Source organism: Tachyglossus aculeatus, chromosome 27 (assembly GCF_015852505.1).
Source record: "Tachyglossus aculeatus isolate mTacAcu1 chromosome 27, mTacAcu1.pri, whole genome shotgun sequence".
NCBI classification, from domain to species: domain Eukaryota; kingdom Metazoa; phylum Chordata; class Mammalia; order Monotremata; family Tachyglossidae; genus Tachyglossus; species Tachyglossus aculeatus.
Window position 1 is genome coordinate 1,031,278 of NC_052092.1, and position 116,502 is coordinate 1,147,779.

The 116,502-nt window shown below is 50.0% G+C and overlaps 3 protein-coding genes across 3 annotated transcripts; 2 read left to right on the forward strand and 1 right to left on the reverse strand.

Annotated features, from left to right (window-relative positions):
• Positions 1-20,900: 20,900 nt before the first annotated feature.
• Positions 20,901-36,419, reverse strand: SAPCD2 (suppressor APC domain containing 2). Its single transcript, XM_038767726.1, has 9 exons — positions 36,377-36,419; positions 36,170-36,279; positions 35,136-35,230; positions 34,749-35,023; positions 28,376-28,476; positions 25,117-25,263; positions 24,488-24,595; positions 21,438-21,596; positions 20,901-21,185 (listed from the first exon to the last, which is right to left on the reverse strand). The coding sequence occupies exons 1-9, from the start codon at positions 36,417-36,419 to the stop codon at positions 21,057-21,059; spliced, it is 1,167 nt and encodes a 388-aa protein (XP_038623654.1). The 3' UTR covers positions 20,901-21,056.
• Positions 36,420-43,689: 7,270 nt separating this feature from the next.
• On the forward strand, positions 43,690-67,279 carry LOC119946422 (amiloride-sensitive sodium channel subunit gamma-like). Its single transcript, XM_038767715.1, has 11 exons — positions 43,690-44,049; positions 45,114-45,331; positions 48,000-48,130; positions 49,507-49,670; positions 53,455-53,559; positions 54,607-54,727; positions 57,241-57,313; positions 59,554-59,611; positions 61,805-61,878; positions 64,173-64,248; positions 67,067-67,279. Exons 1-11 carry the CDS (start codon positions 43,690-43,692, stop codon positions 67,277-67,279), a joined length of 1,593 nt encoding a protein of 530 aa, XP_038623643.1.
• Positions 67,280-72,634: 5,355 nt separating this feature from the next.
• UAP1L1 (UDP-N-acetylglucosamine pyrophosphorylase 1 like 1) lies at positions 72,635-110,016 on the forward strand. The gene is made up of 9 exons (XM_038768021.1): positions 72,635-72,983; positions 83,628-83,832; positions 89,193-89,368; positions 91,947-92,119; positions 96,181-96,374; positions 99,313-99,453; positions 103,612-103,800; positions 105,684-105,750; positions 108,303-110,016. Exons 1-9 carry the CDS (start codon positions 72,635-72,637, stop codon positions 108,387-108,389), a joined length of 1,581 nt encoding a protein of 526 aa, XP_038623949.1. The 3' UTR covers positions 108,390-110,016.
• Positions 110,017-116,502: the final 6,486 nt, after the last annotated feature.

The following is a 116,502-nucleotide window of genomic DNA, read 5'->3' on the forward strand; positions in this document are numbered from 1 at the left end:
TCTCTCGAGCAGCTAGTACAGTGCTCTGCACACAGTAAGCGCTCAGTAAGAACCACTGATGATAGATAATCCGAGAGACCTGGTGCCTGAGAGGCAGAGTTGGGCTATTTAGCAGACACCGAGCTCTCAAGGAGAAGAACCCCTCTCCATCCCCCACTGCCTCCAGGACCATTGGCCATCCGATTTCTTTATAATCAATCAATCAATCAATCAATCGTATTTATTGAGTGCTTACTGTGTGCAGAGCACTGTACTAAGCGCTTGGGAAGTACAAGTTGGCAACATATAGGGACAGTCCCTACCCAACAGTGGGCTCACAGTCTAAAAGGGGGAGACAGAGAACAACCAAACATACTAACAAAATAAAATAGAGTAAATATGTACAAGTAAAATAAATAAATAAATAGAGTAATAAATATGTACAAACATATATACATATATATACATGTACATACATATACATATATGCAGGTATGTACATGTATATACCATATATGTATACATGCATATATGTATGTGTATATATGTATATATGTGTATGCATGTATATATATACATGTATACATGTATACAGGTATATAATCTCCCCCAGAGTCGAAGCAGTCACCCCACCCCGGGGACCTTTTCCAAGATTTTATCTTCCATGAGAAGCAGCGTGTCTCAGTGGAAAGAGCCCGGGCTTGGGAATCAGAGGTCATGGGATCTAATCCCGGCTCGGCCACCTGTCAACTCTGTGACTTTGGGCAAGTCACTTCACTTCTCTGTGCCTCAGTTCCCTCCTCTGTAAAATGGGGATTAAGACTGTGAGCCCCACGTGAGACAACCTGATTACCTTGTATTCCCCCCGCCCCAGCACTTAGAACAGTGCTTGGCACATGGTAGGTGCTTAACAATTACCAACGTTATTATGAGAAGCAGCATGGCTCAGTGGAAAGACCCCGGGATTGGGAGTCAGAGGGCATGGGTTCTAATCCCGCCTGTGCCACTTGTCAGATGTGTGACCTTGGGCAAGTCACTTCACTTCTCTGTGCCTTAGTTCCCTCATCTGTAAAATGGGGATGAAGACTGTGAGCCCCAAGTGGGACAACCTGATTACCTTGTATTCCCCTCCACCCCAGTACTTAAAGCAGTGCTTGGCACATAGTAAGTGCTTAACAAATACCATCATCATCATTATTATTATATGGGCATCTCCGAGGTAGGAAAAAATCAGCCCTTTCGCCCCTTTCCACCCTTTGAGGCCTAACAGCCGTGTCTCATTCTAGAGCCCTAGGCAGTTCTGTTCCTTGAATCCCTCAATCTCATCTTTCTCTCCACTGATCTCTGGTCCACATCCCACCTCTGGCCTGGACACCCTCCCTCCTCAAATCCTACAGACAATGACTCTTCCTCCCTTCAAAGCCTTATTGAAGGCCCATCTCCTCCAAGAGGCCTTCCCTGACTTAGTCTTCATCCCTCTTCTCCCACTCCCTTCTACGTTGTCCTGCCCACCTCCTTTAAGCCATCCCCCCTCCCAGCCCCGCAGTACTTATATCCATTTCTGTAATTTTATTTATTTTTATTCATGTCTGTCACCTCAGCTAGACTGTAAGCTCATTGTGGATAGGGAATATGTGTGTTATATTGTGATCCTGTACTCTCCCACGTGCTTAGTACGGCGCTCAGCATGTAGTAAGGGCTCAATAAATATGATTGACTGACTGACCATCCCCATTCTATCGCTTCGGTCCCAAGCAGCCCACCATCTCTGGGAGATCCCAAAGCGGTGGCCGTCTTAGGAGCGATCCGAAGCGGTGGCCATCTCAGGAAGGATCCGATGTAGTGGCTATGTTTGTTGATCCTAAAGCGCTGGCCATTGTCCGAAGTCCCAAAGAGGTGGCCATCTTTGAGATGATCAGTGGGGCAGGCATTTTTGAGAGAAGACACGCAGGCCACGTTTTTGAAAAGAACAGCCGCGTCACCATCTTTGAATGGAATCACATGACCACCTTCACCGCAAGATGCCCGAAGGTGGTGGCTTACCTTGCTTATTGTTTGAAGCCACCCTGCTCTTGACTTCAAGCCAAACAGCTCCACAAAGAGAGGAAGGACAGCTGTCTACCCAGAGAGGATAGTGACATACAAATTAAAAAAAAAAAATTCTTTAAAACATTTAAAGTCTATTTACTAGTGTTCTTTGTTCTTTTGCTGCATTACCTGTCTCTCCATGTTTCCATTTTGATCAGCTTCTGATCATCCTGTTTTTTTAAACATCAAAGTTCGTACCCTGGGAAACAACAACGAGAAAAATAACCGGGAATGTTAACTTTCCCCGTGTCCTGTCTTCTTCCTTTTTCTGGCCTGGCCCCGGTCTTTCTCTCTCTCTCCTTCTCTCTCTTTCCATTTTTTTCTGAAGAATCAGGATCCCAAACTTTGTCTCCTCTGACCCTGCTTTAGAGACATTACGCTCCTCTCCCACGGTTTCATTTCTTCTCCCTTCCTCCAATCTCTCTCCACAGTTCCGCTCTGTGGAACCCTTTCCTGCCTCTGCTTTCGACACTCGACTAATCAATAGTATTTCTTGGGCACCTATTATGTGTGGAGCACTGAACTTAGCGCTTGGGAGAATAGGATATTGCATGATTCCTCCCTTCAAGGAGGTTACAATCCAGTAGATCATCCCCATTAATAATCTGTTTCAGTGACTTTCTTTCGACCACGCTTTCCGACATTCAACCAAAGAGTAGCATTTCTTGAGCACTGATGTGTGTAGAGCACTGAACTTAGCATTTGGGAGAAAAGGGTAGGGTATAGCGGCATTATTCCTCCCTTCAAGGAGTTACAATCCAGTAGATCATCCCCTTTAGAACAATCTGTTTATTTTTTCCCCACCCCAATCATTCTGCAGTTATTTTTATTGACTTTGGACTCCCTAATTGGTGCCTCTGAGTAATAGCTTTGGAAGTCACAGCTGGTGGATAGCATTTGCACAATGTGTTCTTCACAGGCTTTGATCACCTTCAATGCCATGTTTCTGCCTCCTCCTCAACAGGGCATTCTGCCAGCCCCCAGCCTCTGCAGATTTCTTCTCTACGGATGACAGCGGGCAGTGCCCGGGCTTCTTTACCCTCTTTCTCCCCTGCTTCTGTCTCCCTGGCCAACTTCTTGCTCCCTGGCATCCTGGTCATATGGAGAATAAAAAGTATTCTCCTTGCTATCAATAAATAAATCCTCCTCGCAATCAATAAATGCAATTGGTTGGTTATATTATTACCTAAATATGATAGCTACCTAAATTCATAGATTACCTAAATATAGATAAATCTATTACCTATTGTAGATTATAATATATAAGTAATCCAGTATAATTTATTATAGCTAGGTAACAATATAATCAAACAATTGTATTTACTGAATGCTTACTGTGTGCCAAGCACTGTGTTAAGCGCGTGGGAGAGTACCCTCCCCAGTGCTTAGAACAGTGCTTTGCACATAGTAAGCGCTTAACAAATGCCATTATTATTATTATTATTATTATTATTATTATTATTATTAAGGTTGAACAGAGTTGACAGGCACATAACCTGCCCACACGTGAGCCTGCTGTTGGGTAGGGCCCATCTCTATATGTTGCCAACTTGTACTTCCCTAGCACTTAGTACAGTGCTCTGCACACAGTAAGCGCTCAATAAATACGACTGAATGACAAGCCCACAGTCTAAGCATTTACTAAGTGCCTAGCAAATCTATTATAGTTATATAATAATTAATAATAATAATAATAATGGTATTTGTTAAGCGTTTACTATGTGCCAAGCACTGTTCTAAGCTCTGGGATAGATGCAAGGTAATCAGGTTGTCCCACATGGGGCTCACAGTCTCAATCCCTATTTTACAGATGAGGGAACTGAGGCCCAGAGAAGTGAAGTGACTTGCCCAAAGTCACACAGCTGATAAGTGGTGGAGCCAGGATTAGAACCCACAACCTCTGACTTCCAAGCCCTAGCTTTTTCCCTTTATTGAGCGCTTACCGTGTATAGACTCCTGGATTGAGCACTTGGGAAAATACATCACAGTCCAAGTATTTACTGAGTGCCTAGCACTAGATCGGACACAGTTCCTATCCTACATATGGCTGGGGGGAGGGACAACAGGTATGGAACCCCCATAGTACAGATGAGGAAACTGAGGCCCAGAGAAGTGAAGCGACTTGCCTAAGGTCACACAGCCGGCAAGCGGCCCAGCCGGGATTAGAACCCGATCAGTCAATCAGTGATATTTATTGAGCACTTACTATGCGCAGAGCACTGTACTAAGCGCTTACAACAGAGTTGATAGGCACTTTCCCTGCCCACAGGGAGCTTTTGGTCTAGAAGGGGAAACAGGCATGAAAATAAACGATAGATGTGGATATGTCAGTCGGTCAATCATATTTTTTGAGCGCTTACTGCCTGCAGAGCACTGTACTAAGCGCTTGGGAGAGTACAATATAATAGAGTATTACAGATATGGACATAAGTGCTGTGGGGATGAATAAAGGGAGCAAGTCAGGGTGATGGAGAAGAGAGTGGGAGAAGAGGAAAGACGGGCTTAATCAAGGAAGGCCTCGGAGCCTCAGTTTCCTTACCTGTAAAAGGGGATTCAATTCCTGTTCTCTCACTACCTTGGACTGTGACCCCCCAGGTGAGGCAGAGACTCTGTCCATCCTGATTGTATTCGTTCGTATTTATTGAGCGCTTACTGTGTGCAGAGCACTGTACTGGGCACTTGGGAGAGAACAATATAACAATAAACAGACACATTCCCTGCCCACAACGAGCTTACAGTCTAGAGCGGGGAGACAGACATTAATATAACTAAATTATCGTATCTAGCCCAGCGCTTAGCACGGTGCTTGGCATGTTGTCCCAATACCACAATTATTCTTGTTTTCTCTTTTCCATCCTGTTTCTCCAACAGCCTTGTTCCGAAGGCGATTCCCGGCCCCAGAAGTCGGAGCCCAGATGGGAGGGAAGCCCGCCGGGGAGGCAGATTTTGGGGAGATTTTGTTGCCAACTTGTACTTCCCAAGCGCTTAGTATAGTGCTCTGCACACAGTGAGTGCTCAATAAATACGATTGAATAATGAGAGGAGCAGAACGGTCAGCCAGAAACCGCTGCCAACTCCGTGTTTGTCCCCCGATCACCCTCCTCGCGCAGATGCATGTGTTTGTGAGTCAGCCAGAAGCTCCTAGTGATGTCTAAGCAGTGTGGCCTAGTGGCTAGAGCCCGGGTTTGAAGAAGCCCAAGTCCTTTGCTTTTCACCGAAAAACAGGGGTGAAAAGCACGGACCTGGGAATCAGGTTTCTATCCTGTTTCTGCCAATCCATCAATCAATCATATTTATTGAGCACTTACTCTGCAGAGCACTGTTCTAAGCGCTTGGGAGAATACCACGTAACAGACATGTTCCCTGCCCACCAAGAGCTTACAGTGTAGCGTACAGTTTCCTGCCACTTTCCTGCTGTGTGACCTTTGGCCAGTCACTCAACCTCTCTGTGCCTCCATCCCGCTACTGTAAAATGGGCTCCCTCCACCTAAGATGGTGGGCAAGGGATTGTTTCCAACCTGATCTTCCAATCTTAAATCTAGCCCGGCGTTTGATACAGAGGGAGCCTGTGACAATCCCTGTGTTTCTTAAGTGGCATGGCATAGTGGCTGTCCAGCCCGGGCCTGGGAGTTGGAAGGTCGTGGGTTCTAATCCCAACCCTGCCACTTGTCTACTGTGTGGCCACTTCTCTGTGCCTCAGTTTCCTCATCAATCAATCAATCAATCAATCAATCGTATTTAGTGAGCGCTTACTGTGTGCAGAGCACTGTACTAAGTGCTTGGGAAGTACAAGTTGCCAACATCTAGAGACAGTCCCTACCCAACAGTGGGCTCACAGTCTAAAAGGGGGAGACAGAGAACAAAACCAAACATACTAACACAATAAAATAAATAGAATAGATATGTACAAGTAAATAAATAAATAGAGTAATAAATATGTAAAACATATATACATATATACAGGTGCTGTGAGGAAGGGAAGGAGGTAAAATGGGGGGGATGGAGAGGGGGACGAGGGGGAGAGGAGGGAAGGGGCTCAGTCTGGGAAGGCCTCCTGGAGGAGGTGAGCTCTCAGTAGGGCCTTGAAGGGCCTCATCTGTAAAATGGGGATGAAGACCATGAGCCCTGTGCAGGCCAGGGACCGTGACCAACCTGGATTGCTTGTATCCACCCCAGTGCTTAGTACAGTGCCTGGCACATAGTAAGTGCTTAGCAAATACCATTATTATTAGTAGTAGTATTGATAATAAGCACTTACTATTTGCCGAGTTGGCTCTGCCCCGCAATACCACACATTTAAGAGATTCTGGGGCCTTAATCATGTCTGTTCCCCTGAGAGATGAGGGAAGCAGCTCTATCTTCGGGCCCCCGTGAGCCAATACTGAGGAATAAATTGCAAAATCATGGCCAGTGGCAGAGACGCTAGATATCGACCCGAGGCTCAGCGCTTTCCTGGCGGGGAAGCAGGCCGCAGCCCTGCCTAGGAGACCAGTTCCAGGAAAATCTGCCCTCCCTCGCTTCCTCGCTTCCTCCTCTCCCCTCCGAATTGGGTCGTCCCTGAATCAGCCTTCTGGGGAATTCTTGGCAGGATGAAAGGACCCAAGAGCTCCTGGATCATCATCATCATCCTCAATCGTATTTATTGAGCGCTTACTATGTGCAGAGCACTGTACTAAGCGCTTGGGAAGTACAAATTGGCAACATATAGAGACAGTCCCTACCCAACAGTGGGCTCACAGTCTAAAAGATCCCTAGCCTCCAGGTCAGGCCTGAGGACTGGGGGGACGCGGGGTCCGGCTGTGTGGATGTCCTGGACGAGGCTAGGAGTCACAGGACGTGGGTTCTAATCCAGACTCCGCCACTTGTCGGCTGTGTGACTTTGGGTACTTCTCTGTGCCTCAGTTACCTCAGAGAAGAGGTACAGAGAAGCAGCGTGGCTTAGTGGAAAGAACCCGGGCTGGGAGTCAGAAGGTCCTGGGTTCTAATCCCGGCTCTGCCACTTGTCTGCTGTGTGACCTTGGGCAAGTCACTTCTCTGTGCCTCAGTTACCTCATCTGTAAAATGGGGATTATAAGTGTGAGCCCCACATGGGACAACCCGATTACCCTGTATCTACCAGTGCTTGGCACATAGTATCTGCTCAGCAAATACCATCATCATTATTATTATTATTCTGTACTAAGCACTTGGGAAAGTACAATCCAACAATTAACAGTGACAGTCTCTGCCCTCATCCATCTTGCTCCGGTCCCTGGCACCCAAGGCAGCCGCAAAGCAAATATTCCCACTACCCTTTACGGCCCAAAGTAAGTACTAATTGACACCTCCATATCCATGTTTGAGCAAAGACGTGGGCCCCTCCTCTCAGGTAAGTGTCTTATTGACCGTATGCTCGTTGTGGGCAGGGAGTGTGTCTGCCCACTCTCCCAAGCGCTTAGTACAGTGCCCTGCACACAGCGAACGCTCTGTAAGTACGATTGACTGACTGACTGAATTGACCCCAAAGCTGGCCGAAGCGGAGGCATCCCTCCAGCTGTTTCCTGTCTTCTCCCTCCTGGGAGAAGCCTGACTGGAATTAGAGTCGGGAAGCTAGCAGGATTGTTGAAAGTCAGACCGGGTATTTGCCCAAATAGTGGTAATAATTGTTCCTCTAATGCCTCCTCACTATACCTCCGTCTCGTCTGTCTCGCTGCTGACTTTTCGCCTGCATCCTGCCTCTGGCCTGAAACACTCTCCTTCCTCATATTCATTCATTCATTCATTCATTCAATAGTATTTATTGAGCTCTTAATGTGTGCAGAGCACTGTACTAAGCGCTTGGGAAGTCCAAGTTGGCCACATCTAGAGACGGTCCCTACCCAACAGTGGGCTCACAGTCTAGAAGGGGGAGACAGACAACAAAATGTATCATATCAGACAGTTATTCTCCCGTCCTTCAAAGCCCTATTCAAAGCTCACCTTCCCCAAGAGGCCTCCCCTAACTAAGCCCTCTTGTCATTTTCTTCAACTCCCTTCTGCGTCGTCCTGACTTGCTCCCTTTACTCATCCTCCTTCCAACCCCACCCCACTTAAATCCATATCTGTAATTCATTTATTTATCACAAATCCGTCTCCCTTTCTGGACTCTAATCTTACTGTGGGGAAGGACTGCGTCTGTTATAATGTTCTGTTGTGCTCTCCCAAGCGCTTAGTACAATGCTCTGCAGATAGTAAGTGCTCTATAAAGATGATTGAATGAATGATTGACTGAATAATAATTGCGGTGCTCATTAAGCTCATAGTATTTACTACTTACTACTAAGCTCTTACTAGAGAAGCAGCATGGCTTAGTGGAAAGAGCCCGGTGTTGGAAATCAGAGGACGTGGGTTCTAATCCCGGTTCTGCTACTTGTCTGCTGTGTGACCTTGGCCAAGTCACTTCACTGCTCTGTCCCTCAGTTGCCTCATCTGTGAAATGGGGATTAAGACTGTGAGCCTCCTGTAGGACATGGACTGTGTCTTCCTTGTAGACCATAAGCTTGTTACGGGCACAGGACATAACTACCTATTCTGTTGTATTCTACTATCCTAAGTGCTTAGTACAGTGCTCTGCACAAATTAAGCACTCAAGAAATGCCACCGATTGCTTGATTGAAGATGATTCCAGCACCATTGCAGACAGACAAAAAATAAGTCAGTCGGTCACATTCAATTGAATAAATTGAATTAATTTATTTATATGGAAGCAGCATGGCTCAGTGGAAAGAGCACGGGCTTTGGAGTCGGAGGTCATGGGTTCAAATCCTTGCTCTGCCAATTGTCAGCTGGGTGGCTTTGGGCAAGTCACTTAACTTCTCCGTGCTTCAGTTACCTCATCTGTAAAATGGGGATTAAGACTGTGAGCCCCACGTGGGACAACCTGATCACCTTGTAACCTCCCCAGTGCTTAGAACAATGCTTTGCACATAGTAAGCACTTAATAAATGCCATTATTATTATTATTATTTCATGAGCACTTACTGTGTGAAGAGCACTGTACTAAGTGTTTGCGACAGTACAATATAACAGACACATTCCCTGTCCACAATGAGTTTACAGTCTAGAGGGGGAGATGGATATTATTATAAATAAATAAATTACAGATATGGACAAAAGTGCTGTGGGGCTGGGATGAATAAAGGGAACAAGTCAGGGGACCTGATTTGCTTGAATTCACCCCTGCGCGTAGTACAGTGCCTGGCACTTAGTAAGCGCTTAACAAATACCGTCGTTATTGTTATTATTATCCCAGCTAATCATGTTAGACACAGTCCCCGTCCCACCTGGGGCTCACAGTTTTAATCCCCATTTTACAGATGAGGTAACCGAGGCACAGAGAAGTGAAGTGACTTGCCCGGGATCACAGACCAGAAACGTGGCAGAGCTGGGATTAGAACTCAGGTCCTTCTGATGCCCAGGCCCATGCTCTATCCACTTGGCCATGCTGCTTCTGCTGATAAAGGATGTCATTGGGATCACAAGGTCCCAGAATCCCACTTAATAGGACAAAGCAGGATCAATCAGCGGTATTTATTGAGCGCTCGCTGTGTGCAGGGTGAAAAATGATCCGGGCACGCAGAGTGAAGTATGGATTGGAGTGGGGAAAGACAGGAGGCAGGAAGATCAGCAAGGAGGCTGATGGAGTAATCAAGGCGGGATAGGAGAAGTGCTGGGATTGATGAAGGAGCGATTTCGATGGAGAGGAAAGAAGCGATGTTGTGAAAGTTGAACTGGCAGGATTTGGTGGCAGACGGAATAGGTGGGTTGAATGAGAGAGATGTGTCAAAGATAACGCCAAAGTTCCGGTCTTATGAGACGCGGAGGAAAACGGTGCTGTCTACAGTGGCAGGAAAGTCACGGGGAGGACAGGGTTTGGGTGGAAAGATGAGTTCTGTTTTGGACCTGTTAAGTTTGAGGTGTCAGCGGGACGTCCTAGTAGAGATGTCCTGAGGGCAGGAGGAAATGTGAGACAGGAGAGAGATCAAGGCTGGAGATGTAGTTTTGGGAATCATCTGCATAGAGGTGGCAGTTGAAGCCTTGGGAATGAATGAATTCTCCAAGGGAGTGAGTGTAGATGGAGAATAGAAGGGGACCCAGAACTGAGCGATAATTATGGTTTTTGTTATTATAATAATAATAATGATGGCATTTATTAAGTGCTTACGATATGCAAAGCAATGTTCTGAGCACTGGGGAGGTTACAAGGTGATCAGGTTGTCCCACAGGGGGCTCACAGTCAATCCCCATTTTACAGATGAGGTAACTGAGGCACAGAGAATAACAATAATAATAATAATAATAATAATAATAATAATGGCATTTATTAAGCACTTACGAGATGCAAAGCACTGTTCTAAGCGCTGGGTAGGTTACAAGGTGACCACGTTGTCCCACGGGGGTCTCGCCGTCAATCCCCATTTTACATATGAGGTAACTGAAGTGTAGAGAAGTTAAGTGACTTGCCCAAAGTCACACAGCTGACAATTGGCGGAGCCAGTATTTGAACCCATCACCACTGCCTCCAAAGCCCGGGCTCTTTCCACTGAACCACGCTGCTTCTCTGTACTAGCTTAGAACAGTTCTTGGCACATAGTAAGTGCTTAACAAATGCCATCATTTTTTTTTTTTTACTATGCGCTGGGATAGATACAAGTTCATCAGATCCCACGTGGGGCTCACTGTCTAAGTAGGAAGGAGAACAGATAATTGAGTCTTCATTTTGCATATGTGGGAAATGAGGCACAGAGAAGTAAAGCGACTTGCCCAAGGTCACCCAGCAGGCAAGTAGCAGAACCAGGATTAGGACCGTGTCTTTCTGACTCCCAAGTCTGTGCTCTTTCCACTAGGCCAGCTTCTCAGGATCTTGGCAGTCCTTCTGGAATCATCCGACCACAGAGATCTGCCTCAAACATTTGTCGCCTTTATCATTCTGGCCTCAGGAAGTTTCTTACGATATGTGTTTTCCTGAGAAATCCACTAAGCGTCTATGCCTGCTTCTCCCAGAGTGGGAATTCCCTCTTCGGTCAATTCCCCATCGCCAAAAGGCGAGGCCGGGAAATAGGTCCGGCCTGGTTCAGTTTATTCAGGAATGTTTCTGTTCCTCTGACCAACTCAACTACAACTATGAAAAGTCCTACAGTCTTTTAAAAGTTACTGGACGATAACTGTGGCATTTGTTAAATGCTTACTACATGTCAATCAATCCATCAGTGATGTTTATTGGACACTTTCTGTGCGAACTTGGAAGAGGACAATCCAACAGAATCAGTGGACACGGTCCCTGCTCATTCATTCATTCATTCATTCATTCATTCATTCATTCATTCAATCGTATTTATTGAGCACTTACTGTGTGCAGATCACTGTACTAAGCGCTTGAGAAGTACAAGTTGGCAACATATAGAGATGGTCCCTACCCAACAGTGGGCTCACAGTCTAGAAGGCGGAGATAGAGAACAAAACAAAACATATTAACAAAATAAAATGAATGGAATAAATATGTACAAATAAAATAAATTAATAAATAGAGTAATAAATATGTACAAACATATGTACTAGAACATCGTGGCTCAGTGGAAAGAGCCCGGGCTTTGGAGTTAGAGTTCATGGGTTCAAATCCCGGCTCTGCCAATTGTCAGCTGTGTGACCTTGGGCAAATCACTTCACTTCTCTGGGCCTCAGTTACCTTATCTGTAAAATGGGGATTAAGATCGTGAGCCCCCCGTGGGACAACCTGATCACCTTGTAACCTCCCCAGCGCTTAGAACAGTGCTGCACATAGTAAGCGCTTAATAAATGCCATTATTATTATTATTATTTTTATTATTAACTGAGCTCCGAACTAAGAACCGGGGTAGACACAGAATAACTAAGATAGGCACAGCCTCTGCCCCACATGAGGCTAACAGCCTAAGGCGGAGGGAGAACGGGTGGTGAGGAAACTGAGGCACAGAGAAGCGAAGTGACTCCCCCAAGGTCACACAGCAGGCAAGTGGCAGAACCAGGAGTAGAACCCGGGCCCATGCTTTTTTCAAGAAACCACGCTGCTTCCCACTGCTCGGTGCTCTTCAATGAAGAAAGAAGCATCTTTTTGAACAGAAGCTTCAGCGCAGCGTAGCAGAGTGGAAAGAGCAAGTGCTTGGGAGTCAGAGGTCGTGGGTTCTAATCCTGGCTCCGCCACTGATCAACTGCACTTTGGGCAAGTCACTTCTCTGTACCTCGGTTACTTAATAGGGATTAAGACTGTGAGCCCCAAGTGGGACAACCTGATTATCCCAGTGCTAAGAACAGTGCTCGGCACATAGTAAGCGTTTAACAAATGTCATCATTATTTCTCTTCAAAGCCCTACTGAGAGCTCACCTCCTCCAGGAGGCCTTCCCAGACTGAGCCCCCTCCTTCCTCTTCTCCTCCTCCCACTCCCCATCTCCCTCGCCTTACCTCCTTCCCCTCCCCACAGCACCTGTCTATATGTATATATGTTTGTATGTATTTATTACTCTATTTTACTTGTACATATTTATTCTATTTATTTTATTTCGTTAATATGTTTTGTTTTGTTGTCTGTCTGCCCCCTTCTAGAATGTGAGCCCACTGTTGGGTAGGGACCGTGTCTGTATGTTGCCAACTTGTACTTCCCAAGCTCTTAGCACAGTGCTCTGCACACAGTAAGTGCTCAATAAATGCGATTGAATGAATCGTGACAGATAGACAAAAGCGAAAACAACACCAGGCACTTCAAATGAGAAACAGCACCGCCCGACAAAAGACAGTCTTTTTAAGTCTCCGGCGCGGTTGACTTTGTCTGGCCTTCAGAGGAAAGGAGTCAGTTGTTGTGTTCGTGTTCTGGGGGACTGGGGCAATTTGGGGAGAAAACTTCCTGGAGGAGGGCAGCCTGGAGGGGAAACTGAGGAACGGTTGGGGAGGGAGGGTGGAGGCCACAGGGAGGCCGGCGTTTCATGCCTAAAGGAACGACTGAGCAATTTATGTTGGCTTGTCTTCCTCCTTACGTCATCTGCTCTTTGACGGCAGGATTGGGAGGGGATGTGGTCTGGTGGAAAGGGCACGGAGCTGGGAATCAGGGGACCAGACTCCAAAGCTTGCCTGCTGTGTGACCTTGGCCGAGTTCCCTAACCTCTCTGGGCCGCAGTTGCCTCATCCGTGAAATGGAGGCTAAACCCCTCTTGTCCCTCAGATTTTGTGGGACAGAGATTGTGTCCGACCTGGTGATCTTGTCTCTATCCTAATAGTGCTTGGCACATAGTAAGCGCTCAACAAATCCCGTCACCCTCATCAGCATAAGACAAGACGAGACACGGATGAGGAAAACCCTGCCTGAAATCCTGGAAAGGGAGCCGGGGATGGAAGGTGATTTGGCTGAATTTAGGGATGGGAAAATGTCTCTCGAGACCCCCCCGGTTTGGTGAAACAGCATGGCATAGTGGATAGACCACGGGCCTGGGAATCAGAATCAGAGAAGCAGCGTGGCTCAGTGGAGAGAGCATGGGCTTTGGAGTCAGAGGTCATGGGTTCGACTCCCAGCTCTGTCAGCTGTGTGACTTTGGGCAAGTCACTTCACTTCTCTGGGCCTCAGTTCCCTCATCTGTAAAATGGGGATTAAGACTGTGAGCCCCCTGTGGGACAACCTGATCACCTTGTAACCTCCCCAGTGCTTAGAACAGTGCTTCGCACATAGTAAGCGCTTAATAAATGCCATCATTATTATAGTTGTGGGTTCTAATCCCAGCTCCGCCACTTGTCTGCTGGGTGATCTTGGGCAAGTCACTTCACATTTCTGTGCCTCAGTTACCTCAGGGGATTGAGGCTGTGAGTTCCACCTGGGACAGGGAATGTGTCCAATCTGCTTTCCTTGTATCCACCCCAGCGGTTAGTACAGTGCCTGTCACATACTAAGCACTTAACAAATACCATAGTTATTACTATTATTATCGGCGCTCTATGTGAGAATTGGCTGAGGCTGTGGATCAGAGAGGGGGTCCCCAAGCCCAAAAGCAGCACAGCATGGCAGAGAGGGAGCCGATATTCCTTCATTCATTCAATCGTATTTATTGAGTGCTTAATGTGTGCAGAGCACTGTACTGAGCGCTTGGGAAGTACAAGTCAGCAACATATAGAGACGGTCCCTACCCAACGATGGGCTCACAGTCTAGAAGGGGGAGACAGACAACAAAACAAAACACGTAGACAGGTGTCAAAATCGTCAGAATAAATAGAATTATAGCTATATGATGGCATTTATTAAGCACTGTTCTAAGCTCTGGGGAGGTTACAAGGTGATCAGGTTGTCCCACGGGGGGCTCCCAGTCTTAATCCCCATTTTCCAGATGAGGTAACTGAGGCCCAGAGAAGTTAAGTGACTTGCCCCAAATCACACAGCTGACAACTGGCAGAGCTGGGATTAGAACCCACGACCCCTGATTCCCAAGCCCATGCTCTTTCCACTGAGCCACGCTGCTTCTCTAGAGCTTGGGCTGGCTCAGAGATCGGAGTTGGTCCTCTCCCCGCGGACTGAAGTGGTTGGGGGGCCTCTTTAGGCAGGACTTGGCCAGGATTCAATGCAGAAGAATTTGACAGGGGACAGGGGGCTCTGTGTGTGCGTGTGACTGCCGGGGGTCAGGAGAAAGGGACCCTTTCTCTTGGGCCCTAACAGATCCTCTGTGCTTCCCAAGGTCTGAGACCAACAGAATCCGGACTTGAAAGGCCGGCTAACTGTGTTAGGCCGGCCTGGTGGCACTGAATCCTTCCTTAGAGGATTAGCTCGGGGTCTAGGGGCCTGCTCTCTGGGTCGGGCCAAGGAACAGGAAGACATTGTGTCAAAACCGCTCAGACCTCTCGGATTTCCAGGATCCTCCGGGGGCTCGGAATTCCGAAGTGACAGGGGGGCCTGGGTTCCCCGCCCACCCCTCCCCGTCATCTCCTCAGTGGATAGATTTCTTCCCCTGAACAAGACAGGACCTTCTAGAGGCCCCTGAGCCAAAGCTAAGACCAGATCATCATCATCAATCGTATTTATTGAGCGCTTACTGTGTGCAGAGCACTGTACTAAGCGCTTGGGAAGTACAAACTGGCAACATATAGAGACGGTCCCTACCCAACAGTGGGCTCACAGTCTAAAAGGGGGAGATCCTGATTGGGTTGAGTGGGTCTCTCTTTACTTGTTGGCCTTGACTTGAACAGGTTTTACTCTGACCTGTGCGGGCAGAGAGAAGTTAAGTGGCTTGCCCAAAGTCACCCCGCAGACAAGCTGGGATTAGAACTCAAGTCCTTCTGACTCCTAGGCCCGGGGCGGAGGTCTTGGAGAAGAAGAGGGGGGTGCCGAGACCCCCCCTCCGTCGCCAATGGCAAGAGCGACCCTCGAACTCCCGGGCCGGGTTCCTGCCGAGACCCGGCTCTCAATGCGGCCTCTGTTTGCCCCGTGGCGTGAGACGTCTGGGAGTTGGCACAAACGGGCCTTTGTGGAGAGTGGGATGGGCCGAGGGGTGGCAGCCCCCCAACTCCAAGACCCCGCGGTAGGGATCGGGAAGAGGCCGGTTTCAGGGGCGATGGGGAGCACCGCCTAGAGCTCTGCCACCCACCAGGGTTGGGATCCGTGCCAGACATTGAGTTGTTGCCCCTGGAGGGTGGGATGGCGGGAAGAACTGAGGGGCAGCAGGAGGCCCAGGCTGGCTGGCAGCTGAGACCAGACACGGACCCGGAGCGGGATTGAGGGCGGGGGTGACTGGCGGGCGCAGTCTGGCCGAAGCCGAGAGCAGGCGCAACCTAGGGCAGGATTGAGGGTGGCTGGTAACTGGCATTGCCCACCTGGTAGTTGAGAGCGGGCACAGCCTGAGTGCAAGATTAAGGGCGGTGGGTTATTGGCAGGAGCCCTCTGTCTCGTTTCTGAGAGCGGGCACAGCGCCAGAGAAGGATGGAGAGCTGTGGGTCACTGGTGGGCACAATCCAGCCAGAAACAGGTTGCCATAACTGACAGTATCTTTCATTCATTCAATCGTATTTATTGAGCGCTTACTGTGTGCAGAGCACTGTGCTAAGCGCACACCTGGCCCTCTTCCCTGCCTCACCCAGGGGCCCTCCAGTTTGAGCCAGAGGAGGGACTCAATCTAATAATAATAATAATAGTGGCATTTTTTAAGTGCTTACCATGTGCCAGGCACTGTACTAAACACTGGGGTGGATACAAGCAATCAAGTTGGACACAGTCCCTCTCCCACATGGGGCTCACACTCTCAATCCTCATTTTATAGATGAGGTAACGGAGGCACAGAGAAGTGAAGCGACTTGCCCAGGGCCACACAGCAGACAAGTGGCGGAGCCAGGATTAGAACCCATGACCTTCTAACTCCCAGACCTGTGTGCTGTAGCCACTACACCATGCTGCCGTCAATCTATTAATACTCTTGTATCAGTGCATACTCATCATCATCATCATCAATCGTATTTATTGAGCGCTTACTATGTGCAGAGCACTGTACTAAGCGCTTGGGAAGTACAAATTGGCAACATATAGAGACAGTCCCTATCTAACAGTGGGCTCACAGTCTAAAAGGGGGAGACAGAGAACAAAACCAAACATACTAACAAAATAAAATAAATAGAATAGATATGTACAAGTAAGATATGTACAAGTGTGTGTGTACTCAATGAGGAGCGCAGTATTGAACGCTTGGGAAAGCGCAATAAATTCAGTAACACAAGGAGCTCGGTTTACTGTGCGCCGATGCCTGTACTAAGTGTTTGAGAGAGTATTACGATCCCTTCCCTTCCCTGTGGGGTCCCTCAGTCAATCAATGGTATGTTTTGGGCACTTACTATGTGCAGAGCACTATGTTAATCATAATAATGGCATTTATTAAGCGCTTACTATGTGCAAAGCACTGTTCCAAGCACTGGTTGTGCTCTTGTCATGGAGTTTAGAGACACGTTCCCTGCCCACAGTGAGTTTACAATCTAGAGGGGGAGACAGGCATTAATATAAGTAGCATGGCGTAATGGATAGAGCCCGGCCTGGGGGGTCAGAAGGTCACAGGTTCTAATCCTGGCTCTGCCACGTGTCTGCTGTGTGACCCTGGGCAAGCCGCTTTACTTCTCTGTGCCTCAGCGACCTCATCTGTAAAGTGCGGATCGAGACTGTGAGTCCCACATGGGACGGGGACTGTATCTAACCGGATTAGCTTGTATCCACCTCAGCGCTCAGTACAGTGCCTGGCACATAGTAAGCGCATAACAAATACCATCTAATCCCGGCTCTCCCACTTGTCTGCTGTGTGACCTTGGGCAAGGCACTTTGCTTCTCTCTGCCTCAGTTACCTCATCTGTAAAATGGGGATTGAGACTGTGAGTCCCACATGGGACGGGGACTGTGTCCAACCGGATTAGCTTGTATCCACCTCAGTGCTCAGTACAGTGCCTGGCACATAGTAAGCGCATAACAAATACCGTCTAATCCCGGCTCTCCCACTTGTCTGCTGTGTGACCTTGGGCAAGGCACTTTGCTTCTCTCTGCCTCAGTTACCTCATCTGTAAAATGGGGATTGAGACTGTGAGTCCTACATGGGATGGGGACTGCTTCCAACCCGATTTGCTTGTATCCACCCCAGCGCTTAGTACAGTGCCTGGCACTTAGAAGTGCTTAACAAATACTATAATCAGAGGTCATTTATAATATATGATTTAAATATATGAACGTAAGGACTGTGGGGTGGTGGGAGGGATGAATACCGAATGTCCAAAGGTCACAGATCCAAATACATAGACGCAGAAAGGAGAGGGAGCCAGGGAAAAGAGGACTTAATCGGGGAAGGTGGAGGAGGTGTGATCTCAATAAGGCTCTGAAGGTGGGGAGTCTGGCGTATACAAAGGAGGAAAGAATTCCAGGCCAGAGGGAGAATGTGGAAAAGGGGTCGGCGGGGAGATTGATGAGATCGGAGCAGAGTGAATTAGCTGGAGTTAGACAACCATAAGTAACCTGCTGGGCTGTAGTAGGAGAGCAGAGAGGTGAGATTGACCGCTTTAAAGCCAATGGTAAGGAGTTTTGGTTTGATGCAGTGGTGGACGGGCAAACACAGGAGGTTAATGAGGAGTGGGGAGCTGTACGTTGAATGTTTTTGTAGAAAAATGATCCGGGCAGCAGAGTGAAGTATGGACTGGAGTGGAGAGAGACAGGAGGCTGGGAGGTCAGCAAGGAGGCTGATAAGGCAGTCAAGGGGGAATAGTGTACGTGCTTGGATCGACATAGTAGCAATTTGGATGGTGAAGAAAGGGCAGATTTTAGTGATGTTGTGAAGGTAATCGACCCATCGATCAATTGTATTTATTGAGTGCTTACTGTGGGCAAAGCACTGTACTAAGTGCTTGGGAGAGAACAGTTCAACAGAGTTGGTAGATACATTCCCTGCCCACATCGAGCTCACAGACTAGAGAAGGCGAGAGACACTGATATAAATAAATACACTACAGATAGGTGGTGAATAAAGGGAGCAAATCAGGGCGATGCAGAAGGGAGTGGGAAAAGGGGAAATGAGGACTTAATCAGGGAAGGCGTTTTGGAGGAAATGTGCCTTCTAGATGGCTTTGCAGGTGGGGAGTCATTGTGTCCAGTCATGGACTGGAGTGGGGAGAGACAGGAGGCTGGGAGGTCAGCGAGGAGGCTGATACAGTAATTAAGGCGAGGAGCGCTTGAATTAACTTGGTAGCAGTTTGAATGGAGAGGAAAGGACAGATTTCCACAATGTTGCGGCGGCTGACTCAACAGGATTTAGTGATAGATTGAATAATGTGGGCTGAATGAGAGATGAGTCAAGGATAACACCACGATTACAAACTTGCGAGACAGGGAGGATAGTGGTGCAGGAAAGTCCTGGGGAGGACAGGGTTTGGGTGGGAAAATAAAGAGTTCAGACAGGTGAGGTTTGAGGTGTCGGCGAGACATCCAAGTAGAGACGTCTTGAAGGCAGGAAGAAATGCGAGACTGCAGAGAGGGGGAGAGATCAGGGTTGGAGATGTAGGTTTGGGAATCATCTGCATAGAGGTGGTAGTTGAAGCCAGGGATGAGTTCTCTGAGAGAGTGGGTGTAGATGGAGAATAGAAGGGGACCCCCCTACAGTGAGGGGGTGGGAGACAGAGGAGACTGAGAACGAACAGCCAGAGAGATAGGAGGAGAACCAAAAGAGAACAGTATCAGCGATGCCGAGGTTGGATAACATTTCCGGGAGATGGGGTGGTCGACAGTATCAAAAGCAGCTGAGGATTAGGATGGAGGAGAGGCCGTTGGACTGGGCAAGAAGCAGATAAAACTGGTGAGCTCCGAGAGGGCAGCAAGGTGGGTATCTACTGCCCACCCATCACAGTGGACCTGCTCAGAGGCCGGAACTCAGGATGGAGCGGGACGGATAGAACCGGGGCGTCCTCTTTGGGAAGAGCCTTGGAGAGCCAGTCTCTCGCCCAAGGCCTGTGGGGAAGGGTCAGAGATCTCATCTGGAGACAGGAAATGAAGAGACGGCAGGCCAGAGTTGATTATTTATTGGAAAAATATGGAGGCAGAGAGACAGAGAATCAGAAAGGCTGTAAATACCGGGTCACTCTACCTGAATAAAAACCAGCAGCCCAAGGACCAAGGGAAATGCCCTTGGATTTTCCCAGAATACAATGTAAACCATCTCTGAGGGGCTGGAAGGGAAGGGAGAGGCTGAGGCACAGGGAGCCATGTTCGTTTCCCACCCTCAGTGTGGGGAGTTGGCTTGGGGGGCAAGGGAGGGTTCTAAAGTTGGTCCTTAGAAGGAGCAAGGAGCCCGCGGGGAAACCCCGAGGAATCCTTGAAGGGATGTGTGAGAGAGTTCCCCACTTCTCTCAGCCCCTAACTCAGCTGCGCTTTCCCTTGCCATGACCGCAGGGCCCCTGCTTTTGGAGTTGGCACGGGTCGTGTTCTCTGAGGACCAGCCGTGCCCCCTAGGTGAGACGAGGAGAGGGGCCCGTAGTCCCCGGGTACATCCCCTCACCCGGCTGCACGCTTCTGTGCAGGGCCACCTCTTATTGGGCATCAGGTGGTGCAGGTACAGAGTCGCTGGGGAGGAGACTGACGGGGGAGCGAGAGGGGAGTGCGGGTGGGAAAGGCCGAAGGGAAAGAAGAAAGGTGGGACTGAGGGGGAAAGCTGGCGGAGCAAAGTAGAGAGGCGGTTGGAAGTGAGGGAAGAATGGGATAGGCCGAGGGGAGAGTAGACGGTTTGGGCAAGGAGAAAATGGGTGGGCAGGGCAGTTCCGCTGCGGAAGCCCGAGGAGGGCTGGGGTATCAGCAGGAGGAAAGGCATCCCGGCCAATCCCCTGCCTACACAGCGGCCTTCCTAGCTCACAGTAGGCCCGAGCTTTCGGGACACTGAGGCCCGGACTCTTCCCACGTCCCAGCAAGGACTCAGGTGACCCACCCCAGGTCCGGGTGGGGATTGGCGTGATCTTCTGCCCCACGCTGCAGGCCCCCTGGAGCCTCCTGGACGGTGCCAACCAGGAACAGGAGTTGGGAGAGAGGTGGGATGAGAGCGGGATGGGGGCAGGGTGAGGGTAGGACAGGGTGGGACGGGTTGGCCTCCCTCCAGGGTCTTAACCTAAGCACGTTTTTCTGATCGGGGTAGCCCAGTCGGGAGCCCCCCGGTAAAGGTTGAAAGTTCAAAATGGAGGAGGCCCAGGAAAGGGCGCACGCTCCCCTCTGCCACTCTCCGTGCCCCTCTGTCACCCCAGCTGGTCCCCAGCTTCACCAGCTCGGAGTGGATGCCTGGTAGGGGACACAAAGGTGAGGAGCACCCTGACGCTAATCCCCAGACACCCACCGGAGTTTGGACCACCACGGCAGGTCCCAGAATCCGTTGCTCGGCCCCGGCTGAGACGGGCCCACGCCGCTCGGGGTGGCGCGGTGTTGGGTCGGGGGGCCGTGCCCACGTGGAGTCTCTTCCCCCAGCCCCGGAGCTCACATGAAAGTGGAGTCCAGCTGGCTGGTATCGTGATGGCTGCGGGCGCGAGCCTCAAAAAGCTGTTTGATGAGCGCCAACTTCTCCTGCTCCAGCTGAGTGATTCGCTCGCTCTTTTCCGTCACCTCCTTGGAGGGGCCAGTGGGGAGGGTCAGCGCGGCCCATCGCCAGCCCAACCTCTCGAAGCCCGGACCCTCCCGGGACTGGCCGCACCCCTGGGGGGCTGGGGGAGACGGGTGAAGGGAGCAGTCTCGGGCATTTGGGGGGACGGGCTGGGTTCTCCGGCCTCTAACGGTCATCGCCCTCGCCCCACCTTCTCTGGGACGGTCACCTCTCCCTGCCCTCCCCCAATCCTCTCCCATCTCTGAGCGGCCCCTCACCTTGGTTAGAAGCCGATTTTGCTCCTTAAGCATGTGGATGATATGGTGGTGATGGTTGTGGGGGTGATCAGGGGGGTTTCCTCCGGCGAGGCGAGCCACACTGAGCAGGGGGCCAGCCTGGACGCTCGATCCAGAGGAGGAGAAGGAGGCCCCCACATCCTGGCGGGGGAAGCGGGATTAATTAATCAATCATAACTGGGATTTATCGAGCCCTTATGGCATGCAGAGGTCTATTTTATTTTGACGACTTGACAGCCGTCCACACGTTTTGTTTTGTTGTCCGTCTCCCCCTTCTAGACTGTGAGCCCGTTGTTGGGTCGGGACCGTCTCTCTATGTTGCCGACTTGGACTTCCCAAGCGCTTAGTCCAGTGCTCTGCACACAGTAAGCGCTCAATAAATACGATTGAATGAATTATTAATAATAATAGAAAATACCACCATCATTTTTAACCCTAGGTTCTGGGGTCTAACAGGCCGAGGTTGGGCCTCACAAAGGGGCTTCTAGACTGATAGCCTGCTGTTGGGTAGGGACCGTCTCTATATGTGGCCAACTTGTACTTCCCAAGCGCTTAGTCCAGTGCTCTGCACGCAGTAAGCGCTCAATGAATACGATTGAGTGAATGAATGAATGTTTGTGCTGATTTGTTACTCTATTTATTTTACTTGTACATATTTACTAGTCTATTTATTTTGTCAATGAGGTGCACCTAGCTTTATTTCTATTTATTTTCATGACTTGACACCTGTCCACATGTTTTGTTTTGTTGTCCGTCTCCCCCTTCTAGACTGTGAGCCCGTTGTTGGGTCGGGACCGTCTCTGTATGTCACCAACTTGTACTTCCCAAGTGCTTAGTACAGTGCTCGGCACACAGTAAGCGCTCAATTAATACGATTGAGTGAGTGATTGTGCTAAGCACTTGGGAGAGTATCGTACAGCAGAATTGGTTCCTGTTTTGTTGCCTGTCCCCCCCCCTTCTAGACTGTGAGCCCGCTGTTGGGTAGGGACCGTCTGTATATGTTTCCAACTTGTACTTCCCAAGCGCTTAGTACAGTGCTCTGCACATAGTAAGCACTCAGTAAATACGATTGAATGAATGAATGAATGAATGGTAGACCCATCCCCTGCCCACAAGGGGCTGAGGCTGGGGTGAATATTTATTCATTCATTGATTCAATCGTATTTATTGAGCGCTTACTGTGTGCAAAGCACTGTACTAAGCGCTTGGGAGAGTTCAACATAACAACAAACAGACACATTCCTGCCCACGGTGAGCTGAACAATCCCTACCTTCAAGGAGCTTATAGTCTAGTGGGGAGAGGCAGACAATAAAATAAATCATAGGAAGGGAAGCCGCCAAAGTGGTGAATATGCACCTTATTCAATCCTATAATAATAATAATAATGGCATTTATTAAGCACTTACTATGTGCAAAGCACTGTTCTAAGCGCTGGGGAGGTTACAAGGTGATCAGGTTGTCCCACGGAGGGCTCACGGTCTTAACCCCCATTTTCCAGACGTGGTAACTGAGGCCCAGAGAAGTGAAGTGACTTGCCCAAAGTCTGACAATTGGTGGAGCCGAGATTTGAACCCATGACATCTTACTCCAAAGCCCGTGCTTTTCCACTAAGGCATGCTACTTCTATTTGAGTGCTTACTGTGCTGTGTTGTAACCTACCAAGCATTCATTCAATTTATTGAGTGCTTACTATGTGCAGAGCACTGTACTAAGCGCTTGGGAGAGCATAATACAACAATAAACAGACATATTCCCTGCTCACAATGAGCTGCTCTGCATATAGTAAGCGCTCAGTAAATGCCATTAATGATGAGGCCAAGTACTGGGCTAAGCACATAGCGGCTACAGCACAGGCCCGGGAGGCTCCGCCACTTGTCTGCTGTGCGGCCTCGGGCAAGCCGCTTCAATTCTCTGTGCCTCAGTTGCCTCACCTGTAAAATGCGGATGAAGACTGTGAGCCCCGTGTGGGACAGGGACTGTGCCCCACCCGATCTGCTTGTATCCACCCCAGCGCTTAGTAAAGTCCCTGGCACATAGTAAGTGTTTAACGAATACCATTATTATTATTATTATTAACTACCAGCCCCACTCCCCAGCCCCATTGTCACTGGACTCGAGTATGGAGGAAGTCAAAAGAATATCTGGAGGTGAATGAGGAAAGCTTTGCTTCATCACATAGTAAGTGCTTAACGAATACCATTATTATTATTATTATTATTATTATTATTATTATTAACTACCAGCCCCACTCCCCACCCCCGTTGTCACCAGACTCAAGTATGGAGGAAGTAAACAGAATATCTGGAGGTGAATGAGGAAAGCTTTGCTTCATACAATATCTCCCACTTAGATCTCTCCTGGGTCTCAAAGCCTAACTCTTCAGGTGAGCAGAGACTTAAAATTTTCAGATTTAAAAGGAAAAATCTGTTGGGGAGTTTGTATTTAAATCTCTCTTTTCCATGCCTCTTCAGTCTCCGTCCCTCCCCTCACAACTACTCTCCCGCAGATCCCCTCTTCCATCTGCAAAATGGGGATTACGACGGTGAGCCCCACGTGGGACGTGGACTGCATCCAACCTCGTTAGCTTGTATCTTCCCCAGTGCTTAGAATAGTACCTTGTACATAGCAAGCGCTTAACAAATACCTTTTTAAAAAAAAAAAATTAAAAAAGAAGGGGTAGAGAATGCTTTGCACCTCTGGCCTGAAGAGGATAATGGGAGATGCTGCTGCTAGGGGAGCCTTGGTGATGAGGGCCAATCTCCCAGCCTTCTCTGTGGAGGGGCCTGGATGGAGGACGATTCATTCATTCGTTCATTCAATTGTATTTATTGAGCGCTTACTGTGTGCAGAGCACTGTACTAAGCGCTTGGGAAGTACAAGTTGGCAACATTATAGAGACGGTCCCTACCCAACAGCGGGCTCACAGTCTAGAAGGGGGAGACAGACAACGAAACAAAACATATTAACAAAATAAAATAAATAGAATGAATATGTACAAATAAATAAATAAATAAATAAATAAATCACTGACCTTTCCTGAGCACGCGGCAGCCAGGAGTTCCCCCAGGCAGCGGATCACCTCCTGTAGCTTAGGCAGCAGCTGGCCCAGGGGACTGACGCTCCCCTCATCCACGGCGTCCTGAACAGAGGAGAAGAAGAAGGAAACTAGAGGTCTGAGGGCAGGACCACCACCGGCCCTGCCCCCCCCAGGGAAACCAGAGGTAGGGACTCGGACACCCTCGGGGACGTCCCAGCATCCTCTTTCATTCATTCAATCGTATTTATTGAGTGCTTACTGTGCGCAGAGCACTGGACTAAGCACTTGGGTAGTACAATATAATAGCAGACACATTCCCTGCCCGCAACGAGTTGGGGGAGACCGACATTAATCGAAATAAATAAATGACAGATGTGGACGTAAGCGGTGTGGGGCTGGGGTGGGGGGGATGAAGAAAGGGAGCCAGTCAGGGTGATGTGGAAGGAAGAGGGAGAAGAGGAAAGGTGGGCTTAGTCAGGGAAGGCCTCTTGGAGGAGATGCTCCTTTAGTAAAGCTTTGAAGGGTGAGGTGGTGGGTTCAGGCCCACCCTTGGGGGAGGAGTCGGGGAGCCCAGAAAAGAAGCGGGTTCTGGGTCGGGAGAATGTGGGGAGAGCCAGACTCACGTTACTGTTCTTGCTTTTTCCCAGTTGCCTCTGGCGCTCGTTAACAAACTGTATCTGCTGCTGGTACCACTGGTGGCTCTGCTCCATCATCTCCAGGCCCTGAAGCAGGACGGCTTTCTCGCGCTCCAACTCCCTCATCTGCTGCAGCTGCGACGACAGTGGTCAACCCCCCCCCTCAACCTCCATCCTTCAGCCTCCTCAGCCTCTGTCCCTCAACAGCCCGCCTCCGCTCAGCCTCTGCCCTTCAGCTTCTGTCCCTCTGATACCCCCCTCAGCCTCCTCAGCCACCCCCCACAACTACTCTCCCTCAGATACCCTCCTTCGGCCTCCCACCTCAGCCATCCCCTCTCGGCCTCTGTCGCTCAGCTCTCGTACCTCAACATCCCCCCGCCTCCATTTATCCCACCTCAGCCATTCCCTCTCAGCCTCTGTCGCTCAGCTCCCGTACCTCAATTTCCCCCCCACCTCCATTTATCGCCACTCAGCCTCCATCCCCCAGACACCCCCCTCGATTTCCAGCCCTCGGCTAAACCCCCCTCAGCTTCCATCGACCCACGTTTTCAATCTATCACTAAATTCCGTCGGTTCAACCTTCACAACATGGCTAAAATCCGCCCTTTCCTCCCCATCCTGCCACCATATTAATCCAAGCGCTTATTCTATCCCACCTCTCTTACTGTCACTTGTCAGCCGTGTGACTCGCGGCTTTGGGCAAGTCACTTAACTTCTCTGTGCCTGTAAAATGGGGATGAAGACTGTGAGCCCCATGTGGGATAACCTGATTACCTGGTAGCTACCCCAGCGCTTAGAACAAATACCATCATTATTATTATCATTATTACTGCATCAGCCTCCTTGCCGACCTCCCTGACTCCTGTCTCTCCCTACTCCATTCCATACTTCAGCCTGCTGCCCGGATCATTTTCCTGCAAAAATATTCAATCCATGTTTCTCCACATTCCCTGTCACATCTCCTCCAAGAGGCCTTCTCCAACTAAGCTCTCTTTTCCCCTATTCCCTCTCCCCTCTGCGTCGCCTATGCCCTTCGATCTGTATTCTTTGCATACTTTATATTCACCACCCGCCTCAGATCCAAACTTACAAACGTATCCGTAATCTATTTATTAATCTGTGTTTCTTCCCCGCTAGACTCTAAGCTCATCGAAGGCAGGGAACGTGTCCACCAGCTCAGTTTTATTTTCCTCTCCCAAACACAGTGCGCTGCACACAGTAAGTGCTCAGTAAATAACACTGATTGATTGATTAATCGACTGATAGAGTCAAAGGTGCAGTTGTGTGGGGGCGTAGATATAGAGAGCAGGAGGGAGAGTCTGCTTATGAGAATTAGCTGAACAAGAGGAAAGAGAGGGGAGGGATAGTGGACTGGTGAGGAGACAAGGGGGAGATTTTAGGAAGTTCAGGCCTGGTGGTGTCTACGTTACCAACAGAGTAATAAAGATAATAATAATTACGGTATTTCTTAAGTGCTTACTATGTCCCAAGCTCTTTAAGTGCTGGGGTAAATACTAGATAATCAGGTTGGACACAGTCCATGTCCCATGTGGGGCTAACAGTCTAGGTAGGAGGAAGAACAGACAATGAATCCTTATTTTACAGATGAGGGAACTGAGGCACGGAGAATTGAAGTGACTTGCTCACGGTCACACGGGGGCAAATGGCAGGGCTGGGATTAGAAGCCAGGTCGCCTGACCCCCGGGCCCGGGCTCCCATTAGGCCCCGACGTGGGGCAGGGACTGTGTCCAACCTAATTTGAAACGACCCCAGCGCTTAGAACAGTGCTTGGCACATAGTAAGCACTTAACAAGTACCATAACTATAATTGAATTATTATTAGGCTACATTGCTCTTCTAGTGGGCGAGGCCCTTGGGGGTTAGAAAGGGATGTGGTGGGGGCTTTTGTCTTATGCCGTCGAGTCATTTCCAACCCATAGCGACACCATGGTCACATCTCTCCCGGAATGCCCCGCTCTCCACCCGCAATCGTTCCAGTAGTGAATCCCTAGAGTTTTCCTGGTCAAAATCCAGAAGCGGGTTACCATCGCCTCCTTCCTCGCAGTCAACTTGAGTCTCCACCCTCAACTCTCTTCTGTGCTGCTGCTGCTCAGCACGGGGGAGTTTTGACTTGTAACAGATGGCCTGCCACTCGCTAGCCACTGCCCAAGCTAGGGATCATCATCATCATCAATCGTATTTATTGAGCGCTTACTGTGTGCAGAGCACTGGACTAAGCGCTTGGGAAGTACAGGTTGGCAACATATAGAGACAGTCCCTACCCAACAGTGGGGATGGGATGGGTAGGCCTCTGCTTGACTCTCCCTCCCTTAGTCGAGGCTGGTAGAGGCCTGGAAACTCTCTGAGAGGGAATCAGGGGACTCGGGAAGGGCTAAAGAAGGGGAAATGCAGTGTGGAGGTTTAGTCATTCATTCAATCGTATTTATTGAGCGCTAACTGTGTGCAGAGAGCGTGGGAGTCGAGGGGGCATGAACAGAAAAGTCGGCAGGTAAGGGAGAGGGACCGCTTGCCACCTTGGGCAGGTTCCTCACCCCGGGCTTCAAGGCTGTCCATCCCCTCGGCCCTTACTACCTCACCTCCCTTCTCTCCTTCTCCAGCCCAGCCCGCACCCTCCGCTCCTCCGCCACTAATCTCCTCACCGTACCTCGTTCTCGCCTGTCCCGCCATCGACCCCCGGCCCACGTCCTCCCCCGGGCCTGGAATGCCCCCAATCCCTCTGCCCATCCGCCAAGCTAGCTCTCTTCCTCCCTTCAAGGCCCTACTGAGAGCTCACCTCCTCCAGGAGGCCTTCCCACACTGAGCCCCTTCCTTCCTCTCCCCCTCATCCCCCTCTCCATCCCCCCATCTTACCTCCTTCCCTTCCCCACAGCACCTGTATATATGTTTGTACATATTTGTTACTCTATTTATTTATTTATTTATTTTACTTGTACATATCTATTCTATTTATTTTATCTTGTTAGTATGTTTGGTTTTGTTCTCTGTCTCCCCCTTTTAGACTATGAGCCCACTGTTGGGTAGGGACTGTCTCTATATGTTGCCAACTTGTACTTCCCAAGCGCTTAGTACAGTGCTCTGCACACAGTAAGCGCTCAATAAATATGATTGATGATGATGATGATGATGATGATGATGACCTTGGGGTGGCGGAGACAGACACGGGTGCCCCGTCCTTCCTCCGCGTGTCTGCCGGAGGGCCCGGGTGGGAAGTCCGGCCGCGCCTTACCATGCTGTAGTCCACGCCGTCGGTGATGGTGTGACGCCTCTGGTCCGTGCGGCCACGCTGGTGGGGACGGCCACAGCCTCCCGGGGCTGGGCCGGAGCCACCTGGGGATGCGGGGACAGTCGCTCAGCTCCGCACACGGGGGCTCGTCCTCAGAACCGCGGCCGAGGACTGGACGGCCCACCCTAGTCCAGTCCTCCTCTCCTCTTCTCCCTCTCCCTTCCATGTCATCCTGACTGGTTCCCTTTATTCATCCCCCCCATCCCAGCCCCACACCACTTGGGTCCACTATCTGTCATTTATTTCTTTCTATTAATGTCTATCTCCCCCTCTAGACTGTAAGCTCATCATGGGCAGGGAATGTGTCTGTTATCTTGTTATATTATACTCTCCCCAAGCGCTTAGGACAGTGCTGTGCACATGGTAAGCACTCAGCAAATTCATTCAATCACATTTATTGATCGCTTACTGTGTGCAGAGCACCTTACTAAGCACTTGGGAAAGTATAGTACAACAATAAACATATATAAATATATATATATATATATATAAAGGTGTGTATATATACATATATATGTGCATATACACACATATGTATATATATGTATATATCCACACATATGCATATATGTATATACACACACATATATGTATATGTGTGTGTATATATATACCTTTATATATATATATATATTTATATATGTTTATTGTTGTGCTATACTATATGTATATATATAGATACACACCATATATAATAATAATGCCCTAATAATAATAATAAATGCCAGCATTATTATATATACATATATATACATATAATAATAATGCCCTAATAATAATAATAAATGCCAGCATTATTATATATACATATATATATATATATACATATAGAGAAGCAGCGTGGCTCAGTGGAAAGAGCCCGGGCTTTGGAGTCAGTTCAGGGGTTCAAATCCCGGCTCTGCCAATTGTCAGCTGTGTGACTTCGGGCAAGTCGCTTGACTTCTCTGTGCCTCAGTTACCCCATCTGGAAAATGGCGATCAAAAGTGTGAGCCCCACGTGACACAACCTGATGACCCTGTATCTACCCCAGCGCGTAGTACTATGTGCTTGGCACATAGTAAGCCCTTAACATATACAATTATTATATGTTATAATACAATTATTCCCTGGGCCATCCCGCAAAAAACGGAGAAGCAGCGTGCCTCAGTTACCTCATCTGTAAAATGGGGATTAAGAGTGCGAGCCCCATGTGGGACAACCTGATCACCTTGAATCCCCCCGGCGCTTAGAACAGCGCTTGGCACATAGTAAGCGCTTAACAAATACCATCGTTATTAAAACGGAGACTATCCCCCGGGAATTCTAGGAACTAGCAATTGCAGGACGGTCTTCCATGGATACCGAGCCCTTCCCACGCTGAACACCGTTATCCGATCTCTTCTAGTTCCCACCTCGGCCCTGTCCTGCTCCGGGCCGGCCCTTGGCTCACAGAAGGAGGCTTTGAGCCCTTTGTGGCCCCATCGGAGCCTCGGGAAACCGAGACGCTCACGCGGCCTCCTGCACCCCTGGGAGCCGGGGACCATTTGAGATGAGAGGCTGAGGATGTTGCTTTAATAATAATAATAATAATAATAATAATAATAATAATAATAATAATAAAATACTTACTCTGTGCCATGAACTGTTCTAAGCGCCGAGGTAGATACGAGAAAATCGGGTTGGACACAGTCCCTGTCCCACATGGGGCTCACAGTCTCAATCTCCATTTTCCAGAGCAGAGAACTGAGGCCCAGAGAAGTGAAGTGACGTGCCCGAGGTCACACAGCAGACAAGGGGTGGAACTGGGATTAGAACCCACGACCTTCTGAGTCCCAGGCCCGGGCTAATTCCACTAGGCCATGCCGCTTCTCTCGAGTCAAAGCTTACTCATTCATTCAGTCGTATTTATGGAGCGCTTACTGTGTGCGGAGCACCGGACTAAGCGCTTGGGAAGTCCAAGTTGGCGACACATAGAGACGGCCCCTACCCAACAGTGGGCTCACAGTCTAGAAGGGGGAGACAGAGGACAATACAAAACATATTAACGAAATAAAATAAATGGAATAAATATGTACAAATAAAATAGAGTAATAAATCCGTACAAACATATATACATATATACAGGTGCTGTGGGGAGGGGATGGGGAGCGGGAGGAGGGGGAGAGTGTCAGTGTCCCTTCCCAATCCTCAACTTGTAATTATCATAAATGCCATCTGTTAAGTGTTTACCATGTGCCAGGCACTGTACTGAGCGCCGTTGAGCTCCTCCTCCCCCTACGTCATCATCATCATCATCATCATCAATCGTATTTATTGAGCGCTTACTATGTGCAGGGCACTGTACTAAGCACTTGGGAAGTACAAATTGGCAACATATAGAGACAGTCCCTACCCAACAGTGGGCTCACAGTCTAAAAGGGGGAGACAGAGAACAAAACCAAACATACTAACAAAATAAAATAAATAGAATAGATATGTACAAGTAAAATAAATAAATAAATAAATAGAGTAATAAATATGTACAAACATATATACATATATACCGGTGCTGTGGGGAAGGGAAGGAGGTAAGATATAGCTATAATTCTATTTATTCTGACGGCTTTGACACCTGTCTACATGTTTTGTTTTGTTGTCCGTCTCCCCCTTCTAGACTGTGAGCCCCGCTGTTGGGTAGGGACCGTCTCTATGTGTTGCCAACTTGTACTTCCCAAGCGCTCAGTACAGTGCTCTGCACACAGTAAGCGCTCAATAAATACTATTGATTGATGGATTGATTCCCAAGCGCTCAGTACAGTGCTCTGCATACAGTAAGCGCTCAATAAATACGACTGAATGTTGTAAAATCCCTCGCTGGACTGTAAACTTGATGAGGGCAGGGATCCTGTCTACTCACTCTACCGGACTCTCCCAAGCGCTTAGTCCGGTGCTTTGCACACAGTAAGCGTTCAGTAAGGCCCTTATTGAAGAGGCCCTCCTTCCTCTCCCCCTCCTCCCGGCCTTACCTCCTTCCCCTCCCCACAGCACCTGTATATATGTATATATGTTTATACATATTTATTACTCTATTTTATTTGTACATATTCATTCTATTTATTTTATTTTGTTAATATGTTTTGTCTGTCTCCCCCTTCTAGACTGTGAGCCCACTGTTGGGTAGGGACCGTCTCTAGATGTTCCCAACTTGTACTTCCCAAGCGCTTAGTACAGTGCTCTGCACACAGTAAGCGCTCAGTAAATACGACTGAATGAATGACATGAAAAAGGCCCGTTGGTTGATGGACGGATTGGAGAAGGTGTGAGTCAACGGAGTGAGAGAAAACAAATAAGGGGATGTTTTATAGAGAAGCAGCGTGGCTTAGGGGAAAGAGCCCAGGCTTGGGAGTCTGAGGTCGTGGGTTCTAATCCTGGCTCCGCCACATAGCTGTGTGACTTCGGGCAAGTCACATCACTTTTCTGGGCCTCAGTTCCCTCATCTGTTAAATGGGGGTGAAGACTGTGAGCCCCATGTGGGACAACGTGATTCATTCATTCATTCATTCATTCAATCGTATTTATTGAGCGCTTACTGTGTGCAGAGCACTGTTCTAAGCGCTTGGGAAGTACAAGTCGGCAACATATAGGGACGGTCCCTACCCAACAACTGGCTCACAGTCTAGAAGGGGGAGACAGACAACAAAACAAGACATGTTTAGAGAAGCAGTGTGGCTCAATGGGAAAGAGCCCGGGCTTTGGAGTCAGAGGTCATGGGTTCAAATCCCGGCTCTGCCAATTGTCAGCTGTGTGACTTTGGGCAAGTCACTTAACTTCTCTGTGCCTCTGTTACCTCATCTGTAAAATGGGGATGAAGACTGTGAGCCCACCGTGGGCCAACCTGATCACCTTGTAACCTCCCCAGCGCTTAGAACAGTGCTTTGCACATAGTAAGCATTTAATAAATGCCATCATTATTATTATGTAGACAGGTGTCAAAATAATCAGAGCAAAGATGATCTCTTACCCGCTCACCCAGTGCTTAGAACTTGGTAAGCGCTTAACAAACACCAACATTATTATGAGAAGCAGCATGACTCAGTGGAAAGAGCCCGGGCTTGAGAGTCAGAGGACGCGGGTTCTAATCCCGCCTCCGCCACTTGTCTGCTGTGTGACCTCGGGCAAGTCACTTCACTTCTCTGGGCCTCAATTCCTTCATCTGTGAAATGGGGATGAAGACTGTGAGCCCACCATGGAACAACCTGATGACCCTGTATCTGCCCCAGCGCTTAGAACCCGTGCATGGCACATAGTAAGCGCTTAACGAATACCATCATTATGACAAATGATGATGATGGCCGTCATCCTATTAGTGTTATATAGTAATAGAGAAGCAGCGTGGCTCAGTGAAAAGAGCCAGGGCTTTGGAGTCAGAGGTCATGGATTCAAATCCCAGCTCCGCCAATTCATTCATTCAGCTGTATTTATTGAGCGCTTACTGTGTGCAGAGCACTGCACTAAGCGCTTGGGAAGTACAAGTCGGCAACATATAGAGACGGTCCCTACCCGACAACGGGCTCACAGTCAATTGTCAGCTGTGTGACTTTGGGCAAGTCACTTCACTTCTCTGGGCCTCAGTTCCCTCCTCTGGAAAACGGGGATGAAGACCGTGAGCCCCCCGTGGGACAACCCGATCACCTTGTAACCTCCCCAAACAGCGCTTGGCACGTAGTAAGCACTTAGTAAATGCCATCACTATCATTAGAAGCAGCGTGGCTCAGTGGAAAGAGCCCAGGCTTGGGAGTCAGAGGTCATGGGTTCAAATCCCGGCTCTGCCGCTTAGTCAGCTGTGTGCCTTTGGGCAAGTCACTTCACTTCATCTGTAATCCCAGACTGAGCCCCCTTTTTCCTCTCCTCCTCTCCATCCCCTCCCCACAGCATCTATCTATCTATATATATATATATATATATATATGTACAGATTTATTACTCTATTATTTGTACATATTTACTATTTATTTTGTTGATGTGCATCTAGCTGTAATTCTATTTGTTCTGACGATTTTGACACCTGTCCATGTGTTTTGTTTTGTCGTCTGTCTCCCCCTTCTAGACTGTGAGCCCATTGTTGGGTAGGGACCGTCTCTATATGTTACCGACTTTACTTTCCAAGCGCTTAGTACAGTGCTCTGTGCTCAATAAATACGATTGAATGAATGAATGAATGAATAAAATGGGGGTGAAGATTGTGTGTCCCACGTGGGACAACGTGACTCATTCATTCATTCATTCAATCGTATTTATTGAGCGCTTACTGTGTGCAGAGCACTGTACTAAGCGCCTGATCACCTCGCATCCTCCCCAGCGGTTAGAACAGTGCTTGGCACATAGTACTGGGGAAGTAGCGTAGCTCAGTGGAAAGAGCCCGGGCTTTGGAGTCAGAGTTCATGGGTTCGAATCCCAGCTCCGCCAATTGTCAGCTGTGTGACTTGGGGCGAGTCACCGCACTGCTCTGGGCCTCAGTTACCTCATCTGGAAAATGGGGATTAAGATTGCGAACTCCCCGCGGGCCAACCTGATCACCTTGTAACCTCCCCAGGGCTCAGAACAGTGCTTGGCACATAGCACTGGGGAAGTACTGGGGAAGCAGCGTGGCTCAGTGGAAAGAGCCCGGGCTTTGGAGTCAGAGTTCATGGGTTCGAATCCCAGCTCCGCCAATTGTCAGGTGTGTGACATGGGGCGAGTCACCGCACTGCTCTGGGCCTCAGTTACCTCATCTGAAAAATGGGGATTAAGATTGCGAACTCCCCGCGGGCCAACCTGATCACCTTGTAACCTCCCCAGCGCTTAGAACAGTGCTTGGCACATAGCACTGGGGAAGTATTGGGGAAGCAGTTGACTCAGTGGAAAGAGCCCGGGCTTTGGAGTCAGAGTTCATGGGTTCAAATCCCTGCTCCGCCAATTGTCAGCTGTGTGACTTGAGTCACTGCACTACTCTGGGCCTGTTACCTCATCTGGAAAATGAGGATTAATCAATCAATCAATCGTATTTATTGAGCACTTACTGTGTGCAGAGCACTGTACTGAGCGCTTGGGAAGTCCAAGTTGGCAACATATAAAGACAGCAGTCCCTAACAGTGGGCTGTGAACCCCCCGTGGGCCATCCTGATCCCCTTGTAACCTCCCCGGCGCTTAGAACAGTGCTTTGCACATAGTAAGTGCTTAATAAATGCCATCATCATTATTGTTACTGTTCTAGTAAGCGGTTAGTACGTGCCATCATTGTCATCTTGCTTATTCTCCGTCGAGGGTGGGCCCCGGGGTGGTGTGTGTGGGGGGGGGTGCCTCACCTGGCTCCCGGGCCCGGGGGGGGGGGGGGGCCCCCGGTGTGGGGCCCCTGGTCGTGGCCGAGCAGGGAGGCCCTGAGCCCCGCCACCAGGCCGTCGAAGGTGAGCCGGCCTCCGGGCTGGGCCGCCCCGCGCAGGGCGTCCAGTACGCCCCCGGGCAGGTCCCTTGCCCCGGCCCCCCGCCAGCGGGACTCGATGTCCCGCAGCAGGACGTAGCCCCTCCGGCCCTCGTCCAGGATGTCGAACAGGGGCCGCAGGCTCCGCAGGAAGGCCCGGGGCGGGCCCGGGGGCCTGACCCCTGACCCCGAGGGGGACCCCCCGGACCCCCCCGGACCCCGGGGAGTCACGGCCATCCACCCCAAACCGCCTCCGACCCCCAGATCCCCCGGCCCCCGCTGCTGACCCCCAGACCCCCAAGCCCCCGCTGCTGACCCCCGGGCCCCCGCTGCTGACCCCCAGACCCCCGCTGAAGACCCCCAGACCCTCCCCTGGCTCCCGCTGCAGACCCCCAGCCCTTTTTCAGCCCCCGCTGCAGACCCCCAGATCCCCCAGCCCCCACTGCAGACCCCTAGACCCTCCCCTAGCTCCCGCTGCAGACCCCTAGACCCTCCCCTAGCTCCCGCTGCAGACCCCCAGGCCTCTCAGCCCCCGCTGAGGACCCCCAGCCCCTCCCCTCGCCTCCTCTGCAGACCCCCAGCCCCTGCCCCCCTGATCCCCCAGCTCCCGCAGCAACCCCCCAGCCCCCTCAGCCCCCGCTGCAGCCCCCCACCCCTGCCCCCCCCCCAAGATCCCCCAGCCCCCGCTGCAGACCCCTAGACCCTCCCCTAGCTCCCGCTGCAGCCCCCCAGCCCCTGTCCCCCCGATCCCCCGGCCCCCCCTGAGGCCCCCCAGCTCCCGCTGCAGACCCCAGCCCCTGCCCCCCACCAGACCCCCAGCCCCTCCCCTAGCTCCCGCTGCAGCCCCCCAGCCCCAGCCCCCCAGCCCCCTCAGCCCCCGCTGCAGACCCCCAGACAGACCCTCCCCTAGCTCCCCCTGCAGCCCCCAGCCCCTTCCCCCCAGATCCCCCGGCCCCCACTGAGGACCCCCAGCTCCCGCTGCAGACCCCAGCCCCTGCCCCCCAGGATCCCCCAGCCCCCGCTGCAGACCCCCCAGGCCTCCCCTAGCCCCTGCTGCAGACCCCCAGCCCCTGCCCCCCCCCCAAGATCCCCCAGACGCCGCTGCAGAGCCCCCAGACTTCCCCTAGCTCCCGCTGCAGACCCCCAGACTCCTCAGCCCCTGCTGCAGACCCCAGCCCCTGCCCCCCAAGATCCCCCAGACCCCGCTGCAGCCCCCCCAGACCTCCCCTAGCCCCCGCTGCAGACCCCAGCCCCTGCCCCCCAAGATCCCCCAGACCCCGCTGCAGCCCCCCCCAGACCTCCCCTAGCCCCCGCTGCAGACCCCCAGCCCCTGCCCCCCCAAGATCTCCGAGACCCCGCTGCAGCCCCCCCAGCCCCCAATGCAGCCCCCCTGAGCAGCCCCCTCCGGTGACCCCGCGGGACCCTCCGCCCCTGGCGCTCCCCGCGCCCACTTTTATCAATGGGGAGGGGAGGGGCGGGCACACACACACCCGCACGCACGCACACACACACACACACACACACACACCCTCCTCTGGCGTCATCCCTTCATTTGCATCCGCGGCTCCCATTGGCCGCCGGGGAGCCCAGCCCTGTTTCGATTGGCCGAGGCGGAGCTCGACCCCGTTTGATTTTTTCGGGCCGGGCCGGGCCGGGCCGCGGGGCGGCGCCCAACGTTGCCCGGCGGGAAGTTTGCCCGCTCCGCCCCCGAGCCCTGGGCTGGGCACCCGGGATGGATGGGCACCTGCTGCCCTCTCCCGGGACCCAGTCACCCGGGATGGGCCCCGGTGCCCCCTCCTGGGACCCAGTGCCCTCTCCCGGGACAGACTCACCCTTGCTGAGCCCCGGTGCCCTCTCCTGGCCCCCGCTGCCCTCTCCCGGGACAGAATCACCCGTGCTGGGCCCCAGTGCTCCCTCCTGGCACCCGGTGCCGGGCCCCAGTGCCCTCTCCCGTGACCCGGTCACCCGTGCTGGGCCCCAGTGCCCTCTCCCGGGACAGACTCCCCCTTGCTGAGCCCCAGTGCCCCCTTCTAGGATCCGATGCCCTCTCCCGGGACTCAGTCACCCTTACTGGGCCCCAGTGCCCCCTCCTGGGACCCGATGCCCTCTCCCTGGACCCAGTCACCCGTACTGGGCCCCAGTGCCCTCTCCTGGGACAGACCCACCCTTGCTGAGCCCCATTGCCCCCTCCTGGGCCCCGGTGCCCTCTCCCTGGACCCAGTCACCCTTACTGGGCGCCAGTGCTCCCTCCTGGCACCCGGTGCCGGGCCCCAGTGCCCTCTCCCGTGACCCGGTCACCCGTGCTGGGCCCCAGTGCCCTCTCCCGGGACAGATTCACCCTTGCTGAGCCCCAGTGCCCCCTTCTGGGACCCGATGCCCTCTCCCAGGACCCAGTCACCCTTACTGGGCCCCAGTGCCTCCTCCTGGGACCCGATGCCCTTTCCCTGGACCCAGTAACCCTTACTGGGCCCCAGTGCCCTCTCCCGGGACAGATCCACCCTTGCTGAGTCCCAGTGCCCCCTCCTGGGACCCGGTGCCCTCTCCTTGGACCCAGTCACCCTTACTGGGCCCCAGTGCCCCCTCCTGGGACCCGGTGCCCTCTCCCGGGACAGACTCCCCCTTGCTGAGCCCCGGTGCCCCCTCCTGAGGCCCGCTGCCCTCTCCCGGGACAGAATCACCCGTGCTGGGCCCTAGTGCCCCCTCCTGGGACCCGATGCCGTCTCCCGAGACCCAGCCACCCGTACTGGGCCCCAGTGCCCGTTCCTGGGACCCGGTGCCCTCTCCCGGGACCCAGTCACCCGTGCTGGGCCCCAGTGCCCTCTCCCAGGACAGACTCCCCCTTGCTGAGCCCCAGTGCCCCTTCCTGGGACCCGATGCCCTCTCCCGGGACCCAGTCACCCGTACTGGGCCCCAGTGCCCCCCCGTGGCACCCGGTGCCCTCTCCTGGGACCCAGTGCCCTCTCCCGGGACAGAGTCACTCGTGCTGGGCCTCAGTGCCCCCCGGTGAGACCCAGTGGCCTCTCCTTTCATTCATTCAATCGTATTTATTGAGCGCTTACTGTGTGCAGAGCACTGGCCTATGCGCTTGGGAAGTACAAATCAGCATCATATGGAGACGGTCCCTACCCAACAACGAGCTGGGACCCGGTGCCCCCTCCTGGCACCCGGTGCTCTCTCCCGGGACAGAGTCCCCCGTGCTGGGCCCCAGTGCCCCCTCCTGAGCCCCCCGTGCCCTCTCCTGAGACCTAGTGCTCCCTGTTTGGACCTAGTGCGCCCGGTGAGAGCCAGTGCCTCCTCCTGGGACCCGATGCCCACTTCTGAGACCCTGTGCCCTCTCCTGAGACAAAGTGACCCGTGCTGGGACCTAGTGCCTCCTGGTGAGACTCAGTGCCCCTTCTTGGGATCCGGTGCCCCCTCCTAAGACCCTGTGCCCTCTCCTGAGACTTAGTGCCCCATGCTGGGACCCTATGCGCTCTGGTGAAACCCAGTGCCTCCTCCTGGGACCCGATGCCTCCTGCTGAGACCCGGTGCCCCCTCCTGAGACCCTGTGTCCTCTCCTGAGACAAGAGTGCCCCGTGATGGTACCCGATGCCCCCTCTTGAGACTCAATGCCTCCTGTTGGGACCCAGTGCCCCCTCCTAATCATAACAGTAATGATAGTAGTTGTTAAGCACTTACTATGTGCCAGGCACTCTTAATAATAATAATAATAATAATAATAATGGCATTTATTAAGTGCTTACTATATGCAAAGCACTGTTCTAAGTGCTGGGGAGGTTACAAGGTGATCAAGTTGTCCCACGTGGGGCTCACAGTCTTCATCCCCCATTTTACAGATGAGGTAACAGGCCCAGAGAAGTGAAGTGACTTGCCCGAAGTCACACAGCTGACCAGTGGCGGAGCCTGGATTTGAACCCGTGACCTCTGCCTCCAAAGCCCGGGCTCTTTCCAGTGAGCCACGCTGCTTCTCACTCTCCCAATCCCCATTTCACAGGTGAGGTACCTGAAGCCCAGAGAAGTGAAGTGACTTTCCCCAGGTCGCCCAGCAGACAAGTGGCAGAGCTGGGATTAGAACCCATGACCTTCCGACTTCCAGGCCTGGGCTGTAGACACTACGCTGCTTCTCATCTGTCCATATCTGTCATTTATTTCTACCCTGCCATGCTGTTTTTCCCGCAAGCTAGTGCCCCTGACTGGAACTCGGTGCCCACTCCTGAGACTCAGTACCCTCTCATTCAGTCAGTCGTATTTATTGAGTGCTTATTGTGTGCACAGCACTATACTAAGCGCTTGGGAGAGTACAACAGGGCAACAAGCAGACACATAAAACTACCTCTGTAGGCTGAAAGTTTAAGTATTAAACCACTTGAGAGAGAACATGTCCATAGTTTAAAAGGATATAAGATTGCAGGTTTACCATTTATTAATAATAACAGTAACGATGACGGTATTTGTTAAGCGCTTACTGTGTGCCGAGCACTGTTCTAAGCGCTGGAGTAGATACAAGGTAAGCAGGTTGTCCCACGTGGGGTTCACACTCCTAATCCCCATTTTACAGATGAGGTAGCAGGCTCAGAGAAGTTAAGTGGCTTGCCCAAGGTCACACAGCGGACAAGCGGCGGAGCAGGGATTAGAACCCACGTCCTCTGACTCCCGACTCGCTGCTCTTTCTATTAAGCCATGCTGCTTCTGATAACTATAGTCCTGGTTAAGTATTTACTATAGTCCCAAATAATAATAATAATAAATAACAATGGCATTTATTAAGCGCTTACTATGTGCAAAGCACTGTTCTAAGTGCTGGGGTAGATACAAAGAAATCAAATTGTCCCACGTGGGGCTCACAGACTTAATCCCCATTTTCCAGATGAGGGAACTGAGGCCCAGAGAAGTGAAGTGACTTGCCCAAAGTCACACAGCTGACAAGTGGCGGAGCCGGGATTTGAACCCATGACCTCTGACTCTTGGTAGATACTTGGTAGAGACAAGCCAATAGGGTCAGACATAGCCCCTGTCCACACAGGGCTCATAGTCTAACGGGGAGGGAGAACAGGTATTGAATCCCCATTTTGCAGATGAGGAAACTGAGGCCCAGAGAAGTGAAGTGACTTCCCCAAAGTCACATAGCTGACAAGTGGCAGAGCTGGGATTTGAACCCGCGACCTCTGACTCTAAAGCCCGGGCTCTTTCCACTGAGCCACGCTGCAAACATGTAGACAGGTGTCAAAATCGTTAGAAGAAATAGAATTATAAGCTATATGTATCTACCCCCAGCGCTTAGTCCAGGGCCTGGCATGTAGTAAAATTCCTTACAGATACCATAAAAAAAGGGAAAGAAATCGTATCTTCCAGTTGGTTTGTGGCTGGATCTGTCTGAGATCAAAAAGGTGTTTTTTTTCCAAGCCCCGCAGGCTCCCAGACCAGAGCCACCTCGCCAACAATGAGCCGCATTGAGGCAAATGGAAACATTTTTGCAGCTGAGGAAAAGGTATCCGCGGGAAAGGAAAAGAGGTTTTCACCGATTCCAAGACAGGCTTCCTTGTGTGGAGCCCCCGGGGGAGAGGGAAAAAGGGAGATTTTGAGAAGGCAGGAGGCGGGGAAAGGGTAGAGGGCTCTTGGAAATCAGGTCAGTTCTTCCCAGGGCAGGAAATGATGCCTCTAGGAGGGAGGAAAGCTACGAATGTATTAACTATTCTATTTATTAAGTGCGCTTAGAACAGTGCTTTGCTCATAGTAAGCGCTTAACAAATGCCATTATTATTATTATTATTATTATTATTATTATTATTATTACTATGTGCTGGGCACTCGCCTAGGCGCTGAGGTAGATAGGAGATACGCAGTCCCCATCCCACATGGGGCTCACACTCTTAATCCCAATTTTCCAGATGAGGTAACTGAGGCCCAGTGAAGTGAAGTGACCTGTCACTTGCAGCTGACAATAGTAATAATAATAGTAGTAAGGATGGTATTTGTTAAGCGCTTACTAATAATAATCATAATAATGATGGTATTTGTTAAGCACTTACTCTGTGCAAAGCACTGTTCTAAGCGCTGGGGAGGTTACAGGGTGGTCAGGTTGTCCCACGGGGGGCTCACAGTTTTAATCCCCATTTTACAGATGGGGTAACTGAGGCACAGAGAAGTGAAGTGGCTTGCCCAAAGTCACAACTGGAAGAGCAGGGACTAGAATCCAGCTCATCTGACCCCCAGGCCCAAGCTCTAGCCACTAGGCCATGTTACTTCCCTTGTCTCTACCCCAGCGCTTAGAACAGTGCTTGGCACATAGGAAGCGCTTAACAAATACCATCATCCTCGTCATCATCATCATCATAATAATGTTGAAAAGGGAATGTATTCAACCTGATTGTATTCATTCATTCATTCAATCGTATTTATTGAGCACTTACTGTGTGCAGAGCACTGTACTAAGCACATGGGAAGTACAAGTCGGCAACAGATAGAGACGGTCCCTACCCGACAACGGGCTCACAGTCTAGAAGGGGGAGACGGACAACAAAACAAAACATGTGGACTGGTGTCGAGTCGTCAGAACAAATAGAATTAGAGCTAAATGCACATCATTAACAAAACAAATGGGATAGTAAATATGTACAAGTAAAATAAATAGAGTAGTAAATCTATTCAAAATAAATAGAATAGTAAATATGTGCAAATAAAATAGAGTAATAAATCTGTACAAACATATATACAGGTGTACCATCATCACTGTCATCATCATAATAATAATAACGTTGGACAGGGAATGTATTCAAAATAAATAGAATAGTAAATATGTGCAAGTAAAATAGAGTAATTAATCTGTACAAACATATATGCAGGTGTACCATCATCACTGTCATCATCATCATCATAATAACATTGGACAGGGAATGTATTCAAAATAAATAGAATAGTAAATATGTGCAAGTAAAATAGAGTAATAAATCTGTACAAACATATATACAGGTGTACCATCATCACTGTCATCATCATAATAATAAAATGTTGAACAGGGAATGTATTCAAACTGATTGTATTGCATCTATCCCAGACCTTGGCCCAAAGTAAAGACCATCAACAAATATTTATTCATTCATTCAATCGTGTTTATTGAGCGCTTACTGTGTGCAGAGCACTGGACTGAGCACTTGGGAAGTCCAAGTTGGCAACCTGTAGAGACGGTCCCTACCCAACAACGGGCTCGCAGTCTATCAGTTTTAATAATTCAGTCTTGCAGCACAGGCCGAATTCAAACTGGTATCTGTTGGTGGTGTTGACAAGAATTAAGCGACCATCAGGATCGCTGCCTCCGAAGCCGAAGAAACCGCGGCCCTGTTATCTCAAATTCACCAGTCAAACTCCCACCGAGGAAAAGTGGGGTCTGAATCCCACCTTTCTACTAACTAGGCAAACTCACCTCCCACTAAAACACCCCATTTGCCGGGGATTAGCTGGGCTTAAAAATCTAATCAATAATGAAGGAGGCTGTCTTGTTATCTCTCTTTCGTGCCCTTGTAATGACCTCCCAGACTATCTTGGAGGACTCCAGGTCATTATCCGGCACTCGTTAGGGAGAAAGGAACACTTCGGCCGAGTGGAAGGCGATAATCTGGAAAGTTATCGGCAAACTCAAAGACCTGTTGCATCCTCGTCCTGCCCAAAGCAAAAGAAGAGGATGGAGAATGTCTCCTGAAAATAGTCAGCTCTCTTTGGTAAAATGGCCATCATCGACGGTATTCATTGAGCGCTACTAGGTGCAGAGCACTGTGCTAAGGCTTTGGGGTATGAAACTAGGGTAACCCCACCCTCCCTGACATAATTGCTGGCTATTATTATTATTATGGTACTTGTTAAGCACTCACTATATGCCAAGCACTGTTCTAAGCGCTGGGGTAGATAGAAGGTGATCAGGTCGGACACAGTCCCTGTATTACATGGGGCTCACGCTCTTCATCCCCATTTTCCATATGAGGGAACTGAGGCCCAGAGAAGCGAAGTAACTTGCCCGAGGTCACACAGCAAACAAGTGATGGAGCCGGGATTAGACCCCAGGTCCTTCTGACTCCCAAGTCTGGGCTCTAGCCGTGAAGCCACACTGCTTCTGCAGCTCTCTGAACGAATATCGTTCTCTCCGGATCTCTGGCTGCTCCGGGGTTGGGGAGGGGTCCTTCGGGTGGGAAGAGTCAGGGGAGCTAGGACAAGGGGAAGGCGGAGGGAAGTTGGGGGCAGGGGAATCGGGGTGGCTCTGAGGACACGGGGATGATTAGCTCAATCACCTGTTCGTTCAGGAAGAAGGCATGATTCCCTCAAGAGAAAGGTCTCCTAATTGGCAATTAAAAGTACCAGACCCGCGAGCTCTGAATGTGTGCCCCCTCCCTGCCCCAGCAGAGAGTGGTGGAGGGAAGGCCCAAGGGGAAGGGGCTACCAAGACCCCCCTCGGCGGCGATTGGGTGAGGTGGGCCAAACTCCTCCTCACCCCCTAGGTCTCCAGGAGACCCGGAATCAGCCTCGGCTTCCAGTCCCCCGGGATTAATCGGCTCTCCGGGACCGAGGCCTAAGCGGAGCCCGGATTTGGCTTCGTTATCTCGGGGGGCGAGAAAGGCGGAGGGAAGAGAGATTGGGGGGGGGCGGATTATGTGGGGCCGGGGTCCCCGGGGAACGGGCCGGGACCCGGTATAAACCCCGCGGGCCCCGGAGGCCGGCCGACCCAGATAGGGCAGGTCCAGGAGGGTCCGTCCGCTCCCCGGACGTCAGCCTCGGCCGGCGGCGGAGGGACCCCCGTCCTTCGGCTCTCAGCCGCAAAGCGGGCCCAGCTGGGGCTCCGGCTCCGGGGAGGAGATGACCCTTCTGAAGGAGGCCAAGAAGGAGCAGGCCGGGGAAGAGGCCGCTGGGTCTTCCCTGCGGCACCTGGGGTGGGCCACCCTGCAGCACACGTCCGCCCACGGCCTTCCCAACATCTTCCGCTCGCAGCACTGGCTCCGCAAGGTACTCTGGTCCCTCTTCGCCTCCTTCGCCTTCTGCTGTGCCCTGTGGCAGTGCACAGAGATCATCCTCACCTACTACTCCTATCCCTCCCACGAGAAGATCATGCTCGTCTCCAACGCCAAGCTCAAGTTCCCCGCCGTGACCATCTGCAACCTCAACAGCGTCCGCCTCTCGGCCGTCAACAAGAGTTTCGCCACCTTCGCCTCGCTGCAGGTAGGCGGCCCGCCCACCCGGGTGGCACAGGAATCTCTGTCGGTTCTCTCTTCCCCAGCCCAGAGCTGCCGAGGGGCTGCCGCGTGAGTCCCCGTGAGGGCGAGGGTCCCGTGTGGCCCTGGAGAAGCGCAGGTAGGCACAGCCGGGTTCCCCCACGCCGGCCGGGGCGCCTCGCCCCTCCCGTACCCCTTTGCTCTCCTCCGCGGCCCGGCGAGCTCGACGCCCGCCCGGGGGTTGACCTCGGGCCCCGTTCTCCTGGCCACGACGGTTGAGTTTCCAGTCGAGGAGCGGCCCGCCCTGCCTCGCGCCCCTTGGTCTGGCAGCAGGTTCCGGGGAGAGGGGGATTCTGGTAGGGACCCGGAGTGGCGACGGGGCAGATCTCGGTCCTGAGTGCGGTGGGGCCGTAGTTTGAGAGGGGGGCGGTGGTTCCGGCCCAGACGTGGAGCCGGGGGAGCCTACGGTGCCGCCTCTGTCGCCCGGCGGAGGCCGAGGGGAGCCGGACGGTCAGGGAGACTGGCGACGGGTTCGAGCCCGGATTCAGGCCGGGGCGATCTGGACCGTCGTCGCCTTTTGCTCGGGCGAGGCCGGGCCTGGCGTGGGACGGTGGGAAAGGGGGTCTGGGTGGAGCGGACGGGGGTTCGCCCAACCACGACGGAAGCGCCGGGGCCCAGGCCCAGAGGCCCCGGGGACGAGAACTCAGGGGCGGGGGTGAGGTCGGCGAGTCTGTCCGAGGAGCGGCGTCGGACGGCCCATCCCGGCCTTCCCCCGCTCTCCTTTCGATGCCCGGCTCGGCCCCCGGGCCCGCGCTCGGGGCAAACGGAAAGCTGGGGGTCCCTGGGTGCGGGAGCCTCCCACCGAGTCAGAAGCGAACGGCAGAGCCACGAGGGCAGAGGTCACCGGCCCGGGCCGCCGCACAAGCTAGCGGAAGGAAGTCTGAGCCCGGCGGGCGGCCTGTGGGAGGCCGCGAGGCCGGACGGGGGGCGGGAGGAGGGGAAGGCGGAGGGAGGGATGGGGACCCAGTTCCTCCCAGACCAGTTGGTCAGAGGAGGTCCGGCCCGGCCTAGGACTCCGGCCTGGAGCTGGCCCACCGGCGGAACCGCTCTCCGTCCTGGGACACCTCTTCCCCCGACCTCCCCACCGAGCACGTGCAGTATGCCGGCGCCTTCCACAAATTCGCCTCCGAGTTCAACCAGCTGTCCGACGAGCAGAAGATCCAGATGGGCCACCAGCTGGAGGACATGCTCATCTTCTGTAACTTCCACGGGCAGAAATGCAACTCAAGGTAGCCGGCGGCGGCGGTTCGGGGGGCTGGGGGGCAGCCCGGGACCCCCGCGGAGCACAGACGTTGAGGCTCGTCAGGCGGACAGATATGCGGGGGCTCTGGGGAGGGGTCGCAGCCCCCGGAGTGTGGGGTCCTGGCCTACGGACAGGGCTGAGAGCAGGGGCTTTGAAATCTTTCGGCCGTACGATTCATTCGATCGTATTCGTTGAGCGCTTACTGTGTGCGGAGCACTGTAGCGAACACTCGGGAGAGTAAAATAGGACAATAAACAAACACATTCCCTGCCCACAACGAGCTTCCGGTTTTAGGGGACATTTGAGCAGTCTATTCCTCTCGATATTATTCCCTCCCACCTTATTCATTCGTTCAATCGTATTTATTGAGCGCCCACTGTGTGCAGAGCACTGTACTAAACGCTTGGAGAGTACAATTCGGCAACAAATAGAGACAATCCCTACCCAGCAACCCCTCAGGCTCCTCTCTATATCACTTGGGGAAGCAGCGTGGCTCAGTGGAAAGAGCCCGGGTTTTGGAGTCAGAGGTCAGGGGTTCAAATCCCGGCTCCGCCAATTATCAGCTGTGTGACTTTGGGCAAGTCGCTTCACTTCTCTGAGCCTCAGTTACCTCAGCTGTAAAATGGGGATGAAGACTGTGAGCCCCCTGTGGGACAACCTGATCACCTTGTAACCTCCCCAGTGCTTAGAACAGTGCTTTGCACATAGTAAGCGCTTAATAAATGTCATCATTATTATTATTATGATTGCTCAAGACCACACAGCAGACAAGTGGTGGAGCTGGGATTAGAACCCATCCAAACTAATCAGGTTGTATCCAGTCCCTGTCTTAATCCCCACTTTACAAATGAGGTAACTGAGGCACAGAGAAGCGAAGCGACTTGCCCAAGCTCTCACAACAGACAAGTGGCAGAGCCGGGATTAGAACCCAGGTCCTCCTGATTCCCAGTCACGGGCTCTAACCACTAGCCCATGCTGCTTCTCATGGTTGCCATTGAACCATCGGTCCAGTTGGCTATTGAGACATTAAGCCATTGAGTTATTGACCCACTGAGCCACTGAGCTATGGATCTATCCCAGCGCTTAGAACAGTGCTTGGCACATAGTAAGCGCTTAACAGATACCATCGTTATCATTATTATTATTATTATTATTGAGCCTTAGAAGGAGCATGGCATGGCATGGCATGGCACGGCATGGCAATTGTGGTACCCAGCTCTGCCAATTGTCAGCTGTGTGACTTTGGGCAAGTCACTTAACTTCTCTGTGCCTCAGTTACCTCATCTGTAAAATGGGGATGAAGACTGTGAGCCCCCCGTGGGACACCCTGATCACTTTGTAACCTCCCCAGCACTTAGAACAGTGCTTTGCACAAAGTAAGCGCTTAATAAATGCTATTATTATTATTATTATGGCATAGTGAATAGAGCAAGGGCCAGAGAATCAGAAGCTCATGTGTTCTAATCCCAGCTCCGTCACTAGTCTGTTGTGTGACCTTGGGTAAGTCACTTCACTCCTCTCTGCCTCCGTTCCCTCATCTGTAAAATGGGGATTGAGATTGGGAGCCCTACATGGGACAGGGACTGCGCCCAACCCTGATTTACTTGTATCCATCCCAGCGCTTAGTACAGTGCCTGGCACATAGTAAGTGCTTAACAAATACAATAATCATTTATTATTATTATCACTGGGCCATTCTACAGAGAGCAGGGAAGGAAGGTCAGGGCGTTTCACCCCAGGAAGTCCTAACGAGTTTCAGAGCCGTGGAAATTGGCTGTCAGAGAAGGGAGGGGAAAGAATGATGGAGAATCAACTGATCGATTTCTGTGTTCAAAGCGCTGTACTAAGCGCTTGGGAGAGTACAATACAACAGAGTGGGTAGACACACTCCTTGCCCACAATAGCTGACCGTCTAGAGGGGAAGATGGATCTTAATAGAAATAAATAAATTACGGGCCCTTGGAGAAGGGACGAGGGAACCACGGTGAAGACTCCCAGAGAAACAGCAGATTTGGGGAGCGGGCAGGAGACGAGCCTGCCTTAGGGGGTTTGAAGCTAAGACTCAATAAAAGACGACTGAATGAAAGACTCCCCCAACCTGGTTCCTCCAGGAAGTCCTCTTATAATAAATTGTGGTATTTGTTAAGCGCTTCCTATGTGCTGAGCACCGTACTAAGCGCCGCGGGGTGATACAAGCAAATCGGGTTGGACTCCGTCCCTGTCCCGCGTGGGGCTCACAGTCTGAATCCCCATATTGCAGATGAGGTAACCGAGGCCCAGAGAATAATAATAATAATAATAATAATAATAATGGCATTTGTTAAGCGCTTACTATGTGCAAAGCACTGTTCTAAGCGCTGGGGGGGATACAGTGTGATCAAGTTGTCCCACATGGGGTGCACAGTTTTAACCCCCATTTTTACAGGTGAGGTCACTGAGGCTCAGAGAAGTTAAGTGACTTGCCCAAGGTCACACAGCAGACTTGTGGTGGGGCCGGGATAAGAACCCATGACCCCCCCACTAGGCCACGCTGCCTCTTTGGTAACTCGTGAACCATTTCGGGCCGGGAGGAGGGCTCACGAATGAGTGACCCCGCAGGCGTGGGAGTCCTCTGTGCTTCCCGCCCACCCTCCGGCCTTCCCGTCCCCCTCCAGCTCCTTCTCCGGCTTCATCAACTACAAGTTCGGGAACTGTTACACTTTCAACTCCCAGAAGTCGGGGGACATCCGGGGGTCGCCCATCGCCCCGGAGGTTCTGAACGTCACCAAGGCCGGATTCATGTATGGTAGGGGGAGGCTGGGTGGAGCCCAGAGTGAGAGGGGCAGGCCTTGGGGGCGGCCGTCCTGCCCCGGCTCAGCGGGGTACCCCGGGGGTGCGGGGCGGGGGGCGGTCCACTCTCCATCCCGGGCATCCGGGCAATCCCACGGGCATCCCAGAACTCCCTGGTTCCCAGCTGGGTGGAGGCAGTGAGACTGGGACAAGAAAAGTGGAGAAGCAGTGTGGCTTCGTGCGTGGCTCAGTGGAAACAATCCAGTCTTGGGGGTCAGAGGTCGTGGGTTCTCATCCCAGCTCCGCCACTGATCGGCTGTGTGACTTTGGGCAAGTCACTTCACTTCTCTGGGCCTCAGTTACCTCATCTGTAAAATGGGGATTAAGATTGTGAGCCCCACGTGGGGCAGCCTGATCACCTTGTATCCCCCCAGCACTTGGAACAGTGCTTTGCACCATCATTATTATTATTATAGAGCTCCAGCCTAAGAGTCACAGGTTCTAATCCTGCCTCTGCCATATGTGACTGTGGGCCCACTGTTGGGTAGGGACTGTCTCTATATGTTGCCAATTTGTACTTCCCAAGCGCTTAGTCCAGTGCTCTGCACATAGTAAGCGCTCAATAAATACGATTGATGATGATGATATGTCTGCTGTGTAGCCCTGGGCAAGTCACTTTGCTTCTCTGGGCCTCCGTTACCTCATCTGTAAAAATGGGGGTGAAGAGTGTGAGCCCTACGTGGGACAGGGACTGTCTCCGACCTGACTGACTTGTATTTACCCCAGCACTTAGAACAGTGCTTGGCACATACTAAGCGCTTAACAAGCACCCTAATCGTTATTATTGGTAAACCGCTTCTGGATTTTTACCAAGAAAACTCTATGGATCCACAAGCAGGACAATTGGAGATGGAGGGGGGGCGTTCTGGGAGAAACGTGCCACGACGTCGCGATGGGTCAGCGACGACTCGAAGGCATAAGACGAGAATTATTATTATTAATAAAGGCCCCCACCTCAGACCAAGAAAGGACAAGCCCTCGGGGCGGAGCGGGATGGGAAAACCTCCCCGTGCCCCCTCCCTACCATCCGCCCCTGCTTCCTTCCCGTTGAGGTTTACCATTTCAAGCCCCCAGGCCTAGAGCTTTGGAACTGCCCCCTGCCTCAGTTTACCACCTAGGGTAAGCTCTTGGCATGGAGGGCCATCCAGTAGGGGAAGGGCGTGAAGAAGCCACTCTTGCTCGATAGACTCTTCTCCTCCCGGCCCGCTCCCCGGGCTGGGGCTGGAGGGGACGGGAGGCGGGGGTCTCCGGCCCGGTGCCCGCCTGGCCGGGCCGCTTGTCGTGCATGTGTGCGCGTGTGCGCGTGTGTGTGTGTGCCTCTGTGTCTCACAGGGCTGCACTTGGAGCTGTTTATCCAGCAGATCGAGTACGTGAGAGACATGACCCACGCGGCCGGGATCCGCCTCCTCATCCACGACCAGGCCCAGATGCCCTTCCCCGAGGACGAGGGCGTCAACATCCCCCCCGGGGCCGAGACCGACATTGGCATGATGAAGGTCGGAGCCCGCGGTCGGGGGGTGGGGGAGCACGGAGGGTCAGTGCCATCCCGCTGAACCCTCGGATGTGGGAGCGGGCACCGATCCGGATCCAGTGATTGAAAGAAGAAGAATGGTGGCATTTGTTGAGTGCCCGCTGTGTGCCAAGCGCTGCGCTAAGCCCCAGGGAAGACCCGATCCCTGACTGCCCCGGGGCTCACAGTCTCAGAGGGCGGGAGAAAGGTCGGCATTAGGAAATCGAGGCCACTCTCGGGATCGCACTGGAGAAGCATTACGGCCTAGTGGCTAGACCACGGGCCTGGGAATCAGAAGGACCCGAGTTCTAATCCAGCCTCTGCCACTTTGATTCATTCACTCAGTCGTATCTATTGAGTGCTTACTAATCACTGAACTAAGTGCTTGGAAAGTACAATTCGGCAATAGAGAGAGGCGATCCCTGCCCACACCGGGCACTTGTCTTCTGTGTGACCTTGGATAAGTCACTTCTCTTCTCTGGGCCTCGGTTACCTCATCCGTAAAATGGGGATTAAGACTGTGAGCCCCAAAGGGGACAGGGCCTGAGTCCAACCTGCTTAACTTGTATCTCCCAGAGCACTTAGAACAGGGCTTGGCACACAGTAAGTACTTGACGAATACCATCATTAGTATCATTAATGTTAATAATAATAAAAAGAAGAATAGTGGTCTTTGTTGAGGGCTTACTCTGTGCCAAGCACTGCCCTAAACACTGGGGTAGATACAATCCCTGCTCTTTACAACCCCCACACCCAGGGCTCACAGACTGAGAGAGGGCGAAGGGTCTCCCCCAGGAAATAATTATGATACTTCTTTAGCACTTTACTATGTGCCAAAAACCGTTCTAAGCCCTGGAATGGATACGAGCAAATCAGTTAGGATATAGTCCCTTTCCCACCCGGGGCCTCACCGGTTTAATCCCCATTTTACAGGTGAGGTAACCGAGGCACAGAGAAGTGAAGTAACTTACCCCGTTGTTGGGTAGGGACCGTCTCTATATGTTGCCAACTTGTACTTCCCAAGCGCTTAGTACAGTGCTCTGCACACAGTAAGCACTCAATAAATACAATTGAATGAATGAATGAGACAAGTAGCGGAGCCGGGATTAGAACCCGGGTCCTTAATAATAATAATAATAATAATAATAATAATAATAATAATGGCATTTATTAAGTGCTTACTATGTGCAAAGCACTTTTCTAAGCACTGGGGAGGTTACAAGGTGATCAAGTTGTCCCACGGGGGGCTCACAGTCTTCATCCCCATTTTACAGATAAGGTAACTGAGGCCCAGAGAAGTGAAGTGACTCGCCCAAAGTCACACAGCTGACAATTGGCAGAGATGGGATTTGAACCCATGACCTCTGACTCCAAAGCCCGGGCCTTTTCCTCTAAGCCCCACTGCGTTCCCTGGAAATGCTCTTCTGCAAGGAAATGGCCTTGCGTTAACCCAGTTTGCTGGGAAACCATCTTAATGGTTTGCTGGGGAGCGAGTCATGGCCTCCAGTTAGATCTGGCCCTCCTTCCAGTAATATTCATTCAATCGTATTTATTGAGCGCTTACTGTGTGCAGAGCGCTGTACTAAGCACTTGGAAAGTGCAATTCAGCCTAGTCACTGTGGGATTTGCCAAGAGCCAACTCCGCCAAGCGCTGCTGGTGGAAATTCAGATAACAGATTCACCTGTATATATGTATATATGTTTGTACATATTTATTACTCTATTTATTTATTTTACTTGTACATATCTATTCTATTTATTCTATTTTGTTAGTATGTTTTGTTTTGATCTCTGTCTCCCCCTTCTAGACTGTGAGCCCACTGTTGGGTAGGGACTGTCTCCAGATGTTGCCAACTTGTACTTCCCAAGCGCTTAGTACAGTGCTCTGCACACAGTAAGCGCTCAATAAATACGATTGATTGATTGATTGATTGATAACAGACCGACCTTGTTGATCTGACCTGATAAACTCGTGTCTTCCCCAGCGCTTAGAACAGGTGCGTTGTCCCGTGTCTCCGAATGCGGCCGCATCTCAGCTCCACCCCTGCCCCAACCCCAAGCATCATTCATTCTTTCATTCAATCGTATTCACTGAGCGCTTACCTTGTGCGGCGCCCTGTACTAAGCGCTTGGGAAAGTATAATACAACAATAAACAGACACATTTCCTACCCATAACGAGCTTACAGTCTAGGGGAAAGACAGACATTAATATAAAGTCTGCTCTACCTTGGGCTGGAAACCGCTGGTCTTCTCCTCACCCAGAAATCTGCCTCCCCACCCTTTAAAAAAATGGTATTTGTCAATCACTTACTATATGTACCAGGCCCTGTACTAAGCGCTGGAGTAGATACAAGACAGTTAGGTTGGACACGGTCCATTTTCTTTTTTTATTAAGGTATTTGTTAAGCACTTACTTTAATAATGATGATAATGATGGTATTTTTAAGTGCTTACTTTAATAATAATGATAATGATGGTATTTAAGTGCTTACTTTTATAATAATGATAATGATGATATTTGTTCATTCATTCATTCAGTCGTATTTATTGAGCGCTTACTATGTGCAGAACACTGTACTAAGCGCTTGGGAAAGTACAATACAACAATAAACAGACACATTTCCTACCCATAACGAGCTTACAGTCTAGAGGGAAGACAGACATTAATATAAAGTCTGTTCTACCTTGGGCTGGAAACCGCTGGTCTTCTCCTCGCCCAGAAATCTGCCCCCTCCCCTTTAAAAAAAAATGGTATTTGTCAATCGCTTACTATATGTCCCAGGCCCTGTACTAAGCGCTGGAGTAGATACAAGACAGTTAGTTTGGACACGGTCCATTTTCTTTTTCTTTTAAGGTATTTATTAAGCACTTTAATAATAATGATGATAATGATGGTATTTGTTAAGTGCTTACTTTTATAATAATGATAATGATATTTGTTAAGTGCTTACTTTAATAATAATGATAATGATGGTATTCGTTAAGTGCTTACTTTTATAATAATGATAATGATGGTATTTGTTCATTCATTCAATCAATCGTATTTATGGAGCTCTTACTGTGTGCAGAGCACTATACTAAGCACTTGGGAAGTACAAGTCGGCAACATATAGAGACGGTCCCTACCCAACTAAGTGCTTAATTTAATAATGATAATGATGGTATTTGTTAAGTGCTTACTTACTTAAGCACTGTTCTCAGCGCTTGAGTAGATACAAGGTAATCAGGTTGTCCCACGTGGGGCTCACAGTTTTAGTCCCCATTTTACGGACGAGGGAACTGAGGCACAGAGAAGTGAAGTGATTAAGGTCACACAGCAGATAAGTGGCGCAGTCAGGATTAGAACCCAGGGCCTCCTGACTCCAAGACTCGTGTTCTAGTCACTAGGCCACAGACAGGGACCTCGGATCTTTACTTTTAAGAACCTCCAAGTCCCTGTGGAACCCCCCGTCTTCCCAAGAACTAGCCCTCCAAGGGCAGAATCCCACTTCCAGCTCTCCCCCTGCCAACTTCCGATTTTCCGGGAGACGGCGAGAGGGTGGGAGAGGAAGCCGGCCAGGTTCCCCCACGCAGGGGGAGAACTCGGGGATCTGCCGGGCTCACAGTCTTAATCCCCATTTTACAGATGAGTACCTGAGGCAGAGAGAAGTGAAGTGACTTACCCAAGGTCACACAGCAGATAAGTAGTGGAGGTGGGATTAGAACCCAGGTCCTCCCAACTCCCTCCGGGTTCGGTCAGATGTGTTTCTACCCCTTCCCGGTGCACAGGTTCACATCAAGAGGCTGAAATCCCCATATGGGAACCACTGCACGGAGGGCGAAGACATCAAGAACTTTTACCGGGACGTCTACGGCGCGGGCTACACCCGGGAGGTAGGCTCGGCTCTGGCAGATTCCCGAGTTCTCCCTCTCCGTGGGGAAACCTGGCCGCCTCCCTCTCCCACCCTCTAGCCTTCTCCCAGAAACTCGGAGTTTGGGAGGGGGAGAGCGGGAAGTGGGATTCTGTCCGAGCGGGAAGTGGGATTCTGTCCTCAGAGGCCTAGTTCTTGGGAAGACACGGGGGGTTCAATAGGGATTCGGAGGTTCATTCATTCATTCATTCAATCGTATCTATTGAGCGCTTACTGTGTGCAGGGCACTGTACTAAGCGCTTGGGAAGTACAAGTTGGTAACATATAGAGACGGTCCCTACCCGACAGTGGGCTCAGCAAACACCTTAGGTCCCCGTCTGTGGAAGGGGGAAATCTGTCGATCAGTCAATCGATCACATTTATTCATGCATTCAATCGTATTTATTGACCACTTACTGTGGGCAGAGCACTGGACTAAGCGCTTGGAAAGTACAATTCGGCAACGGACACCGTCCCTACCCAACAACGGGCTCCCGTTTATTGAGCCCTTATGCTGTGCAGAGCACTGTTCTGCGTGCTTGGGGGAGGATAATAGACCAAGTCGACACGGTTCCTGTCATCATCATCATCATCATCAATCGCATTTATTGAGCACTTACTGTGTGCAGAGCACTGTACTAAGCGCTTGGGAAGTACAAGTTGGCAACACATTGGGTAGAGACAGTCCCTACCCAACAGTGGGCTCACAGTCTAAAAGGGGGAGACGGAGAACAAAACCAAACATATTAACAAAATAAAATAAATAGAATAGATATGTACAAGTAAATAACTGTCCTCAGCAAGCTGATGATCTAGAGAGGGAGACAACACCAAATAAATTAGAAGCTAGGGGAAGTCAGATATTTAAGAAAAGGGCCATTGAGGTTGTAGATATCTAAGGGGAAAGTGGAAATGCTGAAAGGAGGAAATAGGGCGGAGAGACGATTGATTAGTCAGAGAAGGCAGGCTTCGGGAAGGGATTTGAGGGGGGTCTCCGGCTTTTTCTCGTGTTTCTTCCACCCCACCGCAGGCCTGCAAGAGGACGTGTGCCCAGCAGAGCATTATGGAGAACTGTGACTGCAGCCACTGGGAATTTCCCTCGCCCAAGGAACTGGGATACCCCAAATGCAACCTCAGCATGGCGGGAGTCCGTGAGTGAAGCCGTGGGCCTCTGTCGTGCGGCCGACCGAGCCGAGGGTGGGGGGTCTGAGGGTCCTGCGGGGGGGTGGGGAACCCAGGCTGAGGGTCAGGGCGGCGGGGGGGGAGAGGGCCGGCGTCCTGGAGAGGATGCTGGAAAAGTCACCCCTCAGCGACTGAGAAAATTGCCCATTGCATCCCTGAATTTTGACAGCGGTGGCAGAGAGCATAATAATGATCATCATCATCATCATCAATCGTATTTATTGAGCGCTTACTATGTGCAGAGCACTGTACTAAGCGCTTGGGAAGTACAAGTTGGCAACGTCTAGAGACAGTCCCTACCCAACAGTGGGCTCACAGTCTAAAAGGGGGAGACAGAGAACAAAACCAAACATACTAACAAAATAAAATAAATAGAATAGATATGTACAAATAAAATAGAGTAATAAATATGTACAAACATATATACATATATACATGATTCTAATAACGGTATTTGTGAAGGGCTTCCTTCGTGCCAAGCATTGTTCTAAACTCTGGGATAGGTACAGAGTAATCAGGTTGTCCCTCGTGGGGCTCACAGTCTTCCTCCCCATTTTACACAGGAGGTAACTGAGGCGCAGAGAATAAATAAATAATAATGATAGCATTTATTAAGCGCTTACCATGTGCAAAGCACCGTTCTAAGCGCTGGGTGGGGATACAAGGTGATCAGGTTGTCCCACGGAGGGCTCACAGTCTTCATCCCCATTTTACAGATGAGGTAATTGTGGCTCAGAGAAGTTAAATGACTTGCCCAAGGTCACACAGCTGACAGATGGCGGAGCCGGGATTCAAACCCATGACCTCTGACTCCAAAGCCCGGGCTCTTTCCACTGAGCCACGCTGAAGGGACTTGCCCAAAGTCACACAGCTGACAAGTGGCGAAGCGGGGATTAGAACCCACGACCCCTGACTCCCAAGCCTGGGTTCTCGCCACTGAGCCACACTGCTTCTCGAGTCCAGGCTCCCCCCTCCTTCTTTTGATTTATTCGTTCATCCAATCGTATTTATTGAGCGCTTACTGTGTGCGGAGCACTGTACTAAGCGCTTGGGAAGTACAAATCGGCACCGGGGACCAATGCTCTACCTCCTCCTTGTATTTCCTTCCCAGCGCTCAGTGCGGTGCTTGATACATAGTAAATGCTTATTACTGATGTTATGTGTTAAGTGCGTACTCTGTGCCAAGCGCTAAACAGTGGAGTAGATAAAAGATAATCACGTTGGACACGGTCCCTGCCCCATGTGAGACTACCCATTTACGGGTGAGAAAACCGAGGCACAGAGAATTGAAGTGTCTTGTCCAAGGACACCCAGCAGGCAAGGGAGGTGGGGGGAAGTGGGATTAATAATAATAATAATAATAATAATAATGATAGCATTTATTAAATGCAAAACACTGTTCTAAGCGCTGGGGGGGATACAAGGTGATCAGGTTGTCCCACGGGGGGAAGTCCAAGTTGGCAACATATAGAGACGGTCCCTACCCAACAGTGGGCTCACAGTCTAGAAGGGGGAGACAGAGAACAAAACCAAATACATTAACAGAATAAAATAAATCGAATAGATATGTACAAGTAAAATAAATAAATAAATAAATAGAGTAATCAATCAATCAATCGTATTTATTGAGCGCTTACTGTGTGCAGAGCACTGTACTAAGCACTTGGGAAGTACAACTTGGCAACATATAGACAGTCCCTACCCAACAGTGGGCTCACAGTCTAGAAGGGGGGAGACAGAGAACAAAACCAAACACATTAACAAAATAAAATAAATCGAATAGATATGTACAAGTAAAATAAATAAATAAATAGAGTAATCAATCAATCAATCAATCGTATTTATTGAGCACTTACTGTGTGCAGAGCACTGTACTAAGCGCTTGGGAAGTACAATTTGGAAACATATCGAGACAGTCCCTACCCAACAGTGGGCTCACAGTCTAGAAGTGGGAGAAAGAGAACAAAACCAAACATATTAACAAAATAAAATAAATCGGATATGTACAAGTAGAATAAATAAATAAATAGAGTAATAAATCCGTACAAACATATATACGTATATACAGGTGCTGTGGGGAAGCGAAGGAGGTAAGATGGGGGGATGGAGAGGAGGATGAGGGGGAGAGGAAGGAGGGGGCTCAGTCTGGGAAGGCCTCCTGGAGGAGGTGGGCTCTCAGTAGGGCACTTCCAAACACACCATTGCCCTCCTCGCGACTCTGTTCCTCTGTTTGCCACCCTCCTTTGGGTCCTCCTCTTCCTCCTCCTCCAGCCTTCAATCAATCAATCAATCGTATTTATTGAGCGCTTACTGTGTGCAGAGCACTGTACTAAGCGCTCGGGAAGTACAAGTTGGCAAATATAGAGACAGTCCCTACCCAACAGTGGGCCTTGGAGTCCTGCTCTCCTGTTGTCCATCCGTCTCGGGGCTCCGCTCCTCTCCCCGCCGCCCACTTCGGGGTCCTCCTCTTCTGTCTCCCCAGGTGAATGTGTCAAGTTTTACGAGTTCAGGTTTGCCCACGACATGCTGAATTGCCAATGCCCCTTGCAGTGCAAGTAAGTGCCCCGTTTAAATCATAATAATGGCATTTATTAAGCGCTTGCTATGTGCAAAGCACTGTTCTAAGCGCTGGGGGGGATACAAAGTGATCAGGTTGTCCCATGTGGGGCTCACAGTCTTAATCACCATTTTACAGATGAGGTCACTGAGGCCCAGAGAAGTTAAGTGACTTGCTCAAAGTCACACAGCTGACGATAATAATAAGAATAACAATAATGGCATTTATTAAGCACTTACTATGTGCAAAGCACTGTTCTAAATGCTGGGGGGGACACAAGGTGATCAGGTTGTCCCATGTGGGGCTCACAGTCTTAATCACCATTTTACAGATGAGGTCACTGAGGCCCAGAGAGGTTAAATGACTTGCCCAAAGTCGCACAGCTGATGATAATAATAATAATAATAATAATGATGGCATTATTAAGCGCTTACTATGTGCAAAGCACTGTTCTAAGCTCGGGGGGGGATACAAGGTGATCAGGTTGTCCCATGTGGGGCTCACAGTCTTAATCACCATTTTACAGATGAGGTCACTGAGGCCCAGAGAGGTTAAATGACTTGCCCAAAGTCACACAGCTGATGATAATAATAATAATAATAATGATGATGGCATTATTAAGCGCTTACTATGTGCAAAGCACTGTTCTAAGCTCTGGGGGGGATACAAGGTGATCAGGTTGTCCCATGTGGGGCTCACAGTCTTAATCACCATTTTACAGATGAGGTCACTGAGGCCCAGAGAGGTTAAGTGACTTGCCCAAAGTCGCACAGCTGATGATAATAATAATAATAATAATAATAATAATAATAATAATGATGGCATTATTAAGCACTTACTATGTGCAAAGTACTGTTCTAAGCGCTGGGGGGGGATACAAGGTGATCAGGTTGTCCTACGGGGGGCTCACAGTCTTAATCCCCATTTTACAGATGAGGGAACTGAGGCCCAGAGAAGTGAAGTGACTTGCCCAAAGTCACACAGCTGACGATAATAATAATAATAATAATGGCATTATTAAGCACTTACTATGTGCAAAGCACTGTTCTAAGCGCTGGGGGGGATACAAGGTGATCAGGTTGTCCCACGGGGGGCTCACAGTCTTCATCCCCATTTTCCAGATGAGGTAACTGAGGCTCAAAGAAGTTAAGTGACTTGCCCAAGATCACACAGCAGACATGTGGCGGAGCTGGGATTCGAACCCATAACCTCTGACTCCAAAGCCCGGGCTCTTTCCACTGAGCCACACTGCTTCTCTCTTTCCACTCGGCCACGCTGCCCCTCAGCAGTTAATCAGGGTGGACGCAGCCCCCGCCCCACATGGGGGTCCCAGGTTAAGGGGGAGGGAGAACGGGTGTTGAACCCCCATTTTACAGATGGGGAAAATGACTGGCCATTTTGGGGGTCCCCCCATGGGTGGGGTGCTCTCTCTACCCTCTGCGGCCACTACTTTATTTCCGTTAATGTCCGTCTCCCCCTCTAATAATAATGGCATTTATTAAGCGCTTACTATGTGCAAAGCACCGTTCTAAGCGCTGGGGAGGTTACAAGGTGATCAGGTCGTTCCATGGGGTGCCCCACAATCTTAATCCCCATTTTACAGATGAGATAACTGAGGCCCAGAGAAGTGAAGTGACTCGCCCAAAGTCACCCAGCTGACAATTGGCGGAGCCGGGATTTGAACCCGTGACCTCTGACTCCAAAGCCCGGGCTCTTTTCCACTGAGTCACGCTGCTTCTCAAGGCTGTAGACTGTAAGCTCGCTGTGGGCAGGGAATGTGTCTGTTTATTGTTCTGTTGGTCTCTCCCAAGCGCTTAGTACCAGCGTGGCTCAGTGGAAAAGAGTGCGGGCTTTGGAGTCAAAGGTCATGGGTTCGAATCCTGATTCCACCAATTGTCCGCTGTGTGACTTTGGGCAAGTCACTTCACTTCTCTGGGCCTCAGTTCCCTCCTCTGTCAAATGGGGATGAAAACTGTGAGCCCCCCCCATGGGACAACCTGATCACCTTGTAACCTCCCCAGCGCTTAGAACAGCGCTTTGCACATAGTAAGCGCTTAATAAATGCCATTTTTATTATTATTATTATTATTATTATTATTACAGTGCCCCACACACAGTTGGCGCTCAGAAAATACAGGCCGGGACTTGGGCTGGGGGCCGGGCCGGGGTTGGGTCTGTTTCCTCCTGGGGGGCGGAGGATCAGTTTCCCTCAGGAGCCATGTCCCGCTTGCTTTGGAGGGAGGAACTGTACGAGCTGACCGTGTCTGGATCGCAGTGGCCTTCCACGGCCTTCATCGTGAGTACCGGCCCGCGGCCCCCGCCTCCACCTTCCTCTCCTTCCTCCCTAATTATACTACTAATAAAATGGTATTTGTTAAGGGCCTACTATGTGCCAAGCACTGTACTGAGCGCTGGGGTGGATACAAGCAAATCGGGTTGGACACAGTCCCTGTCCCCTGTGGGGCTCACAGTCTCAACCAGTATTTTACAGATGAGGTAACTGAGGCCCAGAAAATAATGATGATAATAATTTTGGTATTTATTAAGCACTTACTATGTGCCAAGCACTGTACTGAGCGCTGAGGTGGATACAAGCAAATCGGGCTGGACACAGTCCCTGTCCCCCGTGGGGCTCACAGTCTCAACCAGTATTTTACAGATGAGGTAACTGAGGCACAGAAAATAATGATGATAATAATTGTGGTATTTGTGAAGCGCTTACTATGGGGCTCACAGTCTCAACCAGTATTTTACAGATGAGGTAACTGAGGCACAGAAAATAATGATGATAATAATTGTGGTAGTTGTGAAGCACTTACTATGGGGCTCACAGTCTCAACCAGTATTTTACAGATGAGGTAACTGAGGGACAGAAAATAATAATAATAATTGTGGTATTTGTGAAGCGCTTACTATGTGCCAAGCACTGTACTGAGCGCTGGGGTGGATGCGAGCCAATGGGGTTGGACACAGTCCCTGTCCCCCGTGGGGCTCACAGTCTCAACCAGTATTTTACAGATGAGGTAACTGAGGCACAGAAAATAATGATGATAATAATTGTGGTATTTGTGAAGCGCTTACTATGGGGCTCACAGTCTCAACCAGTATTTTACAGATGAGGTAACTGAGGCACAGAAAATAATGATGATAATAATTGTGGTATTTGTGAAGCGCTTACTATGTGCCAAGCACTGTACTGAGCGCTGGGGTGGATGGGAGCCAATCGGGTTGGACACAGTCCCTGTCTCCCGTGGGGCTCACAGTCTCAACCAGTGTTTTACAGATGAGGTAACTGAGGCACAGAAAATAATGATGATAATAATTGTGGTATTTGTTAAGCGCTTACTATGTGCCAAGCACTGTACTGAGCGCTGGGGTGGATGCGAGCCAATCGGGTTGGACACAGTCCCTGTCCCCGTGGGGCTCACAGTCTCAACCAGTATTTTACAGATGAGGTAACTGAGGCCCAGAAAATAATGATGATAATAATTGTGGTATTTGTGAAGCGCTTACTATGGGGCTCACAGTCTCAACCAGTATTTTACAGATGAGGTAACTGAGGGACAGAAAATAATAATAATAATTGTGGTATTTGTGAAGCGCTTACTATGTGCCAAGCACTGTCCTGAGAGGTGGGGTGGATGCGAGCCAATGGGGTTGGACACAGTCCCTGTCCCCCGTGGGGCTCACAGTCTCAACCAGTATTTTACAGATGAGGTAACTGAGGCCCAGAAAATAATGATGATAATAATTGTGGTATTTGTGAAGCGCTTACTATGTGCCAAACACTGTACTGAGCGCTGGGGTGGATACGAGCAAATCGGGTTGGACACAGTCCCTGCCCTGCATGGGGCTCACAGTCTCAACCCCCATTTTCCAGATGAGGGAACCTAGGCCCAGAGAAGTGAAATGACTAGCCCAAGGTCACACAGCTGACATGGGGCAGAACCGGGATTAGAACCCGTGACCTCCCGACTGCCGGGCCTGCACTCAATCCACTGCGCCATGCTGCTCCCATTCATTCATTCATTCATTCATTCAATCATATTTATTGAGCGCTTACTGTGTGCAGAGCACTGTACTAAGCGCTTGGGAAGTCCAAGTTGGCAACATATAGAGACGGGCCCTACCCAAGAGTGCTGCCGGGAGGAGCGAGACCCCCCACAAAGCTTGGTTGGAGGGGCCGGGAATCGGCTGGGGGGAAGGCTGAGATCTCTCCCACATTCCTGAATTGAGGATTGGGAAAATTCAGGAGGCTCCACGTTCTTGGATTTCCCCCTTCAAGGCCTCCAGTCCGGCCCCTCCTGTGGCCCTAACTGGCCCCTTGGCTCCCCATTTCAATCAGTCAATCAATCAATCGTATTTATTGAGCGCTTACCGTGTGCAGAGCACTGGACTAAGCGCTTGGGAAGTCCACGTTGGCAACATCTAGAGACGGTCGCTGCCGAACAGTGGGCTCACAGTCTAAGCCGCCCATGCCTTCTTTCAGGAGAACTTTTCCAAGGATCTGAAGGAGATGGGGGGCCAGATGAGCATCATCGCCAACGATCCCGCCCTCATCAGGTATGGAAGGGATGCCCGGAAAAGCGGGATGGGCCCCCCAACTGCCGCCGTCTTCCCTGGGCCGGAACCGGGATGGAAGGGAGGGAGGAATGGAGACAGCTCTTCAGGAACTCGGATTCTTCCCCAGGATCAAAATCACTTAAAGCGGGGCCTCTGTCCCCGCCCCCAGTTTCATAATAATAATAATAATAATGGCATTTATTAAGCGCTTACTATGTGCGAAGCGCTGTTCTAAGCGCTGGGGAGGTTACGAGGTGATCAGGTTGTCCCTCAGGGGGCTCCCAGTCTTAATCCCCATTTTCCAGATCATCATCATCATCAATCGTATTTATTGAGCGCTTACTGTGTGCAGAAGCACTGGACTAAGCGCTTGGGAAGTACAAGTTGGCAGCAATGCCAGATCAACCTCCAGATGAGGTCACAGAGGCCCAGAGAAGTGAAGTGACTTGCCCAAAGTCACACAGCTGACAATTGAGCGCTTACCGTGTGCCGGCGCTGTACTAAGCGCTTGGGAAAGTACAATGCGGTGGAACTGGTAGGCATTCATTCATTCAGTTGTATTTATTGAGAGCTTACTGGTGCAGGACACTGTACTAAGTGCTTGGGAGAGTACAATGCAACGGAGTTGGTAGGCATCCCTTCAGTGGTATTTATCGGGCTCTTACTGTGTGCAGGCACTGTACTAAGCGCTTGGGAAAGTACAATGCGGTGGAATTGGTAGGCATTCATTCATTCAGTTGTATTTATTGAGTGCTTACTGTGCGCAGGGCACTGTACTAAGTGCTTGGGAGAGTACAATGAACAGAGTTGGTGGGCATCCCTTCAGTTGTATTTATGGAGCTCTTACCATGTGCAGGCACTGTACTAAGTGCTTGGGAAAGTATAATGCAGTGGAATTGGTAGGCATTCATTCATTCAGTTGTATTTATTGAGAGCTTACTGTGTGCAGGGCACTGTACTAAGCGCTTGGGAGAGTACAATGCAACAATAAACAGACACACTCCCTGCCCACAACGAGCTTACAGTCTAGAGGGGGAGAATGACGTTAAGAGAAAGAAAGAAATGACAGATTTGGACATAAGCGGTGTGGGGCTAGGTAAATTTAAAAAACTGTACATAAAAACAAAAGTACCGTATTTTTTTGCATTGTGTATGTAACGGTCTGTAGACGCTGCATGTAGATATAATTTATTATGTATTCTGTGTGATAAAAGCTGTACATTGATATAATAATAATAATAATAATAATAATAATAATAATAATAATAATAATGGCATTTGTTAAGTGCTTACTATGCGCTGGGGGGGATACAAGGTGATTAAGTTGTCCCACGGGGGCCTCACGGTCTTCATCCCCATTTTACAGATGAGGTAACTGAGGCTCAGAGAAGTTAAGTGACTTGCCCAAGGTCACACAAGAGACATGTGGTGGAGCTGGGATTCGAACCCATGACCTCTGACTCCAAAGCCCGGGCTCTTTCCACTGAGCCGTGCTGCTCAGTGAACTGTGAGCCCACTGTTGGGTAGGGACCGTCTCTAGATGTTACCAACTTGGACTTCCCAAGCGCTTAGTACGGTGCTCTGCACACAGTAAGCGCTCAATAAATACGATTGAATGAATGAATGAATGAGTGGGGGGGATGAAGAAGAAAGGGAGCAAGTTGGGGTGATGCAGAAGGGAGTGGGAGAAGAGGAAAGAGGGGGGCTTCTAGACTGTGAGTCCGTTGTTGGGTAGGGGCCATCTCTATATGTTGCCAACTTGTACTTCCCAAGCGCTTAGTACAGTGCTCTGCAAACAGTAAGTGCTCAATAAATATGATTGAATTAATGAATGAATGAGTGGTGGGGATGAAGAAGAAAGAGAGCAAGTCGGGGTGACGCAGAAGGGAGTGGGAGAAGAGGAATGAGGGGGGCTTCTAGACTGTGAGCCCGTTGTTGGGTAGGGACCGTCTGTATATATTGCCAACTTGTACTTCCCAAACGCTTAGTACAGTGCTCTGCACACAGTAAGCACTCAATAAATGCGATTGAATGAATGAATGAGTGGGGGGGATGAAGAAGAAAGAAAGTTGGGGTAACGCAGAAAGGAGTGGGAGAAGAGGAAAGAGGGGGGCTTCTAGACTGTGAACCCATTGTTGGGTAGGGGCCGTCTCTAAATGTTGCCAACTTGGACTTCCCAAACGCTTAGTCAGTGCTCTGCACACAGTAAGCGCTCAATAAATCCGACTGAATGAATGGGAAGCCCTCCTTTGGAGCCCCAGGGGTGTCAGCCAGGGTTTCGATGCCGGTTGCAGGGATAACTTTGTGAAGGTCGTGGTTTACTTCAAGCAACTGAATTACGAGCTGATCGAAGAGGAGCCGTCCATCACGGTAAGCGAGGGACGGACTCGCGGGGGGGGGGGTCCGGGGGGCTGTTTTCCGGGGGGTCCGCGGAGGCCTGGATTTGCCTCCGGCTGAGCCGGATTGGCGGCGGAGTGTGTGGAAGAGGGCGATGGCGTGAGGGGGAGGAAGAGGGAGGAGAAATGGGGAGACGAAGGCCTGAAACTGGACTTGGCATTCACATTATCGTATTTAGTGAGCGCTTACTGCGGGCAGAGCGCTGGACTAAGCTCTTGGGCGAGGACAGTAGAACAACGCAGAGACGTATGTTGCCGATCTGTACTTTCCAAGCGCTTAGTCCAGTGCTCTGCCCACAGTAAGCGCTCAATAAATACAATTGAGTGAATGAAATGCCCTGCCCACGACGAGCTCCTTGGGAGGCGTGAAACCCGCGCCAGTTCACCGGCAAATTTCCCACCCTCCAGCCTGAATTTCACCACCGTCCCCTGTCCTCTCCTCTATAGAAGCAAACTTGGCTTAAGAGTTTGGGGGCCTCATCAATCAATCAATCAATCAATCAATCAATCGTATTTATTGAGCGCTTACTGTGTGCAGAGCACTGTACTAAGTGCTTGGGAAGTACAAGTTGGCAGCATATAGAGACAGTCCCTACCCAACAGTGGGCTCACAGTCTAAAAGAGTGGGCTCACAGTCTGTACCCCACATGCACGGCCATTCAGTCGGTCCGTCGTATCTACTGAGCGCTTACTGTGTGCAGAGCACTGTATTAAGCGTTGGGGAGAGGACAGATTAACAATGTAACAGAAGCATTCCCTGCCCACGACGAGCATACGGTCTAGAGGGGGTGCAGGTTTACACATACACACACGCCAGTGGTGCTCAGCACTAAAAATCAATTTAATCAATCAATCAGTGGTATTTGCTGAGCACTTACCGTGTGCAGAGTACTGTACTAAGCGCCTGGGAGAGTAATAATGATAATAATGGCATTTATTAAGCGCTTTCTATGTGCAAAGCACCATTCTAAGTGCTACAGTAGAACAGAGCGGATAGAGGCGATCCCTGCACAGAGGAAGTTTACGAACTAGAGGGGGAGACGGAAGTTAATGGGAATAAATAAATTACGGACGGGTGGACGTGCACGTCCATTTAACATCATTATCATTGTTATCATCATAAATATTTAATAAGCACCTAGAAAGGGTGGAAACCCGAAGGGACTTGCTCTTAGAGTTCAGTCATCCCGGATGGACAATTACAATGATCCCGGAGCATGTTTCCTCTTTGAGAAAGTTATCTCTGAGCAGACTCAGCTTGGCCAAACCCAGGGGCCTGCTCACGCCCATCAATCATCATCAATCGTATTTATTGAGCGCTTACTGTGTGCAGAGCACTGTACTAAGCACTTGGGAGAGTACGACATAAAGATGGGCCTGTTCCCTGCCTAAGACGGGCTTACCGTCTGGAGGGCCCATCTGGGGGACAGGGACACTATCTGCTTCGTCACCAGTAGGCACTCAGCAAACACCACAGTTAGTATAAATGTATAATAATATACAATATAATAATTAATAATATAACTAATAATAATAATTATGGCATTTATTAAGCGCTTACTATGTGCAAAGCACCGTTCTAAGCGCCGGGGAGGTTACAAGGTGATCAGGTTGTCCCACGGGGGGCTCCCGGTCAAACCCCATTTTCCAGGTGTGGTAACCGAGGCCCTGAGAAGTGAAGTGACTCGCCCAAAGTCACACAGCTGGCAAGAGAAGCAGCGTGGCTCAGTGGAAAGAGAACGGGCTTTGGAGTCAGAGGTCAGGGGTTCAAATCCCGGCTCCGCCAATTGTCAGCTGGGTGACTCTGGGCAAGTCACTTCACTTTGTCATCATCAATCGTATTTATTGAGCGCTTACTGTGTGCAGAGCACTGTACTAAGCGCTTGGGAAGTACAAGTTGGCAACATATAGAGACAGTCCCTACCCAACCGTGGGCTTACAGTCTAAAAAACTGGGCCTCACTTCTCTGGGCCTCATCTGTAAAATAGCGATTAAAATGGTGAGCCCCCCGTGGGACAACCTGATCGCCTTGTACCCCCCCAGCGCTTAGAACGCTGCTTTGCACAGAGTAAGCGCTTAACAAATACCATCATTATTATTATTAAATGGCGGAGCCGGGATTTGAACCCTTGACCACTGCCTCCGAAGCCCGGGTTCTTTCCACTGAGCCACGCTGCTTCTCTGTTATTAATAATAATGATGATGGTATTTATTACGCGCTTACTATGTGCAAAGCACTGTTCTAAGCGCTGGGGAGGTTACAAGGTGATCGGGTTGTCCCACGGGGGGCTCACAGCCTTCATCCCCATATATTCCCACTTTCTCAGCTGGAGGCTGGGGGTCTGATCGGGGGACTCGCCGCCCCCCTCTTCCCGCCCCTCCCCTCCTTCCCTCCTGCTGTGTGACTTCGGGCAAGTCACTTCACTTCCCTGCGCCTCAGTTCCCTCATCTGTAAAATGGGGATGAAGACTGTGAGCTCCCCAGTGGGCCAACCTGATCACCTTGTAACCTCCCCAGCGCTTAGAACGGTGCTTTGCCCAGAGTAAGCGCTTAATAAATGCCATTATTATTCTTCTGCTTCCCCTCCCGACTCCACCACATGTCTGCTGTGTGATCTTGGGCAAGTCACTTAACTTCTCTGTGCCTCAGTTACCTCATCTGGAAAATGGGGATTAAGACTGTGAGCCCCACGTGGGACAACCTGATCACCCTGCATCCTCCCCAGCGCTTAGAACAGTGCTTTGCACATAGTAAGCGCTTAACAAATGCCAATTATTATTATTATTATTCAGGAAATCGACCTCATCTCCAACATGGGGGGCCTGGTGGGCCTGTGGGTGGGCTTCTCCGTCTGCACCCTGGCCGAGTTCTTCGAGCTGCTCGTCGACGTCCTGCTGTTCTCGCTCAGCCGCTGCCGGAAGATGCTGACCCAAAGGGCCTTGCGGGGGTCCTACCGGGACAAGCAGCCCCCCATCTACATCGGCTACGGGACCCCCGGCCTCTGAGGGCCCGGCCTCGGTTCTGGGGCCAAGGGGGAGAGAGGTTCCTCGCCCTCATTTCCTCCTCTCTGTGACCTCTGCTTCGCCTCCGGAATCTGGTCTCTGCCTCGACGGGAATGGGGGACGGGGGAGCTCCCGGGGCGGGAAATGGCCAATCCCCCTTGGAATAGGGCAACCTCCACCTCCCCGTTGCTGCAGTTGAGTCTTTTAGTCGCTTCTTGTGTTTGCAAGGCATCTCTCACCCCTTCGCTGGTTAGGAACCGCCCCACTCGGCGAACGGGGCTCTGGGCTCCGACTCCAGGCCTCCTCTCCGTCTCGGCCTCCTCCGCCCGGCCAGGAACGCGCCGAGGAGGGAAGAGCGTCGTCCTGGCTCCTTCCCGATCCAAACGTAAGGACGTCCGGAAGAAGGGGGAACCTAGCTGCTGAGAAGCCAACGCGGCCCGGGGGAATCGGAGGACTCGGGTTCCGATCCCGCCGTCTGTCCGCCGCGCGACCTTGGGCGGATGGCTTTACTTCTCCGGGCCTCAGTTCCCTCGTCCGTCAAATGGGGATTGAAACTGTGAGCCCTGTGTGGGACAGGGACTGTGTCCGGTCTGATTAACTTGTATCCGCCCCGGTGCTTAGTACGGTGTCTGGCACATAGTAAGCGCTTAACAAATACAAGGTCATGGGTTCTAATCCCAGCTCCTCCAGTTGTCTGCTGTGTGACCTCGGGAAAGTCACTTCACTTCCCTGGGCCTCAGTCCTCTCGTCTTTCAAACGGGGATGGAGACTGTGAGCCCCGTGTGGGACAGGGATTGCGTTCCTTTTTGATTAATTGTATCTACGCCAGTGCTTCGCCCTCTCGGGATGGCACCGGGAGAGTTTCCAGTCCTCTGCCAGTCTCGGCTACGGGAGGGAGAGTCAAGGGGAGGCCTGTCCAGTCCCTTCCGAGCTTAGGTAGCGGCTAGCGAGTGGCAACCACTGGCTACAAGTCAAAACTCCCCCGTGCTGGGCAGAACGTCGAGGGCGGACGTTCATCCGAGTTTCCCCCGCGGAAGGAGGCGATGGGCAACCGCTTCCAGATTTTGTCCAAGAAAATCCTAGGGATCCGCTACCGGAACGATTACAGATGGAGAGCGGGGCGGGGGTTCCGGGAGAGACGTGTCCGTGGCGTCTCTGAGGGTCGGAGACGACTCGACGGCATCAGGCAAGACAAGACACCGGTGTCGGGCACGAAGTAAGTGCTCAACAAATACAAGTTCGTGGGCTCTAATCCCGGCTCTGCCACTTGTCCGCTGGGCAAGCCGCTTTGATTTCCGGGCCTCAGTTCCCCCGTCTGTAAAATGGGATTGAGACTGTGCGCCCCACACGGGACAGGGACTGTGTCCAGCCCGATTGGCTTGTATCCACCCCAGCGCTTAGAACAGCACATAGTAAGTGCTTAAAAAATGCCGCGATTATCACCATCATTATTAAATACCGCAACTACCACAATTATCATTATTATAAATAATAATCCACCCCAGCGCTTAGAACGGCACATAGTAAGCGCTTAAAAAATACTGCGATTATCACCATCATTATTAAATACCGCAACTACCGCAATTATCATTATTATAAATACCACAGCTACCACGATTATTGACCCAACTGTGGAGGCCCATTCGGAGGCTGGGGATTAAGAGGGGGCCGGGAAGGGAGGGAGATGGAAGATCACATCGTCAGCGCTTAGTATAGTGTCCGGCACGAAGTAAGCGCTTGGCAAATACCATCGCGATTATTCAATCAATCAATCAATCAATCAATCGTGTTTATTGAGTGCTTACTGTGTGCAGAGCACTGTACTAAGCACTTGGGAAGTACAAGTTGGCAACATATAGAGACAGTCCCTACCCAACAGTGGGCTCACAGTCTAAAAGGGGGAGACAGAGAACAAAATCAAACATACTCACAAAATAAAATAAATAGAATAGATATGCACAAATCAATCAATCAATCAATCAATCGTATTTATTGAGCGCTTACTGTGTGCAGAGCACTGTACTAAGCACTTGGGAAGTCCAAGTTCACAACATATAGAGACAGTCCCTACCCACCAGTGGGCTCACAGTCTAAAAGGGGGAGACAGAGAACTGAACCAAACATACTCACAAAATAAAAGAAATAGAATAGATATGCACAAATAAAATAAATAAATTAATAAATAAATAGATTATTAAAAGGCTCCAGTGGAGATGGCTGTCAGTGGGAAGCGGTGAGGCGGGGAAGCCTCTATTTGCCCCTCCGGAGTAGTCATTCATTCATTCAATCGTATTTATTGAGCGCTTACTGCGTGCGGAGCACTGGACCAAGCGCTTGTAGGAGGAAGCTGATTTGGATCCAAAATCCCTCGCTTCCAAACAGTTTGAGCTAGCCAGAGTCCACAGAGAAGCAGCGTGGCTTAGTGGAAAGAACAGGGGCTTGGGAGTCAGAGGTCACGGGTTCTAATCCCGGCCCCGCCACTCATCAGCCGCGTGACTTTGGACAAGCCGTGTGACCCTGCGCCTCAGTTCCCTCATCTGGAAAATGGAGATTAAGAGTGCGAGCCCTGCTCGGGACAACCTGATTACCTGGTAGCTCCCCCAGCACTTAGAACAGTGCTTGGCACGTAGTAAGTGCTTAACAAATACCGTCATTATCATTATTATTATCCAACCGGCTCTCAGAGGGCGGACATCGGACGGCGACTGTGTTCCGCTCCCTTTTCTCCCTTCCCTCCGCCCACCAGCTTTCTGGATCCTCTTTCCGCCGGCAGGAATGGGAAGTGGGTGGGTTGGGGTACGGTTAGAAGAGGGACCAGGGGTGGGGGGGACATTTCATGGGAGGAAACGGGACAGAAGGAACCGCAGGATGATTTAAGGGACCCCTCGCCCGCATCCGGCCGACCCAGGCCGACCCGCCCTGGCAGCTGGAAAAACGGAGGGGAAAAGATCCTCGTGAGGGTCAGGAGAAACCGGCGGGATGAGACTGACTCAACCCCTGCTCCCTTGGACGTCCGGAGAGAGCTCGGGCCCCGAGATTTCCGGCGGGCAGGAGGAAAATGCTGAAGCGCGAGACTTTTCTGTTGACACAAGAAAAATGCCAATCGGCCTCTGCCTTCCTGTGTCCGGAGGCCCTAGCCGGGAGCACGTCGGCTTCAGCCTGGCTTCTCCTAATTCTCTTTTTCCTTCTCCTCTAGCCCCCGCTCTGAGTTGTAGCAAAGTGGGGCGAGCGGGTGTGTCGTTGTGGGAACTGTGGGCACATAGGAGCAGCGTGGCTTAGTGGAAAGGGCCCGGGCTTTGGAGTCAGAGGTCACGGGTTCAAATCCCCCCTCTGCCACTTGTCAGCTGTGTGACTTTGGGCAAAGTCACTTCACTTCTCTGGGCCTCAGTTCCCTCCTCTGTCGAATGGGGATGAAGACTGTTGCCAACTTGTACTTCCCAAGCGCTTAGTACAGTGCTCTGCATACAGTAAATATGATTGATTGATTGATTGATTGATTGACTGTGAGCCCCGCTGTGGGACAACCTCATCACCTTGTAACCTCCCCAGAGCTTAGAACAGTGCTTTGCACATAGGAAGCGCTTAATAAACGCCATCATTATTATTATTATTAAGTGTGAGCGTGTGGGTGGGCTGGGAAGAAATAAACATCGCTGTGACCGTCAGAACGCCATGTCGGCCTGCGGTGTGTTCTCCAAACCAGATTTGGTGGAAAAACCTCTTCAACTTCCTGCCCGGCTAGGGGAATCAGTTCATTCATCCATCCACTCAGTCGTATTTATTGAGCGCTGACCGTGTGCAAAGCACTGTACTAAATGCTTGGGAGGGTACAATATAACAATCAACTGAATCAATCAATCAATCGCATTTACTGAGCGCTTACTGTGTGCAGAGCACTGTACTAAGCGCTTGGGAAGTCCAGGTTGGCAACATATAGAGACGGTCCCTACCCAACAGTGGGCTCTACATGTTGCCAGCTTGTACTTTCCAAGCGCTTAGTCCAGTGCTCTGCACACAGTAAGCGCTCAATAAATACGATTGAATGAATGGAGGCGTAGGGGGCGTGGCCCCTGATCTTTGGGCGTGGTTATTGGGCGTTGGGGGCGTGGCGTAGTCATGGGGGCGTGGCTATTGGGCGCTGGGGGCGTGGCTTAGGCAGAGGGCGCGTGCCTATTGGGCGTCGGGGGCGTGACGCGGACCTAGTGGGCGTGGCTTTGGGGCTTTGGGGCGTGATGTAGGCGTAGGGGGCGTGGCCCCGGATGTTTGGACGTGGTTATTGGGCGTTGGGGGGCTTGGCATCGTCGTAGGGGGCGTGGCTATCGGGCTTTGGGGGCGTGACTTAGGCAGAGGGCTCGTGGCTATTGGGCGTTGGGGGGCGTGCCGCGGACCTAGTGGGCGTGGCTCCGGGGCTTTGGGGCGTGACTCTAGGGCGTGTCGTGGGCCTAGTGGGCGTGGCTTCGGGACTTTGGGGCGTGGCTCTACGGCGTTGGGGCGTGACGTAGGCAGATAGGGCGTGGCACAGCCACTGGGGGCGTGGCGTGAGCCTAGTGGGCGTGGCTTTGTGATTTGATGTAGGCGTAGGGGCGTGGCCCCCTGAGCTTTGGGCGAGGCTATTGGGCGTTGGGGCGGGGCTATCGGGCGTTGGGGGCGTGGCTTAGGCAGAGGACGCGTGGCTATTGGGCGTCGGGGGGCGTGACGCGGACTTAGTGGGCGTGGCTTCGGGGCTTTGGGGCGTGACTCTGGGGCGTGTCGTAGGCCTAGTGGGCGTGGTTTCGGGGCTTTGGGGCGTGGCTTCGGGGCTCGGCTATAGGGCGTTGGGGGCGTGACGTAGGCAGAGGGGGCGTGGCGTGAATCAATCAATCAATCAATCAATCGTATTTATTGAGCGCTTACTATGTGCAGAGCACTGTACTAAGCGCTTGGGAAGTACAAATTGGCATCACATAGAGACAGTCCCTACCCAACAGTGGGCTCCCAGTCTAAAAGGGGGAGACAGAGAACAGAACCAAACATACCAACAAAATAAAATAAGTAGGATAGAAATGTACAAGTAAAATAGATAAATAAATAAAAAAATAGAGTAATAAATATGTACAACCATATATACATATATATACAGGAACCCAGTGGGCGTGGCTTTGTGGTTTGGGGGGCGTGACGTAGGCGTGGGGGGGGCGTGGCCCCGGACGTATGGGCGTGGTTATTGGGCGCTGGGGGCGTGGTTGTTGGCCGTTGGGGGCGTGGCTTGGGCAGAGGACGCGTGGCTATTGGGCGTCGGGGGGCGTGACGCGAAGCTAGTGGGCGTGGCGTCCTCCCGGGTCCCGTGCACCGTCGGTGCTGCTGTCAGTGCGGCCGGGGATGGGGTCGGAGGCGGCGGCGGCGTTGCTCGGGGCGGTGCGGGCCTGCGGCCAGGACCAGCTGCTCCGCTTCTGGCCCCAGCTGGGCCCCGGCCAGCGCCGGGCCCTGCTCGCCGACCTGGCCACGCTGGGGCCCGCGGGCCTCGGGGAGCACTGCCACAGGGCCCTAAGGGCCTGGGGCCAACGGCGGCACCGGCGGGACCGGCGGCGCCTCCTCCGCGACGCCCTCCAGGACCCCCCGGACCCCGCGGACCGGCCGCTGTCGGCCCGCCTGCGGCCCCTGCCCCCCGACGCCCTGGGCGGCGCCCGCCGACACCCCCCGCACACCCTCCGGCGCTGGGAGCTCGAAGGTAACGCCACCGGTCCGTCGAAAATCCGCTCTAAATCCACAATTCAGCGCTTATCACCCAGTTTTTTTACTTGTACTCTACTTATTTTTTACTCTATTTATTTTATTTATTTATTTATTTATTCATTTGTTTGTTTATTTATTATTTATTTTTATTTATTTTTTAGTTATGTATTTATTTGTTGCTCTATTTTATTTATTTATTTTTTACTCTATTTATTATTTATTTTATTTATTATTTTTTTATTTATTTTCATTTATTTTTTATTTATTTATTTGTTGCTCTATTTTGTTTATTTATTTTTTACTCTATTTATTATTTATTTTATTTATTTATTTTATTTATTTATTTGTTGCTCTATTTTATTTATTTATTTTTTACTCTATTTATTATTTATTTTATTTATTTATTATTTATTTATTATTTATTTTCATTTATTTTGTATTTATTTATTCATTTGTTACTCTATTTTGTTTATTTATTTTTTACTCTATTATTTATTTTTATTTATTTTCATTTATTTTTTATTTATTTATTTGTTACTGTATTTTGTTTATTTATTTTTTACTCTATTATTTATTTTTATTTATTTTCATTTATTTTTTATTTATTTATTTGTTACTGTATTTTGTTTATTTATTTTTTACTCTATTTATTATTTATTTTATTTATTATTTATTTATTTATTTATTTGCTGCTCTATTTTATTTATTTATTTTTTACTCTATTTATTATTTATTTTATTTATTATTTATTTATTTATTTGTTACTGTATTTTGTTTATTTATTTTTTACTCTATTTATTATTTATTTTATTTATTATTTATTTATTTATTTAGTTGTTGCTCTATTTTATTTATTTATTTTTTACTCTATTTATTATTTATTTTATTTATTATTTATTTATTTATTTGTTACTGTATTTTGTTTATTTATTTTTTACTCTATTTATTATTTATTTCATTTATTATTTATTTATTTATTTATTTGTTGCTCTATTTTATTCATTTATTTTTTACTCTATTTATTATTTATTTTATTTATTTATTATTTATTTATTTATTTGTTGCTCTATTTTATTTATTTATTTTTTACTCTATATTTATTTTATTTATTTATTATTTATTTATTATTTATTTTTATTTATTTTGTATTTATTTATTTATTTGTTACTCTATTTTGTTTATTTGTTTTTTACTCTATTTATTATTTATTTTTATTTATTTATTATTTATTTATTTATTTGTTGCTCTATTTTATTTATTTATTTTTTACTCTATTGATTTTACTTGCACGTATTTATTCTATTTATTTTATATGTTGCCCGCCTGTACTTCCCGAGCGCTTAGTACAGTGCGCTGCACCCAGTAAGCGCTCAGTCAGTACGATTGATTGGTTGATTCTCCCCCTTTTAGACTGTGAGCCCGCTGTTGGGTGGGGACTGTCTCTAAATGTTGCCAGCTTGGACTTCCCAAGCGCTTAGTCCAGTGCGCTGCAATCGATCAATCAATCGTATTTATTGAGCGCTTAGTACAGTGCGCTGCAATCAATCAATCAATCGTATTTATTGAGCGCTTACTATGTGCAGAGCACTGGACTAAGCGCTTGGGAAGTACAGGTTGGCAACATATAGAATAAATATGTACAAGTAAAATAGAGTAATAAACAGTGTGATAAGCGCTGAATTGTCATCATCAATCGTATTTATTGAGCGCTTACTGTGTGCAGAGCAGTATAGCTCTCAGTCAGTGCGATTGATTGATTGATTCTCCCCCTTTTAGACTGTGAGCCCACTGTTGGGTAGGGACTGTCTCTATATGTTGCCAATTTGGACTTCCCAAGCGTTTAGTACAGTGCTCTGCACATAGTAAGCGCTCAATAAATACGATTGATGATGATGACGACTGTCTCTATATGTTGCCAATTTGTACTTCCCAAGCGCTTAGTACAGTGCACTGCACACAGTAAGCGCTCAATAAATGCGATTGATTGATTGCCCCGCACGCAGTAAGCAAGCGCTCAGTCAATACGACGAAAGAGCCCGGGCTTTGGAGTCAGAGGTCAGGGGTTCGAATCCCGGCCCCGCCACTTGTCAACTGGGCGACTTTGGGCGAGTCACTTCACTTCTCTGGGCCTCAGTTCCCTCATCTGGAAAATGGGGATGAAGACTGCGAGCCCCGCGTGGGACAACCTGATCACCCTGTATCCTCCCCAGCGCTTAGAACAGTGCTTGGTGCACAGCATACTATGTGCGAAACACTGGACTAAGCGTTTGGGAGAGGACAAATGATAGTAATAATAATAATGATGGCTTACCACAGTGCTCCACACACAGTAAGCACTCAGTCAATACGACAGAATGAATCCTAAAAATAATCTATATTCCATCGTATTGGATTGAGCACTTACTATATGTGCAGAGTGCTTACTATGTGCGGAGCACTGGACTAAGCGTTTGGGAGAGGACAAATGATAGTAATAATAATAATGGCTTACCACAGTGCTCCGCAAACAGTAAGCGCTCAATCAATACAATGGAATGAATCCTAATAAGAATAATCCATATTCCATCGTATTGGATTGAGCGCTTACTATATGTTCAGAGTGCTTACTATGTGCGGAGCACTGGACTAAGCGCTTGGGAGAGGACAGATGATAGTAATAATAATAATGGCTTACCGCAGTGCCCCGCACTCAGTAAGCGCTCAATCAATACAATGGAATGGATCATAATAAGAATAATCCCTATTCTGTCGTATTGGATTGAGCGATTACTATATGTGCAGAGTGCTTACTATGTGTGGAGCACTGCACTAAGCGCTTGGGAGAGGACAAATGATAATAATAATGATAATAATGATGGCTTACCACAGTGCTCGGCACAAGGCCCGTTCCCTTCCCCACAGCACCTGTATATATGTATATATTATTCATTATTATATATGTATAATATGTAATATGTATATGTATAATATATATAATGTATATATGTATATATTATTCAGAGTATTCATTACTCTGTTTTACTTATTTACATATTTATTCTATTTATTTTATTTTGTTAATATGTTTTGTTTTGTTCTCTGTCTCCCCCTTCTAGACTGTGAGCCCGCTGTTGGGTAGGGACCGTCTCTAGATGTTACCAACTTGGACTTCCCAAGCGCTTAGTACAGTGCTCCGCCCACAGTAAGCGCTCAATAAATACGATTGAATGACTGAAAAAGGTTGGCCCCCGTGGGGCTCACGGTCTTCATCCCCATTTTACAAATGAGGGAACTGAGGCCGAGAGGCGCGAAGTGGCTTGCCCAAAGTCCCCCAGCAGACAGGCGGCGGAGCTGGGATTAGAACCCACGACTCTGGACTCCCAAGCCCGGGCTCTTTCCACGGGATAATCAGGTCCCGCATCCAGCGCTTAGAACAGTGCTCTTTGCTCTTTTCCGTCTCTCTGTGGGTTGGTAAGATCCCCGAGGGCAGGGCTTACCTCTGCCATCATCATCATCATCATCAATCGTATTTATTGAGCGCTTACTATGTGCAGAGCACTGTACTAAGCGCTTGGGAAGTCCAAATTGGCAACATATAGAGACAGTCCCTACCCAACAGTGGGCTCACAGTCTAAAAGGGAGAGACAGAGAACAAAACCAAACATACTAACAAAAGAAAATAAATAGAATAGATATGTACAAATAAAATAAATAAATAAATAGAGTAATAAATATGTACAAACATATACATATATACGGTGCTGTGGGGAAGGGAAGGAGGTAGGATGGGGGGATGGAGGGGGGGACGAGGTGCTGTGGGGAAGGGAAGGAGGTAAGATGGGGGACGAGGGGGAGAGGAAGGAAGCGCTCAGTACGGTGTTCCGCACTCAGGAGGCGTCCAATAAATACCATGGATCGTCCTGGGTGGGAGCTCCCTGCCCACCAGCTTCCTCCCCAACTACCTGCACAGCGGAGGGACACAGGAGCTCATTCATGGGGAAGAGGTGGAGGCGGAAAGGGCAGGATGTAAATACTTGTTTTGGAAGATGACCCCCGTGGCGATGCCAAGCCTCTAAGACATAACAACTGCGCTATTTATTAAGCGCTTACGATGTTCCAGCCTCTAGGATAGATATAATACACGAGAAACAGTGCCCGGCACATCGTAAGCGCTTCACAAATGCCATAATTATTATTATTATTGCAAGCGGATTGTAACAGCCCGAGGGAAGGGCGAACGTGTGTTGAATCCCCGTTTTACAGCTGAGGAAACTGAGGCCCAGAGCGGTTAAGTGACTCGCCCAGTGTCACCTATTCTGGCTCCCAAGCCCTTCCCGCTCGGCCCCAGCCACGTGTCCGGTTCCATGCTGCGAGTTTTCCAAGCGTCTTTCCAAAGGAAGCGAGCGGGGGAATCCCGGTGGGCGAGAGGGTTCAAAGAGACCCACGAATCGGCTCCCGCCTGCCATGCATTCGTTTGTCCGGTCGGATTATTGAGCGCTCACTGTGTGCAAAGCACTGTACTAAGCGCTTGGGAGAGGACAACAGAAGACGGACACATTCCTGCCCGTGGTGAGCTTACAGTCTAGACGGTGTGAGGCCTGCCAGGCCCCGTGCCCACGGCTGGCCACCCGCTCTCCGTCTTTCTGAGCCGCGAGCCCCCCAGACTGTGAGCCCACTGTTGGGTAGGGACTGTCTCTATATGTTGCCAATTTGTACTTCCCAAGCGCTTGGTACAGTGCCCCGCACACAGTAAGCGCTCAATAAATACGATTGATGATGATGATGATGATGACCCCCAGGCTCGCCGGCGGGGAGGGGCTGCGAAAGAGGTCAGGTGACTCCCCACTCAGCTGACTGCGTCCCAAACACTGTCCTAAGCATTGGGTCGGACTCAGTCCCTGTCCCACGCAGGGCTCACCCACCCCAGTAGCAGGGAGAAGGGCTATCGAATCTCCATTTTAATAATAATAATAATGGTATTTGTTAAGCGCTTACTATGTGCAAAGCACTGTTCTAAGCGCAGGGGGGATACAAGGTGATCAGGCTGTCCCACGTGGGGCTCACAGTCTTCATCCCCATTTTACAGATGAGGGAACTGAGGCACAGAGAAGTGAAGTGACTTGCCCAAAGTCACACGGCTGACCATTTAATCCATCAGTCGTATTGGCTGAGCGCTTCCTGCGAGCAGGGTGCTGTACTCGTCGCCCCGGAGAGGACAGTAGAGCAAAGTTGGTAATAATAATGATGGCGTATGTTAAGTGCTTACTATGTGCGAAGCACTGTCCTAAGCGTGGGGGGGATACAAGGTGATCAGGTGGTCAATCAATCGATCAATCGTATTTATTGAGCGCTTACTGTGTGCAGAGCACTGTACTAAGCGCTTGGGAAGTACAAGTTGGCAACATATAGAGACGGTCCCTACCCAACAGCGGGCTCACAGTCTGGTCCCACGTGGGGCTCACGCTCTTCACCCCCATTTTCCAGATGAGTCACTGAGGCCCAGAGAAGTGAAGTGACTGGCCCAGAGTCACCCAGCTGACAAGTGGCCGAGCCGGGATTAGAACCCACGACCTCCAAGTCCCCAGCCTGGGCCCTTTCCACCGAGCCACACGTGACAGATGAGGGAACCGAGTCCGCATTTTTCCGATAAGGAACCGAGGCCCAGAGGAGTCATTACGTGTCCAGGGTCACGCAGCGGGAGTGGCAGAGCCGGGATTAGAGAAGCAGAGAAGCAGCGTGGCTCAGTGGAAAGAGCATGGGCTTTGGAGTCAGAGGTCGTGGGTTCGAATCCCAGCTCCGCCACATGCCTGCTGTGTGAGCTTGGGCAAGTCACTTCACTTCTCTGAGCCTCAGTTACCTCGTCTGTAAAATGGGGATTAAGACTGTGAGCCCCGCGTGGGACAACCTGATCACCTTGTATCTCCCCAGTGCTTAGAACAGTGCTTTGCACACAGTAAGCACTTAACAAATGCCATTATTATTATTATTATTAGAGCCCAAGTTCCCCCAGGCGTGGGGTCTTTCTACTAGGCCTCGCTGCTGATTATTCCAACCTTGGGACCCTCTGAAAGTTGTGTGGGTGGCAGGCGGGGGCTTCTTGGGGTGCACGGGGGGTGAGGGAGGAGAAACAGCGTAGGGACGGGGGCCTGCTCTTCCAGCTAAAAGCCCGGTGTGCCCCCATGCTAATTCCCGAGGGTCAAGGGTCACTGCTGCCTAGAGGTCCTAGCCATGGGAGGAACCAAAGTCCCAGCTGATAATCCGGGAATTGGTTGCCTTCCGGTTTGGAAATCGCCCCCTTGGCTCAGGTGGCTTGGTTGGGGCAGGCAGTGAAATGAGAAGGTTTCCAACGAGATTCAAGGAGAAGCAGCATGGCTTAGTGGGTAGAACACGGGCCTGGCAGAGGGACCTGGGTTCTAATCCCGGCTCTGCCACTTGTCGGCTGGGTGACCTTGGGCGAGTCACTTAACCTCTCTGCGTCTCAGTTCCCTCCTCTGTAAAATGGAGAGTAAGTCTGTGAGCCCCGTGTGGGATAGGGAATGTGTCCAACCTGATTGACTGGTATCTACCCCAGCTCTTAGTGCTTGGCACATATTAAGTGCTTAACAAGAACCATAATTATAATAATTGCTGGCTCCTTTGTTCTCCCCCTTCCTTGAGGAGCAGAAACTAGCCATCCTGAGGGTGAAAGCCCTGAAGAGACACTCACCGAGACCTGTTCCTAGCTAATAATTCACTCAGATAATCAGCCTGTTTTTGTCTTTGACTGAAATATTCCTTCCTAGGGCCTCTTTATTGCTGCTTGTTTCCCAGACTCTCCTTTCTGGGGGGCCCTGTGAGGGCAGAAGCCCTGCTTGGGTCAGCCTTGAGGGGCAGAAGCCCTGCCTGGGAGGCCCTGGGGGGGCACAGGCCCTGCCTGGGTAGGTCTTGAGGGGCAGAAGCCCTGCCTGGGTAGGTCCTGGGGGGCAGATGCCCTGCCTGGGTAGGTCCTTGGGGGCAGAAGCCCTGCCTGGGAGGCACTGGGGGTGCCCAGGCCCTGCCCGGATAGGCCCTGAGGGGCAGAAGCCCTGCCTGGGTAGGTCCTGGGGGGCAGAAGCCCTGCCTGGGAGGCCCTGGGGTGCCCAGGCCCTGCCTGGGTAGGCTCTGAGGGGCAGAAGCCTTGCCTGGGAGGCCCTGGGGCTGCCCAGGCCCTGCCTGGATAGGCCCTGAGGGGCAGAAGCCCTGCCTGGGTAGGTCCTGGGGGGCAGAAGCCCTGCCTGGGTAGGTCCTGGGGGGCAGAAGCCCTGCCTGGGTAGGTCCTGGGGGGCAGAAGCCCTGCCTGGGAGGCCCTGGGGGTGGCCATGCCATGCCTGGGAGGCCCTGGGGTGTCCATGCTCTGCCTGGGTAGGTCCTGGGGGGCAGAAGCCCTGCCTGGGAGGCCCTGGGGGTGCCCAGGCCCTGCCCGGATAGGCCCTGAGGGGCAGAAGCCCTGCCTGGGTAGGTCCTGGGGGGCAGAAGCCCTGCCTGGGTAGGTCCTCGGGGGCAGAAGCCCTGCCTGGGTAGGTCCTGGGGGGCAGAAGCCATGCCTGGGTAGGTCCTCGGGGGCAGAAGCCCTGCCTGGGTAGGTCCTGGGGAGCAGAAGCCCTGCCTGGGTAGGTCCTAGGGGGCAGAAGCCCTGCCTGGGTAGGTCCTAGGGGGCAGAAGCCCTGCCTGGGTAGGTCCTGGGGAGCAGAAGCCCTGCCTGGGTAGGTCCTGGGGGTGCCCAGGCCCCGCCCGGATAGGCCCTGAGGGGCAGAAGCCCTGCCTGGGTAGGTCCTGTGGGGTAGAAGCCCTGCCTGGGTAGGTCCTCGGGGGCAGAAGCCCTGCCTGGGTAGGTCCTGGGGGGCAGAAGCCCTGCCTGGGTAGGTCCTGGGGGTGCCCAGGCCCCGCCCGGATAGGCCCTGAGGGGCAGAAGCCCTGCCTGGGTAGGTCCTAGGGGGCAGAAGCCCTGCCTGGGTAGGTCCTGGGGGGCAGAAGCCCTGCCTGGGTAGGTCCTGGGGGTGCCCAGGCCCCGCCCAGATAGGCCCTGAGGGGCAGAAGCCCTGCCTGGGTAGGTCCTGTGGGGTAGAAGCCCTGCCTGGGTACGTCCTCGGGGGCAGAAGCCCTGCCTGGGTAGGTCCTAGGGGGCAGAAGCCCTGCCTGGGTAGGTCCTGGGGGGGCAGAAGCCCTGCCTGGGTAGGTCCTGGGGGGGCAGAAGCCCTGCCTGGGTAGGTCCTGGGGGCAGAAGCCCTGCCTGGGAGGCCCTGGGGGTGGCCAGGCCCTGCCTGGGAGGCCCTGGGGTGTCCATGCTCTGCCTGGGTAAGTCCTGGGGGGCAGAAGCCCTGCCTGGGAGGCCCTGGGGGTGACAGATAGGCCCTGAGGGGCAGAAGCCCTGCCTGGGTAGGTCCTGGGGTGCAGAAGCCCTGCCTGGGTAGGTCCTCGGGGGCAGAAGCCCTGCCTGGGTAGGTCCTGGGGGGCAGAATCCCTGCCTGGATAGATCCTAGAGGGCAGAAGCCCTGCCTGGGAGGCCCTGGGGGTGCCCAGGCCCCACCCAGATAGGCCCTAAGGGGCAGAAGCCCTGCCTGGGTAGGTCCTGGCGGGCAGAAGCCCTGCCTTGGTAGGTACTGGGGGGCAGAAGCCCTGTTTGGGCAGGCTCCGGGAGGCCGAAGCCCCGCCTGGGAGGCCCCGAGGGGCAGAAGTGCTTCCTGGGAGGGCCTGGCAGGGCAAAAGTGTTTAATGCAGTGCTTGACACATAGTGAGCAGCTTGATACCGCTCTTATAAATACCGTGCATTGATCGATCGTTGGTAATAATAATAATAATAATGATGGCATTTGTTAAGCGCTTACTATGTGCAAAGCACTGTTCTAAGTGCTAGGGGGGCTACAAGGTGATCGGGTTGTCCCACGTGGGGCTCACAGTCGTCATCTCCATTGTACAGATGAGGTGACAGGCTCAGAGAAGTGAAGCGACTTGCCCAAGGTCACACAACTGACAAGCGGCGGAGTCGGGATTAGAACCCACACCCTCTGACTCCCAAACCCGGGCTCTTTCCACCGAGCCCCACTGCCTCGCGTTGGTCTAAGTGAGCCAGCACTGGTGAAGGCCATGGCTGGACTGCTTTTCAGCTGGGATTTTCTCCTTCGTAAGCACATTAAACCACATTATAACCAACCAAATTGGGAAACACAATTTGTGCCATGGAATTCCTGCTTTAAACAACGGTTATTTTTGCTAGTTTCCTTGGGCAGACACTAAGGGGGCAGTGAGCAACAGGTTTGTAATTTTTTTTTTTTTATAATGGTATCCGTGGAGCGCTTACTATGAGTCAAGCACTGTTTTCAGTGCTGGGGTGGATATGACTCAGTCAGGTCCCTGTCCCACATGGGGCTCCCCGTCTTAATTCCCATTTTCCAGATGAGGTAATTGAGGTCCACAGAAGTGACTTGCCCCAGGTCACACAGCAGACAGGGATTAGAACCCTTGATCTTCTGACGCCCGGCCCCATTTTATTTATAATGATAATAATGATGGTGTTTCATTCATTCAGTCGTATTTATTGAGCGCTTACTGTGTGCAGAGCACTGGACTAAGCGCTTGGGAAGTCCAAGTTGGCAACATGTAGAGACGGTCCCTACCCAACAGCGGGCTCACAGTCTAGAAAGGGGAGACAGAGAACAAAACAAAACATGTGGACAGGTGCCAAGTCAGTGTTTGTTAAGCGCTTACTATGTGCCAGGCACTGTACTAAGCGCTGGGGTGGATATAAGCAAATCGGGTTGGACGCAGTCCCCGTCCCCCGTGGGGCTCACCGTCTCCATCCCCATTTTTCAGATGAGGGAACTGAGGCCCAGAAAAGTGAACTGACTTGCCCAAAGTCACCTAGCAGATAAGCGGCAGAGCTGGGATTAGAACCCAGATCCTCTGACTCCTAGGCCCGGGCTTGGAGTCAGAGGTCAGGGGTTCAAATCCCGGCTCCGCCAGTTGTCAGCTGTGTGACTTTGGGCAAGTCACTTCACTTCTCTGGGCCTCAGTTACCTCATCTGGAAAATGGGGATTAAGACTGAGCCCCCCGTGGGACAACCTGATCACCTTGTAATAATAGGAATAATAATAATGGCATTTATTAAGCGCTTACTATGTGCAAAGCACTGTTCTATCATCATCATCATCAATCGTATTTATTGAGCGCTTACTGTGGGCAGAGCACTGTACTAAGCACTTGGGAAGTACAAGTTGGCAACATATAGAGACAGTCCCTGCCCAACAGTGGGCTCACAGTCTAAAACGCTGGGGAGGTTACAAGGTGATCAGGTTGTCCCTTGGGGGGCTCACAGTCTTAATCCCCATTTGACAGAGGAGGTCACTGAGGCCCAGAGAAGTGAAGTGACTTGCCCAGAGTCACACAGCTGACAAGTGGCGGGGCCGGGATTTGAATCCATGACCTCTGACTCCCGAAGCCCGGGCCCTTTCCACTGAGCCACGCTGCGTCTCAGCGCGTAACCTCACGCCGTAACCTCCCCAGTGCTAATAAATGCCATCATTATTATTATTTACCCCCAAGGCCACGCTGCTTCTCACGTCCAAACGCTTAGTACAGTGCTTTGCACGGAGTCAGCGCTCAATAAATACGACTGAATGAGCGTTTCGCTTTTGCTCCCCGCAGGTTTCCACCAGATCGCCCAGAACAGAGTGGCCGTTCTGCTGCTGGCGGGGGGACAGGGGACCCGTCTTGGGGTGACGTACCCCAAGGGGATGTACAGCGTGGGGCTGCCCAGCGGGAAGACCCTCTACCAGCTTCAGGCCGAGAGGATTCGCCGGGTGGAGGAGCTGGCCGGCCAGAAATCTGGCAGCAGATGTACCGTGCCCTGGTGGGTTTCATTCAGTTGTACTTACTGAGCGTTTACTGTGTACAAAGCCCGGTTGCACCAAAGAATAATTCAGTCGGATGTATTGAGCGCTTACTCTATGCGAAGCCGTGTACTAAGCATTTGGGAGAGGATGCTACAAGCTAGAACACATTCCCTGCCAACAGTGAGCTCACGGGGGTGGGGGGAGGTGGACGTTAATATACATACATATCTATTCTATTTCATCATCATCAAAGCCCTGTTCATCGTCGTCATCATCATCATCATCAATCGTATTTATTGAGCGCCTACTGTGTGCAGAGCACTGGACTCAGCGCTTGGGAAGTACAATTTGGCAACATATAGAGACAGTCCCTACCCGACAGTGGTTCTCACAGTCTAAAAGGGGGAGACAGAGGACAAAACCAAACGTACTAACGAAATAAAATAAATAGAATAGATAGGTACAAGTAAAAGAAATAGATAAATAGAGTAATAAATATGTACAAACATATGTCCATATATACAGGTGCTGTGGGGAAGGGAAGGAGGTAGGATGGGGGGGATGGAGAGGGGGATGAGGGGGAGGGGAAGGAAGGGGCTCAGTCTGGGAAGGCCTCCTGGAGGAGGTGAGCTCTCAGTAGGGCCTTGAAGCCTTGCACCAAAGAATAATTCAGTCGGATTCATTGAGCGCTTACTCTGTGCGAAGCCGTGTACTAAGCGTTTGGGAGAGGATGCTACAAAACAGAACACATTCCCTGCCAACAGTGAGCTCACAGAGGGGGAGATGGACGTTAATATACATAAAATAATAAATAAATTAAAGATACACGCGTGCTGTGGGGACGGGAGGGAGGATGAATAAAGGTAGTGAGCCGGGACAACGCAGAATAATCATTAATGATAGCATTTACTAAGCGCTTACTATGTGCAAAGCACTGTTCTAAGCGCTGGGGAGGTTACAAGATGATCAGGTTGTCCCACGGGGGCGGTCACAGCCTTAATCCCCATTTTACAGAGGAGGGAACTGAGGCGCAGAGAAGTGAAGTGACTTGCCCAAAGTCACACAGCTGACAAGTGGCAGTGCCAGTATTTGAATCCATGACCTCCGACTCCAAAGCCCGGGCTCTTTCCATCGAGCCTCGCTGCTTCTCACAATCATTGCCGTGTTTAAGCTAATTCTGGTGAACCGTCCTCTTCCAAGTGCTTAGAACAGTGTTCTGCACGTAGTAAATGCTCAATAAATGCCATTGATTGATTGGAGTAAGCACTGCCCACGTGCCGTGCAGTGTACTGAGCACTAAAGTTGATTAATTAATTGTAATATTCGTTAAGTGCCAGGGGTGGATACAAGCAAATCAGGTCGGAGACAGTCCCTGTCCCACCTGAGACTCACAATCTCAATCCCCATTTTACGGGTGAGGTAACTGAGGCCCGGAGAAGTGAAGTGGCTTGCCCAAGGTCACCCAGCAGACAGGTGGGGGAGCCGGGATTAGAACCCGTGACCCTCTGATTCCCGGGCCCGGGGTTTAGCCACTACGCCAAGCACTTACTATGTGTCAAGCACTGTTTTAAGCGCCGGAGAAGATACAAGATCAACAGATTGGACACAGTCCCTGTCCCACGTGGGGCTCACGGTCCCAATCCCCATTTTCCAGCTAGTGTAGTGACTTATCCAAGGTCACACAGCCGACATGAGGCAGAGACAGGAGCAGAACCCAGGTCCTTCTGACTCCCAAGCCCGTGTTCTCCCCACCAAACCATGCTGCTTCGTAACCGTCACTGTCTTTATTAAGCTAATTCTGTTTTATAGTACTCTCCCAATCAACGTCGTATTTGGTGAGCGCTTAGCGCGTGCAGAGCACTGCACTAAGCACTTGGGAGAGAACAACACAACGAGATAATACACATTCCCTGCCCGCAGTGAGCTTAGATTCAGGAGGGGGAGTTGGACGTTACTATAAACCGATAAGTTGTGGAAATGGCCATAAGTGCCGGGAGGCTGGGCGATGCAGAATGGAGTGGGGAAGAAAGAAAATGAGGATTTAGTCAGGGAAGGCTGCCTGGAGGAGATGTGCCTTCCATACGGCTTTGAAGCGGGGGAGAGTCATCGGCTGTGGGATTTGGGAAGGGAGGGCATTCCAGGCCAGAAGCGGGACGTGAGCGAGAGGACGGAGGCAAGAGAGACGAGATGGAGGGAGAGTGAAAAGCTCGACATTGGAGGAGCAAAATGTGCGGGCTGGGTTGGAGTAAAAGAGTAGCGAGATCACTGAGACCCAGAGAATAAAAATAATAATAATAATAATAATAATGATGGTATCTGTTAAGCGCTTACTATGTGCTAAGCACTGTTCTAAGCACTGGGGTAGATACAAGGTAACCAGGTTGTCCCATGTGGGGCTCACAATCTTAATCCCCATTTTCCAGATGAGGTCACTGAGGCCCAGAGAAGTGAAGTGACTTCCCCAAAGTCACACAGCTGATAAAAGGCAGAGGCGGGATTAGAACCAACAACCCCTGCACTGGGGTAGATAGATAGGAAAAAAAAATAATGGCATTTATTAAGTGCTTACTATGTGTAAAGCACTGTTCTAAGCACTGGGGAGATTACAAGGTGATCAGGTTGTTGCACGGGGGCGCTCACAGTCTTAATCCCCATTTTACAGATGAGGTAACTGAGGCACAGAGAAGTTAAGTGACTTGCCCAAAGTCACACAGCTGACAAGTGGCGGAGCTGGGATTTGAACCCATGACCTCTGACTCCAAAGCCCAGGCTCTTTCCACTGAGCCACACTGCTTAATCAGGTTGTCCCACGTGGGGCTCACAGACTTAATCCCCATTTTACAGATGAGGGCACTGAGGCCCTGAGAAGAATAATAGTAATAATGATGGTATTTGTTAAGCGCTTACTATGTGTCAAGCGCTGTTCTAAGCGCTGGGGTAGATACAAGGTAATCAGGGTGTCCCATGTGGGGCTCACAGTCTTAATCCCCATTTTCCAGATGAGGTCACTGAGGCCCAGAGAAGTGAAGTGACTTTCCCAAAGTCACACAGCTGATAAAAGGCAGAGGCGGGATTAGAACCAACGACCCCTGTGCTGGGGTAGATAGAAGGTAATCAGGTTGTCCCACGTGGGGCTCACAGACTTAATCCCCATTTTCCAGATGAGGGCACTGAGGCCCTGAGAATAAAAATAATAATAGTAATAATGACGGTATTTGTTAAGCGCTTACTATGTGCCAAGCACTGTTTGAAGATAGAAGATAATCTAGATAGAAGATAATCAGGGTGTCCCACGTGGGGCTCACAGACTTAATCCCCGTTTTCCAGATGAGGGCACTGAGGCCCTGAGAATAAAAATAATAATAGTAATAATGACGGTATTTGTTAAGCGCTTACTATGTGCCAAGCACTGTTCGAAGATAGAAGATAATCTAGATAGAAGACAATCAGGTTGTCCCACATGGGGCTCACAGACTTAATCCCCGTTTTCCAGATGAGGGCACTGAGGCCCTGAGAATAAAAATAATAATAGTAATAATGACGGTATTTGTTAAGCGCTTACTATGTGCCAAGCACTGTTCGAAGATAGAAGATTAGATAGAAGATAATCAGGTTGTCCCACGTGGGGCTCACAGACTTAATCCCCGTTTTCCAGATGAGGGCACTGAGGCCCTGAGAATAAAAATAATAATACTAATAATGATGGTATTTGTTAAGCGCTTACTATGTGCCAAGCACTGTTCGAAGATAGAAGGTAATCTAGATAGAAGATAATCAGGTTGTCCCATGTGGGGCTCACAGACTTAACCCCCATTTTCCAGATGAGGGCACTGAGGCCCTGAGAATAAAAATAATAATAGTAATAATGACGGTATTTGTTAAGCGCTTACTATGTGCCAAGCACTGTTCGAAGATAGAAGATTAGATAGAAGATAATCAGGTTGTCCCACGTGGGGCTCACAGACTTAATCCCCGTTTTCCAGATGAGGGCACTGAGGCCCTGAGAATAAAAATAATAATAGTAATAATGACGGTATTTGTTAAGCGCTTACTATGTACCAAGCACTGTTCGAAGATAGAAGATTAGATAGAAGATAATCAGGTTGTCCCACTTGGGGCGCACAGATTTAACCCCCATTTTCCAGATGAGGGCACTGAGGCCCTGAGAATAAAAATAATAATAGTAATAATGACGGTATTTGTTAAGCGCTTACTATGTGCCAAGCAGTGTTCAAAGATAGAAGATTATCTAGATAGAAGATAATCAGGTTGTCCCATGTGGGGGTCACAGACTTAATCCCCGTTTTCCAGATGAGGGCACTGAGGCCCTGAGAATAAAAATAATAATAGTAATAATGACGGTATTTGTTAAGCGCTTACTATGTGCCAAGCACTGTTCGAAGATAGAAGATAATCAGGTTGTCCCACGTGGGGCTCACAGACTTAATCCCCATTTTCCAGATGAGGGCACTGAGGCCCTGAGAATAAAAATAATAATAGTAATAATGACGGTATTTGTTAAGCGCTTACTATGTGCCAAGCACTGTTCGAAGATAGAAGATAATCTAGATAGAAGATAATCAGGTTGCCCCACGTGGGGCTCACAGACTTAATCCCCGTTTTCCAGATGGGGGCACTGAGGCCCTGAGAATAAAAATAATAATAGTAATGATGACGGTATTTGTTAAGCGCTTACTATGTGCCAAGCACTGTTCGAAGATAGAAGATTAGATAGAAGATAATCAGGGCGCACTTGGGGCGCACAGATTTAACCCCCATTTTCCAGATGAGGGCACTGAGGCCCTGAGAATAAAAATAATAATAGGAATAATGATGGTATTTGTTAAGCGCTATGTGCCAAGCACTGTTTGAAGATAGAAGATAATCAGGTTGTCCCACGTGGGGCTCACAGACTTAATCCCCATTTTCCAGATGAGGGCACTGAGGCCCTGAGAATAAAAATAATAATAGTAATAATGATGGTATTTGTTAAGCACTTACTATGTGCCAAGCACTGTTCTAAGATAGAAGATAGAAGATAATCAGGTTGTCCCACGTGGGGCTCACAGACTTAACCCCCATTTTCCAGATGAGGTCACTGAGGCCCAGAGAATTAAGCGGCTTGCCCAGAGTCACCCTGCAGACAAGTAGTGGAGCAGAACTGAGAACCCGGGTTCCCTCCCTCCCAGGCCCAATCAGTCAATCGTATTTATTGAGCGCTTACTGCGTGCAGAGCGCTGTGCTAAGCGCTTGGGAAGCCCAAGTCGGCAACATCTGGAGCCCCAGCTCTTTCGGGAGGCCGCGCTGCTTTGGAGGGGGGCGGAGGGGGCGGTGGCCGCCCCTCGCCTCACGGCCCCGAGGGGTTTTGCCCCCCCAGGTACATCATGACGAGCGAGTTCACCCTGGGGCCCACGGCCCGGTTCTTCGAGGAGCACGGCTACTTCGGCCTGGACCCGTCCGACGTGGTGATGTTTGAGCAGAGGATGCTGCCCGCCGTCACCTTCGACGGCAAGGCCATCCTGGAGCGGAAGGACAAAATAGCCATGGCCCCAGGTATTCCGCCCGCGGACCACGATGGGGGGGGGAAAAAAACGGAGGCTGCGGCCTTCCTGCACCGCCCGCGGAGGGTCTTAGCCTGTGAGCCCACTGTTGGGTAGGGACTGCCTCTGTATGTTGCCAATTTGGACTTCCCAAGCGCTTAGTACAGTGCTCTGCACACAGTAAGCGCTCAATAAATACGATTGATGATGATGATGATGATGATGGGGGGGAGAAAAAGGAGGCTGCGGGGCCGGGAGGCCCGGCGGTCTGCGCCCTGGTGGGAGGGGAGCTCAATCTGATACCCTGGAAAGTGCCTAGGGAAGAAGAAGGGGAACCCCGGGCTATCGAGGCCCTCAGTTCCCTCCTCTGTGAAACGGGGATGAAGACTGTGAGCCCCCCCGAGGGACAACCTGATCACCTTGCAACCTCCCCAGCGCTTAGAACAGTGCTTTGCACATAGTAAGCGCTTAATAAATGCCAGTATTATTATTATTGTTATTATTTCGGGGTGGCCCCAGGCCTTGGAAGCCAGTTCAGGGCCCAGCCTTGCCCCTGGAGACTCCGAGGAGAAACCAATCAATCATCATCATCATCATCAATCGTATTTATTGAGCGCTTACTATGTGCAGAGCACTGTACTAAGCGCTTGGGAAGTACAAATTGGCAACATATAGAGACAGTCCTTACCCAACAGTGGGCTCACAGTCTAAAAGCATCAATCAATCGTATTTATTACTCTATTTTATTAATGATGTGCTTATAGCTCTAATTCTGTTCATTCTGATGGGATTGACACCTGTTGGTTTGTTTTGTTATCATCTCCCCCTTCTAGACCGTGAGCCCAATGTTGGGTAGGGACCGTCTCTATATAATAATAATAATAATAATAATAATGGCATTTGTTAAGCGCTTACTATGGACAAAGCACTGTTCTAAGCGCTGGGGGGGGGATACAGTGTGATCAAGTTGCCCCACGTGGGGCTCACAGTCTTCATCCCCATTTTTACAGATGAGGTCACTGAGGCTTAGAGAAGTTAAGTGACTTGCCCAAGGTCACACAGCAGACTTGTGGCTGAGCTGGGATTCGAACCCATGACCTCTGACTCCAAAGCCCAGGCTCTTTCCACTGAGCCACGCTGCTTCTCTATATGTTGCTGACTTGTACTTCCCAAGCGCTTAGTATAGTGCTCTGCACACAGTAAGCGCCCAGTAAATACGATTGAATTGTGGTGTTGTAGAGAAGCAGGGTGGCTCAGTGGGAAGAGTTCGGCATTTATTAAGCGCTTACGATGTGCAAGGCACTGTTCTAACTAGACTGTGAGCCCACTGTTGGGTAGGGACCGTCTCTATATGTTGCCAACTTGGATTTCCCAAGCGCTTAGTATAGTGCTCTGCACACAGTAAGCGCTCAATAAATATGATTGAATGAATGAATGAATTCAGTTGCCTTTCCAGACTGAGCCCCCTTTTTCCTCTGCTCCTCCTCCCCTCCCCATATGTTGCCGACTTGTACTTCCCAAGCGCTTAGTACAGCACTCTGCACACAGTAAGCGCTCAATAAATACAATTGAATGAATGAATGAATGGGCCTCTGTTCCCTCCTCTGGGAAAGGGGGATTGAACCTGTGAGCCCCACGTGAGCTCATGGTGGGCAGGGACTGTGTCTGCTGTTATATTGTCCTCTCCCAAGCGCTTAGTACAGTGCTTTGCACGCAGTAAGCGCTCAATAAATACAATTGAAGGAAGACAAGGGGCGAAGCCAGGATTAGAACCCAGTTCCTTCCCAGTTGATTGGGCAGGGATTGTGTCCAACCTAATTATCTTGATCTAGCCCGGCGTTTGACACAGAGTAGTAATAATAATAATAATAATGGCATTTATTAAGCCCTTCTATGTGCAAAGCACTGTTCTAAGCGCTGGGGAGGTTCCAAGGTGATCAGGTTGTCCCACGGGGGGCTCACAGTCTTAATCCCCATTTTACAGATGAGGTAACTGAGGCCCAGAGAAGTTAAGTGACTTGCCCAAAGTCACACAGCTGACAGGTGGCGGAGCCGGGATTTGAACCCATGACCTCTGACTCCAAAGCCCGGGCTCTTTCCACTGAGCTACACGGCTTCTCTGTAACCACTAAGTAACCACTCAACAATAACTGTACTTCTTAAGCAGCGTGGCACAGTGGATAGAGCATGGATGTGGGACTCAAAAGGTTATGGGTTCAAATCCCGGCTCTACCACTTTTCATTCATTCATTCCATCGTATTTATTGAGGGCTTACTGTGTGCAGAGCACTGTACTAAGCGCTTGGGAAGTACAAGTTGGCAACATATAGAGACGGTCCCGACCCAACAGTGGGCTCACAGTCTCACTTGTCTGCTGCGCGGCCTTGAGCAAGTCACTTCACTTCTCCGTGCCTCAGTTTCCTCATCTGGAAAATGCAGATTAGGCCTGCGGGACGGGGACCGTGTCCAGCCCGATTTGCTTGCATCCACCCCGGCGCTTAGCACAGCGCCTGGCACGTAGTACGCGCTTTAACAAATACCGCAATGATTACTGACAGTAAAGGGCAGGGGCTGCTTCTCTCGTGTCGTAGATGGCAACGGAGGTTTATATCGGGCCCTTGAGGACAACAGAATTCTGGAGGATATGGAGCAGCGGGGCATCCAGTACGTTCACGTTTACTGTGTGGACAACATCCTCGTCAAAATGGCCGACCCCGTCTTCATCGGCTTCTGCGTGCTGAGGGGGGCGGACTGCGGAGCCAAAGTGAGTGCCACCCCGCCGGCCTTCCTCTAATCAATCAATCAATCGTATTTATTGAGCGCTTACTGTGTGCAGAGCACTGTTCTAAGCGCTTGGGAAGTACAAGTCGGCTCATTTCCCCTACCCGCCCTCCCCTCTACGTCAACCCCGCGCTTGGCGTAGCGGTTAGCACCGGGGCCTGGGACTCGGGAGATCGTGGGTTCGAATCCCGGCCCCGCCGCTTGTCTGCCGGGCGACCTTAGGCAAGTCACTTCACGTCTCTGGGCCTCATCTGGAAAAGGGGGGTTCATTCATCCGTCCATCCATTCATTCAGTCAGTCGTATTTATTGAGCGCTTACTGTGTGCAGAGCACTGGGCTAAGCGCTTGGGAAGTCCAAGTTGGCAACATCTAGAGACGGTCCCTACCCAGCAGCGGGCTCACAGGCTAGAAGGGGGAGATAGACAACAAAACATATAAACCAAATAAAATAAATAGAATAAATATGTACAAGTAAAATAAATAGAGTAATAAATATGTACAAATGTATATACATATATGTATACACACACACATACACATATATATATGTGTATGTACATATATACAGGGACTGAACAAAAAACAAAAACAAAACATATTAACAAATTAATATTGTTAATATTATAACAATAATATTTAGACAACAAAACAAAACATATTAACCAAATAAAATAAATAGAATAAATATGTTCAAGTAAAATAAATAAATAAATAGAGTAATAAATATGTACAAACGTATATACATACACACACACACACACACACATACATGGATTGAAACCGTGAGCCCCACGTGAGCTCGTGGTGGGCGGGGACTGTGTCTGCTGTTATATTGTCCTCTCCCAAGCGCTTAGTACATTCATTCATCCATTCATTCGGTCGTATTTATTGAGCGCTTACTGTGTGCAGAGCACTGGACTAAGCGCTTGGGAAGTCCAAGTTGGCAACATATAGAGACGGTCCCTACCCAACAGCGGGCTCACATTCTAGACGGGGGAGACAGACAACAAAACAAAACATATTAACCAAATAAAATAAATAGAATAAATTTTGTACAAGTAAAATAGTCATAAACACGTACAAACGTATATACATATACATTCATTCAATCGTATTGAGCGCTTACTATGTGCAGAGCACTGTACTAAGCACCTGGGAAGTACAAGTTGGGAACATATAGAGACAGTCCCTACCCAACAGTGGGCTCACAGTCTAGAAGGGGGAGACAGAGAACAAAAGGGCTCACAGTCAAGGAGACAGACAACAAAACAATAAATACCATCAAAATAAATAGAATTACAGCTATATATACATCATTAAACAGTGACAGTCCCTGCCCACAACGAGCTACAGTCAAAGAGACAGGCAACAGAACAATAAATACCGTTAAAATAGATAAATAGAATTATAGATATATACACATCATTAAACAGTGACAATCCCTGTCCACAACGAGCTCCCAGTCAAGAAGGAGACAGACAACAAAACAATAAATACCATCAAAATAGATAAATAGAATTACAGCTATATATACATCATTAAACAGTGACAATCCCTGCCCACAACGAGCTACAGTCAGAGACAGACAACAAAACAATAAATACCATCAAAATAGATAAATATTATGGATATATACACATCATTAAACAATGACAATCCCTGCCCACAACGAGCTAACAGTCAAGACAGACAACAGAACAATAAATGCCATTAAAATAGATAAATAGAATTATAGATATATACGCATCATTAAACAGTGCCAATCCCTGCCCACAACAAGCTCACAGTAAGGAGACAGACAACAAAACAATAAATACCATCAAAATAGATAAACAGAATTACAGCTATATATACATCATTAAACAGTGACAATCCCTGCCCACAACGAGCTACAGTCAGAGACAGACAACAAAACAATAAATACCGTCAAAATAGATAAATATTATAGATATATACACATCATTAAACAGTGACAATCCCTGCCCACAACGAGCTACCAGTCAAGACAGACAACAGAACAATAAATGCCATTAAAATAGATAAATAGAATTATAGATATATACGCATCATTAAACAGTGCCAATCCCTGCCCACAGCAAGCTCACAGTAAGGAGACAGACAACAAAACAATAAATACCATCAAAATAGATAAATAGAATTATAGATATATACACATTAAACAGTGACAATCCCTGCCCACAACGAGCTGCAGAGACAGACAACAGAACAATAAATACCATCAAAATAGATAAATAGAATTATAGATATATACACATCATTAAACAGTGACAATCCCTGCCCACAGCGAGCTCACAGTCAAGAAGGAGACAGACAACAAAACAATAAATACCATCAAAATAGATAAATAGAATTACAGCTATATATACATCATTAAACAGTGACAATCCCTGCCCACAACGAGCTCACAGTCGAGACAGACAACAAAACAATAAATACCGTCAAAATAGATAAATAGAATTATAGATATATACACATCATTAAACAGTGACAATCCCTGCCCACAACGAGCTAAGTCGAGACAGACAACAAAACAATAAATACTGTCAAAATAGATAAATAGAATTATAGATATATACACGTTAAACAGTGACAATCCCTGCCCACAACGAGCTCACAGTCAAGAAGGAGACAGACAACAAAACAATAAATACCATCAGAATAGATAAATAGAATTACAGCTATATATACGTCATTAAACAGTGACAATCCCTGCCCACAACAAGCTCACAGTCGAGACAGACAACAAAACAATAAATACCGTCAAAATAGATAAATAGAATTATAGATATATACACATCATTAAACAGTGACAATCCCTGCCCACAACGAGCTAACAGTTGAGACAGACAACAAAACAATAAATACCGTCAAAATAGATAAATAGAATTATAGATATATACACGTTAAACAGTGACAATCCCTGCCCACAACGAGCTCACAGTCAAGGAGACAGAAAACAAAACAATAAATACCGTCAAAATAGATAAATAGAATTACAGATCTATACGCTCAATGGAAAGAGCACGGGCTTGGGAGTCGGAGGTCATGGGTTCTAATCCCTGCTCCCGCACATGTCTGCTGTGTGACCTTGGGTAAGTCACTTTCATTCATTCATTCAATCGTATTGAGCACTTACTGTGTGCAGAGCACTGTACTAAGCGCTTGGGAAGTACAAGTTGGCAACATATAGAGACCCAACAGCGGGCTCACAGTCTAGAAGGGGGAGAACAGTCTAGAAGGGGCTCGCTTCTCTGAGCCACAGTGAGCTCATCTGTAAAATGGGGATTAAGACTGTGAGCCCCAATCAATCAATCAATCGTATTTATTGAGCGCTTATTGTGTGCAGAGCACTGTACTAAGCGCTTGGGAAGTACAAGTTGGCAACATATAGAGACAGTCCCTACCCAACAGTGGGCTCACACATGTGGGACAACCTGATCACCTTGTATCTCCCCCAGCGTTTAGAACAGTGCTTTGCACATTGTAAGCGCTTAACAATCAATCAATCGTATTTATTTATTTATCAATCAATCGTATTTATTGAGCGCTTACTATGTGCAGAGCACTGTACTAAGCGCTTGGGAAGTACAAATTGGCAACACATAGAGACAGTCCCTACCCAACAGTGGGCTCACACACGTGGGACAACCTGATCGCCTTGTATCTCCCCCAGCGTTTAGAACAGTGCTTTGCACATAGTAAGCGCTTAACAAATGCCATGATCATTATTAATAAACAGTGACAGTCCCTGCCCACAGCGAGCTCCCAGTCCAGAGAGGGGGAGGCGGACAGCAGTACAAATAAATAAAATATAGATCCCGGTTCCCGGAGGAGGCCCGGAGAAGTGACATCAGCCCAAATAAATAAAATATAGATCCCGGTTTCCGGAGGAGGCCCGGAGAAGTGACTTCAGCAGACCCGTGGCGGAGCCGGGATTCGAACCCAGGCCCCCCGGTTCCCGGGCTCTTCCCGCCCGCCGCTTCCGTGACTGAGCGGCCTTTCCCGGTTTTCCCTCGGCTGCAGGTGGTGGAGAAGGCGTATCCCGCGGAGCCCGTGGGGGTGGTTTGCCAGGTGGACGGGGTCTTCCAGGTGGTGGAGTACAGCGAAATCGGGCCCGAGACCGTCCAGGCGCGCAACCCCGACGGAAGCCTGGTCTATAGCGCCGGCAACATCTGCAACCATTTCTTCACCCGCAGCTTTCTGGAGACCGTTACTCGGTAAGCGCCTCCGGCCGGACCCCGGAGAGCCCTTCGTTCATCCCATTCAATCAATCAATCAGTCAATCAATCATATTTAGTGAGCACTTACTGTGTGCGGAGCACTGGACGAAGCGCTTGGGAAGTCCAAGTTGGCAACATCTAGAGGCGGTCCCTACGCAACAGCGGGCTCACAGTCTAGAAGGAGGAAGACAGAGAATAAAACCAAACATATTAAAATAAATAGGATATCAATCAATCAATCAATCGTATTTATTGAGCGCTTACTGTGTGCAGAGCACTGGACTAAGCACTCGGGAAGTCCAAGTTGGCAATATAGAGAGACAGTCCCTACCCAACAGTGGGCTCACAGTCTAAAAGGGGGAGACAGAGAACAAAACCAAACATATTAACAAAATAAAATAAATAGGATATCAATCAATCAATCAATCAATCGTACTTATTGAGCGCTTACTGTGTGCAGAGCACTGGACGAAGCGCTTGGGAAGTCCAAGTTGGCAACACAGAGAGACAGTCCCTACCCAACAGTGGGCTCACAGTCTAAAAGGGGGAGACAGAGAACAAAACCAAACGTATTACCAAAGTAAAATTAATAGGATATCAATCAATCAATCAGTCGTATTTATTGAGCGCTTACTGTGTGCAGAGCACTGGACTAAGCGCTTGGGAAGTCCAAGTTGGCAACATAGAGAGACAGTCCCTACCCAACAGTGGGCTCACAGTCTAAAAGGGGGAGACAGAGAACAAAACCAAACATACTAACAAAATAAAATAAATAGGATATCAATCAATCAATCAATCGTATTTATTGAGCGCTTACTGTGTGCAGAGCACTGGACTAAGCGCTTGGGAAGTCCAAGTTGGCAACATATAGAGACAGTCCCTACCCAACAGTGGGCTCACAGTCTAAAAGGGGGAGACAGAGAACAAAACCAAACATATTAACAAAATAAAATAAATAGGATATCAATTAATCAATCAATCAATCGTATTTATTGAGCGCTTACTGTGTGCAGAGCACTGAACGAAGTGCTTGGGAAGTCCAAGTTGGCAACATATAGAGACAGTCCCTACCCAACAGTGGGCTCACAGTGTCGCCACATAGTAAGCGCTTAACAAATTCCCCAGTGATTATCATGATGATAATGATGATGATCGTTATCGTTGGAGCCGAAGCAACGTGGCTCAGTGGAAAGAGCCCAGGCTTGGGAGTCAGAGGTCATGGGTTCAAATCCCGGCTCCGCCAGCTGTCAGCTCTGTGACTTTGGGTAAGTCACTTCACTTCTCTGGGCCTCAGTGACCTCATCTGTAAAATGGGGATGGAGATTGTGAGCCCCACATGGGACAGCCTGATCTCCTTGTATCCTCCCCAGCGCTTAGAACAGTGCTTTGCACATAGTAAGCACTTAACAAATACCAAAATTATTATTGGAGAAGCAGCATGGCTAGTGAATAGAGCACCAGCCTGGGAGTCGGAAAGTACAAAGTCGGAAAGTCGGAAGGCGCTTGGGAAAGTACAACACAACAATAAACACTGACAATCCCTGCCCACAACGAGCTCACGGTCTAGAGAGCGGGGAGACAGACATCAATACAAATAAATAAAATAAAGACCCGCCTGAGGCTCACAGTCTTAATCCCCATTTTCCAGGTGAGGTAACCGAGGCCCAGAGAAGTGAATGAAATGAATGAATCGTATTTATTGAGTTATAATAATAATAATTGGCATTTGTTAAGCACTTACTATGTGCAAAGCACTGTTCTAAGCGCTGGGGAGGATACAGGGTGATCAGGTTGTCCCATGTGGGGCTCACAGTCTTAATCCCCATTTTACAGATGAGAGAACTGAGACCCAGAGAAGTTAAGTGACTTGCCCAAGATCACACAGCAGACATGTGGTGGAGTCGGGATTCGAACCCGTGACCTCTGACTCCAAAGCCTGGGCTCTTTCCACTGAGCCATGCTGCTTCTCTAATAATTATAATTATAATTCATTCATTCAGTTGTATTTACTGAGCGCTTACTGTGGGCACTGTACTAAGGTCACCTGCTGGGTGACCTTGGGCAAGTCGCTTCGGTGCCTCAGTTTCCTCATCTGTAAAATGGGGATTAAATCCTACTCCCTACCGAGAAGCAGCATGTACAAAGCGCTTGGGAGAGGACAATGTACCACCAAATGGACGCACTCCCTGCCCACAACGAGCTTGCAGTCTGTAAGATGACTGAGGGCAGGGATAGGGTCTGTTCATTCATTCATCAATCAATCAATCAATCGTATTTATTGAGCGCTTACTGTGTGCAGAGCACTGTACTAAGCGCTTGGGAAGTCCAAGTTGGCAACATATAGAGACGGTCCCTACCCAACAGTGGGCTCTCAGTCTAGAAGGGGGAGACAGAGAACGAAACCAAACAGACTAACAAACTAAAATAAATAGAATAGATATGTACAATCAATCAATCAATCAATCGTATTTATTGAGCGCTTACTGCGTGCAGAGCACTGTACTAAGTGCTTGGGAAGTACAAGTCGGCAACATATAGAGACGGTCCCTACCCAACAGCGGGCTCACAGTCTGTTGCCAGCCCCGCACTCTTTCAAACTGAGTCTAGAGGAGGAGACATTGACATGCATAAATATATGTATATATGTTTGTACATATTTATTACTCTATTTATTTATTTTACTTGTACAGATCTAGTCTATTTTATTTTGTTAGTATGTTTGGTTTTGTCCTCCGTCTCCCCCTTTTAGACTGTGAGCCCACTGTTGGGTAGGGACTGTCTCTATATGTTGCCAATTTGTACTTCCCAAGCGCTTAGTACGGTGCTCTGCACACAGTAAGCGCTCAATAAATATGATTGATTGATTGATTGATTAAATAAAGAAATGAGTAAATCAATAAAATAAATCAGTCGGCTTCCCTCCCCTCTCCCGCAGGGAATTTGAGTCCTTGCTGCAGCCGCACGTAGCCGTTAAGAAGGTCCCGTACGTGGATGAGGAGGGCAACCTGGTGACGCCAGACAAGCCCAACGGGATAAAGATGGAGAAATTTGTGTTCGACGTGTTCCAGTTCGCCAAGTTAGTGGCAGCGGTGACTCCCTCGCTCTCCCTTTTCCGTGTCCCTTTCCCTCCCCTGGGAGGGCGGGAGGGGGAAGGCGAGCCGTGGCCTTCCCAGACTGAGCCCCTTCCTTCCTCTCCCCCTCATCCCCCTCTCCATCCTCCCCATCTTACCTCCTTCCCTGAGCCCCTTCCTTCCTCTCCCCCTCGTCTCCCTCTCCATCCTCCCCATCTTACCTCCTTCCCTTCCCCACAGCACCTGGATATATGGATATATGTTTGTACAGATTTATTACTCTATTTATTTTGCTTGTACATATCTATTCTATTTATTTTATTTTGTTAGTATGTTTGGTTTTGTTCTCCGTCTCCCCCTTTTAGACTGTGAGCCCACTGTTGGGTAGGGACTGTCTCTAGATGTTGACAACTTGTACTTCCCAAGCGCTTAGTACAGTGCTCTGCACATGGTAAGCGCTCAATAAATACGATTGATGATGATGATGATGGTGGAAAGGGGGCTCAGCCCTGGAATCTTTGCCCCCAATGGGGTAAGGGAGCACAAAAAAAATAATAATAATAATAATGGTATTTATTAAGCGCTCACTATGTGCCAAGCACCGTTCTAAGCTCTGTGCCTTGGTTCCCTCATCTGTAAAATGGGGATGAAGACAGTGAGCCCCACGTGGGACAGCCTGATGACCTTGCATCTACCCCGGCGCTTAGGACAGTGCCTGGCCCGTAGTATGCGCTTTTCAAATACCATACAAAAAGGACAGAGGACCCAGGTTCTAATCCCGGCTCGGCCGCTTGCCTGCTGGGTGACCTTGGGCAAGCCGCTTCGCTTCTGTGCCTCAGTTCCCTCCTCTGTAAAATGGGGATTAAATCCCACTCCCTACTGAGAAGCAGCGTGGCTTAGTGGAGACAGCCTGGGCTTTGGAGTCCGAGGTCATGGGTTCAAATCCCGGCTCCGCCAATTGTCAGCTGTGTGACTTTGGGCAAGTCACTTCACTTCTCTGAGCCTCAGTGACCTCATCTGTAAAATGAGGATGAAGACTGTGAGCCCCCCGAGGGACAACCTGATCACCTTGCAACCTCCCCAGCGCTTAGAACAGTGCTTTGCACATAGTAAGCGCCTAATAAAGGCCATCATTATTATTATTACTTCCCTGTGCCTCAGTTCCCTCCTCTGTAGAATGAGGATGAAGACTGTGAGCCCCACGTGGGACAACCTGATTACCCCAGCGCTTAGAACAGTGCTTGGCACATAGTAAGCATTTTTAGACTGTGAGCCCACTGGTGGGTAGGGACTGTCTCTATATGTTGCCAATTTGTACTTCCCAGGCGCTTAGTACAGTGCTCTGCACACAGTAAGCGCTCAATAAATACGATCGATGATGATTTAACAAATTCCATAATCGTTAATTGTTATTATTACCACGTAAGACAGGGACTGAGTTCAACCCGAGTGGCTTTTATCTTCCTCAGCGCTCAGTATAGGGCTGTGTACATCACACAACGGGGATTAGAACCCAGGTCCTCTGACTCCCAGGCCGGACTGCAGAGGTTTTCCAGAGTCTGGGGGGTGAAAAAAATGGCTCGAACAATATCTTATGGAGTTATAAATAGGTTTCAAATAGAATATTTTATTTGTACATATCTATTCTATTTATTTTGTTAGTATGTTTGGTTTTGTTCTCTGTCTCCCCCTTTTAGACTGTGAGCCCACTGTTGGGTAGGGACTGTCTCTAGATGTTGCCAATTTGTACTTCCCAAGCGCTTAGTACAGTGCTCTGCACACAGTAAGCGCTCAATAAATACGATTGATGATGATGATGATGAAGAAAACACAGGTGTTCTTTACGCTCCTTCCCACCCCCATTCTGCATCTGGGCACTGAGGCCGATCACGGTTTCAAGACAGTCTTCAGAAATAGCTACTTTGGTCCTTTGACCTTTGTTGGGTTTTGGGGGGTATTTTTTTACGGCATTTATTAAGTGCTTACCGTGTGTCAAGCGCTGTTGTAAGCGCTGCGATAAATAGAAGTTAAATCAGGTTGGACACAGTCCCTGCCCCACATGAGGTTCGCAGTTTAAGTAAAAGTGCTCAATAAATACAACTGAGTGAATGAATGACATACCAAAATTATTATTATTTTGCAGCTGAGGGAACTGAGACTCCAAAGTGAAGTGGCTTGCCCAAGGTCCCATGGCGGAGTCACGATTAATAATAATAATAATGATGGCATTTACTAAGCGCTTACTATGTGCAAAAGCACTGTTCGAAGCGCTTGGGAGGTTGCAAGGTGATCAGGTTGTCCCACGTGGGGCTCCCAGTCTTCATCCCCATTTTGCAGATGAGGAAACTGAGGCACCGCGAAGCAAAGTGACTTGCCCAAGGCCACACAGCAGGGAGGTGGCGGAGCCGGGATCAGAACCCAGGTCCTTTGCTGGCAAGGAACGTGTCTACCGACTCTGTTGTACCATCCTCTCCTAAACGCTTAGTACAGTGTTCTGCACGTAGTAAGTGCTCAATAAATACCGTTGATGATGATGAGGTTCAGTTGAGAAGCGGCTTGGCCTTGTGGGAAGAGCCCGGACTTGGGAGTCGGAGGTCATGGGTTCAAATCCCGTCTCCTCCGCTTGTCAGCTGTGTGACTTTGGGCGAGTCACTTCACTTCTCTGGGCCTCAGTTACCTCATCTGTAAAATGGGGATTAAGAGTGTGAGCCCCTAATGGGACAACCCTATCACCTTGTAACCTCCCCAGCGCTTAGAACAGTGCTTTGCACATAGTAAGCGCTTAGTAAATGCCATCATCATTATTATTATTATTATTAATCGCGACTCCGCCATGTCTGCTCTGGTACCATGGGCAAGCCACTTCACTTCTGAGTCTCAGTTCCCTCAACGGCAAAATAATAATAATTTTAATAATAATAATAATAATCATGGCATTTGTTAAGTGCTTACTACGTGCAAAGCACTGTTCTAAGCGCTGGGGGGGATACAGTGTGATCAAGTTGTCCACGTAGGGCTCACAGTCTTAATCCCCATTTTTACAGATGGGGTAACTGAGGCTCAGAGAAGTTAAGTACCTCGTTCTCGCCCGTCCCGCCATCGACCCCCGGCCCACGTCCTCCCCCGGGCCTGGAATGCTCCCAGTCCCTCTGCCCATTTGCCAAGCTCGCTCTCTTCCTCCCTTCAAGGCCCTACTGAGAGCTCACCTCCTCCAGGAGGCCTTCCCACACTGAGCCCCTTCCTTCCTCTCCCCCTCGTCCCCTTCTCCATCCCCCCATCTCACCTCCTTCCCTTCCCCACAGCACCTGTATATATGGATATATGTTTGTACATATTTATTACTCTTTATTTATTTATTTTACTTGTACATATCTATCTATTTATTTTATTTTGTTAGTATGTTTGGTTTTGTTCTCTGTCTCCCCCTTTTAGACTGTGAGCCCACTGTTGGGTAGGGACTGTCTCTATATGTTGCCAATTTGGACTTCCCAAGCGCTTAGTCCAGTGCTCTGCACATAGTAAGCGCTCAATAAATACGATTGATGATGACGATTGATGATTTATTTTACTTGTACATATCTATTCTATTTATTTTATTTTGTTAGTATGTTTGGTTTTGTTCTCTGTCTCCCCCTTTGAGACTGTGAGCCCACTGTTGGGTAGGGACTGTCTCTATGTGTTGCCAATTTGGACTTCCCAAGCGCTTAGTCCAGTGCTCTGCACATAGTAAGCGCTCAATAAATACGATTGATGATGACGATTGATGATTTCTTTTACTTGTACATATCTATTCTATTTATTTTGTTAGTATGTTTGGTTTTGTTCTCTGTCTCCCCCTTTGAGACTGTGAGCCCACTGTTGGGTAGGGACTGTCTCTATATGTTGCCAATTTGGACTTCCCAAGCGCTTAGTCCAGTGCTCTGCACATAGTAAGTGCTCAATAAATATGATTGATGATGATGATGATGATGATGCTAAGCGCTTGGGAGAGGACAGCCCTATAAACAGACGCATTCCCTGCCCACAAGATTGGAGGACGAGCTGTGGGCTTCGTAGGCCCGATTTAAGGGGAAGCCACTCCGCCAACGGAGCCCAAGCGTCTCGGGACCCTGAGGGCAGACCCCGAAGGAGCCGCCTCACCTCTCCGTTCCTTCTCCCCTCAGGAACTTCGTGGCCTTCGAGGTCCTCCGGGAAGAGGAGTTCTCGCCCTTAAAAAACGCCGACACGGCCGACAAAGACAGCCCGACCACCGCCCGCCGGGCCCTGCTCTGGCAGCACTACCGCTGGGCCCTGGAAGCCGGAGGCCGCTTCCCTCGGGGGAGCCCTTCCGGGGTCTCACCGGACCAGGACCCGTGAGTTAATAATGATGGCATCTGTTAAGCGCTTACTATGTGCAAAGCACTGTCCTAAGCGCCGGGGGGGATACGAGGTGATCAGGTTGTCCCACGGGGGGCTCACAGTCTTCATTCCCATTTTACAGACGAGGTCACTGAGGCTCGGAGAAGTGAAGCGACTCGCCCAGAGTCACACAGCTGATAAGTGGCTGTGAGCCCACTGTTGGGTAGGGACTGTCTCTCTATGTTGCCAATTTGTACTTCCCAAGCGCTTAGTACAGTGCTCTGCACATGGTAAGCGCTCACTAAATACGATTGATGATGATGAAGTGGCGGAGCCGGGATTAGAACCCGTGGCCTCCGACTCCCAAGCCCGGGCTCTTTCCGCTGAGGCACGCTGCTTGTCCTCTCTTGCATTCATTCAGTCGTATTTAGTGAGCGCTTCCTGGGTGCAGAGCACACTTGGGCAGTCCAAGTTGGGAACATCTAGAGACGGTCCCTACCCAACAACGGGTTCACAGTCTAGAAGGCGGGGGGGACAGACAACAAAACATGAGGACGGGTGGCAAGTCGTCAGAACAGATAGAATTAAAGCTAAATCAATCAGTCGTATTTATTGAGCGCTTACTGTGTGCAGAGCACTGTCCTAAGCACTTGGGAAGTCCAAGTTGGCAACATCTAGAGACGGTCCCTACCCAACAGCGGGCTCACAGTCTAGAAGGGGGGTGGCCAGACAACAAAACATGAGGACGGGTGGCAAGTCGTCAGAACAGATAGAATTAAAGCTAAATCAATCAATCGTATTTATTGAGCGCTTACTGTGTGCAGAGCACTGTACTAAGCGCTTGGGAAGTACAAGTTGGCAACATCTAGAGGCGGTCCCTACCCAACAACAGGCTCACAGTCTAGAAGAGGGGGGGGGGACAAACAACAAAACATGAGGACGGGTGGCAAGTCGTCAGAACAGATAGAATTAAAGCTAAATCAATCAATCGTATTTATTGAGCGCTTATTGTGTGCAGAGCACTGTACTAAGCGCTTGGGAAGTACAAGTTGGCAACATATAGAGACAGTCCCTACCCAACAGTGGGCTCACGGTCTAAAAACGCACATCGTTAACAAAATAAATAGAATGGCAAATAGGTACAAGTAAAATAGAGTAATAAATCTGTGCAAACATATATACAGGGGCTGTGGGGAGGGGAAGAAGGTAGGGTTGGGGGGGAAGGGGAGGGGGAGAGGAAAAAGGGGGCTTATTTCTCTCCCAGCTCTCTTGTCTCTCTCGCCCCCGACCCCTGGCCCGCGTCCTGCCTCAGGCCTCCCCCATCTCCTTCCCTCCTCCTTTCCCTTCTCCTTCCCTTCTCCTTTCCTCCTCCTTTCCCATCTCTTTCCCATCTCCTTTAGACTGTGAGCCCACTGTTGGGTAGGGACCGTCTCTAGATGTTGCCAACTTGGACTTCCCAAGCGCTTAGTCCAGTGCTCTGCACACAGCGCTCAATAAATACGATTGATTGATTGGAACGCCCTTCCCGCCTCAAATCCCCCAGACAATTACACTCCCCCACCTTGTTGAAGGCCCATCTCCTCCAGGAGGCCTTCCCTGACTAAGCCCCCCTTTCCTCCTCTCCCACTCCCTTCTGCGTCGCCCTGACTCGCTACCTTTATTCATCCCCCGTCCCAGCCCCACACCGCTTAACGTCCCTTTCTGTCATTTATTTCTTTCTATCAATGCCTGTCTCCCCCGCCCCTAAACTGTAGGCTCGTGGGCGGGGAATGTGTCAGTACTGTCCTCTCCCAAGTGCTTAGTCCAGTGCTCCGCACACAGTAAGCGCTCAATAAATACGACCGAATGAATGAGAAACCAATGCTCTGTGACGCTACTAATTTATCTTCTCGCTTAGGATCCCGGGAGCCCAAGAACCACCCGCTATCTGTGAGATTTCGCCGCTGGTGTCTTATTTTGGAGAGGTGAGGGCTGCGGATCATTCTTTGGCCCGGCAGGCCGGCGGAGGTCGGGATCAGCGGCTGGTGACCCGGGGCGGGTGGGGGGTCTGGGGGCTTCACCTGCCAGAAACCCGCAGAACTGGTCTGATTTTTAGCCGAAAAACCAGAGTTAATCTGGGGCCCAGGCCATTTGATCAATCAATCGTATTTATTGAGCGCTTACTGTGTGCAGAGCACGCTTGGGAAGTCCAAGTTGGCAACATATAGAGACGGTCCCTACCCAACAGCAGGCTCACAGTCTAGGAGATAACTAGATCCGATAACTCGCCGGAAAGGCGGCTGATTCTCTGGAGTTCGGAGACCAGGAAACCAATTTGATCATTATTCTCGTCTTTATTTTTTTTTTCTGGCATGTGTTATGTGCCAGGAACTGTACCGAGCCCTAAGGTAGATACAAACTAATCAGGTCGGACACAGTCCGTGTCCCACGTGGGGCTCGTGGTCTTAATTCCCGTTTTACAGATGAGGGAGCTGAGGCACGGAGAACAGTAGTAATAATAAATAAGGGGTGGCGTTTGTTAGGCGCCGACTACGTGCTGAGCCCCGTTCTAAGCGCTGGGGTAGATACGAGGTAATCAGGTTGTCCCACGTGGGGATCCCAGTCTTCATCCCTATTTTCCAGATGACGGCACTGAGGCACAGAGAAGTGAAGTGACTTGCCCAGAGTCACACAGCTGATCAGTGGCGGAGGCGGGATTAGAACCCACAACCTCTGACTCCCAAGCCCGGGCACTTGCCACTAAGCCACGCTGCTTCTCAGGGGTCTTTTGCCCCCTTTGCTTATTCTTCCACCCTCACGCCCGCTTTCTCTTCTCCCCTCATGTCCTTCTTCTCTCCTCCCCATCCACTCCTCCCTTTCCCATCAACCAACACAATTACGTACCCCAGCGCTCAGTACAGTGCCTGGCACGTAGTAAGCCCTTAACAAACACCACAGCTATTAATTCATCAATCAGAGAAGCCGCATGGCCCAGCGGAAAGAACACAGGTCTGGGGGTCAGAGGCCCCGAGTTCTAATCCCGGCTCCACCACCTGTCCGCCGTGTGACTTCGGGTAAGTCACGTCACTTCTCTGTGCCACAGTTGCCTCATCTGAAAAATTGGGATTAAAACTGTGAGCCGTTCGTGGGGCGTGGACCGTGTCCAACCTGATCTTCTCAATCAATCAATCATATTTATTGAGCGCTTACTGTGTGCAGAGCACTGTAATAATAATAATAATAATAATGGTATTTATTAAGCGCTTACTATGTGCAAAGCACTGTTCTAAGCGCTGGGGGGATACAAGGTAATCAGGTTGTCCCACAGGGGGTCACAGTCTTACTCCCCATTTTACAGATGAGGGAACTGAGGCACAGAGAAGTTAAGTGACTTGCCCAAAGTCACACAGCTGACAATTGGCAGAGCCGGGATTCGAACCCCTGACCTCTGACTCCAAAGCCCGGGCTCTTTCCACTGAGCCACGCTGCTTCCCTCGCTTGGGAAGTACAAGTTGGCAACATATGGAGATGGTCCCAACAGTGGGCTCACAGTCTAGAAGTCACTTTCTCGTATCTACCCCACTACTTAGTACTGTGCCTGGCACATGGTAAGCGCTTAACAAATCGAATTCAAAACATAATCAGTGGTGTTTATTGAGTGCTCACTGTGTGCAGAACACTGGACACCCCCCGTCTCCTCTTCGTCCCTCCTCATTCTCCCCCTCCATCTTCTGAGCATTTCTCTGACTCAAAATTGGGCAAGGGAAGTGAGAGGTGAAACTAAACACTATAGATAGCCGAGCCCCCGCTTCGGGATGGCCCAAACACATTTTCAGTGGCCACACCTGCCTTTTCTAACGTCGCCTCCTCCTCCCCCAAAACCAATCTGAACTCCTTCGCTGGAAGAACACGGTCGGTGGTATTTATTGAGCCCTTGCTAGGGACAGAGCACCGTACTAAGCGCTTGGGAGAGTCCAGTACAACAACAGTTGGTAGACACAAATCCTGTCCGTTCACCCTCACTTCCCCACAGATAAAAGCTCAAAATTTGGCCTCGACAAGTCTTCTGGGGTCACCTCTCCTCCGAGAGGTCCTTTTCCTTGGCCGTTCTTCCTCACCTACGCCTTTGGGCATTTGATATTCAGCCCGCCCCCAGTCCCACAGCACTTAGGTACGTGTCTTTGAATGAAATATTACAAATTATTTCTAACAACGTCTATCATAATTCTATTATTCTATTATTTCTAGTAACGTGTCTACCAACTGTCGCATCGGACCCTCCCGAGCTCTTAACCCAGTGCTCTGCACGCAGTAAGCGCTCAATAAAAACCACCGATCGACTCCGGGGCTGTTTCTTGGTGAGAAACAGAGAGGGCGGCCCCGGATTGAGACCGCTTCCCAGAGCCATTCCCCGCCGAAAGCCAAGAAAGGCGCAAGTTATTTCCACCCCCTCTCCTACCCCGGACCCGAGAGCCGTTTGGAGACAGATCTTGGAAAAGCACTTGGGAAGCTGTCAAGTTTTTCCGTTGTTTTTCAGGGCTTGGCGACGTACCTGAAGGATAAAGAGCTCCAGTCGCCGTTCATACTCGACGAGCACGAGGCGAAGGTATTAGCCGCGGCTTGAAGGATTCGAAAGCCTCCTCCTGGAATTTGGTCGCTCATGCGCTTATGATTTGGCTAGAAAGAACTCAGCCGCGGGGCCTAATTCCAGAAGAGATCGTGTCTTTTGGATAAATCTGATCTCATGGGATGTTTTTGCAAAGGAAAGTCGACTCTGGGATGAAATTCCCGAGTTCCCCCGATAGTTACGGATCTTTTAGTGATTGGACCTCGGATTAATCTCATTAATTGGATTATCTGGGTGTTTCCGTTTTCCGTGCTGGCTCTGTCCTTTACCTCAGCCGATCAAGGAAGGTCATCAGCTTCTCCTCAGTGAGCTGCTAGGTGTAGAAACATAGCATCCGTTCCTTGACCTTCTAAGCAGTTCTTTTTTGAGGGACCTATTTTTAAGGAATGTGGGAAAGGGGAGTTTGGGTTTGGATTTTTTGTGGGGGGTAAAGGATTTCAAAGAGGGAAGAGAAATACCAATCCCATCTCTCTTTCGTGAACCCGTGATGGGGTTCTGGTAGTTTGGCAGCTCCTCATTTGCTCCCAAGCATCTCATCCAGTGTCCCCAGGGACCTCACCTGCTCCCAATCTTCTGTCCCCAGAAGATTTTGAAGATGATGTTAGTGGGTCCCGATCTCCCCTTGAAAGGCCAACAGATCCCCAACTTGCATTAATGTTAGGGAGTAGTTCTACCACCTCTGTTGTACGGTACTCTCCCAAGCGCTTAGTACAGTGTCCTGCACACAGTATGCGCTCCATAAAGACCCCTATTCATCGGTCAGTGGAGGCTTTTCACGCCCCTGGCCGTGGCCTCAGAGAAATCCCATTTTCACTCTCGGGAAAGATCCGGGGAACCGTTCCTTTGGCCAGCCGGACCAGAAGAAGGAAGTAGCCGTGCAAGATAAAGAGAATGAGAAAGGGCTATTTTTCTCCCCATTTTAGAGTCCTTTGTTCTCCACCCTGAAGCAGAGACCTCGGTGGACGGGGACGGTTTTAATCTCATACGGCCTATCTGTAGTTGAGTTGGCGGTCAAGAAATGAGACCGGTCCACTTAGAAGGGCAGGGACATTTGTACAGCCAGTATTGCCCTGTTGATGATGTGAATCTCTGACCTCTGGTCTCCATTCCGTAAAATGAAGGTTCCATGTACTTAGCCGTGAGCCCTATGTGGGACAGGGACTGAAACTAACCCGATTATCTCGTAGCTCTTCCGGCACTCAGTACCGTGCTTGGAGTATATCGGCGCTTACTGGCTATTGTTTTGTTTTGTTTTGCTGTCTATCTCCCCCTTCTAGATTGTGAGCCCGCTGTGGGGCAGGGATTGTCTCTGTCTGTTGCCGATTTGTACTTGCAAGCGCTTACTACAGTGCTCTGCACACAGTAAGCGCTCAGTAAATACGACTGAATGAGTGAACGAACGTATATCACAAAGATACCTGCCAAAGTGCCTCTGTTTACGTTTTTCTGTAATGTAGCCAGATGAACTCTTCTGTGCCTTGTCTTCCTCATCGGCAAAATGGGAATTAAAATCCTACTCCTTCCATAGACTGTGAGCCCCACGCGGGACCTGATGATTTTGTACTTAGGACAACGCTTAGCGTCGAATCAGCGCTTAACCAATACCACGATGATTCAAGCCAAATGGCTCCTGTTTACGTTTTTCTTTATCGCGTCTGTCTGAGGTGGTTTTTAATTCCCGGCTCTCCCGCTCATCTGCCGCGTGACCTTGGGCAGGGTCCCTTCTCTGGGCCTCAGTTTCCTCCTGTGTAAAATGGGAATTAAATCCCACTACCTCCTGCTTCCTTCCTCTCCCCCTCGTCCCCCTCTCCATCCCCCCCATCTTACCTCCTTCCCTTCCCCACAGCACCTGTATATATGTATATGTGTTTGTACATATCTATTACTCTATTTATTTATTTATTCTACTTGTACATATCTATTCTATTTATTTTATTTTGTTAGTATGTTGGGTTTTGTTCTCTGTCTCCCCCTTTTAGACTGTGAGCCCACTGTTGGGTAGGGACTGTCTCTATATGTTGCCAATTTGTACTTCCCAAGCGCTTAGTACAGTGCTCTGCACATAGTAAGCGCTCAATAAATACGATTGATGATGATGATGATGCTTAGACCGTGAGCCGCGCGACGGACCCGATGATCCTGTGTCGACTCCGGTGCTTGGCCCTTAGTAAGGCCTCGACAAATACCAGTTATTCTTGACGATGATAATTTAAAAAAAGAACCACCAGCGAAGAGCCGGGGCTCACAGGTGAGCGGTTGAAAGCAGTGGGTCTGTTAGGAATGAGTCACCCTGGGTCAGGGGGATAAACGTTGTGATGTGACCCGATGATGTCACGGGGGTGTAGTATATTGTGACATCACAATATGGCAACGTGGCTCAGTGGCGAGAGCCAGAGAACGTGGGTTCTCATGGCGACCCCTCCATTCGTCTGCTGTGTGACCTTGAGCAAGCCGCTTCTCCGAGCCTCAGTTTCCTCATCTGTAAAATGGGGGTGAAGGCTGTGAGCCCCACGGGGAATGATCTGGTTACCCTGGAACTCCCCCAGTGCTTGGCACATGAGCGTGGCTCAGTGGAAAGTGCCCGGGCTTTGGAGTCAGAGGTCACGGGTTCAAATCCCAGCTCCACCAGTTTTCAGTTGTGTGACTTGGGGCAAGTTGCTTCACTTCTCTGGGCCTCAGTTCCCTCATCTGGAAAATGGGGGTGAAGACTGTGAGCCCCCCGGGGGACAACCTGATCACCTTCATCATCATCATCAATCGTATTTATTGAGCGCTTACTGTGTGCAGAGCACTGTACTAAGCGCTTGGGAAGTACAAATTGGCAACATCTAGAGACAGTCCCTACCCAACCGTGGGCTCACAGTCTAAAAGGGGGAGACAGAGAACAAAACCAAACATACTAACAAAATAAAATAAATAGAATAGATATGTACAAGTAAAATAAATAGAGTAATAAATATGTACATACATATATACAGGTGCTGTGGGGAAGGGAAGGAGGTGAGATGGGGGGGACGAGGGGGAGAGGAAGGAAGGGGCTCAGTGTGGGAAGGCCTCCTGGAGGAGGTGAGCTCTCAGTAGGGCCGTGAAGGGAGGAAGAGAGCGAGCTTGGCGGATGGGCAGAGGGAGGGCATCTGGATCTCCCCCAGTACTTGGCACATGAGCGTGGCTCAGTGGAAAGTGCCCGGGCTTTGGAGTCAGAGGTCACGGGTTCAAATCCCAGCTCCGCCAATTTTCAGCTGTGTGACTTTGGGCAAGTTGCTTCACTTCCCTGGGCCTCAGTTCCCTCATCTGGAAAATGGGGATGAAGACTGTGAGCCCCACGTGGGGCAACCTGATCACCTTGTAACCTCCCCAGCGCTTAGAACAGTGCTTTGCACGTAGTAAGCGCTTAATAAATGCCATCATCATCACATAGTAAGCGCTTAATAAATACCATCATTATTATTATCGTCCCACCTGGCCCAGAGAGGCTAGGGGAGAGGCTTCAGAGAGCACAGCTAGTTGCTGTTAAGCTCTCTGGAGAGAGGGAGAGGGCCGAATTGGGCCGAGCTAGGACACCACCGGCAAGACGTGGGGGTCTGCCGGGGTCAGGGCAGGATGGCAGGGGCTCGGTGATGGGGGCAGAGAGTGCCAGCCTCGCCTTTGAGCCCAGGGTGCCCGGCCTGTCGGCCAGCTCGCAGTCCCTCACCGCCTCCCATCCAATCAGTCAATCAATCAATCGTATTTATTGAGCGCTTACCGTGTGCAGAGCACTGTACTAAGCGCTTGGCAAGTCCAAGTTGGCAACATCTAGAGACGGTCCCTACCCAACAGCGGGCTCACAGTCTAGAAGGGGGAGGCAGAGAACAAAACCAAACATATTAACAGAATAAAATAAATAGAATAGAGATGTACAAGTAAAATAGAGTGATAAATCCGTACAAACATATATATATACAGGTGATATGGGGAAGGGAAGGAGGTAAGGTGGGGGGGATGGAGAGGGGAAGGAGGGGGCTGAGTGTGGGAAGGCCTCCTGGAGGAGGTGAGCTCTCAGTAGGGCCTTGAAGGAAGAGAGCTAGCTGGGCGGATGTGCGGAGGGAGGCCATTCATTCATTCATTCATTCAATCGTATTTATTGAGCGCTTACTGTGTGCAGAGCACTGTACTAAGCACTTGGGAAGTACAGGTTGGCAACATATAAAGACGGTCCCTACCCAACAGTGGGCTCACAGTCTAGAAGGGGGGAGACAGAGAACAAAACAAAACATATTAACAAAATAGAATAAATAGAATAAATATGTACAAAAAAAATAAAAATTCCAGTCCACGGGGATGATGTGGGCCGGGGGTCGATGGCGGGACGGGTGAGAACGAGGCCCGGTGAGGAGGTTAGTGGTGGCAGAGGAGCGGAGGGTGCGGGCTGGGCTGGAGAAGGAGAGAAGGGAGGTGAGGTAGGAGGGGGCCGGGGGATGGACGGCCTTGAAGCCCAGGGTGAGTGCTCTGCACACAGTAAGCACTCAATAAGCGAACAGAAAAGCAGCGTGGCTCAGTGGAAAGAGCCCGGGCTTTGGAGTCAGAGGTCATGGGTTCAAATCCCGGCTCTGCCAATTGTCAGCTGGGTGACTTTGGGCAAGTCACTTCACTTCTCTGGGCCTCAGTTCCCTCATCTGGAAAATGGGGATGAAGACTGTGAGCCCCACGTGGGGCAACCTGATCACCTTGTAAATTCCCCAGCGCTTCGAACAGTGCTCTGCACACAGTAAGCGCTTAATAAATGCCATTAAAAAAAAAAAAAAAGCCGAGGGTGAGGAGTTTCTGCCTGATAAACACAGCCAACACAGCCTGCCCCGGATTTCCTGCGTCAGCCCCCTCCGGTCCCACCAAAACCAGTGTGGCCTGGTGGACAGAGCCATGGCCTGGGGGTTTGTGAGCCCACTGTTGGGTAGGGACCGTCTCTATATGTTGCAAATTTGTACTTCCCAAGCGCTTAGTACAGTGCTGTGCACACAGTAAGCACAACTGAATGAATGAATGAAATGAGTCAGAAGGACCTGGGTTCTAATCCTGGCTCCGCCCCTTGCCTGCTGGGTAACCTTGGGCGAGTCACTTCACTGGGCATCAGTTCCCTCATCTGTAAAATGGGGATTAAGACCACGAACCCCATGTGGGACGGGAACTGTGTCCAGCCCTATTTGCCCGTACCCACCCCACTGTTTACTAAGGTGCCTGGCACACAGTAAGTGCTTAACAAATACCACAATTACTGGGGTTCTAATCCCAGCTCCACCAATTGTCAGCTGTGTGACTTCGGGCAAGTCACTTCACTGCACTGTACTAAGCTCTTGGGAAGTCCAAGTTGGCAACATATAGAGACGGTCCCTACCCAGCAGTGGGCTCACAGTCTAGAAGGGGGAGAAAGAGAACAAAACCAAACATATTAACGAAATAAAATAAATAGAATAGATAGGTACAAGTAAAATAGAGTAATGAATATGTACAAACATATATACATATCTACAGGTGCTGTGGGGAAGGGAAGGAGGTAAGACGGTGGGGATGGAGAGGGGGACTTCACTTCTCTGCGCCTCAGTGACCTCACCTGTCAAATGGGGATGAAGACTGTGAGCCCCCCGGGGGACAACCTGATCACCTTGTAACCTCCCCAGCACTTAGAACAGTGCTTTGCACATAGTAAGCGCTTAATAAATGCCATTATTATTATCTGGAAAATGGGGGTGAAGACTGTGAGCCCCCCCGGGGGACAACCTGATCACTTTGTAACCTCCCCAGCGCTTAGAACAGTGCTTGGCACAGAGTAAGCGCTTAATAAATGCCATTATTATTATCTGGAAAATGGGGATGAACACTGTGAGCCCCCCGGGGGACACCCTGATCACCTTGTAACCTCCCCAGCTCTTAGAACAGTGCTTCGCACATAGTAAGCGCTTAATAAATGCCATTATTATTATCTGGAAAATGGGGGTGAAGACTGTGAGCCCCCCCGGGGGACAACCTGATCACCTTGTAACCTCCCCAGTGCTTGGAACAGTGCTTTGCACATAGTAAGCGCTTAATAAATGCCATTATTATTATCTGGAAAATGGGGATGAACACTGTGAGCCCCCCGGGGGACACCCTGATCACCTTGTAACCTCCCCAGCTCTTAGAACAGTGCTTCGCACATAGTAAGCGCTTAATAAATGCCATTATTATTATCTGGAAAATGGGGGTGAAGACTGTGAGCCCCCCCGGGGGACAACCTGATCACCTTGTAACCTCCCCAGCTCTTAGAACAGTGCTTCGCACATAGTAAGCGCTTAATAAATGCCATTATTATTATCTGGAAAATGGGGGTGAAGACTGTGAGCCCCCCCGGGGGACAACCTGATCACCTTGTAACCTCCCCAGCGCTTGGAACAGTGCTTTGCACATAGTAAGCACTTAATAAATGCCATTATTATTATCTGGAAAATGGGGATGAAGACTGTGAGCCCCCCGGGGGACAACCTGATCACCTTGTAACCTCCCCAGCCCTTAGAACAGTGCTTTGCACATAGTAAGCACTTAATAAATGCCATTATTATTATCTGGAAAATGGGGATGAAGACTGTGAGCCCCCCGGGGGACAACCTGATCACCTTGTAACCTCCCCAGCGCTTAGAACAGTGCTTGGCACAGAGTAAGCGCTTAATAAATGCCATTATTATTATCTGGAAAATGGGGGTGAAGACTGTGAGCCCCCCCGGGGGACAACCTGATCACCTTGTAACCTCCCCAGCTCTTAGAACAGTGCTTCGCACATAGTAAGCGCTTAATAAATGCCATTATTATTATCTGGAAAATGGGGGTGAAGACTGTGAGCCCCCCCGGGGGACAACCTGATCACCTTGTAACCTCCCCAGCGCTTGGAACAGTGCTTTGCACATAGTAAGCACTTAATAAATGCCATTATTATTATCTGGAAAATGGGGATGAAGACTGTGAGCCCCCCGGGGGACAACCTGATCACCTTGTAACCTCCCCAGCCCTTAGAACAGTGCTTTGCACATAGTAAGCACTTAATAAATGCCATTATTATTATCTGGAAAATGGGGATGAAGACTGTGAGCCCCCCGGGGGACAACCTGATCACCTTGTAACCTCCCCAGCGCTTAGAACAGTGCTTGGCACAGAGTAAGCGCTTAATAAATGCCATTATTATTAATGGAGGGGGACACCTGATCCCCCTCGTTCCCCTCTCCATCCCCCCCATCTTACCTCCTTCCCTTCCCCACAGCACCTGTATATATGTATATATGTTTGTACATATTCATTACTCTGTTTATTTATTTATTTTACTTGTACATATCTATTCTATTTATTTTATTTTGTTAGTATGTTTGGTTTTGTTCTCTCTCCCCCTTTTAGTCTGTGAGCCCACTGTTGGGTAGGGACTGTATATGTTGCCAATTTGTACTTCTCAAGCGCTTAGTACAGTGCTCTGCACATAGTAAGCGCTCAATAAATATGATTGATGATGAATTATTATCTGGAAAATGGGGACGAAGACTGTGAGCCCCCCGGGGGACAACCTGATCACCTTGTAACCTCCCCAGCGCTTAGAACAGTGCTTGGCACATAGTAAGCGCTTAATAAATGCCATTATTATTATCTGGAAAATGGGGATGAAGACTGTGAGCCCCCCGGGGAACAACCTGATCACCTTGTAACCTCCCCAGCGCTTAGAACAGTGCTTTGCACATAGTAAGCGCTTAATAAATGCCATTATTATTATCTGGAAAATGGGGGTGAAGACTGTGAGCCCCCCGGGGGACAACCTGATCACCTTGTAACCTCCCCAGCGCTTAGAACAGTGCTTTGCACATAGTAAGCGCTTAATAAATGCCATTATTATTATCTGGAAAATGGGGGTGAAGACTGTGAGCCCCCCGGGGGACAACCTGATCACCTTGTAACCTCCCCAGCGCTTAGAACAGTGCTTCGCACATAGTAAGCGCTTAATAAATGCCATTATTATTATCTGGAAAATGAGGATGAAGACTGTGAGCCCCCCGTGGGACAACCTGATCACCTTGTGACCTCCCCAGCGTTTAGAACAGTGCTTTGCACATAGTAAGCACTTAAT

Coding starts and splice junctions, on each gene's coding strand:
- SAPCD2 (XM_038767726.1), bottom strand. CDS start 36,419: ATGGGAGCCGCGGATGCAAATGAAGGGATGACGCCAGAGGAGG. Junction 36,280..36,376: donor AGGGATGACGCCAGAGGAGG/GTGTGTGTGTGT, acceptor GGGGAGCGCCAG/GGGCGGAGGGTCCCGCGGGG. Junction 25,264..28,375: donor ACGGCGTGGACTACAGCATG/GTAAGGCGCGGC, acceptor CTGTCGTCGCAG/CTGCAGCAGATGAGGGAGTT.
- LOC119946422 (XM_038767715.1), top strand. CDS start 43,690: ATGACCCTTCTGAAGGAGGCCAAGAAGGAGCAGGCCGGGGAAGAGGCC. Junction 45,332..47,999: donor GGGCAGAAATGCAACTCAAG/GTAGCCGGCGGC, acceptor GTCCCCCTCCAG/CTCCTTCTCCGGCTTCATCA. Junction 61,879..64,172: donor AACGATCCCGCCCTCATCAG/GTATGGAAGGGA, acceptor TGCCGGTTGCAG/GGATAACTTTGTGAAGGTCG.
- UAP1L1 (XM_038768021.1), top strand. CDS start 72,635: ATGGGGTCGGAGGCGGCGGCGGCGTTGCTCGGGGCGGTGCGGGCCTGC. Junction 99,454..103,611: donor GACGTGTTCCAGTTCGCCAA/GTTAGTGGCAGC, acceptor TTCTCCCCTCAG/GAACTTCGTGGCCTTCGAGG. Junction 103,801..105,683: donor GTCTCACCGGACCAGGACCC/GTGAGTTAATAA, acceptor CTTCTCGCTTAG/GATCCCGGGAGCCCAAGAAC.